Source organism: Scomber scombrus, chromosome 6 (assembly GCF_963691925.1).
Source record: "Scomber scombrus chromosome 6, fScoSco1.1, whole genome shotgun sequence".
In the NCBI taxonomy this organism is placed as follows: domain Eukaryota; kingdom Metazoa; phylum Chordata; class Actinopteri; order Scombriformes; family Scombridae; genus Scomber; species Scomber scombrus.
The window spans coordinates 27,507,472-27,616,102 of record NC_084975.1 but is presented as its reverse complement, the minus strand read 5'-3'; the positions used below and the strand labels follow the sequence as shown (position 1 = coordinate 27,616,102).

The 108,631-nt window shown below is 38.6% G+C and overlaps 2 protein-coding genes across 2 annotated transcripts; both read left to right on the top strand.

Moving 5' to 3' along the window:
* Positions 1-22,232: 22,232 nt before the first annotated feature.
* Positions 22,233-27,635, top strand: olfml1 (olfactomedin-like 1). Its single transcript, XM_062421091.1, has 8 exons — positions 22,233-22,718; positions 24,249-24,352; positions 24,478-24,668; positions 24,911-25,014; positions 25,770-25,961; positions 26,574-26,754; positions 26,846-27,005; positions 27,266-27,635. Exons 1-8 carry the CDS (start codon positions 22,590-22,592, stop codon positions 27,420-27,422), a joined length of 1,218 nt encoding a protein of 405 aa, XP_062277075.1. The 5' UTR covers positions 22,233-22,589; the 3' UTR covers positions 27,423-27,635.
* A 17,680-nt stretch (positions 27,636-45,315) lies between these two features.
* si:ch211-266k8.4 (uncharacterized) lies at positions 45,316-92,965 on the top strand. The gene is made up of 6 exons (XM_062421420.1): positions 45,316-45,450; positions 67,744-67,866; positions 69,498-69,688; positions 71,799-71,926; positions 77,548-77,829; positions 92,699-92,965. Exons 3-6 carry the CDS (start codon positions 69,569-69,571, stop codon positions 92,763-92,765), a joined length of 597 nt encoding a protein of 198 aa, XP_062277404.1. The 5' UTR covers positions 45,316-45,450; positions 67,744-67,866; positions 69,498-69,568; the 3' UTR covers positions 92,766-92,965.
* The last annotated feature ends 15,666 nt before the right edge of the window (positions 92,966-108,631 follow it).

Genomic DNA, 108,631 nt, shown 5'->3' with positions numbered 1-108,631 from the left:
CCACTATGAGTAAGTGATCAATCTTTTTTAATGAAGCAGTTCTTTTCAAATTGTCCACAGCACACAAAATAAGTCATATTTGCATGTTTTGAAATACATCATGTTTTGAGTTTGAATTCTGAGAGAAAATTATTTTTTTATTTTTTTTGAATAAAATTTCTGTTAGGATCATAGGATTTATTTAGTACTAGTATCTAGTGGCCATCAATAGTACTATACCCTGAGTCACATCCACACTAGCACTTGTACTTGACATTTAGTAGCAACATGGAGCAATGATTTTATGAATGCGTCCCCGTTTTGAAACATCAGTCAATGCAGCGATGCAGCACCAAAGGCAGGGAAGAAGAAGACATGGCTGGAATCAATACTGGTTTCAATATGTTAAAAAAAACATCAGCTTTGGGGTCAAAGGCCATTTGCTCTATAAAGCCTCAGTGTTTGATTTATTTTGCCACTTAGGAGCAATAGAATAAGATGAAAAAAGGACCATTGACATATAATCGACATCTATAAACTTGTTATGGTTAATATGTTGGCTAATAATTGGGTTTTTTTTTTTTACACATCCTGCAGACAAAAAGCAGTGCAAACATTCATTTCTGGCCAATGGATGAATGCAAGTCCAATATTCACTCTTCTTTTAGCTCAATTTACGTCTCCATCAACTCCTAAGGGAAATATGTGGCTCTTAAGCTTAAATGCTTGCACCAAAGTAGGTGGGGAACTGCAGCCTGGTGGTAATTCTCTGTAGGTTCATTACAAAGACTATATTTTGATCAATTGTTGATAGAAAAATATTAAGTCGCGCAAATATTATAAATAATCGGAAATAGGAAATAATTGTATCACTAGAGATAAAGCGACACTCAAACACGATCAATCCATGGCACTTAACTGAAGAACACGGACATTTTCATCAATGACCACTTAATGACATGTAATGACTGGTTGTGGAAATGGTACCATGGTGTAAACTAAACTGGTCCCAGAGCGGTAGTTCCTCACCAGGTTACTTAACGAGCTCACAAAACCTCGACACAGTCAGAGGAGATAAACTGTGTCAGCTGTCCTCTAGCTCTTTGTGTGTGTGCGCTTGTTTCATTTCACCTCCCATAAAGAAAGTCAATGAAAGACATCTTGGGGGCACAACATTTTGTCCAATCTGCATACTAATTGAATTGAACAGCAGAGCTCTGTGGTCTAAAACACCCTGCTGTAGTCAGCTCCCTTTATGTAAAACCTCTCGGATCAATTTAATGACATGGATGTTTTGTAAAAGTGCCGGTGTTACCTCAGCTTGCTGCAGTTGGAAGACCACATCAAAATATAGATCTTTCTGTACTTTCTTGTGATTTTTTCGTATATATTTGCTTGAAGGAAAATCTGAATTCAGGTCAAAGAGAGAAGAGACAAGAGAGAGAGAATATAGGACTGAAGAAGAGAACAGCAAGGTAGTGTTTAGAGGAGGGCAGCGGTCGAGGCACTTGGTGAACAAACAAGCGAGTCTTTGAAGGCCTTGGCATTTGATAGCAGGATGTTGGATGGGAGAAGGAACGATGTAAGGGAAAATTCAGATTTAATTTGTTTTTTTTAGCACAATAGAGATAGAGTAGTCTGAGATGACATTTTTGGACCTTTTCTAACCATCCATCAGTCTGGAGCTTTTATCAGACTCAGACCAAACATCAACAAACACCTATTTAGAATCACTCATACTCCCAGATATTTAAAATAAAACATTTAAACCGACATCTAAAATAAAAAAGTATAGTTCTGTCCTTGGGTCATGGTCTTGTAAACACATTAGTTTATCAATACAGCATGAGCAGAGCTGTTCTGGGAAGAGCACGAGGCTAAATAAAATGGACTCGCTAAATGGAATGAATTATGACAGCGTTCACTTCAATGGATAGAGTAGCGAGCCCGTGAAGTCACTGATGCACGCAAACAGTTCTTGATTTGTTTAAACTTTGCAAAGCTGCGCTCTTCTGATGCCACAGTCAGAAGGATTCAGAGCACTATCTCAAAGCAGGGAAATGTTTGCCCAACGCTTTATTGCGAGGACCCTGAGAGGCGCAACGCTTACACAACCCTTGCAACGGCTATCAATATCAGGGATTTTTATACTTGATATCTCCAATTAATATAACTGAACATCATCACTTGTCTATAAGATGGCACAGGTGCTGGAGAATGTGAAGATGAAAAAGCCCATAAATAGAGAATCTGAGGATTTTTCAGCAGTGATCCAGAATGAAAATCTGCAAAATCCTGCGATATGTTTTTTTTGCTTGTACTGTGACAGACATCATTCATTTAAGATAACAAAGATTGTTCTCCATGAATTAGAGCTGAGCCATATTGTTCTGAAAATAATTACAAAGATATTGCCCACTGACATCAAAACACATATCTCTTCTTATCTCACTCCATATTGCTGTGTTAGCTAGTATGACTAACAAATAAGGAAGTGTGGTTTTATATGTCCAGTGTGGCCAGCTACTTGCACAAAGTCACATTTGATTGGGTGAACTTTTGTAAATGCCTCCAAGTACATTATGAGCAAACATTTGGCATATTTTACAGGAAGAGAAAAGATTTTATGATATATTTGGCATGTATTAGAGATAAATAATCAATAAACACAAGGGCTCAGGATTAAAAGTGGAGAAAAAGTACTTTCCATTTCACTGGGACATCTGTATTGGTGGAAAGTATGCGGAAAATATGTGGATGCAGATTCCATGTGGGCCTGTGCAGTGATGACCTTATCAGGGTTAATGTATATGACTTGACAAAGAGACAAGTTACTAACAAAACACATTGTTTGACCAGACTGACACATACGAGCATTTTTCTAATCTGGTGCTGAAATCAGTTGTACTGTAATCAGCAGGACAACATATTTTATGTATGCTTCCGAAAATCTGTGAAACAAATCAATGTTAAAAAATACTGATGTTTATGATGTGACAACACCATGGTGATAGTATGGTTAGGTTTAGAGAAAGATCATGGTTTGAGCTAAAATGGTCACTTTGTTAAGGTTAGAGAATATTGTTGATGTGGGTTGAAGTTACTACATCCTTAAAGTTTGGCCACCTTCATCTTCATGGCTACAGTAACCACTGGGTTAATGTTAAGGGATGATCATAGTTACTGTTAGGTTAGATGACATCTGTCACTGAAACTTAACTATATGTCGTTTTTGGCAGAGTGACATTACAACCTAATGTCTTTTTCTTGGTACGCATAAATAAACAGATGTTTGAGGTTCAGCCCTTTTTAAAAAACAGTAGTCAAAATATAATTTGTTCTTGTGGTGCTTTAAATATTTCAGGACAGAATAATAAAAGCTTCTACATTAGCTACAGCAGTCTTTTGGGGGAGACCTATATACGCTCGGTTTGATGAGAAACAAGAGACTTCAGAATATTTAACAATTCCTCACAATCGCATCCATGTTACTAAAAGTTTGATAGGCTGCATTAGAGTGACAGCGGCGTGCTTGTGTCCAAAAAACAGGCTGTGTTTTTGTCTGTTAAACGTAACCTGACAGGGCGGCTTCTCACTAGAACTCAGATGAAGCATGCAGACACAGAGCTGCTTGTTGGTTTCTCATCATCTCTTCGTGGGAGTGCCTGCTCGTCCACTGTAACAACTTAAGGGCCTAAATAAGTTCCAGCATCAGTCGTGTTGCTGTGGTTCTTGACCTACGCATGGAACCAGGTGTACAGAAATAGAGCAGAATAAAGCTTTTAATGATCTTACTACCACTCTTTTGTATTGTGTCTCTTTTTTGAACAGAAACCAGAAAAATGCCTTCAGCTGTTCAAAAATGTGGTTTGATCTGTACAGCTTTGGAACTGTGGTAATTTTAGAACAAAGCATTGTAAAAGTGTAAGAGACAATATGTAGGATTTAAAAAGAAACTATTGGCCTTTAAGTTGGTGAATTGTATGTGTTTGTAGTGTCATTCAAAGAAGTGACAAAAAAGAAGCATGTTATTAAAGTAGTTTTGGATGCCAGACTTTAAAAGAAATACCGTGTCATATCTTTGTTCAATTGATGGACAAAATGCTCATATATGTTGCTTTGGAAAGCACTGACATATTACTGATTTTGTAATTGAGACATGAGGACTCTTGACGCATGTCCTCATCCTCCAGAAGATTAAAGATGCATTATTTATGGACAACCAACTGTCAAGTGGAAATCTGTTGATGGGAGACGTGTGATGCAGCTGCACAGGTTGATTATATAAACAATCTGTAAATGTGGCTCTGTGTATTTCTTGAAATGCACAAAAAAAGCACAACTAGAGGCCAGAAACTCCACAGGACAGCTTTGAATATTTCCAATTCTCCTTTAAGCTTAAAATAATAAAAAAAGGAGGTTTTTTGCTATAACTAGAGCTGTAACCCAGTGGGACGACTTTAGTGCCTTAGCTGGTTTTCCTCCCTTTAGTGAATTCTGTGAACAGAGTGTTTGAGGTCTGTGATTATGTTTTTTGCCAGACACTGATCTAAATGTCAAGGGGTCATTTATTAAACTGATGAGCGACAGCGGGTTCTTTTATTAGTATGTATCACTCAGCAGACCTTTGCCTGCAAATGAGCAGGGGAGCTCTGGGTGCAGCCTACATGTAGGGAAGTTAAAGATGTTTATTTGTATATACTGCCTAGATTATAATGATACAATGCTGGTTGAAAATTGGCAAGCATGCATGCAAACACCTGCAGTGACATCACTAATTTGGGTAAGAAGCTCAACATACATGAAAGTTTTTAACCACAGAACAATTTTCTCCCGTGTGTTAATCTGTGTTTAATGAGAAATACTGCAAAGACAGAAAGTACAGAAGTACTCTGCTGAAATGAAGTGATTCTGGATAAATGTATTCATTTAAGCGCTAAGGTCACTTTGGGTCTTTGCTGTAGTCTGGAAAGATTAGCTGATTATCAAAATGTCTTTTCTGACTTCTTCCGACCTCTATAAGTGACTTAGCTGTATTTGTTCACTTCAAATACAAAGTACAGACATCACCATATCCCTCATGATAATTGTTGGTCATCTGGGAACATATTAGCTTGGCCCTTCCTTCCTCAGAAGTTGAACAAATTGAAGGACCATACCAGTGCCTTGGCATGCTCCATATCATTAATATTTAATCACTGACCATTTTAATACATGCTGTAGAGACATTTACATTATTTTTAATTTTTGTATATTCCATCATAGTCAACACATCGGCTTTTGTCAGTTACATTAGATGTATTTGATATAAAGACCTAATAAAAAAAACAATTCAGATGTTCATTGTAATGGATTACACAACTCAAATTTCAAGAGTCTCCATATTGATTTTCCTATTACATGGAATACTGAAATGTATTCAATAATACTGCAGAATGTTTGCTAAATGGTTAGCTGTTAGCTCCTTTAAAGTAACATCATATTGTTTTGTTATTTTTGAATTAGGAATTGTGTTTCTGGTGACCTGTACAATTAAGTTCATAAATCATCCACCCCCCAGCACTACCACCACCCCCACCACCAACTCCCAAGTAAAATGTCTGGTTCTTTAGCCGCTAAATACTCCTCTGTGCCTCCATGTTGCTACTAGAACTACATCTACTACAGCTACTTGCTAACTTTGTCAGTCTGCCATCTGGTGCTAGACGGGTAGAATAAAATAGGCTTTAATACTTTTATGTCCGAATCAGGCGGGGATTTCTGAAATGAGGCCAACGCGGAAGTAACTTAAAACTGCATTCTATCAAAAGGCCACCAGGGGGCGACTGTTTTGGTGTCAAAAGGACTTCCGTTTCTATACAAGTCAATGGAGAATTCACCAACTTCTTACTTGACTTCTAACCTCAGTAATCGTTTTCAAAATGTGTTTATGGTTTCAATCGCTAGTTTTTCATTTAATCATTTAACATTTAATCAATATACCGTGTTTCTGGTGCCATACACAAATATTGATTAGTGCACCTTTAAACATTAGCTCATTTAAAATGTGAAGTTTATATGACTTGCAGTGAATTGGCTAAATCAAGCACAATGTAATAACTTGGTGTAAATGTAACAGAAAGAGATTTTTTACTGCTAAAAATCTCCAAATAAGCTGCTTAAAGTCTTATGCTGGTAAACTAAACTACATCCTCCTGTTGCAAATGCAGTTTAGTCATAAACTGTTACCTGTCATAGATCTTTCAGACTCATCCTCCAAGAGGCAGATAGTAATCCTGTCCATTTGAGATGACCTTCAGTGCGATCAAAAGCCATCAATGCTGCCTTTTATCCCCACAGCCTCTGGTCTATTTGGACAATAGCCAAAGCATATCCATTCAATAGCTATTGAACCATCGCTTTGCTTATACTGTGAGTGTGAGTGTGTGGGGGAAAAAAGTCGACTTGTCACTCTCAAAAAAGTATACCAAGCTTTGTACTCCTTGTAATCATTCCAATTTTCAGTCACTTCAAACTGGACCCAATGAAACAAAATTACATGATATCCTCATGAGAGAAAGCTGGAGTATGTTTTACACTTTTATCATTTCTGGGAAAAGCTTCAGCTCATCCAGACATCATCTGGACAGTCTGACACACCCCGTGAATTGAAAGGTTCTTTTTTATGGCCTGGAGTGAATTTATAATGTAATATGGGGGAGGATTTGAATTAGATTTTCCTATTAGCCATTCTCCCACTGAACCAAGACATCTGCTTTGAATCTACCCTAATACAATCGAATTATCTCTGAGTCTGTTAAGTCGATGTCTTCCTGTCCCTTCACTCTCCTTTGTGATCTTCCACTCTCTCCTCCTCCTGCATTTACAGTATTTCTCACCATATCTTACTTACTCTACCCAAATTGATATGTACTTGATTAGTGGGTGCTAATGAGAATCATATTTACCAGAGCATATTTTGTGAATATAAGGAAGCAGCTTGTTTACTCTTGCTCTTACTTAACATGTATATTTAATTGTTAAGTTATGACTTTATATATTTCCTGCCACTAATGATATTCCTCCCATGTAAAAACGATGAGACTGCTAGTAAAGTGCTTTTAACCCATTTAAATGTTTAAACATCCTACAGAGTTCACATGAAATAACATGAAATTTAGGGCTTTTTCTTTTTTCTTTTTTTTCTTTTTTTACACCACATTCAGTAGGATGGACTTCCTTCTTCCTATTTGAAAAGCACTTTCAGAATTTAAAATGAGCAGTCATTGAAGTTAATAATTCAGAAGCATGTTGAATGCTTTGCTCATGAGCACTTTCGTATTTGTTTAGGAAATTTGAGAGCATTTCTCATTCATTTCTTCTGTCCACAGACTGTGGTTTTGAATCAGTCATATCCCTGACTGCACTGCTAACCTATTCCCTTATTCAGCAGAAAGGATTAATAATCTGAATTGGACATTGCTGGATCTACCAGGGGCCCATGAGCAGAAAGGGGCCTTCAATGATGGGAGAAAAAATAAATGTGCTTCTTTTTTTGTTGTTGTTGCTGTTGGGCTCCTCAGAAATAAGACAAAAGCCTACACCCATTCTCTTGATGTTGATAATTATGGTCACCATCAGAAACCTAGTATGTCCAAAACAAAATATGGAGTTACAAGGTTTTCATGTGACGTGAGCTTCAGTGCCCAGGGGCCTGGGAGTACTAATCCAGTGTTGAAATTGGATCTATTAGAACCCTGTTTAAGACACCATCAGTGGAAGAAGAAGTGCTATGGAATTGTACAAGTGTGGAAGAATTACCAGCTAAATATAATTAAAGTACTAAAGTGAAAGCATCTGCTTTGCAGAAAATTGAGCTGTGACTGATAAATGAAAGGAATGTTACAGTTAGCGCATAAGCAGCATTTTTATTGTATCTGGTCGAGGTGGAGCTAATTTGAAGTAGTGGGGGGTTATGAGATGCTAGATTGGGTAGGAAAGAAGAAAAACATACTTCTGCTACGTACATTAATGATTTAGATTACAATGATTTACAGAACTTTGATTTCTTTGAGTTTTACCTCTTTGGGCCTCAAAGTTATTTATTTGAAATTCTGTGACGAGGATTTTAGAGTGGAACTGTCTCATTGCTGGAACTGCAATATATATAATATATAAGGAATTTCACTTGGCAGCTGTGTGTGTCTGTTTTTGCATAACCTTAAGTGCTTCCCAACATGTGAGTTGTGAGGTGGAGGACTGAGGTGAGTATTTATGCAAATAAAATCAGATGATTCCATTACACTTGTGCTGTCTGAGGAGTATATTTGCATTAACATCAATCAGGAGTATGGTTTGTTAATGTTAATGGTTTCTGCCTTGTGCGCATTAGCCGCTAATGTGGCCCCACAGACAGGTAGCCTACAGACTTAGAAATATTCTGATCAACCATATATGTATAAAATCACTCCCTGGTGGACTCAATTATACATAGAGACTGAAAGTGATATTAAATACTTATTTCTAGGTTGAAGTTTCTGTTTTGCGAGTGAAGAGGTGTTGATGCCTTCTCAAATACATCTTTGCTCTTTGCATTCAGTATGCAACGCTAATTTTCACCTCACTTTATGTGTGCTAATTACAGTTTTTTATTATCACAAATGTGTCAGTACAATAGCTTAGAACATGCACCTACTGTGTGATTGGGTGTGTTTGGAGGTTGCATTTGTTTTGTGTGCAACCCTTGGACTCACAAAAGGTACCAGTTTCCACATTTCACTCGGCCCTCTCCTTTTTCCTCTAATGTCGATACAATCATGGAGTGAAATAAAGAACTTCTAATGGGTCCATCCAAACATCCAAACAAACAAGGTTGGATGCATGTTTACCTCATTAAAGCTGGCTAGAGTGACCCTGTGTCTTTTCGCGTCTGTTTACATCTTTCTATAAACTGAGTTTACAATTGGTCCACATCCTGAACTTGAGTGAGATTCCTTCACCATCTTGCAGAGCTAGTTTATTCCTCTGAGCTTGTTAGGAACCTTGTATTTGTAGATGCAAAGAGCTACTCTCCAGAGATCGATAATGCTGCCGCAGAGTTTTTTTTTAAACGAATAAACTATGTGCTGCAGTGAAAGACACTGTCACACAAGTGCAAATGTATGGCTACTGTATGTGTTTAATTGATTTTAAATGACAATGACGTTCTGTGGCATGGAGGAATTAGCTACATCAGGCACTAGCTAGCTATACAGATAATACTTGTTTTGGTTTTCTATCAAATGTGTTAATAGTACTAAAAACGAAGAACAACCTCAAAAACACTGCATGAATCTTTTCTTATTTTATGTAGGAAAACAGAGTTGATGCCTCTCAGAATAGCAACAACTGCATTGTAGGGAACTGAAAACAATATCCTGCCACAGCAGTTAAAGTTAAGTTGAAAGCCAGATGAACATCACACACGTTTGACACATTTCTTATGAACTTGTAATGGCTATGTGTTAGCAAACATTTTCCTACTTAAGCACATGGCAGACACTGAGAAATAATATATATATATATATATATATATATATATATATATATATATATATATATATATATATATATATATATATATATATATATATATATATATATATATATATATATATATATTATAAATATTCACTCTTGTTCTAGCTCTGCTTTGGTCTCCTGAGGGAAATATGTTTACTTTTTAGCTGCTAAATGCTACAGGATGTTCACTAGCTAGTCGATAACTTTGTCTGCTGTTTGGTGATGGTTTCTTCTGCTGAAACCAGCTGCTAGAAAATGAGGTTTATGAGAGTTACCAGAGTGAATCAAAATAGTAAAATTGTGGGAAGTAAAACCAAAACAATTCGCTGGAAGTCGCTAAAATGCAGTGTAGAGGTGGGAAAACCGCAGAGTTTTGTTGCTAATTTTCTGTAGGTTTGTAACTTTGAGCAACCACATCCACATTACACATTCTCATTTGACCCACTTTTCATATAAAAATATTGACTAGTGTAGCTTTAAACATAAGATTTTAGTACTTTTTATGTCCTTTCCAGTTAAAATGACCATTAGCTCCCAAGTATTTTGGTGAAGAAACAGTCAGCATATTAATGCTTGCAATTCTGTTCAAGTTACAGATGTCTAACCTTGTGATCAGTGTTGAAATGACTAACAGAAAAATCCACCCACCATTTCTCCACCTGTTAGGAGGGACACAGCTGATAATCTGATCATCATCTGCACCAGCTGTTCTATCTCCTAGTAAAATAGAGGTGTCTAAGTCTTTTAAACTATAAGGACAGACAATATTCAAGCACTGAATATTTCATTAGAGTCAAACACCATACAAGAGAGTGAAGCCAGGAGAAGGCGTGAAAATATGGGTCTCAGTTCTCTTCTCGCCTGCTGTTTCACCATGATAAATATCATGTAAGGTCCGGCGCTAAGGTTAACAAGGGTGGGAGGGAGGTAATGTAATTGTGAATTGAAAGGAATAATGAGACTGGATTCGAATACAGGGAAAATTAATAAGCCACTTTTCAACTTTTCCATTTGAAACCAGATCAGAGAATAGATAGCAGCTCACCCATTAAGAAATGATTTGCAATAAATCCCATAGGTCCTAATGTTCACATGAATGTTCCTACAAAAAGCTGTTGCTACTTTTTATATCGTAAATTCCTTTTACAGGCTGTGTGTCCTCACACAATAATTCATTGTTGTGTTTGCCAATTAGTTTCAGGCAAACCTTCCTGAAACACTACACGAGAACAAGCAGGAAACTTTAAAAATCTGCTTTTAAATTCAGTTCTGAAAGCTAAAACAACATCTGCTACAAGATATTCTCCCACTGAAACTCTCAAAAGGGATCAATTGATACACCTGGATGCACTGCACACTTCAGTGATCTGCAATCCCTTCTGATTGAGTGTTTGTTTGTCCCTCAATGAATAAGAGCATTTGCTCGTTTAGCAGGGTGTGGTTTCCTGCATATGTGCTGCCTTCATATCCACAGTGGAAATGAGCTCCTAACAGTAGCACTTTACTGGGAGTGCTGTAATGGCCAAGATAGCTTACACTCATGATGCTACAAAATGCATTCAAGAAATGTCAGTGTCTGGGTTTGACTCTGTTTGCTTCCATGCTGCTATTTATACAGTGGCCAGCTAATTAAACTTACAGTCAGCAGGGAGCTTAATTGTATAATTTCTTTGCACCTAAAGGGACTGCAACGTGTATCTTAGTAAAGTTATTGTATAAATTGATTATGTACTCTTAAATTTAATGTGCAAGCTCTTAAATCAAGTGCAAACAAGTACAAGGGCAGGTTCACTGTCTGTAGTGCTTGACTTCTAAAATAACATAATGCAATTATGTATTCATAATAGCATTATCTTGTAAACACATATTTCCTGAGAGATACAGAGAGTGCTGCTTTACTTAGCTTAACATATGATTGTAAGGAAGACAAAGTGCACTTTATACACCCTTAGACATTCTTTGCCCTGAAAAACATTCATTGAAAGTTTGGCATTCACAGTGAACCTGCCACAAATAGTCAGATGCTGCAAGAACCAAGAAGTCAGATCCGATGACAAGACAGGTTGTGAACCAGCCAGCAGATCAAACCCACTTTGTTTGCAGGCAAGTGCAAAATCCTTCATTTCACAGGAAAATCAGTGTCATATTTACCAGTTTTATTAATCAGGTATGTTAACACATAAAACAGTTTTGTCCAAATTATTTCATAAAGGTCTGTGTGCCTGCAGGTTTTAGTTACAACCAATCAAGAGCACACAATTCCACCAAACAACTGTCGGGAGATTAATTTATTAAATGAGTCAAGCTTGGTGTGCTCCTGCTTGGTTGGAATGAAAAGCTGCAGCTGTTGTATTTTGTTCATTATTATTGAATATTAGTTAAGGTTTAAATTCATGATTTATGTATATTTCATGATTCATATTAAGGATTAAAAATACATTTAAAATGTACATTTTAGTTAAGGTAAAAACATTATTTCATTTATGTTATAGCACTTTAAGACCACAAGGTGGCATTTGTGTTGGTCAAAGTTGAGAACAAGAGAAGAAGAAATTTTTTTTTGGACCAATACAAAGGAAGAAGTTTAGACTTATAAGTCAGATTAGAAAAATGTAACGTTTACTGCCGTTTGTTAGTAAAAACTAAAACTTCAACAACGATGTCCCGCTTGGTCTTTTATGGAAGCTGCAGTTAATTCCCCACAGCAGCCACATGGCCCTTTATGGAATAGTTTGGACTTTCCTGGCATACAATGAATTTTACCCTGATTTTCTGTAGCTTTCAATATACTTGAGACATTTCTAAACATACAGCTATTACAGACAAAAGCTGGAGCAAAAAAATGACCTATACTGTATACAGATATTAATATAAATGATGAATGGGATCCACAAAATATTGGAAACACTGGTCAGTATGAGGGTTAGACTTAGCTAAGCTTGTTCGTACATTACATAACTGAATTCCTTCTTCATGGCGGTTGTATGTTGTTTAAAGGAGCTGTTATTATGTCCTGTAGCTTTGGTGTAGAGTGTTCTGTAGTGTCCTTACTATCCTCTGTTGGGCCTTTCTTAGTGGTAGTGCCAGCAAAGGTACTGGGAGGATTTCACAGCCTACGCACTGCTGTTAAGTACAGCAGGGAGTTTTGAATGTCTTTAGCTCCAAGTAATTGTGACTGTGACCAGATGTTCAACCAGCTGTACGTGTTAACAACTATGGAAAGGGTCAAAGTTAAAGTGTATAATTAAAATTAAATTAAGATAAGTCCCGACTTGTAATAAATTGGAATTATCCTTTAAACAATTTACTGCTTTGTATTGTCAGGAGGCATTATTCGCTGATATATCTGGCTTGCAGAACATAATCAGAGTAATGAATTTGAGTCGGCGTTCTGTAAGGTGAGAAGGAAAAGCTTTCTGTTCCCAATTAGATGTCAAAGCCTGGAAGCAACCTTTCTTTTCTCTGCAAAAGAAGGTGTTTTGTCTCTCACAATGGGTTTTGCAGCTTGCTGAAGTGCTAAAAAGGTCACCCAATAAAACTCCTGGATGTCTGTTGCTGTGCATGCCCATGGCTGTTTTTTCTGTGTGTGTGTGTGTGTGTGTGTGTGTGTGTGTGTGTGTGTGTGTGTGTGTGTGTGTGTGTGTGTGTGTGTGTGTGTGTGTGTGTGTGTGTGTGTCATAGGCTACTTTTGCGGACTCGACTTCAGACCAGTTAGTTGGGGGTGGCTCTTCCAACTTGCAATAAAAGTCATGCCCCCAACTAAGAAAAAGCTGATTTTTGGATTAATGGTTAGGTTTAGGTATAGCGTGCGTGCGTGCGTGCGTGCGTGCGTGTGTGTGTGTGTGTGTGTTGTGATGTGACCTTACCAAGTACATTCCTTCACCTGTACACCTCAGTCTTGTCTCTATAGCAACTAATGTCCTTCATCACAGCACAGAATGGCCTTCTTTCTTCAATGCCCTCAGAACACACATACTACCCATCATACAAAACTTACAATCTAGTCCCCTCAGAGCCCTGCAATCATTTACAAGTTACTCTGTGTTCCATCATTTTCTTTTGCTTATCAACTGATTAAAAAACAATTTGTTTCAAGAAAAAAAACAGTATTTCTTAGCTTCTACTTGGCAATCAGAGATCACTTCCTCCAGCACTACTTGTTCTCAGCACACAGCACTGTGCCGAAGGTTTCCAATATTAATAGCTGTATGACATAATCCTGTCCACTCCTAATGCATGTCTGATGTTTCCTGTGCTTTTAGAGCCTGATCTCTGTAGAGCCACAACTGGGGGTATTGCTTCAAACCATCTCACATTTGGGGAAATGGAGGGCGCACATTGAGAAGACAAGGGAGGAGGGGAAACATCGCTTAGAAACAGATACAGGAAGAAGAAAAACAGCATGATGGGAATTCCCTGTTCTCAAAAATAATCAAATGCATACACTGTGTGGCCTTTTTAAAGTACAGCTGTCCATGTACACAGCCCACTTGCTTCTCACTTGAGACAGTTAAAATATTAAAAGCAGAGTGTCAAAAAGTGCAAAACATAAGAATGGACATGACATATGATTTAAGCAAATCTAAAGATATTTTGACCATTTGTGAGAGATACCATCGCTCTGGTGTTTCACAACTTGGAGGTTTTAGCACTAACATGTCAAGAGTTTACAATAATGGTGCTGCAAACAAGGAAAATCCATCCAGTAGCAGTCAAGAGGGAAAATGTCTTGTTGATAAGCGAAATGGTAAGGTTCACATGAGGCGGGCCACACGCACCGTATGCAAATAACAGGTCAGCACAATAGTGGTGTGATTAATGACTTTTGAATGTGCGCTATAGGTCATTTCTTTCAGCACCACGGACAGCTCTGGAGGCAGGAAGCCCCAGAGCTGTTAAATTGGGTGTTTCTTTACTCTGAATTCAGCCTTGCAGGCAGACCTTTCTCTCATGCTGTGAACAAATGCTGCTTCTGGTGCAAGCATTAGTAAATCCCAACACACAAAGTACATCAGTTGTGTCCAAACAACATTTTGTATGACTAATGTATATCAGTGTAAGGGAGCATATGATAAAACAATCTTTTTGCCTGTTTCATTAGTTTCTCTGACAGATGATAGCATGGAAATATGCAGCTACAATGTTGGATGATCCATTGGTGACTTCTTTTATACAAGCATCAAATGACATGTCAAACAAGGTTTATGTCTTCTACCTCCGTGGCCCGGTATTTCCTGACTGAGAAAGTCTTTGTTTATTTCTTATCCAGTTGTTATGCCTTGGGCAATAATTGTACTGAAGAAGCTTAATCACGTTAGTCCTTCATGATATTTACTTTTTTTGGCCACTTGGGGGCAGCAAACCAAGCTTAAAACATAATGTTGACATGTGTTGCATTCTAGTTACACTCAGAAGTCGGAATTTCTGAGTTCCCAGTTGGAAATTTCAACTGGGATGCCCCCTGAAGTCGGATTTCTGACTCGGAAGGTTGGATGAACCTCACCAGCCCCAACGTCAAAATCCAAGATGATTGCTGGTAGATGCATCAACAGTGTGAAAGTTGTAGTTATATCCTGTTTATTAGCAGTTTTGTCATATCTGTGTCTCATTAAATAGGTCGTACACACAGTACTGTCCAACTTCCATCTGTGAACATGTTGCTACGCTGTTTGCATGTGCAAAATACAGTTAAATGTATTTTTATCAACTGGTATTTCTACTAGTGGCTAACCTGGCTAGAACCGATTTTCTGACTTCTAAACTGGAACGATTCAAACTCAGGTGTGAAGTCATTCCCAGCTCCGACTTCTAACTTCGAGGTAAATGGAACGCAGCAATATTACTTTCTAACAAAGGCACGGGTAGGTGAACATGTTTCCTATTGGATATTTAGCAGACACACAGTTCTGTCCACCTGTCAAATTTAAGTCTAATATTCAACTCCTTTTAGGTCTATTTTGGTTTCAACCAACTCGTGGGAAATATCTGGCTCTTTATTTCTGTCTGACTGCGGACTGGCTTTATTAGAGCTTTTTCACTTAAAAATAGTTGCATGATGCTGCAGGAAATGAGGCAGAGAGTGAGCCAAAACAAGTTGTGGGCTGTAAAACCAAAACAATGGGCTGAAAGATGCTAAAACGTTCATTAGTGTATTTTAGCGTCTTTCAGCTCATTGTTCTGGTCAGGGAACTGTAGAATTTGGTGATACTCGCACATTACACGCAGTCATTTAATGCATTGTTGATATAAAAATATTGATTAGCGAAGCTTTAAATACTAAAAAAAGTGATTATTTGAACCCCTTGTCTGAAAAAATTCCCATTCAATATCAAACTAATGATTGTACAGTTGTAGCTTTCATTCACATTCTTAACATTCTTGTGCAATGTACAGTAATACAGTCTATCATATAGAAGCAGTCTGAGTGAACCCTTATGCGATCTTGGGGGAAAAAACCTGTAAAATAAACCACAGTAATTTCCCAGAAGAGTCAGTGGGAAATGATTTTCCCATTTACATACAGCAAAATAAATAAAAACAGGATGTGAGGCACAACAAAAGAGTACACAGTAAGACAAGAGAAAGGATACCTTATATATCTTGCATATCTTAAACCTAATGTGGACTGGATATTCTTCTATGCAAGTGCTTAGAAATGTTCTCTCTTTGAAGGATTAACCTAGTTGTGATCTTATTATGTTTGTTCTAATTTTGTCTTCACAAGGTTTCACATTTTCATGTATATATATGCAAAACACAGCTCCTGACTAGAAAATGCTAATGTAGATCAGAGTAATTGCTTTGAAATATAAGCAATAGAAAAGCTGAGGTTCCTGACAATGGAAATGCCCCGGCAAAGTAACAGTAAATTATGCTTGAATAAAAAGCTAATTAATTTCTATACCTGGGGTTGGCTTGGCATTCACCTTGGCCTTCTGCACCAGGGAGCATTCCAGTAATGACATTTTTAAAGAGTGGGACTGCGGGAAGGCAAGCGACCCACAGAGAGACAGACAGAGCGAGAGAGGGAGAGAACATAGAGGGAAGGTCAGAGAGTGATTGTGAAACAATGTTAGAGACAAGGGGAACCATGACAGCTGATATTGTACATGTGGCTTTATATAATGGGAACGATTAAATGATGTATAAAGTTTTAGATGAGGAGGCATGAGTGGAGAGATAATGAAGAAGAATCAGAAAAGGTCTTGTTCTGGTTTCTTCTTTTCATTGTCTCTCTTTTCACCTGTCTATCCACCCTTGATATGAAAATGGCATCCCTATCCTCCCTGCCTTCTCCCCTGCCTTATCTTTCTTTTTATGCATCTATCTGCAGTGTATCACTGCAAATCATCTGCTTGATACTGTCAGGCATTACTAGAACAGCATACAAATGCCATCTGTCAGTTTGATGGCCTATGTCTATGAGCGTTAATTCAGTTATATTAATGTGCTGTATTGGCATCGTAAAATCTGATCTGGATCGTTAAAAACTGACAGTTACATCATAAACATCCTGCAAACCAGAGTTGGCAGAATTACACGGCAGGAATTGTCTGTTCACTCAATATGGATGGAATAATAATGACGAACAAAACGTAACAGTATTGTTGTGAAGGCCCTCTCTACATCTTTCTCTCCTATTAACCTTTTTCTAGTTATTTCCAGTGGTCTGCAGGAGTTAAAGTGGGATTTGGCAGGCACCCTAACATCCAGTGTAGAAGTGCAACGGGGAAAAATGACTAACCTCAAAATAACTGCCAAACGTGTTTGTACTGTGAGCTCCGGTGGGCTTGTATTCTTTGTGGACAGGCTATGTGACCAATTACTTGACATATTTTTCTGGATCCCACTAGTCCAAAAGAGCCCAAACCAAAGAATGAAGATCAGTGCTGAAACCTTGTTGATTTATAGTGGTGTCCGTAATGGCTTTATCGTTATTCAAGTGCTTGCTCATGTGGGAATGTTGGGTCTTGAGATGACCTTTGTTGTGATTTGGCGCTATATAAATAAATAAAGATTGATCGATTGATTGATTGATTGATTACAGATCATCTTATTTCAGGGTCAGTACTGCTAACAAACAAGTAACAAAAAGCAACTTATACTATTTCCTTGACAAGGACCATTAGGTCCATTGATAAAGCTAGCTCTCCTGATAGTGTCATAGAGTCATAGACATATCCATTCACCGAGAACCTTTTGGTTCAGGTCCGGCTGGGTCTCTGCTGACTGTAAAGAAAACGTGCACAGTCCAGCTGTGGAAAAAGCATGATGCATGAACTGAAATTATCTCTCACCCACTGTGTTATCCTTATCCTGGAGCCATCAGACCTGGAGGATTAGAGGTGTGAGTGAGGGCCGCAGCTGAGGGTCAGAGGTGATGAGGAGGAGGCTGAGCAGGCATCTGCTGTTTCTGTAGCTCCAGCTGCAGCTACTTCATCACAGTGTGCACATGTATACCAAAACGAAAAGTTAAAACTAACTCTTCTGTCTTGTGTCAGTATTAGTCTGAAAAGGGTCATTTATATGACAAATATCACCCAGTTAGATTGTTTATTTACTGCGCTACATCATGCACACCTGTGTCTAATGTTTATCAGACAAAGCCTGGTGAATCGGTTCATCTCTCTGACTACATCAGAGACAATAATGCTACATGGTTTAATGTCAGTCACAAATACAGAGCAGTACAGTCATCTGTTGTTCGTTGTTGTTGTTCTTATTACCAATTAATCCACATATAGCTAAAATATGTCTGTGTTGGAGTAATAATTATGTTTATTTAGATATGGAATAATGGATCAAGCACACAACCTCATACCCTCTTGGTTATTTAAAGTGAATAGAAACATTTGGAGTTCCTGCTTAGTTTTAAACAATCAAACCCTGACCTAGGATACACATACACAGAAACACTCTCTCAGAGTCAGTGCATGTTTTCAGCTACTGTGGGCACGAATACCAGCTGTGCTGTTAGTGCACTGGCTGCTTGTAATTAACATAAACAGACGAAAAACCAAACTAAACTCAAATTACAGCAAAGTGAGGTGAGAAACAAAACTGAAAAACAAATCGGACAAAAAAATACCAACCCAAAATCATCAGTTAATCAACTTAAATATTCACTTCAGTGAATAAGCTAATATTGTCAACCATGGTGTGTAATCTGGTGCTCAGGAGCTCAGTCACCACAGGGAAATCATTGTGAAATGAGTGTGAGAGACATAGCAGAGCATTAACTGAGCTAAACTTGATTTTATTCACATATTAAACTTTCTTGATTTCCTGACTGTCCCTTTCAGATTATGATTACACGGGCCTGCGGTCTGACGTAATTAGCTCTAAGAGGTGCGATACATTTCAAACTGAGTTCAATGCAGCCAGCAGAACACATCAAGTCCATTAACAACTCCACCAAAACATTTATATTTAAAACATGGTTTAAAAGCTATATACGGGACCCCCCACCGGAAATAATTCAATGCATATGTTTCCAACTACGTGTGTGATAATGTGGAGAGATTTTTTTTTTTTTTCACTTTCTCTCCTCCACATGTTGTTTCCCCTGACAGAGTCAGCTGTCTCCAGGTGGAAGCTGTCTGCACTGGTGGGCATTAAAACCTCATCATCTGCTGAACACAAAGACTGGCAGGAAAGGTCAAGAGACAGAGGGTGGTGGGAAGTTGGCATCACTCACTCAATCAGTCCACATACACACACACACACACACACACACACACACACACACACACACACACACACACACACACACACACACACACACACACACACACACACACACACACACACACACACACACAGACAGGTACATACATACAGACAGAGAAACAAACCTTTGTTATTTTTACTTAATGTAGACCCTTGGACAAAAAACAAACATGCAAATAAATACAGAATCGTGGACACACACACACACACACACACACACACACACACACACACACACACACACACACACACACACACACACACACACACACACACACACACACAAAGCTCTTGGGATTAGTCCTGTCATTTCTGATTGTGAACCCAGTCAGATGTCTTGCTGAGACTCTATGGATATTTTATAGGTCTCCACAAATTATAATGAATCTTTTATGAGAATGCATCTCATTGTGTGTGTGGTTGGAGTATTCACAGTGGTGGTTTTCTGATGACCTGGAACAAGTTAAAATCCTGACCTCACCTTACCTCAGATACATTACTCATGAAAAACAAATGCTTTATGCTGGGAATAGACCACCACATGTATGATTGATTAGGTACAGACCAACTGACCTGATGGTGATATTAAAATGGTTACAGCTCCACTGAAATGAAATGCAATGTAGTTCTTTTTTTGCTTTTCCATGATTATAGTTGTGTTGGGTTCATGCTCAGTGCTTCTGAGAGCCAAGGTCATGCAGCACATTGTTGATACAGGAGAAAGCAAAATTGAATAAAGACCTTCAGTATTTTAATCTACAAAGAGTGCCTGAGTGCTTTGGGTCAAGAGGTGGAAAGTAAAAGGTATTTCAGCACAATATTGAGGTTATTCATTTTGTATTATGCTAAATTATACTTCTATTTCATGACATTTCGGAGGAATGTGTTGAGGAATGTTTCGGAGGTTTCTTTTTAACTTTATTTGACAGCTACAGTATTAGTTAGTTTACTGATTAAAGATTTCCATAAGAAATGTAACAGTATCAGTTTATGTTATATGGTGCATTGTCTCTGAAGCAATTCAAATCAGCTCCTCAACCAATCACAACATTAAAGTGCAACTTAATGCACGTAATGCGCCATATTAATGCTCAGATCACAATGATCCAATAAAGCAATAATATAGCACTGACAGCTGTTATGCTGCATAATTAGTATTGGTACTTTAAGTGCATTATTTCTTTTTTTTGCAAGACCACACTTTTGTGCAGCTGATCTTTTTTTTTAAATTTTGATTTTTTTTGTGACCAATTTTTTTATTCATTTGTTTATAATTTACAGGAGGGGAGTAACATCATTATAGTCATATATATGACATGCAGAAAAGTGGAAAAATCACCCTTCCCCCCTGATAGTCCTTGTTTCCCTTCCATCAACCTTCTAACACCTGACATGATGGGCCAAGGCAGTGTACAAAAAGAAAACATACACATAATGATGTTTATTTTTTACTGACTTTTCTAATCATTCTTTTTCTAGAGCCAGAGAGTGAACAGTTTTACTTTTTCAGGCTCGTAGAAATTGCTCACATGAAACTGTCTGAAAAAGGGAAAATCACTCGCTGAACTGCACAGGGCTCACGTGAAGTGGTTTGTTTTTTTGTTTTTTTAAATGGATGCAAGCCAAAAAAGGTTGGGAGCCACAGCACAGCAGAGAGTACATTTCCAATCATGAACTTAGTTTCTCAAAGTTCCTTCCTGCTGCCTTATTACCACTGCACCCTACAGTGGATTTAGCACTAGGCTGTAATTACATACTACAGTTATAGTGTTGGGGGATTGGGTAGCAGTAGGGGTGACATGGTAAAGCCTGATAGTAAAAGACTTCATTATGTTGTGTTGTGTAGGAATGTTCCTGTTATGATGTGGTGCCATCTCCTGACAGAAACCTGGTAACTGCAGTGGCCTGATGAATGATATGATTCTCATCAGAAGGTAAGAGACAGGATAAACAGTATGTTACTTTGTTAGCATGTGTGTGTCTTATCCTGTATTGTCCTCATATTGTTTACAGTCAATTGCCACGCTAAGTGAAGCTGTGTGTTTAATGCGCACAAGCACAGTACTTAAAGCTGTCAGCCAGATGTTGCCTGTCAAAACAAAAAAAGGCCAGGAAACAGGTCCAGGACGCTCTTAAAAGCACCAGATGGAGATAAAATGGCAAAACCAAGAGCTATCCATGATGGAAGTGATAACCTTTGGACCTAAATCAGTCACAATATCTTCTGGATCACTAAGAAGGCTTGAATCACGCTGCCAAAAATTCAAACTTGATTTACACAGTCAGGAGATCTGTTTAAACTTTATATTAAACTATGTCTAACTGTCATTATTCATCCTTCACTCTGTTTCAGAATAGCTATTACTTTGGGAGATGATAATAACATTAGATAATAACATGTCTTTGACATCCTAGTCTAGAATTAGGCGCAAATAATTACATGGGAACTATATAATATTTGCTTTGTGGGAGTATTATATAATATCAGAATGAAACCTGTAATTCTGTTGGTGGGAACACCCTTTGTGTCTTCAACATAACAACATACCTGTTTAGACCTGATAGACCTTTTTTGCGTTAATTGAGACAGTTTTGCTGATTTGAATAGCATCATCTGTGTAGCTTTGACACAGGATGGTATGAAACCGATCCCGACCCTGTAACTATACGCAAGCCGGTTAACAACTTTTATTGAACAGCTTTTGCTCTGCCTGAGAACTGTGGACGTGTCAGTGAACCATCTGGGGAGTATTAAACGTAAAACACTGCAGGATTGACCAATAAGCTATTAACATGTCTCGGTTGTTTCTAACTCTCTCTATCTTTCAGCCCCCTTCTCTCTCGGTTTCTCTCTCTCATACCTCAAATGTACAAACTCCAAAATGTAGAGAGGGAGGAGAGTGGGAGGGAGGGTGGTAGAGAGACAGACTGAGGGAAAGAGGGGCTGGGAGGGAGTGTGGGTGAGGTTCATTTGGATCCAAAACTCACTCGAGCAACAACTGATTAGAGAAACAAGGCAGAAACTTCTTGAGGGACAATTCTTAACAGGACTGAAATGCTTACTAAAAGCAGCAGGAGGAAGTAACATATTCAGCTCTTAAAGGGCCATCAAGGACTCCTTTTAACACAGCGGGACTGTTGTAAACTGTGACTGAAGCCACATGGATTAATGTCTTTTTTTTCTTTTTTCTTTTGGCTTATTTTCAGAGTGGAAGGCTGTCTTAGTGGGTTGCACACTGCAGGAGTGGTTCAGAAATACAGTAAAAGGTCTTATTATCACTGAAAAAGAAGTTGTTGCTGAAGTACTTTTCAGTGCTGAGTTATTGAAGGAAGTGTTAGTCATGTCAGGCAGAGTGGTTCCTGCCGTTCTCTTAAGTTTATGCCTGACTGTGGCTTCAGTCCAGAGCCAGGGTTCACAACAGGATGCCTTTATAATCCAGTACCTGGAGCGGAGACTGGCTCAGATAGAGGTAAGTGGCTGTTGCACATCAGGTATTTGCATCCCCAGGATGGGAAAGACATAACAGTACAATTCAAGTCTCAAAGACAATATTATGTTACCATTGTGACCTCCAATCTAAACAGCTCTTACTGTTGCTTTTAATGTTAGTTACTGACGCGTGAACCTTTTTATTCTGGTTTTGCACAACTGCACAGCTGTAAGATTTGCTTTGATCTTAGAAACAGCTGCAACTAAAGATTCATGAATCAGAAAATGTATCCCTTGCACCAAGTTTACACCCTGTTAGATCATCTGGTTGTAATGTTGCTGGCATCCACTGCTTTTATAATGCCATCCTTTTTCACTGAACTGTAGTTATACTGTATGTACATCTCTGTGTGGTACTATAATGCACTTAAATTCAGCTTTTGGGTACCAGCCTGATCAGTAACCTCAGCAGTGGTTTGCTGAACAGTTTCATCTAAATGATAATGCTAAATGTTAAAATGTATGTTAACAGTAGCACAAGAAGAGAGGATTCATAAGGTCAGTGAACTGACTCAGTGATGTGAGTTACATTAATATTTAGCTAAAGTTTAGCTAACATTAGCCACCATAAGCTACAGGCCATACCAAACTAATTAAGGCTCTAACAGCAAATTCCTGAGTATATTGAATTAAGTAATGACGTATCTTATTGCTTCAGAGTTTAACTTTTCATTTGTTGGACGAAAATGGTATGATCTCATTTCAAAAGGTCATTTTAAGAGTCAAATTACTTAAAGGACACAACTCATAATTTTTCAAGTGTATAGCAGAATGACAGTCAAGTGTCCATATGAACCTGTTCATAAGGGCTACTAAAAGATCCTCTTCAAATGTGCTTTCACTGCAAGTGATGGGGGACAAAATCCACAATGTGTCCACACAGTCATTTAAAAGTTTATGTGAAGCTTCTATTCAGCTTCAGCAGTCTGAGTTAGTCATATCAAGTGGATATCTGACACATTTACAGTCTTTTTAGCATCAAATTCCCTCTTAGTGTTTCCCTGTTGAGCTGTGGTAGAAGTATAGTAACAAAAAGAGGGACTTTGGCACTAAAAAGACTGTAATGTTGAAAGATATCTAGTTGACTCATTTGGATGGCTGAAGCTTTATAGTAGCTTCAGATCAACTTTGAAACACTATATTTGCACAGGAGGAGGACTGTGGATTTTGAAATGATAATGGTCAGTATGAACAGGAGGAATGATTACAGCAGAAAACCTTTGCAACTACCATTTACATGCTAACACAGTTTAACAGCAGCACAATGAGACTGGAAAACAAATAGTCAGTTACTTGACTTACTATGTCTGTTATACTGTAACTAAAGCTACAGTACTGGTCATACTAGACCAGGTAAGGCTTGTGTAAGGAAAACAACAACAGTGTGTGTTTTAGTGCTTATGAAATTGTCTCTTAATTTGTTAAAGACAGAATGTGTTATATTGACTTTCAAAAGTTTTCACTTCAATTCTGGATGCATAAAATGTATTGTATGTTTCAATGACATCAGGAGCGTCTGAACCAATGTGAGCAAAACACAGTGGGTATCACCCAGAAGAACTATGACCTCTCCTCTGAAATGAGGGGTTATCTGTCCACTGTCAATGTCCTGAGGTAAGCCTGTATGAACACTACCTTTGAACAGCTGTCCCAAATACACAACAGTAGCAAGAATGAATGAATGAGCATACAATACTGAAAGATATGGTATGTGAAATGAGAAGTGTTTTATTTTATAGATCAGAGGTGAAGAGCCATATGGACAGCCTGTCTGTGCGTGTAGAACGGGTGGAGAGGGAGTTGGAGTATCTAGAAAACAAGATCCCCACCCAGTCTGACATTGAGATGGAGGAGGCGCTGCTCGAACAACAGATAAAGGCTGCAGAACTGGACCAGCTAAAGAAGAAAGCCAAGATCAAAGTGGAGAATGGTAGGAAGTATGCCTGTACAGTGTCCAGTGTGAGTGTATGTGGGCGGCACTGATTATGGTTACAGCATTACTTGTCTAGCTGTCATGGCTTTGGCAGTAGAGAAGGAGAAAAAAGATAAAAGTACAGAGACAGGAAATAAAAGCCAGACAAACAGAAAAAGAGACACGAAATGCATTAACATTGTTCTACAGTTCAATAAAAACTCAAATTCATTCATCGTCTTCTCTTCAAATAACCCCAGACTGCAGCACAGCTCTGAGTCAAATCAAGTCTCTCAAGATTGTGAAGAAGACAGGAGACACCTCTGGTTCCTGGTTCAGGGACCCCTCTGAAGGATCAGCTAAGGTCTGTTGTTTTAGATAATATAAATAAAATAGTAATAATAGACTGTTTGCAATAGAGAGACAGCTGTTCCTTCCCTTTCCCTTCTGTGCAGCCTATGCTTATTTTAGTCTTAGCATGGGGTGGCTGAGACTAAAATGAATGATGGACCAAAACAAAACTGAAGGAGAGTGAATATTGGACTTGAATTTGTTAGATAAACAGAAATGCAACTCAATATCAACAGTTACAGTTTGTTAACATGTTTGTCATACCACCATCATACAGTGATAATATACTGGATTTGTGTTTGCAGTTTGTTCTGCTGCCCCTAAAAGGCAGAACAATCTATTAATACTGCTTTACCAGGTATTTTGGGAAGCAGTGATTGGTAGCAGGGTGATTTTGCCATGATCAATGTATAATGTTACTGACACAGATGACCACCCACACTGTTAAAAATCTAATTTAAAAAATCATACATTTTTGTGCACATTTTCATAGTTTAGTGAGGTACTTTTTCTGTTCCTGTGGATATCTCTAAAATCGTGTAAAACAAAAAGGGTTTGATGGCTGTTTTTTTTTTTAAGTGTTAAATGTCATATTCAAATAGAAAGAATGAAGAAATAAGTCTAATATAAAACCAGCAGTTATGACAATTGTATGAACACCACAGAATAAAAATACCATTACATCAAATCAAGAATGGAATGTAAAATCGAGTTTCACACTATGATTTTCACTCACTTCTCAGCTTGTCAAACATTTAAATCTTTCAGGTCTACCTGCTCAGTGGAATTCGTAACAACACTCTGCTGGAGTATGTTTCTCTGCGAAGCTTCACAGAGAGGACCACCACACCAACGCCTAAGGTGGTGCAGCTGCCTTTCCCCTGGCAGGGGACAGGTCATGTGGTCTACAATGGATTCCTCTACTACCACAAGGCCGATACACCAAATCAGATTCTTAAGGTGTGTGACTGAAGTATAAAAGCAAATACTAGATATGTGTGTTGTGTTGTTCTGTGTTGACTCGCACTGTATTTGTAAGACATAAAAGGGACTGTATGAAAGCATACGGTTCATTCAGTGGTCATGCTGAAAGTTCACATTGCTTGGCAACAGTCACCGAGTTCAGTAACTGACCAGTGATTGCATGTCTGAGATTTGGCACTCTGACTTCATAACAGTGACGTGCACTGCAGCTTTTGGCTAGAAGCTGATCCTTTCAAAAAAACTTAGTCACTAGGGAGTTGATTTTTATCCTATTTCCTTTGCTGTGTTAGCTGAGGTCAACGAGGTAACAATGCCAAAAGAAACTGATTTTTTCCATTAAAGTGAGCTGACTTTCCTCAATATAGGCCTATACTTTGAATATTTTGGACCAGACATTATTGCTAAAGACAGTTCTGTCAGTTAAAAGAACATATGCTATAGACAATAGACCCATATCCATACACCCTAACTATAGTATTATAAAGTATTTTTATCAGGATTATTTTTCATGGTCTGGTTGCTTTATACATACAATTATTTGCACATGCTTAGCATTTCTGAATTTGTCTACGTTTCCACCGCATAAAGGTAGATCTGTTGAATAGTACAGTGGTGGACAGCACACTTCTTCCAGGAGCAGGTCGTCTCCCAGTCTACAGCCTGAACCCCAACACCTACGTAGACCTGGCTGTGGATGAACTGGGCCTCTGGGTCATTCATGCTGACATTGAGTACGGAGGCAACCTGGTCATCACCAAACTGGATAAAGGTTGAGAGAATTATCTCACCACACATGCTCACAAACATAATCTAGACCTTATACATAATTACCATATAATATTTGTTTGTGTCTATCACAGGAACCTTGGCTGTGGAGTATATATGGGATACGCAGTGTAAAAGCCGTAACGCTGAAGGAGCTTTCCTAATATGTGGGACCCTCTATGTGGTCTACAACACACATTATGGAGGACGCTCCACCGTACAGTGTCTCTATGACATCCATGACACCTTTCACAGGTTGGAGTACACACAGACACACAAGATAGCCTATATACACACATACACATGTACACACACATGCACTCAGGATTTATCAGCAGGTAAACAAGATATTAAATGATGGTTTTAGTGTTGAACAGGCACTTCCTGCAGATTTACGAATACACATTGCATGATCAGCATGGTTTCACTAATTGTAGACTTGACTATTTCTTTCTCAGCTGCATCCTTTTCCAACAAATTAAACATGTTCTCTTTGCTGTGCTATCCATCTGCAGTGATGAGAGTCCTGTGATATTCTTCCCAAAGCGCTACACAAGCCACAGCAGCATCCACTACCACCCCGGAGACAAACAGCTGTATGCCTGGGACGACGGCTACCAGACAATATACAAAGTGGAGACGCGCAGGAACGACCAAGTGACTGCTGAGTGATGATTATATCTTAAGAGTTTTTAAAAACATGTATTATCACTTCAAAATTAAGCCCATATCATGCAATAGTTATGCATCACTTGTAAAAGCATACATTTAGTAAAGTTACTGTTGAGTATCTCATACTGTACTGTCATTCATTCCTTTGCTGGCATTGGATGCTGCCTTTATCACTGCTATCACTATAGACATAAAGATCATTGTATCACCATAATAAAGAGCATTTTAGTATCTTTTTTTTTTTTTGTCATGAAATTGCCCACAACTAATTTTTGATGTTAGTTTGAAACAGGCTTTAGGCAGATGATCCAGATGTTATTGAGAATTTTTAGAAAAGCTGGAAGATTAAATACTTGCAGCAAGAGGATTGTTTGATATTGTTACTGTTCTTTGGAGTCTTAATGAGTCTAAAAGCATTTTCAGATTTGATGAAACATCCATTAGGGAGTATATACATTTAAAATGGTGATAAACTCTTCAAATGAATTGATATTGTACTAATTAGTCTAAAACAACATTCCTAATGGAAGAAAGTAGTTTGATGTACTTTTAACACTGTGAGTGTAAGGCAATAACTCCGTTTGGGATTAAAAAAGACTTTAAAGTGTCATTAAATAACACGGTAACTGTTAGTAATTTAACACTATTAAAGAGATTTTAAAAATTAACACTATGAAACGTGTCCATTTGACTCAGAATCTGCGAGAACTATATGTTAATTTTAACACTGTCAGTTAAATTAACACTGATGAATTTGCTGTGCCTGTAACAGCCCATGGTGTTCTTGCTCACTAAAACACTTTCTGGATTACTCACACAAGTCCAGTAGCACCTTTATTCTCACACATTTATTCAAAAATCATGCATATTAAACATGTTTCATGTATTGACACTTAAACTCAGTTTCCCATAGTTCCATCTGGGGTCAGCCTAACATTATAGGCTAATCTTAACAAAGTACTGAAATGTCAGTGTCTCTTTTAATATTTGTCAATTATATATATCACCTAATATAGTCTTTCTACTTAAATGGTAAACATTAGAGCCATGCTGTGTTACTGATATTAATAGCTGTCGTAGTAAGTCTCCGTCGGTGTTTTATTGGCTGACATGTGTGCCTGTCTAATCCTCATAAAGCTGACTCCACTCTGCTTTGTTTGAACGTCTCTGACTCATCCCGCCCATTTTCAGTTGCTGGTGACGTCAGAAAGGGGGCTGGCCCGGTGTGACCGTTGAGTTTGACAGCAGCAGCTAACCGGCTGCTCATTGTTGACTGCTGTGATTTTAAAACGGACAACACACAGTGCTCAAACAAAGTGTCTCTTTCTAACTATGAGGAAAAGAAGCAGTAGCAATGCCAGCAGGAGAGGCTCGACCATTAGAAGACGCAGTGAGAACTTGCGTTTTGATGAATTCGGCTTTGCTCTGACTAAAAGAAAGGACCAAAAACTTCATCACCGATGTCACGATTACAGGTGCGGGACAGGGTAACGTTACTGTGGCTCTTTAAAACACACTGTAGCTTAGTTAGCTTAGCTTGTTGTCTTATTGTGTGGACATTTAACTGTTAAAGTACTTCAAAAGAGTTCAATTGATATGTAAACCAACGCTTCAATTCACGTTTTAGTAGTAGTAGTAGTAATGTTACACCCGTAATATTGTCATTTTATTCTTTAACGTAACTTTGGTTGTTAATGAATGACGTTAAAATTGTTTCTGAATGTGCGTAACTTTAACCTGGTAAGTTTGCTTATTTTTTTAGGTTAACTGCTATAAGATGTGAGCTAAACATTTCTTTCAGACTTGTTTTGTTATATTAGAGTCCAAAGCATCACAAATTAATAACTTTAAATCAGGGGCCATTTTAGACCCTTTTTAAGGGTGCTCAAGCACCCCTAAATTTGATGTCAGCACCCCTAAAAAATAAATACATTTCTATTGTTGTTGTTTTTTCTAAAAATAATTGTATACAACTTTAATTATTTTGCGAGCCTGTCTGTTAGAAAAACAAACACTTATGCTACAAATGGTTTTATTTTAACAGCTTTAATGTACTTTGGATAGTTGTTTCATTAATATAGCCTTTGCCTCAGGGTTCATTAACTATCTCAGTGTCCTCTCTGTAGAAATCTGTGATTGATTATTCTGAACCATTATTATTATACACTATAGTTGACCACTCTACTATATATTAATATTTCATTTTTGCAATTTACATTATCCAGTGAAATGAGTAATTTAGTAGGGGGCTAAATTACTCATTTGCAAATTCTCATTAGGAGCTGAGCCCCTCAAAGGTCTGATCCTAGAATCCCCCCTGTTTTAAATGGATAGGTAGCTCCTGAAGGTCTAACTTTCAGTTTTATTTAAGCTGTTTGGCAAAATCCCCCCAAAACTACAGGAATGACTTCACTTGTTGTAAAATAAATAAATAAATAAACATGGATGCTTGCTGATATCAGTATTGACTCACATCACTGGCTTAAATGCATAAGCTCAGAGTGGCTGTGGTCATTGAGCATCATCCCTCTTTCTATCAAGAGGTTTGTTTACAGAAAATCCCTTTATGGGACAGAGTCCAAAAAGTAATGAATAAATCCAAGCTGACCATGATGTGTTTTTTCTCACAGCTACCCCCAGCTGAGCTCAGTGAGGGTTAAAGAGCTGTGTGAGCTGCTCAGCTACTGGAACGGAGCCAGTTTTATCTGCAGGAGCCAGGTGAGGAAAAATAGATTTAATTAATTAATCATCTAATGTGTTTCACTATGCTGTAATTGATACATCAGACAGTTTGTGTTTTATTCACACTTTTGCCATGTGTTCAGATTGAGCGTTTTATCAGGATGGGTGTTCCTCCAAGCCTGCGAGATAGAGTTTGGAAGTGTCTTCTCACCATTGACAGTCTGAGAGAAACCAGTGATTTCAGCTACCAGGTACAATACATTGTTGGAGCTATTTGTTGTTCTTGGAAGATTTAATGATCAAACATTAATGTTTTTATTTTTTGTTGCTGTTTTGTTTTGAGGAATATAGCTGAATTAGTTTGATTATAATATTATCATTTTAGGTCATTTGAGTCCTGGTTAATGTTTTTGTTTTGAAGGTACTGGGCAGCTTGGGTGAATCTATTTCTATAGGTAGGCAGGTATAGAACCAGCATGCACTTGGAAGGGTATGTTTTTTTAAACAGGGTAAGAGAGCCGGCAGATGTCATTGTTTTTGGTCTGTTTGCTTGCAAAAAAAGGTAAAATAAACTGAAAGAAACTTCATGCTTGCCTGGAAAATGGTCTTATTTCCCTGTGTCCCAGTGGCTGTTTGATTTTGAGTTTATTTATTTATTTTTCTTCATATTTTTTATTTTCAAGTTAAGGGCAAATCATACCACATACATCAAGGAGTGTCAAAACTGTATTTTACTTTTACTTTACTGATGAGACAGTGATTTTCAGAATTAAATGAACGCATTCGCAGTACTGTAAGTATTTTTAGCAATCATCCCTCCATCATCCAGAAAAATAACTCTTCAAATCTTCAAAAATCTTGAAATCAGATTCGCAAGTCGGCACATTCTATAATTCTTTTGTATCAGAACCGATGAATTACCAAATAGTGTATTGAAATAATGTGGCTTTTGAATTTGATACAATTTGTAGTTTTGAGCTGAAATGATGAGTTGAATAACAGAAAAGTGAACATTTTCTGATACAAGTTTCTTAAATATCAGTAAATGTAAAAAAAAAAAAAAAATTCAGTTTGATATAATTGAATATTGATAATTCTGATAATGAAAGTTATCATTATTTGCAACCCTCGATTAAATTCACAAGCGCATAATTAAAGTAAACTAGTGAACTTAGAGAAAATTCCCCTAACTAGTGATATTGTGACCACTACAAATGAATCCTTATGTCATCTTAGTATACTGGAGGGGTAATGCTGGTTTTAAATGCAGGAAGTGCTTGTCAGTCTTCCTGTGCTTAAAGGCAGAGCTGTAGACTGTATTTTAAAATGTTCAGTTTTGATCATTTAGGCTTTATTCAATAAAATATTGTCACTGTTTTATCATCTGTTCAGGATTTATATCCATCCATATAGATGTCACCCAGTCCCCCACCTCTACAAACAGCCATGTTTTTATTATAGTGTCCACAGTGGCTAATTGAACGTGGTTATAAGTGATAATCCCTCTTTATTATTCATTCATAGAATTGATTGATTTCCAACAAGGGAACGTGTTGTGCTCTCTCCAACAGAAGTGCTTGACAGACGTACGGGGGCCTCTGGTGGACTTGGGTGTCAGCGAGTACGGCATCCTGTCGGCAATCGCCACACTGAGCGAGACACAGAACGATCTGGGTTTGAACCAGCAGGAGCCATCCACCCCCAAACCCCGCTACTCTGTAGATGACATCACACTCTTTCGACAGATCGCCCTCGACTTACGTGAGTTCACACAGAGCCGTGATTGCAGGCTTAATAAGTTACTTTTTAAAAGTGAGGTTATTTTGGCTACGTCTCAGGACTGAAGTTATGTTTAGGGTAAATGTTGAAGTAATGTAGTGAACAGGAAGACCTTGGTACACCAGGTACAAGCTCACTTTAATTGTAAAAAATACTTCATATGTCCTGTCCTATAGAGCGATCCTTCCCAACCCACCGATCTCTAATGGGAGAGAGCCCAGAAGCCATTGAGGGTCAGGCTAAACTCTTCAGGGTCCTCATCGCCTACGCTAAATACAACCCCCAGGTCGGATACAGCCAAGGTAATTTACTGAATGGTTGTACTGTTTTCCTGGTTTTAACAAAATACTCCTTTAACAGTATCAAGTTGCTACTTTTACCTGAAATCAAACAACCAAGTACATCACAGACAGAGTTTTGACAGGGAAGAAAAGAAAAGCGTGCAATGATCAGAAGCTAAAATGTCAAATCCAAAAACATATGAAGTAGTTGATGCTGACGTTGCAGCAGCAGAGCTTTGTGTCATTTGTGCTTAAAAACTCCCTCAAGTTTACCCTACAACCTTCGTTTGCACGACAAAAACTGAGAAGCATGTATGAAAGTTAACATGCAGTTCACATTTTTGATACTTTTATTTAGATATCATTGTACATTGATTATTGATTCATGAAAATGCATTCACTTTAAGCATCAGGGGGCTTCATGACAGACATATTGGGACCCACTCAGTTCCTTTCTTCCTTTAGCTGCAGTACATGTTATGACCACATGATGGAAGCAGAGGACCATAGATGTTATGGGTTACTTCACACAGGAAGCTCTATTCCATGCCCAGTAAAATGAAATGTTTTCAAATGATCTATTACAAGTTTTTATATTTAATTTGGGAAATTGTAACTTTGGAAATCTGATATTTGTCATGTATTATTATTGCTCCGTTATCTGCAGGAACTCTGGATAATCAGCAGCTTTTATATCCTAATTTTTTTCTCTTAAAATATTAGGTTAAGTCAGACAAATATTCAAAGAATAAAGAAAATGTTTGAAAAGCATCTTAAATCTGATGATCCCCAAATAAATTCAATACATGGCAATACTTTCCAAAAGATTACATACTTTTGTATTTTTAACATTACTTCATGTTTCTGGAAATTATTAATTGCTGCATAATGGCTGACCAGCAGGTGTTAACATTCATTCAAATAAATATTTTGTCTTTTGACAAACTCATGCTTCAGTTTGCAGTATATCTTTTGCTGTATTTTGTTCCCATAGGAAATACTGTATATCAAATTAAGGGGTTAGATACCCTCGTGTTACAGGTACTGATGATGAGGGCAGGTACAGTGTGTATGGTTTGCTATAAAAGGCATATTGAGGTTACACTCTGACATCCTGCTCAGCAGTGTACTCTGCTGCTCTTTATATTGGATTGTTTTGGTAGTGTTGTAGGAGTCTCAGTCTTTGGGTTTTTGTCTCAGGTATTTTTGATGCAATATTTCAAACTCCATTACCTCGTTCTGTCGTGTTTTTTTGGAAATGCAATATTGATGCAACGCTGTGTTTCTTTTAAGACAAATGTGTGTGTGCGTTTGTGTATCTCACAGGGATGTCCTACATAGCTGCAGTGCTGCTGATGCAGTTGGGAGAGGAGGAGGCGTTTTGGGCTCTGACGGCGTTGTTGGATAAAACTAAATATCTGGCCGAACTGTTTGACCTCAGCCTCACCAAGTAACAATGCACCTATAGTATCAAACAGAAAAACATGCATGTAAATAACAACTGTAAACTGATTGTACAGCAAACAACAACATTCAGTAATGTGTGCAAAATGAAGGGAAATCAAGGAAGTTTCAGTTTTTCTCGGTGTAGTTTATCATGACATTTTTACGACATCTGATGCCATTCAAAAACAGGACAGATACAGAGAAATAAGCAGCTTCTCTGTAACAGTACAACCCTTTTTTGGTTACAAAACAGAAAGACTATGTTGGAAAGGGCAAAGGCAACTAAAAAATGACTGTAGATGTATCCCAATAAGGGCTGCAGCTCTTTATTATTTTCATTACTGATCTACCAGCAATTTTCTCTATTGATCGTTTGGTCTACAGAATGTTGACAAGTAAAAATAAATGCCCATCAGAACTTCCCAGAGCCTATGTTGACATCTTTTAAATGTTTATTAAGTCCAACCAACAGTTTAAACAGAAACATAATTATAGAAACATAAGAAAACCATCAAATATTCACTTTTGAAAAGCTGCAACCAGTCTTTTTTTCTCTCCTTTGACCTAAATGATGAATCGACAGTCAAATTAATTGCATACAAATAAAAACAGTATTGCTGGTGGTGTTTTTCTGAACTGGTGCTAAGATACACTCAACTAAACACTAGTGTTTTCTTTTTGTCCACATAGGGTCCAGCATCAGGTGAAGGTGTTTGACCAGTTCCTGAAACACAGGAAGCCCAAGCTCTCTCAGCACCTGGTGAGTGCTTTGAGTGTCTAGTGATAATGCTATTTAATTCTCTGCAATATGACCCACCAAAAAAACATGAATGAATTTAGATACTGGTATTAAGTCAGAAAATGAAAATCATGAAGAAAGTCATGTGCTTCAGGTTGTACTGGAATTATTCACATTACTTCAGAGTGGGAAATGCTTCTGAAGAACCACGATGACAAGAAAGGTCTTGTAATTGTGTGTGTGTGTGTGTGTGTGTGGGGGGGGGGGGGCAGATATGGCCAGATATGGCCAAGTGATGAGTGCCTCATCTGAGAGTAAGAGGCCACCATAATGTCTCCATCATCGATGGGGCCTCTTCTGTCATTCACTCTGTTAGGCTTGTCATGGCGGGCAGTATTACTGCTTTCACAGTGGGGCACAAACCTACAGCTGTGTAATTTTCTCTCTCTGCCTCTGTTATTTTAACTATTTTCTGTAAACTCAAGTGCATTTAATGAGCCTCACCGCAGACATGCAACACCACAGCTGCAAATGAGGCAGGAAATTTAAAGTTGTCTCATAAAATGAGTTGCTTCAACAGAATAATTTTTTTTGCACAAAGAAATCCAAGCCAGCTTCTCTGTATCTGAAAGATATCTGAGAAATCTACTATATTTGATGAGAGATATTACATACATATAGTGTCTAGCCTCAGATATTTAACTGCATCCTTTTTATACCTCTTGATTCTATCTTGTGCATAGTAATGTTTAAAAATGTGTTTCTACTTCAGAATTTCAGTGTAATGCAACATGTCCTTGACTTCTTAATGTAGCCTGAGGGCAGCCAAGTAGCAGTCAGTAAGTAGTTTGTTATGTTCTTGGGGGAATTTACCAAGGTCTAAAAATGATCTCAGTATGACACATTTATTTTTAGTAGGGCTCATTGTTTTTGTTTTTACAGATCAGGTTAAACTGATTTCTCAAAGTAATCGATAAATTATTCAAATACAGAGTGTTGCACCACCAGAGGTATTTTTAGCCAAGGTTTGTCTGACTGGTCAGTCCACCTCTGAAATATCTCAACAACTCTTCAATGGACTGCAGTGTAATTTTGGGCAGGCATTCATGGTTCCCAGAGGATGAATCTCAGGGTTAGGGTTAGGGTTATTTTGGTGCTCCACCGACTTTTCTGCTAGCACCACCATGAGGTTGAGACTTGTGATTTTAAGTGAAATGTTTGAATAAATATCAGATGGATTACCATTCAAATTTGGTGCACGCTCATGATCCCCAGAAGATTAATTGTAATAACTTTGATCCAGCACCATCATCAGGTCAGAATGTTTAATTTGTCAACTTATTTGATTTTATGACCAAATACCAACAAAACTAATGACATCCCCATCAGCCTCAGCTGTAATTTTTGATTTGTGCTAATCACAGTATATTAGTACACTAGCATTAGCAAGTTAGTATTAGCATGTAGTTCAAAGCACCATTGAGCACAGCCTCACAGGGCAGCTAGAATGGCTGTGAACTCTTAGTCTAGTTAAAATCTAATTTTCTAAATGATAATTTTTGAAAATAGTGAGCCTGAGCGTTTGTCGCAGTTGTCACATTGTTGCAGCTTGTTTCCATTGGTCAGAATCTTTAGTGTAAGTGTGTTCAGCCATTAATGAATGCATTCACTGCTACTATTTGTGCTGCCCAAGTGTCTTTGAAGGGATTGTTAGACTTCACGTCGACTCAGCAGGTCTCGAAGGAAAAGTTGCCCTTTTAGAGGCCATACACACACACACACACACACACACACACACACACACACACACACACACACACACACACACACACACACACACACACACACACACACACACACACAAACCCCTATTAGAGATCAGAGTTCAGCACTTCCTTTGTAATAGAGCTGCTCAGCAGAGTTAAGGCAAGCGAGCTATAAACACATTTTTATACTTGTGGTGTACCCACCAGACTTGAGCAAACAGAGGCAGATTGCATTGTGGGTCCCAGGCTTAAACATGAGGGACACATGATATCTTAATCTTATTTTGCAAGACGTGTGTCCACGCTTAGAAGCCGTCTGCATTACACACCAGAATTAGAAACATTACAAACACATTGTTCCTCAGATCCCTGGAAACTGGCGGTTTATTATTATTATTAGTCTGTATCAACAGCAGCAGAGAACTCGAAGCCCATTCAACCACATTGTTGGGTTTTGGCAACTCACCCGTCTTTGTGTCTTGAACCTCCCCGCAGGAGTCAGTGGGAGTATCATTGGTCCACTTTGTGATGCCGTGGTTTCTCACTCTCTTCACTTCCCTGCCCTGCTGGGACTCTGTCCTGGCTGTTTGGGATCTCATCATACTACACGGTATGTACACACTCAAACACGCATACACGATGCTACACACTGACACCAAACTTCAAATATGTGTCACGTTACTATTGTATTTACTCACAATCACTCAGTTGGAGACGGCAATGAGTTTTATAGCTTTAATAAATGATTTTTAGTGCCTTAAAGGGTGGTTATATTTTCTCTTTTCATTCATAAGGACGTCATTGTGACAGCAAATTTCCCCATTGTGGGACTAATAAAGGAATATCTTATCATCAAAATAACAGTGGGTCTAGTGTTGTGGCTAATTGATATCTGATAGTGCTAGTTTTGTGTCTCTCTCGTCTCTTCTGTCTATGCTTTCTATTATTTCTATCCTCTTATTTTCGGATATGCTCCCGTCTTTCTTCAGGCCTCTCGTCTGTGTTCCGCACCGCTCTGACCATCATTGAGCTTCTGGAGCCTCGACTGATGGACCTGAACGATGAGGGAGCAGTGTTACCCCTGCTGCTGAGAGTACCTGTGGAAGTGTAAGTGAAAGGGGGTTGTACATTGGACAGCATTACTAATGTATACTGTCTACTGTGTCATTTTACTGGTATCCAGCAAGATGAACTCTTTCTGAATACTAAAAATGTTCATATTTAAGCTTCAGGACACTGAGGCGCTCTCATCCTTGATAGTTTGAACCTTTATGGCATATTTGTGTAGCTGCCAATAATCCTCATTTTGTTTAACACAAAATGAGGATTATTAGCTGAGATATGTTGTCTGAGACACACATCCATGAATCTCGTTGCCAGACCACCCGCATGAATGTATTGAAAGCATTTGGGTCTTCTGAAGAATGTGCAGTGCTGTTCTCAGAGCCGAGAGCTCCGAGTTTTTTAGACTTGTCCCTCAATAAAACCCCGGGCGGCTCATGAATATCAATCAGCTCATCAGGACTGGACATGTTTTGACACCAAGCATTCCACGAAAAGTAAAGTGTCATTGTATTACGCGGTTGTTTTTGTACATGTTTGGATTAAACACCCTTTATGCTAAATTAGCTCCTTCAATAGCAGCCCATGCCGCTTTCAAGTCGGACCCCTCTGTCCGCCTCTCACTATGTTGAATATAAACGTCACATGTCGGCGGACATGTTTTGTTGACGCGGAGCTGTCGTTATGGCAACCCAGCAGGGTCACCGGGTTTGTGTATACAGCCAGTGTGTGTGACAGACCGGTGCGCGGCCGATTATTAAAATTCAGTTTATCATATTTGTTTTAATAGATTAGCTCCCTTCAAGCGGTGACATTTCACACTCCCGTGCTTCTCGTTGTAGAAAAAAGGTCCCACTGTTTGGACTCGAGTTTGTTTACCTTGGACAAAGATCTATGCAGTAGACTCTGGATAAATGGAGGCCACACAGCCAAGTAGTTTCCATAAACGTAGTCGTGTCTCAGGCAGTGATAAAGTACTTTATCATGAGAGGGTGTGCTAGGTACGCAGACTTGCAAAGTGGATTATGAAGGACAAATCTTTAGGATTATTGTCGGCTACATCTAACCAACTTTTTAACTGACCATTTGATTTCTTTGCAACATGTCATAACCATCTTTTACATTTAGAATAAGTTCAGTTTTCTGTGCTACAAGAAAAAATTTAAAAAAACATTTTGGCCCATGTGTGAACCTCAGAGACTGTTTGTATATGCATGCATCAAGGGCAGCACTGACAGCCCCATTTTGTTCTAGCTCTGGTGTTCATTGGGCAGCCTGCCATCACGTCACATTGAGAAGTCCTTGTTGCCTGCCTGGCATCATTATGAAAGCCTAGTCAGAAGTCAACACTAAGTGGCCCAACTGTCTCCCAGGGCAGGATCCTCTTACACTGGGAAGATACTGTTGAAGAAAGAGGGACGGGAGCGAGCGGGGTATGAGAGAGAAAGAAAGATGAATAGGGGAGGGGAGAGGGGGGGCAGAGGGAGAAGCGCCTGGAGAGATGGTACACTAAGAGAGGGGGAAGAGCACGAAGAGATCTTCGAACTCTCTTCATTCTCTTGAAGGATCTCTGCTCTTTTTTCTCTCAGTGTGAATGGTATAAATTGGACTTGTCTTGCATCTATATAGGCCATTCTGATTAATGATTGGTTGAGAAGGCTCATCCATCTCATGCGACTGTCTCGCCACACCGCGCTGTCAATCAGCTGTCACCCCAGTCATAGGTTGTAACAATAACTCCCGAATTTGCCCTACGTCACCAGTCAAAGAGCTTCACACTCTTTCTCTCTGTCTGTCTGTCTGTCTGTCTGTTAATCTGACATTTGGCTTCCATCTTTTTGCCCTACTGCTCATCTAAACTTTTGGCCTCTATGTAGATCAGCTGAGCAGATTTTTTTAACACCTTCTTATAATTACTTCTCTTCCACCTCTCTCCTTGTTCTTCTTTTACTTTGTATAAAAAGGCCTCACCGCCTCACACAAACAGTTTTTTTCCCCAGTGCTCCACTTTTGTCCAGATTTAAATATCGCAGCAACTATTGGATGGATTGCCATGAAATTTGGTACAGACGTTCATGTTCCCCTCAGGATGAATTGTAGTAATTGTAGTGACCTGATGACTTTCCATCTAGTGCCATCATTAAGTCCAGTACTTTGGTTTATGGCCAAATAACTTCAAAGCTACAGTAATTGCATTTTTTATCTGTTTCAGCAGTGCTTTGTGTTTAGTGCTAATTAGCAAATATTAGCATTCTAACATAGATGTCTTAAGTCATATAAAGATGCCATTAAAGAAGCATATGGGTCAGTGACAAATAAGGGTTGGCAAGATGAGCAATCCAAAAATATCTTAAAAACTAGTTTTAAAAGCAGCATCAGGTTTGTTAAAATGTACATTTTGTATTTTTGTTGGTTTTATGTCATTTGAAAGGATATTTGCACCATTTTTTACCAAACGTAACACGGAATCCTCCCGAAAATGTCAAATGGTGTAACCACAAAAACAGAAAATGAATATTAAAAATTTCACCTACTGTGTATTTAAGTGCACTTAAATACACAAAACATCAAATTAAAAGAAACATTTTTGGAGTATTTCTACATTTAAATTTCAATGCATTTTGTCAATATTGAGCAGGACATATACTAATACTATTTTTTTCTAAATAAATTGAGTTAAAAACATTGTGTTGCATTGCAAAAGTGGATTATATTTATTCCACGTCTTAGTTCACATTTATTTTCCTGTATATAATCAGATTTTTATGAAAAAATACTGGTTACACCAATTGACACTGGGTTTCATCATGTCATTGACCCATATATTTCTTCTCAATTAGAAATCCAGTATCGCTATAAAGGTTAAACTGCTGAATGCAAGATTTCTCCTGCTTTTAAAAGTTTCATGCTGGACCACAAGTCTGCTTTAAAGTATTTTAATGTCACAAATCAAACTGGTAGGTAGGCTACATCATCTTCAATTCAGATTTAAGGTGTGCACAGAGAAATTTCTACTCTCATAAGATGAATTTGAAAGCAGCCTTCTGGTGTCAAACTCTGCACATACATCATATCTGGCTGTGTTTTATTTCTCTTTTCCCTGATTTCATCTCCGCCCCTGCTGCTTTTTGCACCCCTAAAGCCTAATTTACTGTAGCATTAGCTGCTCAATTATTAACCTCCTTTTTCTACTCATAAACTCCCTTTATTTTATATCAGAAACACAATGAAAGAAGCAAATTATTCATCTTTTAAAATAACTAAAAGACTTGCCTTATGTTTTTGCACCAGCTGTTACTGAATGACAAACAACAGTTTTTGCCATCAGTTGCCGTTTGCTTTAACACAATGTTCATGTTTCATCATTGAATGTGGTGCATTTGATTTGAATTGCAGGCTCATCTGTTATCAAAGCAAATCCTAAAATTAAACCTACAAAAAGAAGGAAATCACTTTTATAGTCTGTTTCAAATTGTCTTATCACATTTTAAAGTTTCAAACGATTATAGACTTAGGAACTTAAATAATTATTTTATGGACATTCATAATGTTTTAACACAACTCACAGCCTCCACTACCCCTCTGACTCCCCCCTCTGACTCATTTACCTCTTTCAGCTCCTCTTTTTCTTTGTCCTCTTATTCAATGTCTGTATCTCCTGCACCCAGTCTCATCTCTCTCTGTCTCCTGCTCTTTACCCCCTCCTACACACTCCCCCCACACACGCATATATTCCTTAATGCCCTCCACCAGTCCTATCTCTGCCTGTCTTGCTCTTTTGTTTACCCGCTCCTTTGCAATAGTCAATTCCCATAAAAACCTTCCCTGGGCTTGTCCCTCCTCCTCCCCTGTCTTCTCATTTTCTTATCTGTGCCCCTCTCCTCTCTCTCTACGCCTCTTTCATTCATTCATTTATCCTCATTGACACATTGACACCCTCGTTCAGCTCCAGGGGTTGACACATCATTTGTTTACTTCACACTGACGAGGCTGGCTTCTATGAAGTCTCAGCTTCGTGTTTTTTTATTTTATTTTCCATTCTCTTTCAACCATTTTAAATTTCCCAAATGCATTTAGACTGAGGACCACTCAGTGGATCTCTCTTGCTTGCTTGTATCCATTTAACCTGATATTCATTTTGGATGTTTTTTAAACTTCCATATCTTTATTTACAGAGCCTTCCCCTGTGCATCTTGATACAGAAAATGAGTTTGGGATGGTCACTGTGGGTGCCTTATCTGTTTTAACATGTTAAGTAAATCTATATCTAAGCTGTACAAAGCACATATTAAAGATTTGACAGATTAAGTCCAGAGATTTGCTGTGTGCTTTTCTGAGAAACACTTCTTCTTCTCCTTAAGAGTTGTGAGGAAAAGTCTGGGTTTGGGACAGTTGAGATTTACAACGTTTCAAAAATCATTCTTATTGTAAAAAAAAGAAACACTGTTAAAATGGTGAATATACTCATATATGAGTCATATTTAAACTCCACAGTCAACATCCAAAGATCACTGTGTGGTACCTTGGATCATGTGGTATTGTTGGATTGTTGGACAGATATTTAAGATATTTGGTTATTTTCCTCCAGTATCATCACTGTTCCCATTTATGTCAACAGTAGTAGGTTTGTTTTGCCACTTGGTGGTGACAAGGAGGCTATCATGAAAAAAAATTCACCAAGCCAACCAAATGGCAGAAAATCAGAAAACAGGGAGGCTTTTTATTAAGTAAAAATATATACGTATTACACAGTGGAAAGGAGAAATAAAGAATTAAGGTTTGTTTCAAATAAAGGCCTAATTCTTTCTAGAGTTGAAGGAAATTTAGGCAACAAAGTATAGCTAGCGTCGCCACACTCTCTCACTTATCACCCACTTATATCAGCCTACAAAACTGTGATATGACTCAGTTTTATGAGTGAATCCACTTTCTTCCAAGTCTCTTATTAGAGAGCTACATGTGTCGTTGAGCGTGATCAACTACAACAACTTGCAAGAAGAGAAGATTCAGGGCTTGTGGGCTCACATGCAGGGTGCATGCGTTTACTGTCAATCTACGTCATCAAACTAGATTAATACTCTTTCAGCAATTTGCTAACTTGAGTTGATCAAACTTTTGTGAACTATATAAATAAGTACTATATAATTGATGTTCTTGTATTGCTTCTGCAAACGATGGATGTTTTCAAATCTGCGCTGTTTAGTCCAATTGACTCGGACATTGGTTCGTCACTCCCTTACCCTGCGATTCATGGATTTTGGGCAGGTCTGAACACAACAGTCATTTGTCATCACTTGGGTGTGGACCAAAACAACTGTACCAAGACCATTTGAGGATGTGGTCTTAATCCAGTCCCCAAAAAAACTCTGGAGCAATTCATTTGGTGGAGAGTGATACGACTTTGATTTGCAAGTTTGAGCGAAAAATCTCCCGTGGCGCTTTGCATGCTGGGATGCATATGAGCGAAATCATCAGTTGCTAGCAGCTAGCTTGAGAGCGAATTGAGGTCTGACCAGAAGAAGCACCATAAATATTTACTTGGCCATCATTTACCCAGTATACATCTACACGATATGTACATACAGTAGATATCTATGGACTAGTGCAACAGAGTATTTTGCACTTTGAATTTTTGGCAGATTTGACCTTCCCCAGGACCTTCTTCCTATGTTTATATTCTTGCTCTCACCCCAGACACTCTGGACTGATAAGCAGAGAGAACATTGTCACATGGCCTGTGATGCATATTGGTTTGCTTGGATTTTTCTGTGTGAAAAAAACTGAACCAAAAGGAAAACGCAACCCAGTCTACCAACCCATACACTGATTCAGACCAGAGCAAATGAATTATAGCTTTGAAATAACCTTAAAGAGGTTGAAGCCTTAAATCATCTGTTACATTTCATATCCAGATTGAAAATCTATGTGCTGTAAATCCATTATCGTGCAAAAAATGAGAAACAGAAAATGTCTAGAGTTGTCCAACTGCCTTTCAACAACTAACCAAGGGTTTACTGTGCACGTCACTATCTGTGAAATGCATGCTGGGATCTTTTTAAATGAGCTGGACCCATCACCCAAACTTTTACACATCAGCCATTCATCTTCCTTCATGATCGCTCTATTTTCATTCTCATACAAACACTTTCTATCGCAGACTATAACCATTTATCATAATATAGCACATTGGATAGCTCAAGCGTGAGATCTCTCCTCATCACATATCAATCTCACCTCAGCCTCTCTCCCCATCAGTCCCTCTGATCTTCCATCACTGTCAGTATACAGTAAAGCAAAAGTTTAACATCTTGTGAAATACACATACTGGTTCTCTGAATTAAATGCAACCCTCTTTTTGTTGTCTTTTCCGCCCCCTCCGACTCCCATCCACAGGGCCCAGTACACTGTGTTGGTGCCCGCCCTGTGGAATACCGAGGTCCAAGACTGGGAGCTCAAATGTATGAACAGTCTGGTGCTGGACGAGACCCACCATGGCCCCAAAGCAGGTAAGCAATACACACACACACACACACACACACACACACACACACACACACACACACACACACACACACACACAAAGAAGTTGATCTCAAGGAGGAAGTAATAATGCAGTGGGACACTGGGGACCACTCAGCACACAGTCGCTCAGACTCCGGTAGTTCATTCAAACCTACATCACTTAACCTGCAGTGGCACACATTCTGATCCTGTTACACTACGGACACACACACACTTTTGTTCTCTGGTCTTAATGTCAGTGTGTATGGCAGTTGGACCTCAGGGAGGACATCTCCAGCTTGTACCTGAGAATACTGTTACGACAAGGGGTAAACAGTCCCTCCTTGTTCAGCTCCTTCCCTCATTATCTCCTGTTAAAAAAAACCCTTTTATTCTAAGGTTTGAATCTTTACATGTCATTAATCGAATAAAAGAGAAAGAAAACATGAGTTTGGTCTGTCAATTTTAAAGCCCTGACTAAAAATAATAATAATAATAATAATACATTAATTTGTTGAGTACCTTTCATACAAGAAATGCAGCTCAAAGTGCCTTACAACAAAGAAATTACATACACCAAGTGCTTCACATTAAAAGGACTTAAAAGGAGCATAAAGCACTTTTAAAAAAGAACAAAAAAGAAAGAGGACAGAAAAATATATAAAATGGAAAATAAAAATTGTAATAATTGTAAAATAGTAAAAATAGTCCCTAGTAAAAGTAGCTAAAACATAGAATAGAATATATAAAATCAACCAATACATTTTAAAAGAAGTTCAGTAGTGCATCAGTGTGAAGATGACAGAAAAGCTAGTTAAAGGCTAAAGTGAAAAGGTAAGTTTTTAGCTTTCTTTTAAAAATATTTAGAGAGCTGTCTTCTCTGATATCTATTGGTAGTTTGTTCTATAGTTTTGGGGCATTTAATTATACATCACAGAAGGAGTGATAAATAGCTCTGATCCTATTCAGACATGTAAACAGAGTGCTACATGTTGAGTCCAAAAGTGTCCAAAAGACTGATGACAAAGTTCATGTAACAGGCTGCATATATAGGTGTGTGTGTGTGTGTGTGTGTGTGTGTGTGTGTGTGTGTGTGTGTGTGTGTGTGTGTGTGTGTGTGTGTGTGTGTGTGTGTGTGTGTGTGTGTGTGTGTGTGTGTGTGTGTGTGTGTGTGTGTGTGTGTGTGTGTGTGTGTGTGTGTGTGTGTGTGTGTGTGTGTGTGTGTGTGTGTGTGTGTGTGTGTGTGTGTGTGTGTGTGTGTGTGTGTGTGTGTGTGTGTGTGTGTGTGTGTGTGTGTGTGTGTGTGTGTGTGTGTGTGTGTGTGTGTGTGTGTGTGTGTGTGTGTCTCCATCCATGCGCACGTGTCTTCTATAACGCAACAGATCAAAGGATCTTTTGAAGGTTGTTCAGGTATCAGCTCGACGAGATCTGCAAACCCCTCACCACACCAGAGTCTCATCTTAACAAAAGACAGACGGATTGGAATGCGGTCCCGATGTGCATGCGAGTGTGTGTGCGTTCACGGCCGTGAGTGTGCACATACACTTGTGACAGACTCCGGCTACAAGGATGAGTCACAGGTCGTTGGCTGCAGGGCTGTGTTTGTCAATGCAGATGGAAAGGCTGCAGAGGGAAGAGGGGCTATAGAAAAAAGACTGCGTGTGATAGAATGAGTCAGTGAGGGAGTATTTGCAAAAAAGGGCAGAAGAGTCTGATAGTGCATGAGAGGTTTCCTTTCAGGGCAACTGGAAGCCACAAAAGCAGGTTTTACGGTAGGGATAATCCATCTTCCTATTTGTGTGTGTGTGTGTGTGTGTGTATGTGTGCCCACCTGTGTGTCTGTGCGTGAGTCAGGATGAGTCATCCTTATTTGCTGGCCTGTCAGCCCGTCTAGCCCGTAAGGCAGCAGGGGGAGAAACGAGCTGATTAATTCGCTGATGCTTTGACACAATCCAGCATTCCTATATTCTCTCTCTAATACACTTTCACTCATTCTCTCTGTCACGGAAACCCTCCACCTTTATACTGTTGTTACAGATTGGTTTGGCATGTATTCCATGCTCCCATTAAAAGTTTAGGACCTCTACTCCTGACACCAGGTGCATATTGTAAGCAGCACATTGGAGCACTGTACACTGTAAGAGTTGTTGCTATTTGTGTTGCTCTGAGAGAGGCTCAAAGATGGCAGGTGATCTCTGTGTTATGCACTATTTTTTCATATACGTATACTCTAAGTAATTTCAAAGATTTTTCAAATTGGTAAATATTTGACAATTTGCATCATAAGGAATGAGTAATTGACATTATTTAAACTGAGACATTTGATCTTGCTGTGGATGAGGTTCAAGAAATCACAAATCCACTATATAGATGGATTTGGGCTGGAAATGACCTAATTTTATGTGTTAAATGTGGGGGTGATAGCAGGGATATGTGGGACGTTTTGGGGAAATTCAGAAAATGACCACATTCTAAGAGACATTCCTCTTTAGCTGATCCAATTATAAATAATGACCCAACTAATGAAGTATCAAACAGATTTATTACAGTGAAACATAAATACTTCAGATATACAGTATATCATCAAGAGGTCCTGCTCATTGAGTTTCAACATTGCCCACATCAGAGCAACTGAAGTTACACAGAAAATGTGCAATGTCACTGTCACATATAAAAGTGACAGGAAGAAAGCAGCTCCAGCATTGCCAGCACAAGCAGTCATTCAGGAGGAGTGAGGAGCTGTTGTTGGATTTATCTGACCCCTGATTAGTTTTGACTATTAAATGATTTATGTGGGTGGGGGAGCTACACGAGTAAACTGATCTAAATCAAAATAACCTTATTAGTGACGCTGAAATTAAAAAAACAAACCCTCAAAATATTGCAAAAAGCGTGTGTTTAGATACAAACAAAATGCTTAAGAGTTCAATGGAAACAGAGTCAAAGAATACCTCATACATAACTGACTTAAACGTTCACTGAAGGCACTAAATATAGCGGCAGGTGAAAATGTAAGATCTGTGTGGAGTCACTGCAGCATTCCTCAAATTAATATGTAAACACTGTATGTCCATCATATTTTCTACATTGTTTTACAGCGTTTGAGGTTTCACTGGTCTTCTAATTGTGTCATCTTGTTTTGCTTTCTTCTTGTGCTATGGTTTAATAGCACCTGAGTGGAATAATTGTGTCACTAGGTGTTTATCTTGTCTTGTCTTAAAATATTTGAGTAATTGCAGTGGATGGAACCATGCATTATTTCAAATTCTCTTTTGCAGATTTTCTAGAAATTTGGTCCAAATTTGGAAATCTAGCTTCTGCGTTTGTGTTTATGGATAGTTATTAGTGTGTGTGTGTGTGTGTGTGTCTAAGTGGAAACACAAGTGTACGCATTTGAATTTTTTCCCAGATATAATACACTTGAAATGACAAGTCATGGCAAAGAACACGTCCATAGAAACCTCTCATATCACTGCTGCAGCATAGGTGGAGAGGTCCACCATTGTTCTGTATGTTCAGTATAAGGATCAATGTTTTCATACATTTGATGTTTTTAATCCTGTTCTGTTTGACTTTTTTTTCTTTTTTTTTTTTTTTTTTTTAAACATGTCTGATTCGACATAAACAGGGAATCCTTTTCAACCACCCAAAACGTATAAGTTATATACATATATTAACCTGCCAAGGGTAATGGTAGATGAAACAATACACCGGTCAAGCTTATTTTTTACCAGCCAAAATGATGTGTCACATATACATTTGTTTGAGTACATTTCATTGAGACAATAAGGTATTAAGTTGAATATTGTAGCTAGCAGCAGATGCCACGTTTATTTGTCTAGTAGCTGATATCCCGTGTGGTAAACAGTGGAAACTAGGAGCACACAAGATGGACTGTGGTGGGCGCTTCTTCGCTACGTGTGTCTACGCTGTATCAGGATAAACTGTAATTTTCTCTGGCAGGTAAGTGTTTGCACCAAAATAATCATGCAACAAATATCAGGCATGATTACTCAGTGTGGTGGATAGCCTTCCAACATTTACTTGCCGAATTGAAAATCTACCCGCATTTGGCGCTTTAACAATTGTTAATTTAGAACCCTACGTAAAGCTCGACATAATGATTTTACTGAGAAGGTTTCGTGTGGTGCATTGCCCTGTAAGAGTAGGTACTGTGAATGATATTGTTGTCGAGTGTTTCAGCTGTGACAGTAGGGTCTCTGGGGCCTGTCCAACTGCAGGCTGACTCAGCATTAAAGGACAGAGCTGGAGTGACTTCAGGTTATGCTGAGTCAGGCTGAGAAGCATCCCCCCCCACACCGTACATTTCCATACCTTCTCTTTTTCTCCTTTCCCATTACTCTCAACACCTTTGTTTCCCTTCCCCACACTTTTCTCACACCCACATTATTCTTCTCTTAATACAGCAGTCTTTTGCCCCTCTATTCTCTTCTCCTTTCCTCTTCTCACTGTTCTTTCTGTTCCCTCTTCTTCCCTCTTTTGCATCTCTTTTTCTGCAACTTCTCTGGTATATTAGCAGATGCCAGAGTCCTGTTCTCCCCAGCAGGCTCACATGATACCCTCACTGTTTTGTTCCTGTCCGCCTGCTGATCTAGCCCTAGTGCAGTGACTCAGCATTCAGTGCCCCTTAACAATGTCCTGCAGCCAGTGCTGCTTGCATACTTAGGTGCAATTTTTTTTATATAATGTATATTTTGTCATAAATAACTGTTTTGATACCGTCTATAAACGATATACAGTGCTTATAAAATGTATTCACCCACTTTGACTTCACAGTGGAAGTAATTAGGTGTTTTTTGATAAAGATGGGGGAGAAAAGACAATTTTAAGTCAGTTTTTGAGCAGAAATATTTTTTTTGTTATTATATTGTACGGGTTTATTTCCTTACTCTAACGATCTGTGAACTCTGTCTCCATGTGTGTCTCTGTATTTTATCCCCTTGTTCATCAAATTTTCGACCTCACTGTCCATCTGTTATTTGGCTCCGGCCGACTCACTGCAGTAGGTTATGTAGATTAGTGTGTTTGTTTGTGTGTGTGTTGTGGAGGGGGGTGTCAGGACTGCTACAGAATATGTTCGATACTTTATAAAAGGACCTGGAGTCACCACATACACAAACAAACAGATTACAAGAGAGGATGATGAAGGGTGTGTGAAGGGTCAGAATGTGGAGTTTGTGACCTTTCGTAACACACTGTTAAGACAAGATGTCGGCACCCTAAGGGTTGGTCCTAGGGGTCATGAACACAAACAAACACGCGCAGGTCACAGGTGACTGAGACAAAAACAGAGTACCTAAAATGAGAGGTTCAGCTTAGGTTATACAAGCTTCCTTGGAGCCTTAATAGATTTCCTCAACATCAAAGTAAAGTGTGTTTTGGAAGACAGGACAATGTGAACAGTGAAATAAATGGCTTTCACCTGAAATTGTGCACATGCAGAGATGTTTAGACCTAGCAATAGCTATGAGCTTCACAATAGTGCTCTGTTATTCTGAAATGTGATTCTAATATTAGATTTGTTTAATAGTTTAGCTGACCTTGTTGTAGGAGTTCTGAAGTATTGATCAGACAGTAGGTTACATGCATTTTAAGTTTGTTCATTTAAAACACATTCCAAATTCCAAAAAAAGTCAAAATATTGTATCCATGTTTTTATGCTTGAGTGAGGTGGAAAGGTTGGTGTGTTGACAAAAAGAAAGTGTGACGAAGTACAATAGAAACAGAGTTAATGAAGAAATGATGACGCAAATGAAGCATACAACTTAAACATCACTCAAGCTTCCACTGAAAGACGAAAAACATCAGGTCTGTGTGGACAATTTTTAATTATGTCATGTCATTGCACCATCGTCTACTTCTGTGGTTCATCCTGGTAAGCCCAATTCTCATATTCACATAACAGTTGTGGACGAGAATGAGCGATCATTCGCATTTTCTTTTGCCAATTTTCTTTCAAACTTGTTCATGTCATGTACGATGGGCCTGTGTTTGAATAAGACCTTGTTTTTTCAACAAAGGTGATTGTGTTTGCAGACGCTGCAATGGCAAAACATTACTCATTTTTGTGATTATGAAATAAAAGTTACCAATGGTGGTAATGTTATTTTTATTTTTGGTGTTCCATGACAGAAATAGAGGATATAGGTGGTAAAGATATATCTGGGTCATTTTTTATTATGGTCTTGTGGTCTGAGGCCAGTGTTGGAGTTGGATTACTGCTATTAGTCCAAAAAGAATGTCACCTTTCTAACCTGGATAAGGCCTTGGGCACTTAGCCTACCTATGACCCCTTAGTTGGCCCTGCTTTCGAGTAAGCTCTGCTCTTTGTAAGGGTTTGTCGTAATCCGCCCTCCCTCTCCATCTCCATTTGTTTCTGCTCCTTGATGTGGAATGCCACCTGCTTGATCAGCCCTAGGCTAACCCACTCCCCTCATTAGACACCTCTCTCGTGAGCAGGACCTTTACCATCTATCTGAGCACAAGGACGCCTTCAACAGATTACATCTCTGTCACATTTACCATATAATTGTCTCTATTTCACTCTGTATAAGCTGGAATGATGTGGTAAGGCAGCATAACGAGAGGTCAAGGTGCTTGTTTGTGTAGGTTTGTGATGGTAAAAACACTTTTTCGCTGACCTCTATCTTTAGCTCTTATGGGACTGAGAGGTCGTAACTGCTTGTTTTGTGGACCATCCACCAACAATGACCTAGATAGTTCTTTTGTTCAACTCCAAGTTGACTAGCAGCTTGCAGGAAGCGGGCCAATGTCCTGAAGGCTTGGCTGCCTGCTTATGTTGATTGAGTTGTAGTAATGGTTGACATTAGTTTTGTCTCCAACTAATCATTTTATTCAAATATTTCTAATGTTGTAAACGTGAGGCAAAATAATAGTGTTTTTATTACCTTTTTACCTGGCACTAATTCAGTAAATTGAATTTATTGTCTAATGTATTTTAGGCAATAAAAGAAACCTTTGATGAAACCTTTGTAATTTGATGGTTGACTTTATGTTACCATTGTAATAGGTTAATGTTCTACACATTAACCTATGAGTTGTCAGGGACAGGTGAATTTCTTCAGTAAAAAAGAACAATGGCTTGTACGTCCTCATCTCCCCTCATTAAATTAGAACAAGGCAGCTGGTTAGTGATTCTGTGCTTGTTTGCACATGGTCCTTAATTGGATAAAATTATGAGAAGATTTAATTATTCGCGATTTGTGTATAAAAGTGTAAGATGATAGGATTAGAAGCCGCAGGTAGGAGAGGATTTGAGAGGGTAAGAAGAGAAGAACTTGTCTTTTGAAATGAAACGAAAGGAAAGCAGTGTTGTCTCAGATCCTGCTGAGCCCCTCAACCCTTCCTCCAGGGTTAGACCCTGAAGGTTTTCCTGCCCGCTTGCTTGCTAGTGAGCGTATGCACGTTCACACACTGCAGCTCTCGGCTTGTAAGTTTTCCAGCACTACCCTCTCTTCCTCTTGCCCTATTCTGCTGTTACACCCCGTGAAGCCCCTGTGGCTATCCTGGAGTGTGCTCATGAGGCTATATAATTGTGGTAAGAGGGGAAACTTTGTGTGTGTGTGTGAGTGTGTGAGCTGTAGAGAGAGCCAAACATACGTTGTTTTGTATTTGTGCATGTGAATAAAGCAGCTTTGTTTGTATTATGTGTGCGTTGTGAAATAGAACTCAGCTCTTAAGCAGGGGAGGTGCGATCTCAATAATTAATAGATTTTCTTAATCATGTTTACTTCCGTTAAAATCTGGGGCATAATTTGTTAAAGAGGTTACGATGATTTGCATACACTTAAATTTGGGTCGTCCTTTACTTGCCAAACGATACAAGAATATTTTTCTTTCCTGCACTTTTAACTACATTACTGAAGAAATAAAAAGGCAAGTATGGATAGGAAAGAGGATTCATTGTCATTTGGCTTATTATTATTCTTCCAATATTTAAAAAAGACAAAGTTAGAAGTAGATAGGCACAGTGCTTGAGGATACTTATATTGCCTTTATTGAAACTTGGAAATCATTGAGGGCTGGTCCTCATTTACAATGATGTTGAGTGTAATTTAAAATCACTTAAAAAAATAAAAGATATAAGATACAAACACAAATCAATTAAAACAAGTATATAAGTGCAGATAGTAAAGGATGCCAGATATAAAAACAAATCAATTAAAACAGATACACACAAAGAAAGTGGTTTGTGATGATAGATTTAAATTAACCACTGGTTACTAAAGTATTAATTTTTAGGGTTTAGAGTTCCAGGTGGTCCGAGCATAAAAACAAAAAGAAGATCTTCCAAGATAGGTCCCAACTCGAGGGACTTGTATTTAAAGCCAGTCATTAGACCGACTATGATGTGTTCCAGAGGACCAATCTAGCATAGATGTGATATAAACAAATACAAATGCCTCTCACGTCTCTCAGTCAGAGAGGACCACCCATCTTTTTTGTACAGGATGCAATGATGAGTGCTATAAACATCAAGAGTAGAATGATAAACAGCATCCAAGGGCTTAAGAGTAGAGGTAGAGGCATGCCCATAAATCACATCACTGTAATCCATGATAGAGAAAAAAACTACAAAAAACAGGGGTCAAGGGTGATGGAGCAGTTTCCAAACTTGGAACTACACTAGTAGAAATACAAAGGTTAAAAATGTGAGTTATTTTCTCAGCAATTAGTGGAGTAGAAAGATGGAAAAACAAAAGCATCCAAATTGTCGTCACCGGTAGATTAGTTAGGTTCAATATTTTGAAGAGCCTTAAGAACTAGGCATGATTTAGAGTAAATATATAATCATAATTAATAACAATATTTGTATGTTAGTAGGAAGGAATCCAGGTTCCTTGTCCTCAAAAAATGTTGCCAGCTGCTGCAAAGTGTTTATTAAAGGCAGAACATATCTTAATATGATCACGTGCTGAGCAATCGTCACATTTGAAAGGCAGCATAATTGCTATTACTAGATTGATTTCCACTTTCCAAAATGTTGCAGGGTTTGAATAAGCGCTAGATATGTTCAAATAATGAACACATTTAAATCTTTCTCACAGTGGACATGCATTTATTTTTAAGAGCCAATGGGGATACCTCTGTAGTGCATCTAGCGAGGGACCTAGCTTTGTTTCTCGCCATGAATACAGTTGATAGTTCAGGGAAAAACCATTGACTAGATCTATTTTTTACTGTAATCTCTTTAAAAGCTGCATACTAAAGACAGAGAAGAAGGTCTTTGTAAAGCTAATTAGACATCAGGAATTCCAGATGTAAGATAGACGACAGCTATCATAGAGGTCATTTAGAAAAGCTTATTTATGAACATTTCTCACATTTCTCCTAACTATAATTTGTAATGAAGTGTTTGCTTCTAATACATGCAGTAGAACACCAATATAATGATTTTATCACTCCTGTTAGAAAAAATGTAATCAATTAGAGTAGCTCATAAAGCATTCTTCAGAGTTGGCCTAGTGGGTTCATAGATCAATTGAGATAAATTGATACTAAAAGAAATCTCCTTTTTAAATAGTCAGAAGCAACGGTCAACCAATCAATGTTAAAATCTCCCACAGCTATTATTTCCGAGTTAGTATACTGAGAGAGTAATTCTGCCAGATAATCAATAGGACTAACATCAGCTGAAGGAGGTCTACAAATCCCACTTGCAACAATGGTATTATTAGACCCACTATTTATCTTTAAGGCAATGAATTCAAACATTTGGGCAAAGTAACAGCATGTAGAGTACAAATGTTATGAGAACTGACATCAGCCACTCTCTTTACAACCAGAATGAAATTCCACATTTGCTGTTTGGATCTAATGTGTCAGATTTCTTTCTTTTTAGTCATCTTCTTTTGATGCAAAGTGAATTTCACCTCCAATCAATTTTGCGGTCAGTGGCTCAGACCACTCTGATTGTTCGAGACTCAAGATGCAAGCAGGACGAGACCTTCTTATTGACCACTGTAGCTTGGGGTTTTTCAAATTCACCAGAATTTGGCTGCTGCTAATTTCCAACCCTGGTATGAGCTCATTGGACGACACCATTATGCTGACTGGCTAGTTCATCTTCGGTGTTGAGTAAAAAACAACTCGTGAGCTGCTGGGCCACAGGCAGGCTTGTGACACAGGCCCAAACACTGTGCCTGCTGTGATGGATCAGCCTCTGATAAGCAGGCAAGAAGCCGTGGTTTCCACTCAGTTGGGGGTGACAGACAACTGAAATTCTCCTCTGCTCACAGGTGTAGGGTTTTTACTTGGGCAGATGACGTTTGCCAGTCAGCTTCCCCTGGCCAAGACTCAATGGATGTATGTATTATAAGAGCTGGCTGGATACAGGACCAAAAATGGGGCCTATTCAATCTTATGAGAACCTCTCAGCTGGCACATACGCCAAAAAAAGTTTCTAGCGGCTCTTGGGTGGACACAGGCCGAACAAAGTGGCTGGGAGCAGAGTTGTATTGTCATTTCTGCAAAGAGTTCTTAAAAAAAACTTAAAATCCATGTCCATTGACTAAAATGCTTCATCCAGTTAAAAAAGGCAGTTAAATCGACCAAAATTTAAAGAGTATATGGTAAAATTGTGGCTAAAACCGGATAAAAAGACCATTTCTGACAGAGCTAAAGACAGGTACAGACAGATGCCAACACTTAGTTTAAAATGTAAAAAAAAAAAAAATTACTCAAGTGTTTGCATACACAGCAGCCTATCTCTAGAATCACACACACACATCATCAACAAGAAATTTGAGGGCTGGTCTGACAGGTGATCACAAAGGCACTTTAGCTGTGTTTAGCCATCACTATAAACTGACACAATAAAATATTACACTTGTGGATTTTAAATTAGAGGCCCCAGACTCTGTTTAGATTGTTTATCATTCTAGTTTTGGCAGCTGTATTTACAGCTTTGAAAATACACATCTGGCTATTTTAGTTCTTTCTTGTCCTTCAACTGTCAAAACTCTCTTCTCCTACTCTCTATTCATCCCTTCAAATACTTTTTTCATTTTTTTAATGCTTCTTATTCTCACCCTCTTGTTGTTTGAGGGGTATTACCTCTAAATCTATGCCAACATCAACCCTGTCCTGTCCTGTGTCATGTGTTACTTATTGCTTGGTGCCAAAAGTCTTGTATCCCAACCTCTGGAGTCTTTGTTGGACCTTTGCTCTCTGGGAATGAACTTTGACATTGCAGCAGGCCTTAAGGCGCATTAAAAGGCATGCTGTGAATGACCGGGAGTGGTAGGGGTCAAAACTCACAGGTCATTGGGGATCACCGGCAAACAGGCCCACTCCCTTTCTCTCTTTCTTTCACATCTTCATTCTGTTTTCTCTCTTTAATTCCTTTTCTCAATTGCACCAGGCATCTCTTTTCACCTGCTACTTCTTTGTACTGGTGATGTGTTGATGTGTTTTTTTTTCTTTGCTTGCATTTCTCTCACCTCACTTTTTCTGCCTGTTTTGAAAAATGCACCCAAGTTAAAATGCAGCCAAGTTTCGGTCCTGGTTGATTTGGCAACAGTGGTGGTTACTGGAAGAAAACCACAAGCATGACTTAATATACTATAGCTCCTTGAGCAACTGGTGTATCTTGTTCACAGAGCAGCCAAAGAGAACAAAAAAAAAAAGGATTATTTGGCCTCCTTCCATCACGCCATAAAGCAAATATGATCTGATTTCATGCTGCACACAGCAATAGTTTTCTACACGACAGCAGGACTCAGTAAAGTTGGTTATTTTGCTGAGGAGTTAATGGTGTGCAGCCTGTCACCTGCAGCTCTTCATCTACCATATTTCTCTGACTGCTGCTTCTTGTTTAATGACTTCCTGCAATATTTAAAAACTTATCCACTCTCAAAGATGAAAATTACCATTTTGTAGACACATTTTTCGATGATCCAGATTAGCACTGACTTCCGCTGACTGCTTCACAATAGAAGCCACCACATGTTTGCCCAGTCTAACATTTTTCATGCGTGGCAGCGGTATGTTGAGTTTGCTTTATCGGTAACTTAACACAAACTGTAACTCTGGGTGGCACGCTGCATCACTTCCTGTGAATCCCTCGTGCACAGGAAATGCAATTTGAATATCGATGTAGTACTGGCAAACTCCTCCACTAACAATGGCAACTACTTTATACTAGGGCTGTCACTTTTTCAAAACATCACCTTCAAACAAAATCGAAGTGACCCGCAATTCATTGGAATTAATTAGAATGAACGCTCCCCTCCCCCACACAGGCCAGGCTGAATGTGCCAAAAAATATGCAGTCAAACAAGACTTACTATATACAGTAGTAATGACAGAATGTAAACACGTTGAATGGATGTTGCTGAAAAAATGCAGACCATAGTTAACATAGAAACATCTTTTTAAAATTGAAAGATTACAACTCGAAGATGTGCAGTAAACATGATTAGAAGACTTTGAATGTAGTATTGTGTTTAACAGATGACTGATGAATTTGCTGCCAGTTTCTTTCCACCCTTGTTCTAAGATGAGTTAATTAAACTGAGAATAACTTTTTTTCTCCGTACTTTATTTAGACCATAAATGGAAGAGTGTTCATGGTCAAACATTTGGAACTTGATCAAGCCAATTAAGATCCATCGCTGACTTAAACTTGCTTTCCTAACGTATTCCCTTTGTCCTGTTCTCTCTCTCGCCCCTTCCTTGCCCCCATGTTTTCTTTTTCTCCCTTCATCTTCCCACCTCCCTCCCTGATCCTTCTATTCTTTCTACCCATGATCTGTTTCAGCATCCACACTCTTAAAGCCATTGATTTACCAACACATTGAAGGGACCTTTCATTTTGTTTTGTTTCGTGTGTGTGTGTGTTCGAGTGAATGAATCTATGCGTGTGCAGTCCCTTTGTGTTTTTACTCTGGTTGTCATCATCAGACACATATCGACTGCTGTGTGTATATTCCCAGACAACAATTAATACCGCAAATCCTCAGAGAGCTTTTCTTATCAGTGTCTTACAAACATTCGAACAGGAAAACACACAAAAGCGAACATCAGTAATAATTTTGCCGCCGTCTGCTATCTGATTAATGAGGACATACTGTCTGTGAGATGAGGTATTGATCCCTTTGGGTATTAAAGTATTATTAGTGCAAATGATATGTGCGTGGGCTTTTGCCTGTAATTCTGTGTGTAAGTGTTTTGTTTTTTTTCTTTGAAGGACTGCCTGACAACATGGCTACTGTATCTTTAAAGGGGTTTAAACAGGGTGGTTTTTGTAATCTTTACTGTACTAATGAGTGATGATTGACAGTGTTTGTGGTCTAAACATGTGTAAGGCTGGATTAGATATTCTAAACACTTGTTGGATTCAAGTGACTTAGGGTTGAGCTCATGATTGAACAGGTTGAGGCCATGCTTGGACCTAATGGGCCTCATGCAAGAACATTTTCTTATTCTTATCCTAAATCTCTTTCTTTTTTTCTCTGAGGTTTGCTTGTACAAGTCTTAGAAGCTGGATTTACCAAATTCCTATTTATTGCACAAAACTGGGGTAAATCCAACAGATGAAAGTCACCGGTTCATGAGGAGAGCATTGAACAAAGGAGATTTCATTATTAGCATAATATGCGCCCCCTAAAATGCCACATAAAGCAATCTGTTCTGCTCTGTTTGTGGACAAGTTTCATTCACAAAAATTTTACTAGAGAGTGAAAAGCAGAAATCAGCAGACAAAAATATAATATATTCAATGCTGTCAGTAGTTGTATTACAGGACCTGAAAGAAATAGAAAATATTAATATAGCTGCCAAGAATGTGTCATCAGATCAGTGCTGTACTATGACAGAAATAAACAGTGAATGGTTGGGCAAGTTATATGACAAAAATGTCTCTTGCTATAAAGCAAAGCGCTCCATGACGTAGGAGGTGGTCAAAGGGACAAGAGATGGACAAGAGAATATTTTACATTGAGTGACTTATAAAGATGTTCCCCTTTCTTCTTTATTTAATGCAATATATGTGATTAACACAAACTGAGTGCAGGGTAAGTGGTCAACATTAAAAACCCCAAAAAACAATAACATGAAAACAAATTAAATAAATGAATAATAATTTGACTTCATACTGATGCATGTGGTTTGTGCATGTTTGCGTGTGAAGATATACAGGGAAGAGAGCAGAGGGAAGGGAAGAGAAGAAAGAGGGGGAGGAAGGGGAGGAAAAGCTGCAGTGTTGTTGTGGGGGATTTCTGGTTGAGTGCCAGGGTGAAACTAGGATGAGTGAGGACAGTTTTGTTTTTTTTCTCTCCCGTCTCCACTCCCTGTCTATCCGTAATCTTTTGTCTCTCCTTCTCCCTCCTCCTCTCATTTCTCTCTCCTGCTGCTGGCCTGTTGCAGGTCAGATACCCTCCAGAACAGCCACCACCCCTACAGAAGGGGTCTGTTCATTTAAGTCCGAGCATCTTTCTATTTGAAGGGGTGTTTAATGGGGAATAGCCCGTCCCAGACACCAAGCTGTCCAAACCAGTCAAGACCCCCCCGAGCCCTCACAGCCACCTGGACCCAGTATGAGATGGACCCATTATGCAGAACCATCTTTTGGTTCAGGGTAATTAAACAGATAAATAAGTATGCAAAGCAGTCAGTCAATAAAATAAGTAAGTAAATAAGAAAAAAATATGAATAAATATAGGAAGATAAATAAATCAATAATAAAGACTAACAAAAAACAATATAATTTTAACATGTAATAGCAAAAAAATACTTGACTATCACCGTCATCCTTAATCCCAACCTACCAATTGTAATCAATATAATAATAATACTAATCAACATCATAATCATCTTATAAATTGTGCAATATTGCTAATAGTATTCTGTTTAATAATAATAATCCCATCCTAATCCTAATCCTATGAGTCTGTGTAATAGTATTCATAACGATAATAATGATATCACTACAACGATAACAATAATAGTAATAATGCATCAACATATTCCTCATTCTCATCCTCATATATAACAGTATATAACATGTAATAGTATATAGCAATAACAATCATCATCATCAAAGTGGTCATAGACCATCCTTGTATCACAAATCATTACATTAATGAGGTAACCAAGAGTAACTTTATATAGCCAAAATGCCAAAATATACAGTCAAAAAAAGTTTGTACCAAGGTTAGCTTAGTCATTCATTTTTAATTTAGTTTTTTTCAGTAACATTTAAACTCCAGATTCAGTCAGATTGAAGCATCATAATTCATCATAAATCAGAGAAATGGTGAAAGGCAGATTGTTTCAGCATGACTAAACAGGTCCTGTCCACTCATTCATTTCATACAGAGAAGAGAAAAGAAAAAAGTCAATTGGTTGGTTAAACCACTCATACACGCGCCATTGCAGAGAATGAATCTGTCCCTACAGCTGGTTCTTGATGAGGCCCAGTGACTTTTAGATTTATTAATAATGAGCAGTGAAAAGAAACAATATATGGCACTCATGAGGTTAAGAGTCACATGTTATTCCTTTTTATTTTAAGGCTAAAATATGAAAACAGGGCTCTTTATATATGAATGAGCTTATCTGCAGGATTGCTTTGCAGACTTACAGAAGAAGATGTTTAATGAATAGAGCTTTGGCTGGAGACTAGGAAAACCAATTTGTGGTAATAGTCTTTTTTAGGAGAGTGTGTTCGGATTGCTACATTAATGGCTACATGCAAACTCCTCGGCTCCATCCCTGGCTGTATCATTATCATATGTTATCTTTCTTTGACCTCTTTATCTTCTTTCCTCTGTTTGTTGGCCTCTCACTTTTCTCTGGCCCAAAAACAAAGCTTCTCTGACTTTGACTTGACTTGGACACACAAAACACACTGGAATACATGAAGGCATATGTTTGTATGAAATCCAGTTTAAAAAAACACCAGACTATTTAATACAAACTATATTTTAACAATTTATAAACAAAATTGTATGCACAAATCTGTTTGGATACTGGCATTAAAGCACCTTTACAATATTCCTGACACCCCAGAGTGATCCTATAAGTGCAAAGAAATGTGTGTAAGAGTGAGGAAGACGAGTTCTCCTTTATAAGAAGGGAGAGGGTGTTTTCCTGGTGGTAAGTGGACCACAGACTCTCTGTGGAAATCCCCTTCCTCTCACTCATAATCTCTCCCTTAATATTTTGTCTTTATCCCCTCTGCTGCTTATTTCTTGTCTACCCTTACTGTCTGTCTTTTTTCTGTCTTTGTCAGTATAGACCAAATAAATCAGTTGAATTCAATTACTGCACAGTAATCAAATCCAGCCTAATCCAGCCTTATAAATGTACTAATGCATTGCTCGTTCAGATGGGGCTAATTGTTTGGCTCTCGTATTGCTGCTTCAGTGCATAAAAAAGATGAATACTGTTGATGTGAGATGTGAGTGAGTACTAACATTGAAGAAACACTCTATTATACAGAGATGTTATCTACTCGATCGATCAATCATATTTTTTGTGGCTTCAGTTGGGATCATTTGAGCGGTTATGTTTGCTCAAATGATTTGTGCTCATATGAGACAAACTGGTTTTGAACTGCTTTGTGGGAAGTAGCCTAAGAGTCCGTCCATTTTTAGTTAAAAGCTCTGTTTTTGTTGTATACTGTTCTCTTTTTAGAGCATGCCATGTGATAAAACTTTTTCTCTGACTGGCTGCACAGCTCTGATTAGCAGCTGTGCTCATGCTTATGGTTTTATTATTATGGAGTACACAAAATTACCAACATAAATATTTTTGGATGAAAAGAACCCCATGTGGGGACCTGAGGGTTGAATAAACACTAATTATTTTCAGTTGCAGAAGTAGTAGATTGTGCTGATAATTTTACTCTTCACTTTTACTGAGTGGTATTCATAGCATCTTCTATCACTGCCAATAGTGAGAGAAAGAGTAATAAGCAAAACAAGATCATGTTAGCCTGGACCACCAAAATCCTATGAAGAAAAAATCTAAATTGAATTGCCACATAAACATAGAAAGTTGTTCTTTTTTCATAGTAACTTCTTGTTTTTTTTCACAACTCAGATCAAATCCGACAAGCTGGTTCACCATTGTGATATCCCGTATTTAACCTTTGTGAGTTTGGTGGAATCAGTGATGGCTGCTGAGGGCTTTGAACTATCAACTACTTTGATGTTAGCGATGAGCTAGATTGATAAAATGACTTCATGTCCACACCTCCAGCCTACATCTTTTAGTACCTGGATAGTTGAAGAAACAATAGGGGATTGTATTAGCTTCCCTCTGACTTCATCCATAGAACAACCAGGAGTTAAGAAAAGATTGTAAAAAGAGGAATAAACTGACTAAAAACAGTAATAATGTAGCACAAAATGCAGAGGAGTGATGTAAGTATTTGAACTGTGATATGTTTTTGTTGTTTTGACTCTTTTGTTAATCATTTATATAGAGTTATTGATTTACAATATAATACAAAGTTAGTAATACAGCACTGTTATGGTGTGCACACATTTGTGCCTCTATTAAAGTGAGAGTGCCTGAGTGTGTTAATGTTATTATCTAGCTGAGGGCAGTCTCACTAATCTTTGTTTTCCTTTTGTTGAATTATCGGCTTATCTCTGACTACACCAGACATCTGGGTGTTATTGCACCATTTTTCTCTTTTCCTCTTTTCTCACTTACCATTTTTCTTTCCTTCCTGTCCCTTTAACCTCTTAATCCTTCACCTTCTACTCCTCTGTCTTTCATATTAAGTCTTCATATGACTCTGTTCTTTCTGCACTCTGTTCCAGTAGTAAAAGGTTAAACTGTCCTTTGTGTTGTGTGCAGAGGAAGGATATGTGATGAATGGAGGTTCAGCAGTCATGTCCAGTAGGCTAAAATAACATAACTTGACGAGTTCTCAATATTGTCCATGGTTGTGAGGTATGGATCTACCAATACAAGAGATGTTATTCTCTAATGTGATAGCTGTAAACTGACGCACTTGGTTGATAATCCCTGAGGACCATGCAAAACGCAGCCCACGCTTTCATTTTAATGGAACGGCTGACGCACAGGGCTCTGGCACACACACACACAAAAAAGGTGTGCAGCAAAAAAAGTTGAAACTGGCTCAAACTTTACCACAGTGTGATATTATCCATTAAAATATGCACAACCACACATTGAATTGAATCAGTTTAATTGTCATTGTTCAAGACAACAAAATGATAGTCAGTGTTTCCCATACATTCATTTATTTGTGGCAGCTTGCCCAAAAAAGACTTTGCCCACCACAAATTGATTTTCTATTTTTGGAGCTGTGTACCCCGCTCTCATGCTCTCTCTCAGACATGGACGCACCTGCACCGACTCGTTCTCCCCTTGATGCACACAAACACCTCTCTCTCTCTCTCTCTCTCCTCTCTCTCTCTCTCTCTCTCTCTCTCTCTCTCTCTCTCTCTCTCTCTCTCTCTCTCTCTCTCTCTCTCTCTCTCTCTCTCTCTCTCTCTCTCTGAGCTTTTACCCTACAGTCATGTCACGCCATCTACACTTGAGAGGCGCAGTCACGCTGTCTCCACTTAAAAACGTAAACACTTAAAGATCGATTGTGCGTCTACATCTCTTTGTAAAGCACCGACCGTAAAAAACAAGGGATTTCATGGTGCATTCAGGTGCACCTTGTAAACTCTGAAACCATCGCTTTGTATGGCAGAGTGAGACTTCATGGTGCATTCAAAAACACGTCATAAACTCAGTCATTTATGCTCGAATGGCCACAAACGTTATTTAAAGTAGGATATTGTTTTCTTTTTAGTGCAGCATTTTTAATAATTAGATGCAAAAAATCATAACAATTATATCCCATTAGTTTCAACTTAGGCACATTTTGAAAACTCTGCGCTATGTCATGATGTTGCCAATCTATCTGCCTCGCAAGGTAATGGAACCTAAACTCAGCATGATGAACTATTCTCATCAGAAAATACTTAATAAAGACATTAGTCCAAACTGTGGTTTCGCCCACTGTACTTTTTATGATTTTAGGTTTTCCTGTCTTGAGAATTGCTGGCTAACATGTCTTACATTCAGCTCACATTACATTTTAGATTCAGTACATTTTTCTCCTCTTTCTTTCCTATTCTGTATTCCTCACTTCAAGATACATTCTTTGTCCGTTATTGTTTCTGTGTACTTCATTCTCCCCCTCAGTCAATGATCAGCACTTCAAAGCTGCCATTGAGCAGTGTCAGTGAGCTCCCAGGCTAAAGGATCTGCTGAGCCCAGCCTTATATTAGAGCTTATTCAATCCCAGCTACAGGTGTGCTTGCCCCACCAACTCCCAGAGGACAGCAGATGCTTCAAACACACAAAAACACAACCTTCAAAAGGCTGCATGTCATCAGCATTAATTCCTGGACACTGAGGAATCAGCAGAGTACTCTGTCATCTGAAACTGACTTTGAGAGAGAGAGAAAGAGACGGAGAGAGACACAGAAAGGGAGAGAGTGGGCAGTAAAAACACACACTGTCATTCAGACCTTCTCATTATATCTCTGAGTCATAGACAACTGTGTAGCTGAGCTCACTGACCCTGACATTCTCATCTGTTTATGCACGTTTGTTGTGATTTTCACCATATGTTTTACTTTAATAGCTTTAAAGTACCACATCACTGTATTTTTGTTATGTTTTGTATTGTTCTTTTCATACATTTGTGTCTTTTGTGTATATACACAGTTATGCTGGTTGTGTCCTGAAACAGACCCTGTATCTACAATTACAGCTTAGTGTCTGACACAAACCTGACCATGACCCTCTCGACACTCAGCTAAACTGTACTATGTGTGCAGTATGTGTATGTACTGTATGAGAGAGCACATGTTAGACCATGTGATTATGGAGATCTGTATGCGGTTGATCAAATATAGTCAGTCCACATATTGTTTCAATGTAGTGATGCTCCATGATCGCTTAACAACTAGTCTCTTGTCAACCTGAATGTACCTTGAAGGTAAACTTGTCAGAGAGTTTGAGGGAAATTTTTTTCCTGCATCAGTACGTCATCACCTGACTCTGCAGCTCTGCAGACAAACATTCACATTCACTTTCACACCTACGGGCAATTTAGAGTCACCATTTAACCTAACCTGCCTGTTTTTGGGAGCCGGAATACCCGCAAAAAACCCATGCAGGCATGGGGGGAATATACAAACTCCAAACAGAAAGGTCCTAGCTGGCCAATGGGTAAGAACCCATGGTGCTACATAAACGTTAGGGGATCACTAAAGTTATTATAATTCATCCTGCTGGGAACATAAATGCCCTAACCAAAGTTCATGGTCTTTTTTTAAAGACATTTTACAGATTCATTCTCGGGACCATAAGTGTACTTAATGTTATGGCAATATTTCAGACTGGACCAAAGTGATGAATTGACCAGCCAACCAAACAATATTACCTTTTGTAGAGCCTTGCAGCCAGCTTGGCTAAGAATTATGATGAATCTCTTTTAAGCTCTTAGTACTAACATTTGCAGTATTTATTCTGTAGAATATTGAGTCTCATGCTTTCTGAAATAGACCATGTGATATTGTGTTATCACTGGTTTTGCCAACATGACTTCAGCCCTGTCATTACTGTATGAGAGTAGGATATGTCTATGTGTGTCTGCACTGTGTGTGTGCATGTGTGTGTGTGGCATATGTCATTATAGCATTAGTCTAAACCTTTATTTTGGCATCAGGTGTTTAAAGTGATTGGCTGGGGCTCTTCTTAAGCAGACATATTTGATTGTCTGACAGCTGTCAGAGGTAAGCTTGTGATATGTTGCTCTGTTAATAATTCCAAATATAGCATGAGGACAAAAGCTCTCACACAAGCTATTTTTAGCTATTTGGTTTATAATATCAATGTTAAAGCCTGCTATTACAAAAAAAAAAAAAGGTACTGTACGTACATGCGCTATTGTCCTTCCGCTTCAGTAAAGCTTTTTCAGACCAATTACCTTTTGCTTCAATGTGATACAACAACCTGTACTATAACAGCACTGTTTGTTTAGAAATGCCGGTTGAAAGGTAGAAAGGCCAGGCTGGTTATGTTACAATGGCAGCAGTTAAGGCTGAACAGGATATGAGATCAATTCCTTTGAAATAATTCTTCTGAGCCTATTTCTGTTGAATTATAGTGAGTTTAAACAGCTCATTTTGTTGAAGCTATATCAGACTGCTCAAAGTAAAGAAGACAATTTTGCCTTGTTCTCTACAAAACACGATTTTTGGGTCATCACTAGAATGCAGATGGAAATATGGCACTGGAATCTCTGAATGTCGGTCCAAATTCACAGGCACCAGGGGTGTTCTGGGATAGGCTTAAACCCCCCTGTGATCCAGCAAAGAGATACAAAATTCATAGATGGATAGAATATTTATAGATTCAACAGAAAATTGCCAAGTTTTATCTGATACTGAACTTGTTCGGTGTGCTGTGCAGTGTTTCCCAGAGAGCACGTAGATTGTCAGAATGAGACTCAGACTGCAGTGTGGCAGCTCCAGAAGAGGAAGTCAGACCTCCACAGGGCTGCATTCCACCAATAAATCACACACTCACACAGTCATTCAGACCTTCTCATTACAACCCTGAGTCATACAGAAACTGTGCAGGTGAGCTCACCGGTGTTAACACATCTGGATTTTGTGTGTGTGTGTCTATCAGTCAAACTACAAAGTACCAAGTATTATTGTATGGTAATCATCTGGCCTTTTTATTCAGTCATTCAGGATAGGACTGAATAGAAAGCCTCTGGTGTTCATGTAGGCCTGAACATGGACACATGCAGAGTCAACATACTGTATGTCATACATACAATACTTGACTTATTTCCTGACCTAATTTAATTTTAAAGAGTGGATGAGCTAATGCCATATGTTCTCATCCAGTTTGTCCTTGGGTGGCTAACAGGAGACTTGCTGTGACACGTCAGTGTTTTGAAGTTAGTATTTGGCTGTGGAAGAGAACCTCTCCTTAACCAATATCTGACAGTGATTGAGATGGATCGGAGGGAGAGAAGGAAGGAGAGAGAGATATGAGGCAGAGGGACAGAGCCATGGGCTTTTAGAGGTGGGGAGGGTGTGTGTGGGAAATGGAGTTGTTTTAACATCAAAGATAACTCTTCTCAGGACTCTGCAAGGACCTCGCATTAGGCCAGGAGACACTCCACTTTATCACTGGCTCTTCCTGTCTGGCAGAGGCCTTATCCTTGAAACTTGTGTTAAAACACTGATATGCCCTGTTACAAATTAGAAGTCAACATCACCTCTACCCTCCCACATGACACAAACACACACTAACTTGCCTTACTTTGGCCAAGTGAAAGGATGAATAAAAAAATATTAATACTAAATTAAAATGAATAATTTAGTTTTTTAAAAGCTCTGACTTGACAAACACAAATAGCGAAGTCTTAGTAGTTTTACTGACTGAAAACATTACTTTTTGACTTGAAATAACCTTTACATGTGTAAACAAATATGTAATAAATGTAGATGTTTTGCACATAGTTAAGACATTTAAAAAAAAAAATAGAATCAATCACAGCTCAGCACAGCAGCACCAATAATGTCTTTAATTATCTCACTAATTAGCTAATTAGCTGGACCAGTTACTTCCTGGAGTTTTATCATCATCATGAGGTTGCCAGGCAAACAGCCAAGACCCCAGAAAGTTAGTGTGCCAAGCGATGAAATATTCCACCGTATAATCCTTCTGTAAAACCACAGTGTGCCCTTTTCACTTGGTGTTTTGTACGAATATAGAAACAAGATAATTGTGAGCTATATAGAGGCTGGTAAGCACATTTTATTACCTTTTGACAGATACAAGCTAGCTGTTTCCCCCTGGTTTGTGTCTTTGTGTTAAGCTAAGTTGACCAGCTATATATTTTAAATATTATATTTTACCATGCAGACTTGAGAGTGTCCATCTCTTTTCCTCTAACTCAGCAAGAAAGTGAAAAAACACATTTTCCAAAATGTAAATCTACTTCTATAACAATATTCCATTAAGTATACCAAATAGATGTTTAGAGACTGGTGCTGGGAATCTTTGACAATCTCATGATTCGATTTGTTTCAGATTTTTTTGTTGCCTGATTCACTTCAGAATCAATTCCTGATTGAATGAATAGAAACAAAAAGGCACTATTTCAGTCTCTTTCTCCTGTGTACTGTGTATTCACTGATGTACTCAGTCCATTGAAATACAGTATGCCTTTATGAGTATAACAAAATGACGGGGAGATGGCGTGCTCCCTTTTGTTATTAACATTATATATCCAGCAGTGTAGAGCAGCCTCTCTGCTGCACTGTTAGCTCCAGGCTAAAAAGACGCTGAGTAGGCACAGGGTTTTTGAGGTCAAACAGACTAAGAAACAAGTTATTTTCTCAGAACTGGTTTAAATTGTTTAATGCTGCAGTGTGTGGTCAGCCAGTCTTGTTTTCTACTGCTGATCACTGCTCCGCTAATGTTAGTCTCTGGGGTTTTGTTTGTTTCTGTGGATGTACATCTTTGTGCGATACACATTACTACCAGTGGTCTCACATTATTTCACTTATCAACAGGTGATGGTAATGTGCCAAGATATATGCAGCAATGTGCCAACAAAGGCAGGATAGAAGAAGAATGCTAGCTAGTAAACAAGGATGTCAATAATGAAGGTTTTAAAATGTCCCAAAATCTATTTTGCAAGGTTTTATGAGGGAACAGAAATATAATTGTTTGTTCACAAAAAAATCGACATGGTACCTTGTAAAGAGAACCGTTTAATGATGCATTTAGTTCTTGTGTAAACTTGGCCAGCGCAGGTAGTCACCAAGATACTTCCTGGTGGATGTGGTGGACTGTGGATGTACAGTGTACCTGTCTGCAGCTGTCATTAAAACTCAGGCCCACACAAACTAAAAGAACACAAACGGACCCCAGCTCTGATTGACACATTGGTCCAACGCAACTAATAGTATGAACCACAATATTGTGTATTAAATGTAGGTTTCCTCTTTCAGAACAGTGTGAAAAGCAGAGGGACCAACGGACAGAAGTCACAGCACCAAACCAAGTCGGCCAAGGAAGTAAAGAAAAAGAAAATGTACCTGCATCTTCAGAAGGAGAAAAGACAACTGAAAAAAGTGAGTGTGTATTGTGTGCTTGTATGTGTGTGCATACATTTTCAACATCTATCTTTTGACTCAATGCAACAGGTCCAGACAATTTCTACATCTATATATCTTAGCCTGACTGGAGAATAGTCCCAGCTAGCACAGGAAGAAAGACGCCAGTGGCTCTAAATCACTGTCAATTCAGCAGGTTCAACAAAGATGAGTCCTGAGCAAAAGTTAACATTAATGAAAGCTGAACTCTCTTACAAGAACAGGCCTGCTTAATTATGCCATTAAATCACAATTATGTTACAAGAACAATCCTTGCTAATATTTTAACTGAACTGCTTGTCATAAATTAAAGTCTTAAGACCTTGAACAATACATTTACCAGAGGCAAGTGCAATCCTATTGTACAACAAGGGCAGTTTTGCCATTAGTCAGTCTTCCCTGACTTGTCATACTGTATACTTTCTGCAAATTCCAGCACTCATTTTCTTACATTCTCAAACCATGTAAGTCAGTTACCTGAAAATCCCTCTAGCAGCTGTTGTAAATGTGGTACATGTTCTCTTCCGTGTTAAGAGGGAAGATTTCTAAACTCTGGATCACAGCTCTCCTCCTCCTACGTTTGTTACTTAGAGTGTAATTAGCAAACTAAGTTCCATAGGCTGACTGTTTTGAAACAAAGCAAACACAAGGCTTAATTATTACAAAGAACTGGTTGTAAACAGTAGCCACTCTTGTTTAATGGGGAAATATGGGTGTGGCAAAAATACTATACATGATACATAGCAAAAATGTACATCATAATTTACTAGAGCCCAATATGCAGTCATCAAATGTCTTCATCAGTCCAATCACTAGTCCAAAAAACCCTACATATAATTTTTGATATCTTGTAAGGAAAGGCAGCAAATTCACACATTAGAGAACCTGTAACCATCAAACATGGTACTTTAGTGATTAACAGAGTAATCAGTGCTGCTCTTGTATAATGTAATATAATAATGTTGCTCTTATGACTCCAGGAGATGGCAGATGTTACATCACAAAATCAATGTTGAAGTTCTTTCTTTTTTTTTGTCATTTTGAATATGCAACACATAGTAAAAAAACTACAAACTACAAACTCTCCACATGTTATTTAAAATAAGACAAAGCTTCACTATCTGTGTCTGTGTAGTATGCATGCGTGTGCTTGCACACAAACACGGACAGTACTCTGTATAAAGTGGGTCTTTGTGTTCACAGCTTGCCTAAGCAGGCAGATTCTGCCCCCTGAGTAAATATGGTGAGCCACTGATAACATTCATTTGTGTAAGGACACATATACACACACAAATGCAATCCAGTAGGGGTATGCCTGTAAAGGAATGATAACTTATAATGTTACTCCAATACGCACCACATACAGTATCATCTCAGGCTTGTCCCTAGGATTTTGTAATTGAGTGGTGCTCAGGCCCTGTATGTCTGCAGAATGGGAGCCTGATCATTGCAAGGTGGAGCATTCACATTTTCACACCACACACCACATTTTCAACATTTCTTTTTACATTACAGGGCCTTGAAAAAACAAAGCCTTGAATGATTTCTGGTTGAGAATTATCACAGAATTAAATCCAAAGTGGATTCACAATATTTTTCTTTATCAACAGACTCCGTTACCGGGGCTAAAAGTGTACTGACGAGGGTTTTACATCTAGCCCAGCGGTACCTTTTGGACCCGATGAGTCGACAGAAAGTTGAAGTGAAGAGTTCACAAACTCAAGCGAAGCCCAGACAGCACAGTCCTGGACCGGGACGGGTTTTCAAGAGTCGGACGTCGACTTCACTAACACAAGCTCAGGTAAAGCTTGATTTATTAGTACACTGACAATCATTGAATGAAACAGCCAATAGCATCTGACTTGGAAACATTTTCCAATACTATAACCCACTTTCTAAAGTAACTGTTGCTTGTACTGCCTAACTTATTCCTCATGAATGGAGGAAACTACCAGTAAGTGTCAGTGCAGTACGTTGGTCAGTACCTAAAGTCTAACAGGATGTAGTCTTGTTAAGTTTTTATTAATTTGACTTAAAGAATGAAATCATGGGATTCCATTTTGACACAAAGTATTTAGCATATATTGATTGCTCTTCACTAGACGTTTGCTTAAATCTCTGTTCTCATTAGTTTTCCTTACTCCCCTCTAGAAGAGCTTTGTTCTCCTATGACTGTCCAACCTGACCGACAAAAGAGGCATTTCAGTTTCAACTTCTGAAAATGCATTTTCAGTCAGGATATGATGCCATTCAGAAAAAATATGACTGCAATATTGTTGAGCTGATCCAATTGTATAAATAGCTTAAACATCCAGGCAGCAATATCATCCCTGTGTTTGTAGGTGCTGGTCTGGTCTCTTCTCTCCATTTAGTGAGTGTCATTTGTCATGCACCGCTGTGATTGGCACAGCTGGCTGAGAGGATAATGATTAATCGTCACATCCTCTTAATAAAATTTCACTTAACCTAGCACTTAACGCACATGGCACTACTTTCCCTACGTGAACAAAAACAGCAGGAAACTCTCTCTCTGCTGGTTGTTGTGACTGTGCTGTTCAAATTCAGCTCTTAATGGCAACTCATACCTAATCAATGACAGTATATACAGCCTTTCGCCTAAAAAACAATTCTCGGGAACATTCATATTTACTGTCAGAATGAGGTTTTCTTAACATTCAACAGAGATCCAGCGTCTGAAACCCTCTCACAAACAACTAAGTGCACAATCTCAATAAATCCTTCTGCTAAAACCACACCAGGCAGCAAGGTTCACTAAGTTGGCATCTGATGTATAACACTTTTGACACAACAGGGCTTATCTCTGTTCTTACTGTGTCGAGTTTTCCTAATATTGGGGAACAAGGTTTTCCTAAACTGAACATTGAGCCTCAAGTGTTTGTGTTGTTTAAAGCCAGCACGAGAGCAGGTACTACAGAGGACGTTTTAATATCAGAGCTTATCATTGGGAGTCACCTGCCTCGCCATAAAAATGTAGAGTGAGTGGAAAAAGTGAAAAAAAGAGATTTATTTAGCTAATTCTGCTTTGACCACACGCCATATTTGACCATTTATCAAATATGGCTTATCTTTTTTTGTAGGTTAGAAATTCAGCATATTATATATACTTTGAAACCATCCTCAGTATAGGAATAGAAGACATTGGACTTAGTTTCTTTCTCATATGTTGATTCCTGTGATCACCTCAGGAATGCTGTACTTTAAAAAGGTTACTCCTGTGTAGTTCTGTTTATATCATAGAGAGGGGGAGGGGGGACTCTTAGGATTAGAGTGAGTACAATGTTTGAAAGCCTTTGAGGGAAAAGATGGTCCACATTTTAGTCCAAATATTTCCCGCTCTCCTGTCCTTATCTTCTTCACACTCTTTAACTCATTCTTCCATCCATCCTCCTATTCAGATTTGTTTATTAATTATGTTTAACAAAAACCCACAACTTTTTCTCTTTAGCTTCCTGATTTTTATGTTACGCCATGTAACATGCCAATAAAAATACGGTGATCTGTTCTTTGTAAGGAAGTGAAGTGGGAATGGAAATAAGCCTTTTAAGGTGTAGCCAGGGGCACGGCCCTCCAACACACACACACACACACACACACACACACACACACACACACACACACACACACACACACACACACACACACACACACACACACTGGGCCAAGTCCAACAACTGATTAAAACATCGGTTCTTTGCATCCTTTCAGCAGTACCTTGTTGATGCTGGTTAGCCACACAGTGTGACCGGGGATGGGGAATGTGGCTCAGTGGCCAAGATGAGACACACCACTTCACTATAAAAGAGCAGCCAATCATCAGATTTATGGTCAGTGAGATATCTTTCTTCTCTCTTATTCCTGTTCCTTCACCTCCTCCGCGTCTCCTCTTTTAGATCAGACCCAGGAGGCGCAGCCAGCAGAAAGGCGGAGCACACCAGCCGGTAGTACAGGGGAGCAGTGGTGATGTCACCGTGGACTCCGCCACTGTTACAAATACATCTGGTTGTTCCAAAAGCGACAGGTAAGGAGAAAGTTTAAAGGTTGCCTCGCAAACAAAACATGACACGCCTGCACTCATGCATGTCAGCACTGTCCTGAAGTGTTTGTTTTTGACATTTGACTGTTTGTTAGCACACTGCCTGCACGCACATGTCCTCTGTATGTTCATGCAGAGGGTTACAGCTGTATAATATACAGTGGAAATTACTTGTAGTGATCACGGATACAGTGATCAACCGCTTATGTGGATCAAAACAGCTTAAGACCAAATGGCTCCTGTACAAATACTGTTTAAATAATTAGCTTATAGTAGTCAAGTTGTCCCAACTAGAGTTTATTTTGGGTCTTTTCATACATGACAACATAGGGCTGGGCAATATATCGATATTATATCGATATCGTGATATGAGACTAGATATCGCCTTAGATTTTGGATATCATAATATCGTGATATGTCATCAGAGTTGTCTTTTCCTGGTTTTAAAGGCTGCATTACTGTAATATGATGTAATTTTCTGAACTTAACGGACTGTTCTAGCTCTAGCTTGTGTTATTTGTTTACCTTTTACCCACTTTGTCATTATATCCACATTACCAATGATTATTTACCAAACATTTCATAGTGTAAATATTCTGTGAAAGAATCAAGAATCATCTCTACATTATTGTAGCAGTATCGATATCAAGGTATTTGGTCAAAAATATCGTGATACTTGATTTTGTCCATATCGCCCAGCTCTATGACAACATATGAATAAAAAAATTGAAGCTACCCTTGTACTTAATGGCAACGGCCCCATTATTGCCTCTCCTGCTCCTGGCTGGTTACATGAGTCTGCTGCTGCGTGCACATTGAAATCATGACAGGAAAAAGAAAGTAATTTTTTCTCATTGAAAAACATTGTCTCCTCGAAGCTTGACACAAACTGCCAAAAACAAATCAACAAGATGCAGCAGCAAAACAACAAGTTTTTGAATCAACTCTAATGTCTTCTTTTTCTCAAATATGTTTATTGAGTTTTCTTATAAACACAGTGAACATAATAACAAACAACTCAGCACAACCATTGGTCTGGACAGTCAGCATGGAATCACAGTGATGGTCATAAATGTTTGATGAAAGATACACCTCAGCAGTGCAATGCATAGACATTTTTTACCCTTGCCATCTTCCCCTTTGTAGATAGAAATACTAATTTAAAACCTAAAATCCAAATCACAATGCTCGAAAGCACTGAAACCAATGTGAAATTAAAAAAGTGGGGATATGGAGTCTAAATCTTCATAAACTGTCCCTTTGAAAAGTGAAGACAGGTGAAGTATTCAAAAGGAAAACTTTCCATGATTACAGTATTTTATGCCAGTTTATTTTAGTAGGAGGTGTGTCACTTATCCAGGTCAAAAAGATGTTCCTCCTTGCTGTGTATTCATGTCATGTATGTGTCATACAGTCTGGCAGAACTAGCAGCAACAATAGCATGGCTGGGATAGGCCAGGATCAAAGAGAGAGGCTCCATGTGCAAAGCAGCATAGAATATTTTTCTCAAATCTTGCAAAATGTTCATCCAGTATGCTTGAATTTTAGGACAAGACCAGATACAGGGAGATTTTATTTATTTTTTTAGGAGAAATTTGTAAACGGTGGAGAATTTTAAATTGAGCTCTAATGTAATTTGAAACAGTCAATAAAATTCAGTAAATATATTCAGTAAACATATTCATGTAATAAATGTATAATTTAATCATATAATCTGCGTGACAAATAAAGGAAATTTGGTTATGATCAATCTGACCAGGACAGATATGATAACTATAAGTGGTTTCCACTTTTAACAAACACAGAAACCCTGACATAGCTTTTCTGAAGTCATTTATTAACTCTTTGTGGTAACATAAAACATATGTCAGTTTACATTCTTTATCCATACATTAAATACTACCCTTCTTTATATCTCAGCCCCTTGTTTCATCACCTTTTTCCTTTTATCTTTTATCCGCAGTCTTTGGGCTACGACTTACCCTTTGTGTGTGCGTGATTCAGTAACACATTGGAACTTAAGACGATTATTTTGTCCACGTGATCAGTCCCCGTGTCTTTATGGCTAGATGTGCATAGCCCTCTTCAATTGTTTGGGCTCATTTGACAAAGTTTTCTTTTATCTGTCAGGGAATTTGTTCCTAGCATACTGTAGCAGAGATTTTCCCTTATAAACAAATGAACTCACACATGCATAAAACAATGTAGGAACTTGGCATTTCTGTTTACAAGTATTTACAAACTGCAAGAGCTCAATTTTTTATCAGTTGAAAGTACTGCTGTATCAAAATGTCTTCAGGTATTGTTTCTGTGTAATAAAACCAGCTGGTCTTCCCGCAGCACTTAGAATTTCACAGCAGTCCTCTAATCCTCTCATCATAATGTTGTTTTTTCCTCTGACAGGCAAACCGCTCATAACAAAAGCCTGTCACTGTCCCGCTAGTGGTTTGTGTACGCGCGCATGTTTCAAGCATACTTGTCATTCCTCTCAGCTTTAGTCTCTGTGTCAAGTGGTTTAGGTTGTTTTAACCAGTGCTGTGGGTCACCAGAGGTCATCGAGGGTCACCAAAAGGATTATTGTAATTGGGTGGAAGATTACTGGTAAAGGACAGAAGTGGACAATGCTTTCTGCCAGGTGCTGAAAACACGTCACCCTAATAAGAGTGAAGCCAAACAAGAACGGCATCATGATCAGCAGAGGGAGATAGAAAGGTTCATCTGATTAATCCTCAGTATATTTATATATATATATATATATATATATATATATATATATATATATATATATATATATATATATATATATATATATATATATATATATATATATATATATATGTATATATATATATGTATGTATGTATGTATGTATGTATATATATATATATATATATATATATATATTACATTACATACATTCTGAATGATAAAGCTCCATGTTCACTTCAGTCTAAGTTTTTGTGCTTCTACCTCATTGATTGTATGTATACATTTATGATCTTTTCGAATTTTATTCTTGTGAAACACTTTGTGAATTTTACACACAAAGACATTGAGTGAAAGTTAGATCACATTCACTGCAGGATACAGCATAAATGAAGCCTGATTCAGGGTTTTTGTACTAATATTCAATGTTATTGTGCCGTTATGTAACATTTTTTCATATGACGTTGTCTTTTAAGGTTTTTCTAAAAATCCTGTTTGTTTTTACAGTTACCGAGGTGATGAGCACTACTCTACATTCTTCTGCTCAAGGCAAACAAACAGGCCCAGTGGGGATTAGTGTTAGTTAGTAATGTTTCACATACAGTATGATATTTACCAACACACAACAGCTAACAGCAGATAGAGAGTGTAGTTCCCATGGTCTTACAAGCCTTTTAGCTGTGTCAGCTGTCTCAGGAGAATCCTGTGTGGGATTTTAAAACATTTAAACCTCCGTCTTGTCTCACATTACTTATTTACATGCGGTTTTTCCAGTAAACAGAAAGGATTACTCTGAGCTAGTAGATAGAACTCATATTTATTTAAGTCAAAAATGAATTCAACTTAACTAAATATTTTAAATATTTTTGTCATTGTCCTATCAATTATGGCTGCTAAGTGCTAGGTATTTGCTTTTCATATCAGCATTGTTAAGCATTCATTAGTTGGAGCAGGACTTAAAAGCTAACTCTGTAAACATCAAAGAGAAAAATCATCTGCTAAGGACTCAGATCATATCAGACTTGGCTAAGTGGCTCCTACTTCCGAGAGGTCAAAGTTCAGGAGTTTGGTGGCCTTACTCAGCCTGAAGGGTCACACTACTTGAATACCACGGTCACTTGACATTATACCATGACCGTGCGACATCTCTCCGGCTGTACAGTATTGTCTAAGCACACTGACTATCTCCATTTTTTCGTCTCTGAGGAATTCAGTCAGAATTATTGTCAGACATGTTGAATTTGTTAAGAAACCGGTAGACAAAACAAGGAGCGAGCCACAGGAAGGAAAGCTCTACGTTCTTTTGTTGCATCGGTCCCACTCAGAATTCCTCGTGCTCTCCTGCCTGCCTCAGCAGGTTTATATTCACTTCTCTATCCTCTATACACTTGAGTTGATACTCAAGTCAGAACCCAAATCTGGTGTGCCTTTATCAGACAGCTTTGTCCCAGAATCAGCATCATTTCAGCATGAAGAACTACATTCTTTTTCATGCTGTAAGATCATATAAAGTGTAGTAACATAGCCTTCTGCAGTAAATTGGCCCTTTGAACTTTGCTTTGGCGTAACCATGGATACACACACAAGACAAGTGTGTATTTTGCATGCCTATAAATCTTAAGTTGTATGCCTTTGCATTTTTTGCATTTACCAAATAGTCTTCTAGCTTTCATTGTGTTTTCATGCCGGGTTTTACAGAGCAGGCTCCGCTTCGTCTGAAATAAAAGACACTCTGCTAACATTTATTGCGCATTTATTGCATTTTCATGAAAGATAATACGAGGCTAATCATGTCTTCACTTCAAAAACAATAAATCAGAGCGGCAAGTTACACATTCAGGGGGAAAAAAGCAGTGAGACAAAGAGCTTAATCAGTCACACTCATGTTCTGATGTGTGAGAACAGAACTCACCACTGCAGGTCAGGCACCAGGCTCAAGTTTTATGATCACCAGTTGGACACATGTTACACACACTAACCAATGAATGTCCTGGGGCAAACCTTCTGTCAGTATCTCTCGTTGGACTTTTTAATTTAGACCCCTATATAATTCCTCTTGAATATGTATAAAGCTTCAAAGCCTTCCTGTTAGATTTGCAATTTCTGGGATTATAGAGTAGTTTGAATTTGAGTTACCCTTCAATGTTTTGTGACAATATACAGTATACAGTATACAGTATACAGTGTGTTCCTTCATTTACATGTAACAGTATCTATCTGGAAGTCTGTAAACTTGACAGGTTGGTGTTGAACTTAATAAAGCAGCTAACAACTTTTTTACCTTGTAATTGCAATAGAGTACTATTGAATCTTCCTATCATTAAAATACATACAGTATCATTGCATCTTCATTTGCTGCTGTATAATTTTCAGTTCTGCCTCTCTGCTGTGTTTCACTGAGCATCACCTCACCTCCTCCTCTCCTCTGTAATGAGGTAGCCACACTGCAGGTGTTTCCTGCACCTGATGATAAAGGGCAAATCCCAACAATGGAAAAACTAAATTGTAATCCCATCTGAGAGTTGGGGAAGAGAAACACATTTTTCTCCTTTTTTTATTACTGCTGTTTGCATTTTCTTTGTAAATGTGTTTGTTTTTTTAATAGATTTTAGAAAAAGAAAATATGGCAGCAATTAATCACATCAAATATTTTGCCAACTTGGCAAAGGTCAATGAAACATAGATGTAAAAGTAAATATATATGTGTAAGAATATATTTTAATAATTTACTAATGTATTATTGGAGTAGCCACAAAACCCTTTACACCAGGATGTAACTATTGATAATACTAATATATAAGTTGATTTATTGACATGTTAAAACATGCTAATTTAATAACTTTACACCCATTTGGAAAGTCATTTGGCCCCTCCTTTAACTTTATGTGTTTTGTGTCCAGATCAGAACAAACCTTCAAGAGGGCAGCTACAGGACCTGTAGGCAAGGTGGCAGGTCGTCGTAGCAACCACAGCCTCATCCCGCCTATCAGAGTCAAGTCCCTCCGCCTTCTGCGAAACTGCAAGAAGCCGCTGAACCAGACGCCCCCTCCCTCCTCCATCCTCCCCTCATCCCTCCGTCCTTGCACCCATCCTCCATCCTCCTCCACCCGATCCTCCAGTCCTCCATCATCCAGCGCTCCTCAAAGTGGGGAGCACAACACAGCCAGGACGGCTCTCATCAAGTAAGAACCACAGACCAACTTCATCTAACACTGTCAAATAGTTACACTAACAGCATTCTAACAGGGAATGATATCACACACTTCCTTTTTAGTGCTCTCACTGCTGCAAACAGGTATTCATCAAACCCCCCCCACCTTCATGACTTTGCTCATATCTGACTGATACTGGAGGAACACCTGCTAATTTCTCCCCCCTCTGTACCTCTGCCATTTGACTCCAAAAATTCACAATGATAGAAAGGTTACTCAGAAGCGGTGGCAGCGGTGGGTGTTCAGCACTGCACCCACACAGCCCACAGGCATATAAGAAACAAATTAATTCAAACACTAATTTGGTATTTTCATTTAAATCTCCACCCGCTGGCATTGAATTAATTCATCCTAGAGTATATTTTCAAACACATTAAGTGATTTTTGACTCATCACCGAACCTGAAATAATTGCGCAGCATCCTCATGTGTACACTTAGTGTTCTGCCTGAGTGAAGCCTGCAAAGTTATGAAGAAGTTAAGATGTTGTATACAACAATATTAATTAATCAAAACCATGAGGGACTCGTACACATTCTGTATAAAAGCATGTCAAACAGATGTACGTCAGCCCATATCCAAGTGACTGTAATTTGACCTCATTTGTGTTTGCCTTTACCTTTTACACTGGCTGATGGCTTAAACCCAACTGTGTTGCTGTCATCTTGATAAATAGAGGCTTTTCAGTTGCACAATCTCAACAATGCCAGTTGACTTGGGGAAGGAAGTTTATGAGTGCCAGGAGAAAACATACATCAAATAGCTCATTAATTTTGCAGCACAGGAAAGTAGGTTCAGTTATTCAGTATAGAAAAAGTATTGTCATTTAAAAACATCTGCATCTCCACAGCAGGTACAGCAGTGAGTTGATAGGAGCTTACTGTTATATAGCGAGATCAAACGTGCCAAATAAGCCTTTTCATTGACAGATGACGGATGTAGAAGAAAGCTGTGGTCAAGCTCAAAGTGCGTGCGGTAAACAGAGTCAACCACATCACACAGCATCTCAGGTTTCCCCACTATCAAACGAGCAACTTGTAAGTGTGTGAATCTGGTTTGAGGATCCACTTGTAGGAAGTGCGATTAATTTAAAGACAGTTACAGCCCACATCAAATGTCACCGCACTGATCAGAACAGGAGCTGCAGGAACTTTTTCCCCCTTTTATGCTTTTGGGAAACAATGAAGCACCAACTAAGTTGATTAGAATCTGTCGTGCCAAAGAAATAAGGGTATTTTAGGATGTAATTGGGTGTAATGGTAAAGGTTTTTTTAGAAGTGTTTTTGAAATCATCGCTTCTGCATCTCACGAAACAGATACCCTTTTATTAAATGTATCAATGCATCCACATAATGACAGTTGACCAGTACATGTAGATTTAGAGGAGACACACAGTCCTGTTTTATTTCTGATAGCTGCTACAGTCTGGATAGTAATGTTTAAAGTGCGGAACCACAACGGCCAACATGAAAGAAAGGAGCAGCCTTGTCATTTGGTGACCACTAAGCTGCTGTTTACAGATTTAACGGACTGTTAAAGCGAATGAAAGGTAGATGTAGTGTTCAGAGCCTCTGAGAGAGTGTGTCTTAATGGAAAGCATTAAGTGTAACCAGCCGTGTGAGTGCGAGAACAACCACAGCAGCCATATTGTTTTATGTAATGTCGTCAAAATTAACAAATCCAAGCTCATTTTAATTTCTAAATAAAATGCCTTTTTATTGAAAGTAAAGCATAACTGTGGGACAGTCTTTGTTGCATTTGCCATTTATTTGATTACTTTATGAGGTTTTACATATGATTGTTATATAGGGATACAAAAATATCCAGAATAAAAATATCTGTCAATCAGTCAATTTTTATTTATATAGCGCCAAATCACAACAAAAGTCATCTCAAGGACCTTTACATATAAAGCAGGTCTCAACTATACTCTCTATTAATTTAAACTCTGATGTGTACTCATTTTGCTGTGGAAAGGATGTTCAATTTTCTCTGCCGAGGTCTTAAAAAGGTGTAGTTTAGTTTTATTGGATAAATTTGTGTGAGTGACAGAGAGACAGAAATAGATAATCCATCCTGCTGTATTTTCCGTTGCAGTTCACTGCAGGGCGGGACGGTGACACGCCAGCCCTAAAATAGACCTGTAGTTTCCTGTTTAGTAGGTTACGCACCTTTGGTACAATATGTACCTCCCAACAATCTCCTGGGAGTTACGCACATCTCCACCTACTGTACACAACTGCTTTGTGTCCCACATGCATGTGTGTGTGTGTGTGTGTGTGTGTGTGTGTGTGTGTGTGTGTGTGTGTGTGTGTGTGTGTGTGTGTGTGTGTGTGTGTGTGTGTGTGTGTGTGTGTGTGTGTGTATGTGTGTGTGTGAATACATGACTGTTGCTCATAAGGGAGAATTTGCATTAACTGGTAGTTTGTGACTGAATAGGAGCTTTGCAGTTGTTCATTGTGTGTGTGTGTGTGTGTGTGTGAGGGAAGCGAGGAAACACAGCTGACATTCACAGGAAGATGAGCTAAGTCGTCCCATCTTCACGACCTCACTGATGGACAGTATCTGCCTGATGGAGGCCCCGGCACACCCAGCCTGAAATTACTTTTCCACTTCTTTTTTTTCTTTTCCAATTCCATTCAAAGCACAGAGGGCAAAAGAATCATAGATAGAGAAAATAATGGAAGTATTCACACCACAGATCCAGTTTTTTTTATTTGTAGCTGTCAGGGACAATTCCTCACAAAACAAACATGCAGATTCAAGCTGTGTACTATTAGTCATCTTTTAAACCATTTAATTTTGATTAAAAAAAAAACACTGTGTCAAGATAGACGGTTTAATTCTGAGCCTTTTATATGTATAAGAATTTTGCCTTCCCGTGTGTCCTCTCATCCCTGCCATAGATAGAAAGAGAGTGCACATTGACAGACGAGAGCTCAGCAGGCAGGAAAACATGTTTCCAGGTGAGAATCGCAGCGATAATTATGATTGACACAGTGCCAAGTAACAAGCTCAACCAGTATTCCTCCAGTTCACATAAAGACACGCACACACGCACTTTCATGACAGGAAAAATATCCCATATTGAATGCAGTGTTCCATGTTGCATAACTCTTTGTCTTGTTCGGACACTGACACTATAGAAAAACAAACACACACCATCTCTCTGCCGCATACGTCTTTATGTAAAAGGGTGTGTATGGTTCCTTAATTAAATTGAATCATGACCTGGCTCATTGACTTCAGAGTATGTTAAAGGATTTCTTTTTAATCTCTTTTGTGTGAGATGACAATAAGGCAGCTGTACTCATGAGATTTATTAGCTTCTAATTGGGATTTCTACTTTTGAGAATTCTGACATTCTGGCTCATAATCCAGACCTTGTTATTGCTTTAGTACAACCCTTATGTGTGTGTAAAAAAAGCTTCATTACAGTGTTGTTCTGCGGGTTTGGAGGACAAAAGAGAAGAAGTTGGTCCAGCGTGTAACCATCGGGTGTGAGAGGGAGGTTAAGAAAAAGTGATTCAAGTCTGCAAACTGCATGTCTGTGTGTGTGTCTGTGTGTGTGTTGGCTGAAGATTGTCATCTGATCCACTGTTGTATGTTCAGCAGTGTGGGAGCCACTCTCCTGTCCTGTACTCACCTCTAATCTCCTGTCCCTGGAGAAGTGTGTGTGAGTGTGCGCGCATCTATAATATGATGCAATATGTTATAATCTGTTTTTGTAGCCCGATCATTGCCGTGTGTATCAACGTGCCTTTGAGTTGTGCACGCTTCATGTGATGGAGCACGGTGCAAAATAAACGTAGGCGTGCCGACATGCGTGAAAGTTTGGAAAGCAATCAGGCAAAAACAAGCACATGCATGGATGTACTGAATCCACACAAACGCACACACTCACATTACCTCAACCATTGTTATGGGAATTGTTGAAATTCAGGTGTAGCGGTGTTATGTAACGGGGTAGTGAGGATACAGAACGGACGAGTGATCAAACACACACACACACACACACAGTTGATCCCATTTAAAGAAACAAAGGGACAGTGGATGTCTCACTGCGGTGTTCGGTGACTAGAAGTGACGCCTTCCTGACTACCGCAAACAAATGTAACACAGAGAGGTAGACAGCCAGTCAGTGTGATGTGTTTGCTGCCATCGCTGCATTAATGTAGTTGAACATTAAAGTAATACAAAGCAATAATTTCACAAGCATTTCTTAATTTTCTATTTCAAAATATGCGACGCAAACAGTGATGAATGGGGGGAAAAAACATGTGTAATGTACATTATATTCCCTAAACTTCACACTTATGAAAATAACTTGTGTGTCCTAGTGCACATATTACTATGAAGAGTTAGAAACTTTCCTTCAAAGTTCACACTAATGTCATAGAAACTCAAATTACCTAACAGTCAGGTGCACAGTAACAGAGCAGCTGCCACAGACTAGACCAACTCGTCGGCCTGCGCTATTAAACTCCAGTTTGACTTTGCACCCAAGAGCTTTCTGTCTGTGTTCTCTCAAAATCCATTTTATGAAAACAGATGCTTATCATATTTGATGTTCTAAGCTTGCTGTTTGTCTGATGCTGGGAATAAAAAAACATAGAACAATTTCACATTTCTCATCATACCAGGCTGTTTTTCTAATGAGCAAAACAAGGCAACTAAACTTTTTTTTCGTCTATTTTTTTTCTATCATAAACCCATATAACTTTATCTAATGATCAGTACTTATTCATCAGTTTGCATTTCACCTTTTTTAGGGTTTGATTAAAGTGAATGAAAACTCTTTAGCCTTTTGGAGATTTTTATTGGGTATTTTTCTGTGTACTCTGACACAGTAGAAGCTGATATTCGACTTGGAGCTATTTGATGAAGGCCTTTTGGATACGCTCATCAGAAGATGTGGGATTAAGAATAATTAAAATAACTACTACTTTAACTTTATATCGAAGTACTTTTTCTCTATTCACCATGATCTGTGTCTTCAGGAAGATAGTGTATACTCCTTTTTATTTCAGAAGCAATTTAATTCATGTACTGTGATATTTGTACACAATGTTCTTAAATACCTGTTGCATAATGTTGCAACCGCTGAACCTTTAAAAAAAAGTCTGGTCTTAACTTGTTTTGTTGTTCTGGTGATACTAAACCAGTACGCACTAATCATATCATGCTAAGCTATTATTAAACGTGACTGGTTTATTCATAACAGCCATCACTGTCTTATTTTTTTATAGCTTTGTTTCTGTTTTTTCTTTTTTGCTTTATCATTGTTTTTCTCATTTGAAAAGTTTGTGGATTGATAAAAGCAAAATTGCGACAAAGTGCAATAGAAACAGCCAAAGTGAATAAATGATTACAAACATGAAGCATGTGACGAAAAAAACTAAAACCACTGAAGACACAAAAAATATAGATGAAAACATCCAATCTGTGTGGAGCGTTTAAGATTGTAATGCTCCTTAAATACAACTACAAACAGAAATGCCATATTTACATATTTATATTTACATATTCTATTATATCTTATTTATTTACATTGTATTTCACAGTGGTTTAACTCGTGCTCTTTCCCCAGCTGCTTATGTCGACAACCCAGCTCCAGATGTTTGCATCACGACTGTGGATGGAAACGTACTTTGTAAAATATGCAAATTTTCTCTTGCTGGTTTTTCTGAAAATTTGGTTAAAACTTACTCTACATTTTGATGGAAACCTGGCTAGTGAGAATCTTTCACACAGTTCCCAGTCAATCACTAGGATAACTTTTCTTTATTCACACATGCAGCTACATTCAGGAACATTTCCATTTTGCACCTTTGCACACGTGCCATGGCAATGCCAGAACAGATAGAGCAAGGGACAGTCCAGCAAAAGGCGGTAATGCAACACTTATGGATGCCAACCACCATAAAACTCAACAGAAGAAGTAGATGGGCAAGGCCAGATGTATGTGTACCTGGCAGAAGACATGTCTTTTTATATGGAACATGGCGGGCAAAGGGCTGTTTTTACCCGGCATCAATGTTGTTTGCAAACAGAAGCACTTTGGCTGCTTGTTGGTTATCAAATCGCCTCTAAAAGCATTGGCAAAGTTACAGATTCAAATACGTCATCATCAGAGTCTTGTGATTGGTTTGCTCGCTCCATGTGAAAGTGTCTTTCGTACGTATCCCTGCAGTGTTACTGCTTCCATTTACAACATAGCCCTACCAACATTTGCCTCGAAACATCCTGAACATTTAGGGACTGTGTGTGAGCTTTAGAAAAACTACTGAAAATCAGGATGCGTTTGGCTCCCACTTGGTGTTTAGCACTGTTCCCTTGACACACTGCACCACTCTTATCTTAATCATTCATGACATCACTCAAGATTTCCCAGCGATGCCCGGCTGTTGTTTGGTGTGTGTGTGTGTGTTCAGGCAGACGGGCACTGCAGCAGGATTTAACCATGTGAATGATAACATTCTTTGGGTCACACGTGAGTGAAAAAAAACAAGAGTCACAGCGATATCCCACAGGGTGTTGTTTTGGGTTTTTCTTTTTCTTTTTGTTCGAGTCAGCCTCAAGCCTCACAGAAACACACACACGCTTCTTTAAAGGAAGTGTCAACCCTAAGCTTGAAAGGTTGAAAGAGAAATATAATAGCGGAGGTGAGTTAACTGTTTAAACCCTGGCTGAACGTAATTTCCCCTTCTGATTTCCGCTTATACATCAGCTACTGTTTGAAGTTTAAATATCATGCAATTTCTTTTTCCAGTGTTTCATTTAATGCTTTGATTTATATGTCCCAAAACCTAGGCAACCTCTTTTTATACTGTAGCTCTACAAATAAGTCATCATTACTGTATATAGTCATTATATACCCTATTAGGATGTCTTAAGCCCCTTATTACAGTTTAAACCTGAGAATCTGTACTTTAATTCAGATCTGACCACTTTGGGTAAACCTTTATTATGCCTATCACATAATTATAGTAAAAGCTGTACATGTAGGGACACAGTTTCGTGGGTTAAATTTTACATCGAGAGGGGGTCAGCCTCAAGGCAGAGGTACAGCAAAAGTGACAGTCAGCTTTGGCCAACGCCTCGCTGTTTACTTAAGAGGGAGAACAAAAGGTAACGGCTATAAATGTAAAAGTGAATGGACCATGAATGGACCACACCTTCAAGTTTTTCTAAGAGCTGAATGGAAGCCCCCCTCCCCCCTCCCCCCTCACCCACGCCTGCAGTGAAAAGAAATGATAAATGGAATAGATAGAAAATAAATTGTGCTGTGAGGGTAAACTCGTTGTTTTTCTACTAGTATAACAAAGGGAACTGTCATTCCTCATAGAAAAATGGAAGAAGTATGAGAAGTGAGATTTTAGCAGGAAACATAAGTTCATAAGTAGTTGCTTATCTACAATCTTAATGAAAGGTTGTTTGGTTTGACTTACAGTGAACGGAAAAGGTCAAAGTTAATGACTGTCAGAGAAAAAGCCTGCAAGGGTAAAAGTATAAAAATGAACAAAGCCATAATAAAAGTACAGTGCAGGTTTTAAGTCCTCTGATGCACAAGCAATGAGGATGTTTTGTGCACAGTGATGAAATCTTTACCTTGGGAACTGGTACAGTATCTGTCATAAAGTTATCTAAAACTCAAGGTTCACTTGTTCATCACACCACACGACAAGTAGGTACGAATCCTGCCTGTGAAACTGCTTCACAGAGCTGCTAGTATTGCTGTGGACTCTTTGTCTTGTTTCTGAATTGATGTTTGCGGCAGTACCAACATAACGGTTGCTTGGATAAAATAGAAGAGCAGCAACTACAGACCCAAAACATTGTCACTTCAGAATCCAGTGAAAAGCTGTGTGATTTGTATGTGACAAGCAAAATTGACTGGCAAGGACAAATGTATTAATACAAGAATTCCTCTCAGACTGCTAGTGTTAAACCAGGAGAGGAAGTGGGAAAAGACCACTTTTAGTGGATCTGAGTGTTCCAGCAGTGGGAAACGCAGTAGTAAACTCTTTAATGATGTCTGTATCTTACTCCCAACATTGTCAGTAAGGTTTCGTCTACAGAGACAGAGTGTAATTAAGTCCCGCCAACCCTGGAGGGGAAAACAATTCATTGCTCATTACAAAGTGAAGGTGCCTCCTTGTCACTTCTGTCTGCAAGCAGACAACAAAAAATGCGTAAAAAGCTGCTGTCTGGTGGGATGTTTTGGGGGTTTTTAAGCTGCCAAACTGAAAAATCTGAGCCTTTTAAGAAGACAAAAGTGGATAGTGTGGTGTGTGGTGGATAGGAGACAGACTGTCCTGAGCTGCATGGACAGCCTGCAGCTCACAAAAAACTCCTTAAAAATGACACACATACCTGGAGACACTGCTAGTCACAAAGAATACACATAAAAGAAAAAATACAACAGCTGTTAAATTGAAAGGTAGGCTTTGTAATGTTTAAATCTGGGAATAACTAACCTGCATTTAACTGAAACGCTAACTGTAAAAAGAGCCTGAATTGGAAATGATTACATGTCTATGCAAGTCACGTCCCTGCTTATGTTTACTAACTGTACTCACTATATCAGCTGTGCAAAGTATCCAGCCTGTTATGTGGTGGAGCTTGTTATAGAGATAGTTGTGCTATCTCTACTGTAGACATGATGTCAGCCCTTGCATTCATGTGTTGCATCTTAATGTAACAGGTTTCAGTACATGCTGTAAACAATGTTTCCCTCTCTGGTAGTGATATGGTGCATAAATAATCCGCTCACATGCTGAAACCTTATGTTTTGAGCTAGCTGCAGGTATTTTGTCAGCGTTTCAGCCCTTGGTTGCATGTTATGGCGCTGATTGTTTTCCCCTCCTGTGGAAGTGTGACACGTTGCGCTCTGTCTCTATAGACTGGTATTGCGGTGGTAAAAATGGAATAAAACTACCATCATAGATAACTTGTCAAGGGAAGAGCGGAAGCAGTTTTACAGGTACAAAATCACTGTGTGTTCTCCATTTCACTTGCTGTAAATGAACTGTCATGTTAGATAGAGGTCTTTAGTAACTTGCCAGTACTTCCTATAACCCGTATGTTAGATTCTATCTGATATCTCCTGTGTCTTACTGAGAACACCTGCTAAGGACAGGATGAGGGACAGAGGCTGTAAAGGTTGGTGGTGAATGACTGAGTCTTTTGTCTCGAGGTGTGAAAGGCAGAGCTCTTCACTGAGTCGTCAAATGAATTTATCCAGGTTAAATGAGATGAACACAGGGAAGGTAGGAAGGGTTTGACTAAACATCACAAAGATACACCCTCAATGAGTCGTCCTTATTTATTGTACCATCAAAGAGTTAGATATACTCTCCATACAGCTCTTCATCTCTTCCTCATCCCAATAGTTTACCTTTCCAGCCTTACCCTCACAGAGGATGTTTGAGTTCAGCCCTCACCTTAACTCATTGTCTCTTCAGTCATTTATTGCGACACTTGTTTGACAGCAGTAGAGGTAAAGCTAGCTTCTAATTTCATCTACTGAACTGATATAGCCCTCTGCGTATAGAGTGTTACTTGGTTTTAAAAATAAAATCTCTGAAAGCTGAAAAAACTTTTTTCTGTTTTGTGCTTTTGAAGTCAAGGATCTAGATGATATTGTTAACCAGAGTCTTCTCAACAAAGGTTTAGACTCTTTAATTAAAATGTGACTCATGTGAATCACCATTGAAAAATAAAACCAGTATGTTGTGCTGAAATGATTAGTTGATCAATCAAATTGACTGAAAATTAACACTTTTGATCACTTATTAATCATTTCAACCATTTACTAAGAAAAAGATGCCCAATATTTGGTTCCAATCATGACAAATGTGAGGCATAAGTCCTTCACATTGGTTCAGAATAAAATATCTAAATACTTTATGGATTGGGACAACATTTTACATGAACATTCATGATTCCCAGAAGACGAAGTGTAATTACTTTGGTGATCTTCTGACTTTTTGTCCAGCACCGTCTTTGGAAATTTTAGAGACTAGACATCTAATCAAAAGACAAGACCAGCTGATTAATCAATGGTGAAAATAATGGATAGTTGCAGTCCTGACAGTATGACACAGCCAGGCTCACAGTGGATTGTGCCACACTGCAGCTACACACTGGTCCTCTGAGGTGTCATGTTTCACTGATACATCTCTGCGCTAAGAAGTTAGTTAAAGCACAAAGAGCTGAGTAACTGAGCCCAGTTGGTGTGACTTGCTGAGTCACTGCAAAAGAAATGGTTTTACTGGTGCAGCACATCACAGCTACCTGTGTGTCTCTCCAGTTTCCTTCCTACAGTGTAATTGAATTTGAATTATGCATGATGTGTGTCTGCTGGAGCACAGAGGTAATAATCACTCTCTTTGTCTAAGATGTGTGTGTGTGTGTATACGTTCTGCCCACACCTGTATGCATATACTGTACAAATATGTATGTATTTATTTATAATGTGCATGCTACACATCATTATGTTGTTTATAGGCTTACATTTTTATTGTGTGTATGTGCACACTCCCACAGTCTCTAAGAAACTGAAGCAACCTGAGCTCAGTTCACCTGGCTGATGTTACCTGGCTAATACTTTCCCATTACTGTACCAGACACACAATAGACTTTACTTGGCTGTGTGTGTGTGTGTGTGTGTGTGTGTGTGTGTGTGTGTGTGTGTGTGTGTGTGTGTGTGTGTGTGTGTGTATGTGTGTGTGTATGTGTGTGTGTATGTGTATGTGTATGTGTATGTGTATGTGTATGTGTATGTGTATGTGTATGTGTATGTGTATGTGTATGTGTATGTGTATGTGTGTGTGTGTATGTGTGTGTGTGTGTGTACCTGACTATGTTACTCAGCCACCTTTACTTTAAATTGTTCCTACCCCACTGTAGCGTGGTCCTAACTTGACACCCATTCTAAATGTTTTAACAGTTCCATTGTGTCTCCTTATGAGTGAAAACTATACTAACTCTGCAACTGTGTGTGACAGGGGAGTAAACTAATGATCCCTACATCAGTGACAAATATGGGTCTTTTTCAGGTCATACAAGCCTGTCAGGCCCCAACATGCCAAAATAACCCACTGTGTTCATTCATTTAGCTTCCAGAGCTGAAATAAACATGAATGATATCGTCTTCGGCGTTTTTTTCCCCCTCTAAGGTCTGAGGTTTGGGGATGTTTTTGACAGATGCAGAGCAGATAAGAACTGTGGCTCTGACCTCAGTAGGCCTGGAGCTGAACCATCTATTCGGTTCAAGATTGTTATCGACCACTGTCACAGCCCAAAAACTAATCAGTGGACAATATCTTCAAGCTATAATTAGTATGAATGCTGTCCGATAAACAAGGTCAGACTTCCAAACAAGTTCTTTTTGTTAACCGTTTCATGATGTATTTGCAGACATGCAATTGAAATAAAGCACTGGAACACATAAGCTGAAGCTGAACTTCTATCTTAATTCTATCTTTCTTAATTTACCTTTAGTGGATAGGAGAATAGACGACAAAGGATGTGCGTAGAACTTGAATAAAGCCTCATTGTGTCTGTTCAACTGTCTTTAAAACAACTACAGCAACATCAATGACAATGTCTGTAATTTACAACCTGTAGCTCAGTCAAAATAGATCCAGACTGTGTTTATGTGAGATATATGTGGAGCTATTTTAAGCTTCAGTGATGAATAATGTCACAATAATCATCTTAATGGCACAATCTATGAAAGAAATTGGCTTTAAGTACTCACAGTGGTATTCAAACCATGATACACCTAAGCTCACATCACATTTGGTAATGATTAATCAAGAACTGTTTTTCCATTTCATTGAGTTAATAAGATCATTATAATATAGTAGTTATAGTTAATAATTAGTCTATGATTTTTTCCCCCCATCGCACACATAATCACATTCATGTTGGTGTTTTTTATTAATACAGATGTTTTATCCAACAATACACAAACAAACAAGTTTTAACTGCCTTGTATCAGTCACATCCTTAACAGTTGTCAAAGTAGCTAATACCAAAATATTTCTGATGGTAAAAAAAAAAAATGGCCTAAGTTGAACCATCATTTCACCTCCCGTCCTGAAGAAAAGAAAAAAAAAAAAGTTCGGTTTTACAGGAAATGTCAAATGAAAACTTTTCAACCGTTCCTCTTTAACACAAGTTCAGCCGAGTGTATTGAACCACGTCATGAAATGCTTGTTTTTCAGTTAAGTGCCCTTTTCATGCATTTGCAGGGGGAAACGTGAGTGTGACATCAGGAACAGAGGGGCTGAATAGAGATAGATGGTAGATGGTTGTGGGGAGGGAGGGAGGGGTATCGCTTTTACACATGTAGGTTTCCACTGGAGGAAATGGCTCCTGCATCACATCAGTACGTGCACCCGTGTTCACAGCTCATTACCCATGCAGGTCCAGCTCCAGATCCAGCGATTGTGCACGAGTATATATCTACGTGGTGGTGACAAAGGTGTCTTTTATTTGCTCTTGTTTAGCAGCGCTGGTGTGTGGGTGGCAGGGGGTGTATTCTTCTCCAACTGCTAGGTTTTTGTCGGAGCCATATGTCGTATTTTGTTTTGTGTCGTTCTGCTTCCATGGCAGTTACCCTTTATGTTCGGTGCACAGGACTTTTCTCATGGACTTTGGTTAAGGGATAAATGTGATTATTGAAGTTCATTTAAAGGCTGTGGACTGAAAAGCGTGGGGCCCACCTCACTGAGCTTGTGCTGCTTAGCCCTCCACACAGCATACATTGGCCATACGCTTGTATAGCATGGGGCCGGTGTCAAGGAGCACCATTACCATAGTGTCAATTCTTCTATTGAATTACCTCTATAGACGTGTTTCTGTAGAAAGGCCAGACTGTGTGCTGGCTGCTCGTGAATGGCTGTTTATCATCAGGTTGGGTCTGTCTCCAACCACATGCAGCTAAAGCCACCGTAGCTAACCTGCTCAGAGTAATCTCTGCCCGCAAACACACATACTGACTCAATCAAACACACTCAAGGAGAAGCATACCCCCACAGACACACTACTATATCTCTTTCAGGCACATGCGCGCCCTCGCATCACATCACAGACTGAGTCATTGAGACGTTTTAATCCGAGGGACGGTGGGGTGTCATGTGGGGTGAAGGCAGGCCAGGCTGTAAGTGGTTGACAGAGCAGAGTGAAACAGTTCTGACAGAAAAGATAGAGTCACTTTGTAATGTTATGGACAGTTTGTGCTCGGTGGTGAAAGGACTCCCTCGGTCATAATCAGGGATCTGCGAGCACACACCCACACACTTGTTTAATGAAGTTTTAGATAAAAATCTGGCATATGTCCCACATCAGCCAGAGTTGGAATTATGGCTGTTGTCAGACTAAGAGGCATCTGAGTGTAAATCTCTAAGGACACGAAACAGAAAGAAGGAGGTTAGAATGAAAGGAGGACAGGAGGCATCTGGTGTATTTCAAACACAAACATCGGGTTTTGTGGTTTACAGGGACCGGAGATCATTTTTACGGTTAGTTTTTTGAAAGATTATCAAAAATGTCATATGGGCTCCTGAGACTCTAGTTAATCTTTGTCCAGTTTAAGAAGAACTGCGCTGTGGTTAGGACGAGAACATTATGTGAAACGAATACAGGAAACCATAACCAAAATAAATTGAAAATGTACTGCTATTGCGTCATGTGGTTGTAACTGAACACCAAGGAAATGAAAATACAAATTACTCTTAACATACCTCAATTCACTATTTCTAAAACAACAACAAAGTTTGAGCATCTCAGAAAATCTGCTACAGCTGTATGGAGCTTCTAATGCACACATTCATGCACATGTGAAGTCTTTAAATGAATCAGTCGTGGTTAACTTACTCAACTCTGTAAAAGAGAATTAGGATGAAATAAAACGTAGCTATCCCATTAAAATAATTTTATACAAAAGACACTAATCTGATTAAGCGTTCCAGCCGCATGTTATGAATGTTTTTGACGTGTTCTATAATCAGCTGATGCAAATGTGTCCAGCTGAATTAAAAATGAGTATAAAACTGTGAATATGCATCTTGTGCTTTATTAGATGGGGGAATATTTATTCTCTGAGTGATGCTAGTGTAGTGGCTGTAGGGATGATGGTCCAGACTGAAACATCTTAACAAATATTATCAGATTTGGCACAAAACTAGTTACAAACCTTCAAGATCCACAGAGGATGAATCATAATGACTTTGGTGATCATGTGACTTTTCTCCTAGCACAACCAGCAGGTTTATAATATACACAATACCTGTCAAAAGTTTGGACACACAATTTTTACTATTTTTTATTGCAGAACACACTGAAAACATTACAACTCTAAAATAACAATATAGTCAACAAAAAAGTGTTAATCAAACCAAAATATGTTTTATATTAAATGCCTCAAAGTAGCCCCTGTCTGATGGCACTTTACACACTATTGGCAATATCTTAACCAGCTTCATGAGGTCATCACCTGGAAAGGAAATTATGTTTAGCTCAAAACATATCTGTACCAAACTACAACCTTACAGAGCGACTAGCATGGCTGCAGACTTGACTTTGACTCCTTGTGGTTAAAAGGTAAAATGAAGAAGACATTCATGAGAAGTAGCTGTTCATGGTTGCCAAATTCTGATGAAAATAAAAGCAGGGTTTTCCCTGATTCAAGTTTATTTTCACATTCAAATATTATGAAATCAGAATCAGTAAGCAGAATCATACCCACAACCGATCAAATCTGTATGATGCCAACCTGGTGTGTGCTCTCTTGAAGCTTTTCATTGATCTTTCTTTCTCTCTTTCAGTGAGTTGTCATCCAGACATCAGAGCAGCGTCCCGTTCAGGAACGTCAGAGAGTCCAAGCTCATCTAACACTGAGGAGGGCAGGAGGGCATGGTGAATGAAGTGAAGGGTTAAAATGCACTGAATGTTTGCATTATGTATGAAACCACATTGTTTACTGACATATCAGGTGATCTTAACTTAGACGAGTAACCAGATTTGAGCATGAAACCTGGTGAACAGAGAATGTCTTAATACTGCTTTGTTTTTTGTGTGAGTGTGTGTGTGTGTGTGTGAGAGCGTGTGAGCTTGTGTGCGTGCATGTAGCATAAACCCATTTTGATAGAACTTCTTATGGTGCTGTTTTTTGTTTTCAGTTGATACATAAATGCGTAACGATGACTCTGTTTTTATTTTTCTTATATAATTGACACTAATAAAATATTGATATACTTTTCACTGGTGACTTGTTATTACTTTAGGAGCATGTTTGTCCTCAGCTGATGTGCCTCAGTTAGGAGTTTGGTGACATTCCTGCGTGTGAGTGTGTTTGCATTAATGAGTCGGTTTTTCATCGAGCTTCCAAAACCACAAACTTTATATCATTTAATTATCTCGAGTCACGGTTGGAACTTCTTACATCAAATCACTCACAGGGAAAAAGTGTGGACTTGGCAGTTGTCACAGTCTGTTACACTTGTTTTTATTCATTTAAATTTCATTTTAATTGAGTGAGGAGGTTTTATGCTATGAAATAAACAGTTGTGTTTATATCAGAGCAGTGTCACATTCCTGACGGAACCATAGTTTGATGATCTTTCATAGACATACTGTATGTATTGTAGTGTTCAAAGTTTCAAAGTTGCAACAATTGCACATTTCTTTCAGACTGTCCTCGACAGAACAAAACATTGGTTGATTGTTCGGATTCACCTAAATCGATCTATGTATATTTTTTCCTCTAGGTATTGTACGAATAGTCACTAAAGAGTCTTGTTGTATTGGAAGGCCCAAACGACTTGTTGGTCAGGTATGAGCAGGGGCGTCCCCAATCTGATTTGTCAGCCTTAGTATTAGGATTAAAGTATGTTTATCTGTTCTAATACAAGCTACTAACTTTTGCCACCTATTTTACATTACATACATTTAAGATCCTGTCCAGACTTCTTGTGTTTTCTTGTTATGACCCTCACCCTGTGTCAGCAAAATTGATGATCGGCAGGTGAAAATGAGAACCCTGCTTTTGTCGACAGTACCAATCAAAAGTTTGGATGCATCTTCCACCCAATGGAACAGGTAGGTCCAAACCTTTAAGTGCCACTATACTTCTTCTGAAGCATTGTTCCAAAATTGACTGAATTTGAACATTTCATTGTAAACTGCTACGCTAACATTGACAGTGAAGGTTTTTTTTAGAGAGGAACCAACATGGTACTATCCACTAACAAACTAAAGACTTTAGGTAACTACTCTTTTGATGCTTGGCGTTTAATATGTAATCCTGTAACCCTGTTAGCCCATCATCCTTGTTCAGATCGGTCCGTCTTTTTCTTTCCTACCTTTGAAAGCGCCTCCCTGTTCATTAACGCTCTGCCTCTGTGTCGTGACAGCAGTTTGATTTAGTGTCTATTCATCTGTCGTGCCAGGAGAGAAGACTCGAGTAACTGAATGTGCTCTGTGGATGGATGTGGGGTTGAAACAAGCACACCCTGATACTTGGCTCAATGATACTAGAAGCTGTTAAACAAAATGAGCAGGTGAAAACTATAAATTATGGGAACAGAACTCATTAGCAGCCGTTTTCTCACTCTGCCTCTCCCTTTTTTTTTTTTTTTTTCTGCTATTAATAATTTTATTCATCTCACGTCTCTCTCTCTTTCAGAGTAAAGTACGCTTGGTAGTGACCTATTAAAAGCAGTGGAATGTACAGCGTCGGACCCTCTGACCTTGTAATGGTTTGACCCGGTAGTTCAGGATCAAAGACAAACTGCACAACCTGGCCAGAAAGGTGGGGGGTGGGGGGGTGGAGGTGGACAGAGGGGTCACATACCTCTGTTCACTTAGCCTGCACAGCTTCTCTGCGTCAGATTATGAAATCAGCAACCAGTGTATGACAAACATTAAGCTTTAACCTGCTGCTTAGAGATTGAAATTGGCAACAGTGTGTGGCAACATGTACGTTTTGTAACAGGAATTACAGGAAACCAAATCTATTTTTAAGGTGAAGCTCACTGTGAAAACAAAACAGGAAGAAATCTCTCCCAGTCAAACATTAACATTCAGATGTTTTCCTCACATTTCCCCGAAGTCCCTAAAAATATTATTATCCTGCTTTAAAGGATTTGTTTTTATTTTCAGGAGGTCTTAACACTACAAAAGCAAACCAAACACACTCATCTATTTGTAGTATTTTTTTTGGCTAAGGCGTAATGATTAAAAACTGTATTTTTTCAGTGTTTTACATAATATTTCTTTTCCAGGAGGATTTTGTCCTATTCTGACAAATGTTTTGCCTTTGTGATGTTTCACATGAAGAATCCAGCAAATTGCTGTTTGGGACGTTCTGGGAGCTGAAGGATTTATGGCGCGTAGCGTATCATTACCACCGCCGCCGTGGAGGTTACGTTTTATTTTCCAGTTTGTGTTTGTCTTGAGATCTCAAAAAGTACTTAACACAATTCAGCAGGAAGTTCAGCCACGGAGGAAGAACTGGTAAGTTTGGTGTTGATATATTCTCAACTGTGACTCATAGAAGCAAACTTATTTTGTCATTTATCTGCTCATACTGGACCCACATTTTAGTTTTTCTGTTTTCTAGCCAATCTTCACCATATTTGATACGTATCTCCATGGAAAATTATTTTGTTTTCCTCATATTCTTTTTCCTCACAGCACAAATTGCCAATTTTTTGTTAATAAATAACAAAGCTTGGTAGTCCTTCAACAGCAGGATGTTAAATTTAACCCTTATTGTTCATATTCTGATTCTACACCAATTCACATTCATAAATTCATAAAACCCGTCATTAATAAATGTTTAATTAATCTTATGGGGAAAAACACATTCACAATCAATATTTTATGGTCCAGGAGAACATTTCAACATGTTGGAATGCTGATTTTTGGGTTTTTTGTTTGTTATTGTTTTAATAAACACAGGTCAAATGTGTACATTTACATATATACAAATGTGTATCAGCTGCACATATAAAAAAGCCGATCCATTTTTGTATACTGTGTGTAACATTAGGAGAAGTCTGGATAAGATAAATGTGTATATGGTGTTTTTACAGCTCTCAAATGTAAAAGCAGGTCAAATCTGACACTGAACAGTATGTAAGGGTTAAATAATAATGAATGGTCATGAGTAATGATTCCCTGTTGAGAAGCCTGATTTCAGCATGTAGGTGTTCTCCTAATATCATAACTGCCTGTCACTGTTTTTATGCATATTCACATTCAATTTAAACATGTCTTAACATTTTCTATTATTACACAAATTTAGAGGATTGGTTCAATTTCTTAGCTGCCGGAAGCAAAATAATGATTCTCACAGACAATTAAATCCCTCACCGTGAAAAAAAACCTACTAAACTCTTTATGTTGGAATCTAAATAATTTAAAGAATTGAAATATTTTTATCTGAATTCATGAATTTCTTAAAAAGGTGATGTCAAGTTGTGCAATTGATAGACAACTCAAGTTTCTTTTTTTCTTTTTACTGTAAATAAATTGCTAAAATTCTATTCAATTCAATATTTAAAATTTCAAATCAAGTCCAAACATCAAGGTACTGAAATTAGATATGTGCCATTAAGATACAAAATTCAAGATGAAAAGTTTAAACTTGAACTCTGAATGAACTTGATTACACCTTTTGTCCCATCAGATTAAAATCTCACATGATCCAAGGAAGACAAATTCAGATTGGATAAATGGAAATTCTGTGAATTTGCAATAATATTTAGTCATGCATACTTGTATTATTCATTCATCGTATGCATTAGTTGATTTAAGAAAGTTTCCATTTTCCCATGAGACACTAGGATCATTTAAATGAGGGTGATTCAGAAAGAGAGTGAAATCTGTAGCTGGATGGGAACCGGAGGTTAATGATTTCCTGAAATCCTCCCTGTTGAGCTAATCTACAATCACATTCTTTCATTCCAGGGGAAAGTGGAGGAGAGTCCCTCTGAGGCTGATATCCCTGCACCACGAGTCAGTGGATGAGTGGCGTGGAGTGTCTCAGTATCAGGTCTGGCAGGAGCTGCAGGTTCATACTTAATGATAACAGCATAAACAACTGCTTCAAACGCGTGTGTATAATTGGTTCAAGTGCTGGCATGACAACACACAGAAGTGATGTCAGCAGTAGTGAGGGAGTAGTAGCTCACCATGCAGGAGGTCAGGTCACAATCACACACACACACACATGACTCAGTACCAAGAGCAAAAAATGGAAAGCGGAAAGTAAAGCGTCACACACACACACATAAACACTCACACACACTGTATGTTAACATTTACAGCTGGCTAGAGCAGAGGAGGAAAGTAAAAATACGTTACACATTCACACACTGCAGAGGTAATAGGGAGCAGCGGACAGGAAAGCGACAGGCGGCATCTGTTTCCCTCTATTCATGTGTTGGTGAAGATGATGATGATGACGCTAGATTCAGAGTGAACATCCTGCACATCGCTCTGACTCTCTCTCTCACTCACACACACACAAAGCAGTCCACTCCAAATCTGCAGCCGCTGCTCTATTTAGCATTGTCTGTAAAACCACTCATGGTGCCGTGTGTCGTTTTCTCCACAGACAACCACCATGTAATCATACTGGACGTGTGTGTGGTTCAGTGGAAACAAGCATGTAACTGGAAACACTGAGTTTCAACCAGATGTGCATCATTTGGTTTTCTTTGGACCACGTCAGGGCAGAAAAGTTTGGTTTGAGTCTGAATTACATGGTGCAGAGCTTGTAAACACTTGTAAGTCTTGTGGACTGGCAGGTAGCTTATTGGTTGGACAGATTTAAAATGAGCTGTCATGTGAAAAGAGGACTGGAAGACTTCTTCTTTCCTGTCACTCTCAGTTGAATACTGTCCATCAAGTTCAATAAACTCACATGACAGCACTTCCTCTAGACAGATACTGCAGTTCTCTGCAGTGGTTTCTTACAGGTACAAAGCTCCTGCGTTCCCTTCCTCAACACAGATAAGTTCATTATTAACGCCATGGTTACGTCACGCATTGATCACGCCAACGGCTGTCCTGTTATTCCCAATATCTTTTCCATTGGCTCCAAATCACTCAAATGACCATATCACACACTTCCTCAATCCGTTGATGGCTCCCTGCTCATCAAAGGATTCTTTACAAGACTCCACTGTTTACCTTTTTAAAGCCCTCCATAATCTGCCCCCGTCCCCCATACCTTACAGACCTTATCCATGCTTTCACCCCTTGCTGTCCTTAAAGGTGCTATATGTACTTTTTTATTTTTTGAAACATTTAGAAATTAACAAAATTATCAACAGAATGTTAAGAAATGACAGTTTTGATGTTGTGTCAAAGGTGTCTGTTTATTGTGTTGCAGAGATATTTACTGAAGTTAGCATGCTAACTAGCTAGCTCCGGCCCAACCTGTCTATTAATACAGGATGGGCCTCAATTTTTTATTTTTTTTTACCTCAGGAACTTTAGTGAGTCACTGCAGCTTCCCTTCTGCCTTCAGTCCAGCATGAGAGGATGAAGAAGTAATCCTGCGAGATTTGGAGCCAGCCTGAAAAGCTGTTCTCTATTCTTTCAATATTTTTTTCAGACAAGAAAGTTACATATTTTTGTAGTAATGCATCTAATAGCTGGCAAAATGTTTTAGTCTAAAGTGGTGTGCTGACCAGTCACACCACTAGCATTGCTAAAAAGTCACACAGCCAATCACACCATACGGCCCTTTAATCTTGTTTCAAATCTTGTTCTGCCTCGTTTCATGATACTCATAAATATCTGAACTTTTTTAAAACTTAAACAAGTGTGAGAAAGCCTGTGTGTCTCAGTTAGAACTTGTGACAGTAATGAGGTCATAAACCTCCGACAGCAGCCTGTACTCCGTGTTTCTGTGTAATAAATGTTGTCATTATGTAACTAGCTGTCAAGTGGCTTCTTACTTTAAAAAATTGTGTTTGCTCTATAACCCCACCCAAACTCTGACCCCTGTGTTCCCCTCGCTGCCCTGTTCAATAGTAAAAAGGTAAAAGGTGGAGTTTTTCAGATGAAAGATTATAGAAATATGACATTGTACATCTGTGTGTGTGTATATGCGTGCGTGACATGAGTGATAAGTTGATAGCACTTACCTCTGATAGCCTACCACCCACCTGTGGAAACTTGTTTTAGTGTTCTCACACACAGACACACAATGCTGCAGCCTGTTAGCTCTTTATTCTGGGAATATTTAAAAGTCTGTGGAGAAAAAGATCTTACAATGTCTCCTCAGTTGTAGTCACTGTTTTCAATTTAATGCCACACACACACACACACACACACACACACACACACACACAAACACACATACACCTGGTAACTGTCATACCCTTTACTGTGTAAAAAACCCTGACACCGGCAGGTCTGTTTGCGTTTGACAGCAGTGAGGAACGTGAGGTCAAGGCAGCTCCAGGCAGTGAGTGTTGACTCCTGGTTGATGTTTAATCCAGAGTTTACATTACTGCTCTGGGTGGAACGCAGTCCCTAAACCTGTCATCACAGCTCTGACCGCTGCAGAAACAGCCTCAACAAACTGATTGTGCGTAGATAATGGAGTCAACTTGATTTGAGTGTTCACAAACCCGAATTATTCAGTTCATCTTCAAAACTGGCTTGAAATTCATCCAGAGCTTTTGAAGTTGAGGTTTATTAATCACACTTTTTAGGGTGAACCCAATACATTAATTCATTTTCAGGAGTCTACACAGAGTTTTATGCATGTGGCCCCTGGAATGAAAGCTTGGGAGAGATTAATTTTGCCACAGAGCTTATTTAACTCCCAAAATGAGACATTAGATGGGATTGGCATCACATCCATACTGCCCTTTTTTGCCCCTACAGGACTTTGGGTTCTTTTTTCCGTACTGTGTAGAAGTGTCCTGTTATAACCCAGCCTAGAGGAACTTTGGCACAACATGAAAGAAGGATACTCCCCTCTTCCCAGCTCCCAAGAACCACTGGCAACAATGCATTTTGCCCTTTTTAGGGGTTTTATTTCAAATCTGTAGCTACAGGGTGGGCTAACAGCACCAAAACAAACAAAAAAGAACTACATTTAAGCAAATTAAATACAAAGAGACAAAACACTAACCTAACTACTAATGGTAAACTAAAGTGCTGCACACACCTATCACTTGGGTTGGTATTTCACATGGGCAGAACCTCCTATAATATTTTATAGTAAAACACAGCAGTTGGAAGAAGGGTGAGAAGAGCCCTCTGGAGCTGGAGGAAGCTAGCCTTAAAAACCACAAGCCTGAAGGTGGGACTCAATCAGCTTTCAGGAACAACCTGAAGACTCAACACAATCATTCAATTAACCCAGCTCACCTGCAGCCCATCACACACACACACACACACACACACACGCACACACACACACACAGACACAGAGGGAGAGAGATCCACAGCAAATGCATGAAATCGAACCTCTGGGTCGTAACAGTCCTGAAGTGTCCTGAAGTTTTGGCGAAAATTGATTAAAACCTTCTCACAACTAACTGGAGCACAAGTTCCCTAAAGCAGCTTTTACCTCCTCTGGATGATGACTCTCATCTTTCGTTTTCCAAGCAGCCTCACATTTAGTCCTGTTTCAAAGAAAATATTTGTGGCTCTTTTTTGGGTTTTTTACCTGTTTAATTCTTGGTTTTTCAATTAAATTAAGCAATGATTTTTAAAAAAACAAAAAAAACAACCCTGATTTAATTTGTAATGCCATAAGCAAAAAGTCTTAAACTCAGATAAACCTTATCATGGTTAAAAGACAAACAGAACCAGAAAACACTGCATAATAAACATTTTATTATAATGACAACTGTCATTTGAACAATAACAATTATTTACTGTCCTGGCATCTCATGGTTTGGCCTGTCATGATAACGACTTTTGTTGGACGATATATTATCTCAAAAATAATTGCGATAAACGATATATACGATATACACGTCCATGTATCATATGATAAGTCCATATATAGACATGATGTTGATAATTACGTTATTGTACGATAAGTAGATAATGTAATTATTGTGACAGGCCTACACATGGTACAAAAGATGGAGTAAGCTTGTAAACTAAAGTAATTATTCAGATACTAAACACACTTTATATTAAATTATGGAAACTCTGCCTTAATGCCTTTATTTCAAAATAAGTGTGTAATGTTATTCAAGATAACCTGAGTTCAAGATTAGTAAATCAATCCCCTAAACATATTGGACGAACCAAATTGGCTGAATGAGAATTGGCAGGATCTTTTTAGCCTGATAACATTTTAACCTGAATTAGTGAAGCCAACGAACCTCAGCTCATGAAACAGAAACTATCTGTAGGTAAGTTAGGCAATAAATGTTTGTGATTTGGGTGAAAAGGCCTCTTAAAAAATGCAAAGGCGACTTGTGCAAGTGGAAACTTTATGTAATAAAACATACAGGATTTGATTTCCTGCATCAGTAAATCTGTTCCTTTCTGTTTGGCTGATAATCACACACATGCACTGTTCCGCTCCACTTGACCCAGCCCTGCCCATCTGGAAAACTAATGACTAAAATAGATGAGTGCACATCCTTTCTGTGATCCACTAGTAACGGCAGGATCACAACGAATGAACGCTTCTCATGTTGGATGCCAGTTTTCCAATATGTGTTTTTTTTCCTTCTTTTTCATCTCTTGTTTTTCCAACAGATGATGCACCGACACTTCATCCGATTGTCTGCCCTCTGCCTCGACACACACACAAACACACACACACAAACACACGGCCAGACTGTTTTGAATCATTGAGTCCTCAATTGACATTGTTTGTAAGGTGCACTTCAATTTTGTCTCTATTTTGTGTGGCACCTGGTCAGAAGAAGATACATTTTACAAGCTGATGATTTAGCTTCTCAGTCACACTGGAAGAAAAAAGTCATTTTCACATCTGAAGGTTAAAGTTGGAGATATTCTGTAGTTATCTCACCATGAAAAGACCAAAACCAACCATGAACTGATCTTACTAACTACCAAAGCCTGGTATATGTCATTCCTCTGTACCATAAACACACTCACTTGAGCACCAAATGTGTATTAATCCTCCGCTGAAAATAATCCCCAACGAATCCACTACTTTCTCCTCTTTGAGTAACATTTGCTGTAGACTACAGTGCCCAGCTGTTTTAGGGAATGACTCGGCCTCCTTTAAAATCAAAACTGTATATTAAAGTCAAACAGAATTTCTCCACAGTTACTATAGTTTAATGATAATAACGCTGTTGTGCATACTTAACCGGAAACATGTACTCTGAGATACAAGTTGATACAGAACACTTTTCCACAGAGTTAGCTAGGAACTGGTGTGCTAGTTAGCTTAGCATGCAAATGTTAGCACAGCTTCCCACTGCTTAATCTTCATACATGTTATACTGTATTATTATCACAGATCAAACTGCCCTGCTTGGCTGTTGGCATTAACGTTATATAATAAGTTATTTTTAGTGCCCACCCACACAGACGTCGCCCAAATCATATAATGCAGTCGGTCTGTCCCAAAATCTCCATGCTCACTGGTTTTTGGTTATTACTGTTTCAAAACAAACTCCAAAGCTTGTATACTGTAAATACTGTATATTCATTTCTTAGTAAAAAAAGAAACTTCATTTCAATTGAGTTTGCAAGATTTGCGTCTTCAGTAGGAAGCAGTGGGCATGAGGCTGAGTGACAGACAGGGTATGGGAAGAAAAGACATTTGTAAAACAGACTCTCAAATTGTTGGTTTTAGGTGTTTTTATAGGATTTGTGGACAGTAAGAGTAAGGTATAGTCATGGCTTGTCGTTTAACGCTGTTAGTTCACTTCAGTCATTAGAATTAAGGAAATTATTCAGATAAATAAAAGTGGAGATCGTCATCGAAGCAGTGAAGTTTGTAGTCACCTTTAAGGTCAAATCAATCATCAATCTAAGTTTAGAGATGTGTCTAGCAGTGGACAGTAACTCAGTACATTTACTCAAGTACTGTACTTCAGCACAGTGTTAAGGTACTCGTACTTTATGTGAGTATCAAAATGCTACACTACATTTATTTGACAACTTAATTTAATTTTCAGATGATATTTTACAGCTGCATTTTCCATAAACTTCACATAAATCAGTGTGTAGTTGTGTCTCTGTGTCATGTTTCTCAACTTTATTTCAGAGAAATAAGTTTTAAAGGGGTAAAACTCATAAAAACACAAAGATGAAAGCAGAGTTCTGAAAATTGAATCCAACTTAATTGTGTTTAGAACTTTTTTGTTGTTTCCTACAAGAATGATCATCTCACTGTCTCTTACATTCATATTGCAAATAACGATATAAAATAAATAATGAAAATAAAATGCTGCTCATGCACTGAAGTAGTATCAGTATTAATAACGTGCTTTATTAAACATATTTTATATAGTCACAGCCTGATTTTCTGCAACACAAGTACTTTTCCTTTTAATCCTTTATGTACATTTACCCTGTAATACTTGTGTACTTTAACTTAAGAAGGATCTTAAATGCAGGTAATAGAGATCTACTTTAACTTAAGTAAAGAACCTGAGTTGAAGTACAGATTTTTTAAGATAACACTCAAACACAAAAACAGCAGTCAAGCATGTCTGTCACTAACTAACTGACTGAGTGATGAAGTTACACCATTAGTTGGCTGCAGGCTCCTGAAGTATCTCAGAATGCATTTCACACCAACTGGTAGTGATGGCACTTTATATTATTTATTGTTTGTGGGTTTTGTTTTGTTTTTTTGTACTTTATTGTTTGGTATATTGTATTTCTATATTTTGTTGAATGAAATTTCATAAATATCTACTTTTCTTTTTTTTTAAAGTGAAGATTAAGCTGTTGAAATGTTCTCTGTAGGACTGTTAATATATCACTTTATTAAGTTTTAATATTTTTCAGGTTAGAAAGTAAATATGTAGATTCCCAACATGTGGTCCCTTTATCCAAACAACGCCAATTTGACAATCTGCTGCAATGTTTTCATATGTGATGTAAGGAGCTGCTGGCCAGGTGAGCAGCCGGTCATCTCAGCTGCTAGCAGCCTGACTCCTGAGATGATCGGCCGGTCAACATGTCGTCATCCCAGAGAGAACATGATCCGATGATCCAATCTGTGCAGCTCTTTGCTGATTTACTGCTGGCTCTCATGTCTCTCCAGCATTTTGATATATGATATAATTCCTTTTGGAGGATAAATGTTGGTCTCACAGATGAAATCTAACAGTTGTAGCCGCCAAATGTCTAAACAGAACAGATCAGTCTTTTGCTTGTTTTTATATTGTCATTACTTTACAGACATCATTTACTGTATCTCTCTGTCAATGAGGTTAATTTTGTGGAGCTTTGAGTTGAGATTATTTTGTCACAGTGCAGTCAGGCAGTTGTATTGAAGCTGATCTGCTGCTGTCAGCAGGCACAATGATCATACTGCATCCTGCCATCCTTGGTAGATTGTACTCCCTAGTCAAACTTGCCAAGTCCGAACTAACAAGTACACAAGTCCAAACTTAGCATTTCTGGCACTGAAAAAGCTCTATGTCAAATTGGTTTCAGTCCAGGCCACAGATGTATTAAAAGAGAACTGGATACAGCAACAGGGGCGGGACCCCGTTCATTCTTATTAAAGTTGCTCAGTGGTGGATGAAGCCAAAAAAGTCACTTTATGAAAACATACCACTCTGCGGTTTGAGTCCCGGCTCCTCCAGTCCACAAGTCAATGTGTCCTTGGGCAAAACACATAACCCAAAATTGCTCCCAATGGCTGCGCCAACGGTGTATGAATGTATGTGAGTTTTAGATTCCCCCTGATGAACAGGTTGACACGTGTCTGGCAGCCTGTGCCATCAGTGTATGAATGTGTGTGAATGGGTGAATGTGACATGTAGTGTAAAAGCACTATGAGTGGTCGAAAGACTAGAAAAGCGCTATACAGGTACAGTCCATTTACCATTTGTGCATGCTCTATGGGCTCAATACACTCATGGAGCATTTCCAGAAGAGACTTCTTCCTCTTCTGGTTTAATTTCCAGCTTAGTCCTCAGACTGACTGGAATGGGGATGAAACTATTCATCATGCGACTCTTCTAGACTTTCGCAATGTTATCAACCAAATGGATCCAATGTAAGTCTGTTGGTGACAAGTCTTTTTGGGCCCAGTGACATGATGTTTTAATTACACAAAATCTGGATAACTTCTTGGGGGTTTGGTTGGCATGTGGCCACTTTTTGTAACCGTCGTTTTAAATGAAAAGCCCTCTAGCGTTTCATACATAACCCAGCCATAAACTATGTTTCGACCTAGTCGTCTTTTGACGTCACCGCCGACACTCTGTCTGTGTGGCGGGGCTGCTTATGTACAATATTGATAATCTCTCCGACCTTTCTTTTGGCGTTTACCTTAATTGACCGACAGACAATTGCAGGAATTATGATTGACGTGACCGAAGAAAAGAGAGGAGAACAGAACAGAACCAGCTCATCAAGTTCATAAACGTCGAGGCAGGACTCCCTCCCCTTTCCCCTATAAATTACAGTGTCTCGCTCCTCTTGTTTGTTGTCTGCTCTCACACTCCTCCTTCTCTTGTTTTGATCCCACTCCATCCATCTCTGCCTTCTGGGTAATGAGAGACTAAATCTGACAGGGCATTTTGAGGGCAACACGCTGGAACAATCCAATACAAAGACAATTGTGTTGAATTATACAGTATGATATGGACGGGTGTGCATTTTTAAAGCTGCACCAGGACATAGATTACACCAGCTGGAATTACAGTGTGGGACTGCAGTAAAAGTGTCTCATCACCAATGTTTACAAGTGGGTTTTCTCGTCCAATCAAGAGGCGGCAAATCATAACTTAAAGGAATATTCTGGGATATACTGCTATTAACTATCTTTCCAAGAGTAACTGCTGTTCATGGTTCAATAGTTTGAAATTACCCCAAAACTAAGAATTGTCTTTACATTTCTTTTTGTTGACAGGTTGAACTAAAAAGATTAATTTGTTAATTAGTATGATTTAGAGGTGTTGTCAGGTGTATTTTTTATCTTAACAGACTACATCCTGACCAAAGGAGACAGTTGATAGGGTGGATGGGCTGGTTTTTGATGGCCTTTCTGGTTTGTGTATTTGTCATGTAAAATGGACTAATATGTTGTATAGAACTGTTCTTGAAAAATTCTGAAAAATGTGTAAAAATCCATACAGCTGACAAAATTTCTTTTTTTTTTTTTTCTGCAAACAGATAAAAAACATCAGTGTTTTGTGTCAGTCCTTCAGGATCAAAGCACATCCAGGTTGAAAAGTCTGTCGAAGAGCAGGCAGAAGAGAGGTCCCACACACTGAAAAACTATTGATTGTTAATCCATCATCTATCTCTGACAAACAACATGTTTTTTTCCAGTGACACATGCAGAAGTCATGTAATTTCATTCCTTTTCATATAGGGCGTTTTACTTTCTTGTGACTGGAAAAGCTTGTTTTTTTATAATGTTTATAGCTCTCTCCACCTTCACCGAGGGCAATGTTGTCAACTGTTGTGATTGGAAACAGATTTGAAACATTAAGAAAATGTAACAAGTACACACATGTTCTCTCTGGCTTGTTAAAAAAGAATTGAAATACAGGAAACCACAAAACAAGAGATCAATGACAGTTTTATAGAGCTACCATGGATAGCTCTTTACAGGCTAAGTACAGATGTGTAGATGTGTGTACAGATACAAATGTGAAAATTACAGTTAACACTGTTGTTACGGGCGGAGTGGGTTGTGTTTACTTTTTCCCCTTGTGTATTTTGTCTCTATTAGGTTCCATCTTCCAACCCTCGGTACGGTGATGTGTGAGCCTGGACACACCGACACCCACTTTCTGATTAAGGCTGTCTGGTGAAAGGGCCAGGGATCCAGCTGATGGTGCTAGTGGGCCATTCGACGGCTACGAGGTGTGTGGGTTGCAAAACTAGTTGCAAGTCACTGTTATTGTGTTAAGATCACTGGTGGTGTTTACTCCCGTCCAGGTGGAGGGTAAAATGTCTTTAATTGTTTTTCATTGTGTTTGCGTGGTGGTTTATCCTTATTTTAGATAACTTGTTTTCAATTCAATTGACTTCGCGTTCTTCTTTTTGAGAAAGTAGTTTTTCTTTTGACTTTATTGTGAACCTTATTTGTTTCCCTGGGTAACATCATTATCATTCCACTCATCCCCTTTATTTTCATATTCGTAGACATAACACATTTTGGGGGCTCAAACGGGATCAAACTGGATAATTTATAAATAATAAAACGGGTATTCGGCTTGATTGTTGTTGTGTTATTGTCTGCTGTAGTTGTCGCATAAGTATTGAGTTTTGGATGTCCGGTGTCTGGCTCTTACTCTGCATCTAAAACAGCTTCCACAGATAGATAAATTGTACATTAAAGGACACCCTTAGTCCAGCACTAGCTTACAAATATGCATGGGTGCCCTGTGTTTTTTTTTTTTGTTTGTTTTTGTTTTTTTACACAATATGGATTTTGGATACAACATTAATGTGTCCTGTTCAATTCCAGTGTTTGATTGGAACTCACCTGCCGACATGAAAATGTATCATGTGATGAGCTGTTTTGACTCATAAGAGCCTCACAACACAGTGATGTTTGGAGGGTTAGCACGTCAGCCTTAAGTAATGCAGAACAGCCCTCTGCAGAAGATGTTTATCTTCATAGAAGCACAACATTATGACTACCAATCCTTTTTTATATCCTTTATTTATCATATTATCCTGTTTCTCCTACCGTGTCACTTTCTAAAGTGTAATACTGTAACAGAAAAAGTGTTGGTAACAGAGCAGCAGCCCCGCAGCTGCAAAGGATTCATTATCTTTCCCAGTGCTGAGTCAGCAGGAAGGAGGCTCACTTTTTTATGGGGTTTGAACCCACACCTTCATCTTTTAGTTTCCCTACCACTCTAATCAAATTACGTGTGCAGTTAAAAATACGTCATGCTCCCCTGTTTTGCTTTCTTATTGTCTGCTCGCCTCTTTCAAGCAAACACATGCCCCTAATGCACTTTGATTTGCTCATAACTGTTGTCACCACATTGGGACTCCTTAAGTAAAATGTATGATTATATTCTATCCTCACCGGCCTCATCAGCTCCTGTCCTAATGCAGCTTGACATGGCAGAACAGCAGCTCTGGCTCTACAAGCTGTTACTGCTTCATTATGTATGATCTGAGTCTCTTACTCAGTTGTCAGTGTTGGTAGATTTTATAGAGGATGTGGATTTAGACACATTCTGCCTTGGGGTAAAAACCTGTCTAAATAAATAATATCACTGACAAACTCTATAAATCATGAGCTAAGTGACTTGTTATTCAGGGGTCAGCGCTCTACGTAAGCAATGATAAAAGGTTAATGTTAGAGGGCGGATTTAATATGCTTTGGTCTCTGCACAATGCTGCCAAAGCATGTGACAGGTGTCCTGCAGAAACCTTTTGTCTGGAAGACGATTTTTTTTATCCACTCAAGCAGCGTGGCTCTAGGAATGGCGAGGATGACTGATTAGTCAGTTTGTCTTTTTGGTTCAGAGTAATATATTTGGACATCTGTTGGATGGAAGGCCATGAAATTTGTGACAGATACTCAAAATCCACAGAGGATGATCCCCTGACTTTTCATTTAGCACCAC

Bases quoted from the DNA above. Each gene is read 5' to 3' on its own strand.
- olfml1 (XM_062421091.1), top strand. From the start codon at position 22,590: ATGTCAGGCAGAGTGGTTCCTGCCGTTCTCTTAAGTTTATGCCTGACT. The intron at 24,353-24,477 runs GTAAGCCTGTAT...TTTATTTTATAG, and splicing joins TCCACTGTCAATGTCCTGAG to ATCAGAGGTGAAGAGCCATA. The intron at 25,015-25,769 runs GTCTGTTGTTTT...TAAATCTTTCAG, and splicing joins CCTCTGAAGGATCAGCTAAG to GTCTACCTGCTCAGTGGAAT.
- si:ch211-266k8.4 (XM_062421420.1), top strand. From the start codon at position 69,569: ATGAGTCGACAGAAAGTTGAAGTGAAGAGTTCACAAACTCAAGCGAAG. The intron at 69,689-71,798 runs GTAAAGCTTGAT...CTCCTCTTTTAG, and splicing joins CTTCACTAACACAAGCTCAG to ATCAGACCCAGGAGGCGCAG. The intron at 71,927-77,547 runs GTAAGGAGAAAG...TTTTGTGTCCAG, and splicing joins GGTTGTTCCAAAAGCGACAG to ATCAGAACAAACCTTCAAGA.